This window comes from Plecotus auritus, assembly GCF_963455305.1.
Source record: "Plecotus auritus genome assembly, chromosome: 1".
NCBI lineage: Eukaryota > Metazoa > Chordata > Mammalia > Chiroptera > Vespertilionidae > Plecotus > Plecotus auritus.
The window spans coordinates 10,904,406-11,031,359 of NC_137770.1; the positions used below are offsets into that span (position 1 = coordinate 10,904,406).

Below are 126,954 nucleotides of genomic sequence, written 5' to 3' on the forward strand. Positions count from 1 at the left end.
GGACCCAGATGCTGAGGCCCTCAAATGACAGTACCGGCCCCCGCTGCGAGTGGAACATCACTGTTCCAGGTGGATGCTCTCACATAGGGTCTCCCTCTTGGTCCTCACAGCATCCTTGGCGGGAATTATTTTGTCATTAGCAGCCCAGAACCCACAGCTTGGCTTTACCCCGCCGCTCAGGTGTCATCTCTCAGCTTCACCTAACATTGCCCCTGCAGTCAGGGCTCCCGCTGCAACCTTCAAGCCCTCTACCCTTGTAAAGGCTATTTTCTTTGCTGGGCGTGCCCCTCCCAACCTCCCTCCTTCCAGCCTAGCCACCTGACTCGTGTCCGGACACGCCCCTCATCTTCTCCCGCCTTCTTATAAATGTCCTCACCCTCCCAAATATATCTAGTTATACATATGTCGTGACTACATATGTTAGCACTTAACACATTGTAGTCATTCATTTGTTCAATGAGAGAACACTGGCTAAGTGCCTTAGAACAATGTCGGGCACAGGCTCGGTGCTCAAAAAACGTTAGCTCTCATCATTAACGCCATTCCTTCGTTCATTTAATATTTGTGCAGTGTCTCGGCTCTACGCTGTTCGCAGCAGCCCCAGCAGTAAACAAGAAAAATGGTAGCTCATGCCTACCCCACACCGACCCTGCGCTAAGTCCCCATTCCTAAGGGCTGGAGGTGCGGAACGCGGGGTCCCGCCCAATGCTGGGACTACAAGTCCCAGAAGTCTGCGCATCCTCGCCGGGGGACCGCCTGTGCGCATGTGCTACGTCGTGACGCCAGGGCCGCGAGCCGGCGCCAGTGGCTGCGGCGGGCAGCGGGCGAGGCGGGGCCGGCGGGCGGTGGCCTTTAGGGCGGAGCCGCTGCTTGCTGGTCTCAGTCGGCCGCGGGTTAGCGGCGGTCGGCGTCCGGTGTCCGTTCTTCTGGTTCGCCAGCTCTCGCTGGAGTTCGACCGCTTTCTCTGCACTGCCCGCGGGTCCCCAGCGCGGCGTCATGTCGGATCCCGGGGGCGGCGGCGAGGACGGCTCGGCCGGCCTGGAGGTGTCGGCCGTGCAGAACGTGGCCGATGTGTCGATGCTGCAGAAGCACCTGCGCAAGTTGGTGCCGCTGCTGCTGGAAGACGGCGGCGAGGCGCCGGCCGCGCTGGAGGCGGCGCTGGAGGAGAAGAGCGCCCTGGAGCAGATGCGCAAGTTCCTCTCGGACCCGCAGGTCCACACGGTGCTGGTGGAGCGCTCCACGCTCAAAGGTGCGGCCCGGCCAGCGGCCGGCGTAGCCCGGGTGTCCCTTCCGGGTGGCGGGGGAAGGAGGGCGTCCCTGTCTCGCCGTCACCCCCAACAATGGCATCGCTTTGTCTGCCGGCCTCAAGATGGCCGAGTTGGGTGGAGACAGCGTCTCCGGGCTGAGCGCGGCGGGCGGAGGCCGCATCCCGGCCTCCAATGTCACATGAGCTTTTCGGTTTCGATTTGTGTCCAGGCTCCTGGATCTGGGGGGACGTGGGCAGCTGGGTTCTGGCCCTTTCGCGGTCCGGGCGGTCGGAGCTGGGTGAGCGGCGGCCGGCGGGCATCCCCGCCCGGGCCTGGTGCGGACCCGGACGCCGGGCCTCCCGGAGTGACAGGGCTGCGAGCCCGGCTTCACTTCTGGGTGGATGCGTGCCTGCAGCTCCGCCTCTTGGTCCTCACAGCGTCCATGCGGAGTGGGTATCTCCCCATTTCACACGCGAGGAAACCGAGGCTCCGGTGAAGTGAGCCAAGGTCACCAGCCAATCCTCGTCCTTAGACGCAACGGCTGAGTTTCCAGCCCACGCTAATCATACCTTGTAATTCCTGTAATGCCTAGATGATCCCAATGGTGGCCCAGGGATATTTGAGTCTGTTTTAAAGAAGGAAGATTCGGTTAAGGCAGCTAGTGGGGAGAGGAGGCAAATGGTGACCTTCCAACAGCCAGGCTTGATTGTCTTGAGAGTAGAGCTTGCCTTCAGGGAGGGTTTCCCGTTGATTCTTGAAGACCACTTGGTAGAGGACGGTGACGGCACCACGCGGATGGGTGTGGCGCCGTCCATCTGGGAACCCAGGGATGATGTGCAGGGATCTTTGGGCGTTAGTACCGAAGAATTGTGCTTTGTCAGAAAAGCTTCCCCAGCAAGCTTCTTATAATCTCAAAAGGCTCCGTGGTCTGTTAGTAAGAGAACCCATGCGATTGGCCTCACCCATTTGTTTCTCTGTGATCATTTGTTTCTTTCAAAGACTAGTGTTTTCAGGAGATGCTTCATTGTGGCCTCTGCTTCTGCAGGAGGGTTGAGGGTCAGAGTGTGAAAGAATAATGTTCTTAGATCCACAGGGAATGTTAAAGCAAAGAAGCCATTCGGGCATATTTAGGTTATTAATGTTTAGGGTTTTCTGTTATGATTGAGTTTATGTTTTACCGAATGGAAATGCACTAGTGTTTTTTAAAATATATTTTCATTGATTTCAGACAGGAAGGGAGAGAGAGAGAAACATCAATGATGAGAGAGAATCATCCATAGGCTGCATGCATCCTGCACAACCCCCACTGGGGATCCATCCCACAATCCCGACATGTGCCCTGAAGGGGAATTGAACTGTGACCTCCTGGTTCCCCCACCTCCTTTCCTCCCCTCCCTCTTTCCCCTCCCCACCAAGCCATGTTGGCTGGGCCCCACTAGTGTGTTTGTTTGTTTGTTTTTTATTTATTTAAGATTCCACTTATATGTGAGATCATATGTTATTTGTCTTTCCCACTAGTGGTTTTTTAAAAAATATATTTTATTGATTTTCTACGGAGAGGGAGAGAGAGTTAGAAACATCAATGAGAGAGAAACATCAATCAACTGCCTCCTGCACACCCCCCGGGGATGTACCCGCAACCAAGGCACATGCCCCTGACCGGAATTGAACCTGGGACCCTTGTGTCCGCAGGCCGACGCTCTATCCACTGAGCCAAACCAGCTAGGGCCCCACTAGTGTTTTTTAATAAAATACATTTAACTCATATACTCTTTTTCAAAAAGAGCACATAGTCATGCTAGGAAAATTTAAAGATAAAGTTAGAATCACCTTCAACCCAGCTGTAACCACTGTCAGCATTTTTGGTGTCCGTTCTTCTGGTCTTTTTCCATTGAATGCACATTATTTTATTGAAATATATTTTAATCTTTGTTATTTAAGTTATTGTATTTTGAGTTGTTTGACCTTGGCTAATTCTTGATAATATTTTCATTGAACAGTTGATTAGTTGAGATCAGTGATTTCCATGTTGAATCTTTAATTTTTTTTTTTTAATTGTGTTGTTCTTTGCTTCTAGAATGCTCACAAGTACTTCACTTTTTTCAAACATCTTAGGATTGGACTTTGCTAATTATTAGGTGGAACCCTATTCCTCTAGTATGTGTTCTACCGTAGCTTGTGCAGATCTTGATGGGCACATTTTCTTTCAGCAAAGCGAATATCTAGGCATCCAAATCTTGACTCCATAATGACTTGCACTTTTGAACATTGACGAAAGAATGAGACAGTCTAAAATTGAAATCCTACCTCATTCCTTGTTTATAAAAATCCCTGAAGCCCTGGCTGGTGTGGCTCAATTGGTTGGAGCATCACTCCATACACCGAAAGGTGGGGCGATTCCCATTCAGGGCACATACCCAAGTTGCCAGTTTGATCCCCAATCAGGACACATACAGAAGGCAATCAATCAATGTTCTCTCTCTCTCTCTCTCTCTCTCTCTCTCTCTCTCTCTCTCTCTCTTTCTCTCTCTCTCTCATCTCTCCCTCTCCCTCCCCCCTGCTCCTCTCCCCCTCCCTCTTCTTGCCCCCCCTCCCTGCTTTCCTCCCTCCCTCTCTCCCTTCCCCTCTGTCTAAAATCAATAAGCATATCCTCTAGTGAGGGTTAAAAAAATCCCTGAAGTATTTAAAGTAATTCAGCCTGCCTGTAATTTATTTTCCACTTACAAAAGGTCTGAGGAAAGCTATGTGGTGCCCTTAGTCTTGTTAGCCATTAGCCGTTTTTCTACACTAGCCTAACTGAGATAGACGTGTAGTCCCAGGTCACTTGGTGAGAGGGCTTTCTTCCAGGTGGTTTTGTGAGTTGGCTTTGGCATTTGTACATCTAAACAAATATGAGCATCCCGTAGTAGTGTGAAAAGGTAGGCTTGCGTTATAATATGAAAACAACTCGGAATTATTTAAACTGAATAAAGACCACCACCACCAATGAAGTCATATAACTTATTTAATGTGGAGGACAAATTGCTTTTCTTTTACCCCTCCCCCCCTTTTATAGAAGGAGTTTTCCAAACACTTGTGATTGAATATAGAAGCATTTTTATATGAAGATCTCTATATTTTTGACTACCCCAGCCATATATATATATATATATATATATATATATATATATATATATATGTTGTGGAAAGTATTTCTTGTTGCTGTTAAGGTAGCATTCCTTAAAATGTAAAATAAAGGCTGTGAATTAAACAGTTTATTTTGATAGTGAAGAACTGGAGAATTTGTGGGAAAGGGACAGTTACATTGTAGCTCCTCATTTTAAAAAGAGAAATCTCCTTTCTGTAATCTCTGGCATGTAGAACCTTGTTTTCTTTCTTTCTTTTTTAACATCGTTTTCTTCATAGTGTACTTCTGAAATTACGACCAGACGGAGCTCATTGCCGAATAGGCGTTCTTGGTGTGAGTGTGTTTGCAGCAGCTTTACTCAGGTGCCTGTTGGGCTGTGCTCTGTCCCCGAGAGAGGCTGGGTGGTGAAGGGAGGAAAAGGCAGCAGGTGCCCCGTTTGCAGAGGTGGAGCTGGGGCCCGGCACCTGCGTGCTGCTCCAGCGTGTTCGTGACCAGGCCGGGATCAGGTGCTGTGTGTGTTGTTTTTAAGGTCTAAAACGTTAACTTAGAACTTGAAGACTGAAAGTAGTGGCTGCCTTTAGCCAGCACCTATCCTGCGCTTAGAATTCTACTTCTCCCTGGGATACGTATCGAGGGGCCCACTCCTCTTCATTAGTGCGGAGGCAGGTAGGGGCTGGAATCTGAAGGGAAATAGTGCCTTTTACAGCACTCAGCTTCTTAGAGCTGGAACAGCCTGGAGAGTTGTGTGAGGAGTGTGTGTGTGTGTGTGTGTGTGTGTGTGTGTGTGTTTAAAAATTATTTGAGGACTTAATTTCCCTAAAGCACAAAGAAATGAAGTAGATGGATGACTAAGAAGTATTTGTTTTTGGTCTTTGCTTAGCTCTCCCCCATCTCCACCAAATGGCTAATAAAATAGTTAATAAGTTAACAGGAAGAATTTCCTATGGCACCACACTGTATTGGCACACAGGCCAGGAGTCCATCCACCTGGGCCCTTATAGACCTGTGATGTGGTAGGCGGGGCCCTGCCCCCGTCATAGGACAAACCATCTGCAGAAGATGGTTTGAATGAAGTGTAGCAGAGTAATAACGAACAGCAAAGGGAAAATGGCCAGCACTTCTTTTTAAACAGTTAAGATGGGTGGAAGTTCTGTTTATCAGCAGAACTTGGTAAGTTGGTCCAGCCTCCTCTGTCTTCACTGAGAAACTGAAATCCAGGGTTTGAAGATCCAGTTGAGAAAAAGATGTTTTAAGAATTCAATTCCAACCCGGGGTGGCTCAGTGGTTGAGCTTTGACCCATGAACCAGGAGGTCACAGTTTGATTCCCAGTCAGGGCACATGCCCAGGTTGCGGGCTGGATCCCCGGTGGGGGCCATACAGGAGGCAGCCCATCGATGAGTCGCTCTCATCATTGATGTTTGTATCTCTCTTCCTCTCCCTCTCCCTTCCTCTCTGAAACCAATAAAAACATATTAAAAAATAAAGAATTCAATTCCTTGGTACCTATTGAAATAGGAGTGTTTGTTTTCCTTTATTTCATATCATTTATGTCTTTTGAATTAGTATTAGCTTAAAAATATTAAATCTTGCCACTCTCCCTCCCACCTGTGCCTTTCCCCTCTCCCAGGGCGTTGTTTTCCGTGTGTGTGTGTGTGTGTGTGTGTGTGTGTGTGTGTGTATATGTATCTGTCTCTCTCGCTTTCTCTCTCTTTCTCTCTCTCCTAAGCTCCAAGGGCCCTTCTTTTGCTTCTGTAACTTGTTTCCTGAACCCATTTCTATTCCAGTTTTTCTACCTCTGTAACTTTCTAAATAAACTTCCTCTTCTTTCCCTGGCTGGTGTTGCTGAGTGGTTAATGTCCTCCCATGTACCGAGAGGTCACTGGTTTAATTCCCAGTCAAGGGTCTGTACCTGGGTTGCAGTTTGATCCCCAGTCCCAGTCAGAGCTTGTGTAGGAGGCACACAATGGGTGTGTCTCTGTCACACACACACCCCTCTCCCTCCCTCCCTCCCTCCCTCCCTCCTCCTTCCACTCTTTCTAAAAATCAATGGGAAAAATATTCCCGGGTGAGGATTAACAAAAAGATTAAATCTTAAATCCCTTAGGCATTAGTAACTTACTAGTTTTCAGTTCCTTATTTCTCTTTTATTTTTCTGGAAATATCAAAACGAGCCCAGTTTTACATTATGTACAATTATTATGTGGGGCTTAGCCCTACACATTCCTAACAGTGTCACAAAGGGAAAGGAAGGCTTCGGGTTGAAGGAACCTCAGACTTCCTCTCCGGCCTCCAGCCTTGTCCCAGAGCCAGGAGTGGTTGTGGCAGGGAAGTCACAGCCCCTCAGGAGGATGGAAGGGTGGCTGTTGAGGTGACAGAAAAAGCACCAGAGCCCGGAAAGGGGAACTAGAGCCACGGCCTGAGGGGAAGGGGGGACATGTGTGGTAGTGATGGACAGAATCACGGGGCGCGGGCATGGTTTTGGTTTTAAAGGAAAAGAAGATGGAAGACAGAGAACCGGGAACATGTAACAAGTAACTTGGTAGTGTGTAGGCCAAAGAGAAGGACTAAGGACTGGCTTCATTCACCCCTGGGGAAGGGACTGGTCCTGGGGCTGGAGGAGGCTAGGAGGGAAGCATGAATGCGGGAATGCCCACAGGTGCTGGGAGCCAGGCAGCCTCACCCCTCCTTCACCAGCTTAGCTTGCTTTAACCTTGTCCAACTGTTCCCCACCAAACTGTGGAATCATCCCGGTCTACCCACGAGAGGTAGTTTGAGTCTTAAAGGTCATTGAATGTGCACGTTTTCCAATTTCATTAAACAAGTATAATGCTCGCCTAATGCACAGTGTAATGTTATAAATCACTCATAGGTTGCCCCGCCAGTGTGACTCTGGTTGAGTGTTGACCCATGCCCCAAGAGGTCACCGGTTTGAGTTTGATTCCTGGTCAGGGCACGTGCCAGGGTTGGAGGCTCAATCCCCAGTAGGGGGTGTGCAGGAGGCAGCAGATCGATAATGTGTCTCTCTTCCTCTTTCTAAAAATGAATAAAAACATGAAAAAAAAAATCACATAGTTTGAAGTAAACTAGTCCTTCAATAAAAGCATACAGATTAATGCTGAATGACACTCTGAACATCTCTAGAACGTTGGCAGTCTCAGAAATTAGCCAAAGAAATGCTCCCAGTTTGCTGTTAAGGGCAGCCCAGCACACCCTGGTCCTTCGGTTCTCTGTCTTAACTGGCAGTGCCCTGTCGGCCATTGTGTGTTAATCAGTAATACTCAGCAGTGCTAGGAAATTGACTCAAACTTGACTGACAGACATTACCTGATAAAACACAAAGTTTGTGTTTGTATATAAGCTTCTAGATATAGCAGGATTAATAGCCTCCTTGTTATTAAGAATTAATTATCAAGTGTCTTTCCTCCTCTGAACAATCCTATATAATAAAAGGCTAATATGCAAATTGTCCCCTCGGGAGTTCTACTGCTCGCTATGATGTGTGCTGACCACCAGGGAGCGGCGTGGAACGAAGGCAGCTGGGGGAAGGAAGACCCCAATTGGCCCTGATTGCAGACCAGGCCTAGGGACCCTACCCTTGCATGAATTTCGTGCACTAGACCTCTAGTTTTTAATATTTCTGCAGAAGTAAAATGTCAAATTGTTATTTAGAAGATAGAATCATTTACAGAGACACAAAGGTTAAGTAATTGGATGGTAGTTTATAAAACAGTCATAAATTCTTTAACTATGGGAATCAGACATGCTCAGACTTCATTTAATCTCTGTATTTATGGGGAATGAGCATTTAAAAATGATTCCAAAATGTGTTCTGTGAGCGATTAATAGCAACTTCCCTTATTTATTGTCATCAAGAGGAGGTAGGATTTTGCAGGGCACTTGGAGGAGACCCACTTGCATGTCCGTGTCTGGGGATTACGTCAGCGGGTGTGCCTGCTGAGCCCCAGCGCGCTCCGCCGCACTGCAGTGTCCTGTGGGAGCCGGGCGCCCGCAGAGCCCTGACTCATCCCCTGGCCTGGCCTGCTGCCCGCTTCCTGTAACCCGGCCTGCTTAGGAGGTGCAGGCAGCATCCTTAGATGCTGCAGCGTCCAGTCGAAGTCCTTTTGTTTGCGTAGATGAGGAAACTTTAGCTGGGAGGAAGAAATGATTCAAAGTTAACCTGAGGTGCTTGCTTTTAGTTATGTCAGTCATCTCCTTCGGTGGGTTCTAGACTGTGACTTTTATTTTCTGTATGTGGTTTGGGTGCTGTGATAATGTGTTTTACATAAACTGTAGAAGAGCATTAAGGAACGTTCAGAAACGGAAGAGAGGAGATCCTTCAGCATGCCGCCACCTGACAGCTCTTGTCCGGGTGTTCCTGCTGCTCTTGGCCCAGGTGCTCGCACAGCACCGACAGAGCTACGTGTGTGGCTGGTGTCGGGCAGTGGCTTCTCGTACCTGTGCCGTAGCCACATTTCGGTAGTCAGAACACCCAGCTGATTTGTTTAGTTGGTTTTCTGTTTTGTTTTGTTTTTAGTCAATCATTTTTTAAAATCAACTTGTAAGTATCTGGCATACTAGAATGTCCTGCCATTCCTCCCCTTCCTAAAGTTATACCAAAAACAGTATTTTGAAAGAGTCCTTGTCTTACTGACATAGTAATGTTTTATACATTTGAAGCGTGGGTTTTGTCTCATGTTAAAACTGATGAAGTAGGGCTTTTGCTCAGGCCCTATAGTACCAGGGGTCCTCAAACTTTTTTTTTTTTAAATATATTTTATTGATATTTTACAGAGAGGAAGGGAGAGGGATAGAGAGCTAGAAACATCGATGAGAGAGAAACATCGACCAGCTGACTCCTGCACACTCCCTACTGGGGATGTGCCCGCAACCAAGGTACATGCCCTTGACCGGAATCGAACCCGGGACCTTTCAGTCCGCAGGCCAACGCTCTATCCACTGAGCCAAACCGGCCAGGCATGGGTCCTCAAACTTTTTAAACAGGGGGCCAGTTCACTGTCCCTCAGACCGTTGGAGGGCCGGACTATAGTTTTAAAAAAAAACTATGAACAAATTCCTATGCGCACTGCGGGCCCGGGACGAGTCGGCTGCTAAGCAGGACAGGCAGCGGCACCTGGCGGGCGGGATAAATGTCCTCGGTGGGCCACATGTGGCCCGCGGGCCGCAGTTTGAGGACCACTGCTATACGCTCAGCTTTCCTCGTGTTTAGCACTTAAAGAAACGGGACATCTCATGTAGGCCTCTTGACTTCCTACCTCACCCCCTGCTGCCCGTGTCACATCATGAATTTAAAGCCCGGAGGAGGAAAAATGGCTTTCCCAAGATCACTTAGCTACGTCTACTGCCTTTGCTGTTACATCACAGAGGTGAAAGTGAAGGCGAACCATGTTAAATTAATCTTGGGGTAATGATTTCATATACATAATGTTAAATTAATCCTAGGATAGTGATTTCACGTACATACTGTTAACTTAATCCTGGGATAGTGATTTCTGCTAGTACACGTTTTCATGCAACTTATTGCGGAAATAATTGACTAGAGCAGTGGTCGGCAAACTCATTAGTCAACAGAGCGGCAAACCGTGGCTCGCGAGCCGCATGTGACTTGCAAGCCGCAGTTTGCCGACCACTGGACTAGAGCATCCAGGCCTCTGGTGTATTAGTGCTACACCTACAGGTTTGCGTTATTTCCATTCTTACACATTTTTTATTTTAATTTTTCTGTTTTGATTTTCAGCCATTTAGAAATTGTGCTTACATGTATATTGAGCTATCTTACTATTAAATCCAGTCAGCTTTTCAAAGGGCTCCTGGGCATCAAGAGCCCACCGTGGGTGGGGGGCGAAGTGCATCCCTAAGTCGATCCCCTAACAGGGGTCCTCAAACTACGGCCCGCAGGCCACGTGCGGCCCGCCAAGGACATTTATCCGGCCCACCGGGTGCCGCTGCCTGTCCTGCTTAGCAGCCGGCTCGTCCAGGGCCCACAGTGCGCATAGGAATTTGTTCAGTTTTTTTTTTAAACTATAGTCCGGCCCTCCAACGGTCTGAGGGACAGTGAACTGGCCCCCTGTTTAAAAAGTTTGAGGACCCCTGCTAGCAGGCCAGGAGAAGTGCTCCAGGAGCAGAGGGGAAGGCAACGGGAAAACCTCTCAGGGACCCTGGGGTGATGCTAGACAGCAATTTGCCCTGGGGGCCTGGATGAGGGAGGGGCAGCCTGTGTGCTGGTGAGGACACTGGGTTTAGAATCACTGACTTCTGAATTCTTAGGTTGTCCCTTTCCAGCCACGGTCTGAGGACAATTTGCTTACATTCCTTACCTGGAAAACGGATAGTGATAGTCATGCCAGTCCCCATAGGTTGTAGTGAGGGTTAAAGACATGATGTACCTAAGTGCTTAGTAAAATGCCTGTCACATAGTAAGTGCCGAGTTAGCAACTGAGCAGAATGGGGTGGGGGGTGTGTGCAGGGGCAGGGGAGGAAGGGAAGAGGGAGGTAACTTCTGTGTAGGGAGCCAAGGTGTGGGAATGGGTGGGGCCTGGAGAACTGGCTGTAAGGCACCCCGCTCCCCTAGCACAGCATTCCTGCCCGCCTGCAGCACTGCCTAGCAACAGCTCCTGAATGTGTCCAGCAGCCCAGGCACAGAAACGGAGGTGCAGAGAGGTTCCCCCCCATTGCCCAGGATGATGCAGCAAAGGAAGGCCCAGGGCAGGAGTCAGAAAAAAATGGGTAGGAAGGGGAAAATAAGGAGACCTGACTCAAAACTGGAAATGTTGACAAGAATGTGATACAATATTTATTATAATTTTTAAAATAAATCTTTATTGTTCAGATTATTACAGGTGTTCCTCTTTTTTTCCCCCCCATAGCTCCCCTCCACCTGATTCCCCCCACCCCACCCCAAGCCACTGTCTTCATCCATAGGTGTAAGATTTTTGTCCAATCTCTTCCCTCACCCCTCACACCCCCTGCCCTCTGAGAATTGTCAGTCCGCTCCCTTTCTATGTCCCTGATTCTATTATAATCATCAGTCCATTCTGTTCCTCAGATTTTTTATTCACTTGATTTTTAGATTCACTTGTTGGTAGGTATGTATTTGATGTCATTTTGTTGTTCATAATTTTTATCTTTACCTTTTTCTTCTTCTACCTCTTCTTAAAGAATACCCTTTAGCATTTCATGTAATCCTGGTTTGGTGGTGATGAACTCCTTTACCTTTTTCTTGTCTGTGAAGCTCTTTATCTGACCTTCTACTCTGAATGATAGCTTTGCTGGGTAGAGTAATCTTGGTTGTAGATTCTTGCTGTTCATCACTTTGAATATTTCTTGCCACTGCCTTCTGGCCTGCATAGTTTCTGCCGAGAAATCAGCTGACAGTCGTATGGGTACTCCCTTGTAGGTAACTAACCGTTTTTCTCTTGCTGCTTTCAAGATTCTCTCTTTGTCTTTTGCCCTTGGCATTTTAATTATGATGTGTCTTGGTGTGGTCCTCTTTGGATTCCTCTTGTATGGGGTTCTGTGCGCTTCCTGAACTTGTAAGTCTATTTCTTTCACTAGGTAGGGAAAGTTTTCTGTCATTATTTTTTCTAATAGGGTTTCAATATTTTGCTCTCTGTCTTCTTCTGGCACCCCAAAAATTCAGATGTTGGTACGCTTAAAGTTGTCCCAGAGGCTCCTTACACTATCTTCATATTTTTGGATTCTTTTTCCTTTTTGTTTTTCTGGTTGGGTGTTTTTTTGTTTCCTCATATTTCAGATCTTTGGTTTGATTCTTGGGGTACGTTGATCTACAGTTGAGTTTCTGTATATTCTTTATTTCAGACAGTGTATGCTTAATTTCTGACTGGTCCTTTTCCTTTTTTTTTTTTTGGCATTCTCATTAAGATCCTTAAAGGTCTCACTAAGTTCCTCAGGTTTTTAGAAGATTCTTGAGTAACCTTATAAATGTGGTTCTGAACTCTATGTCGTCCAGTAGTTTGCTTTCCTCCATTTCTTTCATTCATGACATGTTTCTTTGTCTCCGCATTTTGGCTGCTTCCCTGTGTTGATGGAGTGGCTTTGTGTGGTAGGTGACCTATAGGGGCCAGTAGCTCAGCCTCCGCAATCACCTGAGGTGGATGCTCTTGGTACACCCCTTTGTGGGCTGAGTGCAAAGTCTTGGTGTAGTTAAGCCTTGATTGCTGTTGGTACACTGGGAGGAATTGACCTCCAGGCCAATTGGCTGTGAGGACCCGCTGTGTCTATAATGGAAGAACTGCTGCACTGGAGACACCCTTATGGTGCAAGACTTGTTTCAGTGGGGCTTTGGTGCTCACTGAGTCTGCCTCTTGAATGTGTCACTTATGGATGTGAGCAGTTGAAATCCGGTGTCTCACACTGACCACTAGGTATACTGGCTTCTGGATCTCCAATGGGGTGCAGGTCAGCTACTGTCTGAGGCCACCCAGCAGGAGCTACAGCAAGAACTACAGTTTTCTCCTCTTTGCTTGGGGTTTGGAGGTTTTTGAGCTGTCTGACCCGGGCTGCAAGTTTGCTAGGTTAAGCTGCATAGGGCAGGCCATTCATATGCTAAAGCCGCTGCTTGGAGCTTGGGTGGGTTTGTGGGTTGTGCGGGGCAGGGTCTCAGGGTGTCACTAGGCTAGGGCATGGCAAACAGCGATGGCTGCCAGTTAGCTGGCTCTGCGTTTCCGACCCGCGTCCCGCGCCCCAGCGCAGTAAACAATTATTCCTGCGTGCAGCTCTGCAAGCTAGCCACCCTCACTTTCCGACCCGATGTCAGACAGTCCAGCTTCTCCCCGTAGGAGTTTGGGTCCCCCGTGTCTCCCCAGAAACTGGATTTCAGAGTAATCAGGGGCTTGTCTCCCTTCGGGTTGAAAAAGCAACGCCTGCCGCCAGCCCGGATCGCGTGCCTCCGTACCTCAGCTTTTCAGCGCTTGTGCACGTCTCAATGCTCTTTTCTCTTTCCTTCTAGTTGTAGAACTTTCACTCAGCAAGCTTTCCCGTGGTTCTGGGTGATAGACGTTTTGTCTTTTAGTTGTAGTTATGAAATTGTTGTGCAAGGCAGCAGTTTAGGTGTTTACCTATGCCGCCATCTTGGATCCTCCCAACATACCACTTTCAATAATGAATCTATTTATTATAATTTGTAGAGGATGTTGGTGATGAAGGAGAAGAAGAAAAAGAATTCATTTCCTACAATATCAACATAGACATTCATTATGGAGTCAAGTCCAACAGGTGAGTAGTGTTACGATAATCATAATCTCGGGTTATAAGCTTGAGAGAATTAAACATCAGTCTTAACTGACTCAGACGAAGACATTAAGAAAACACTCAAAAGATTTCTACTCTATAATTTCAGTATCTTACCTTTGATTTCATGAATTCAAGTTTAAGAGGATTTCCAAATTAATATAAATTCTAAAATATTTTTACTTTAATCTCCATGTCATGGCACCCATTGTAACATATCTAATAATGCCCTCAGATTATATCTGAATCATCATTATTATAAATTAGAGGCTCGGTGCATGGATTCGTGCACTGGTGGGGTCCCTCAGCCTGACCTGTGCCCTCTTGCAATCCGGGACCCCTAGGGGGATGTTGGACTGCTGGTTTCGGCCCAATCCCCGTAGGCCAAGCCAGGGATCAGGCGAAATTGGCAGTCCAACATCCCCTGTGGAATGTAGTAGTACACGAAGCGGCTGGTGGCCAGGTAGGAGCCTGAGCCCGGGTTGGGCACCTGTCAGTCAGCTGAGCAACCGGCGCTCCTGCTGTAGGAGCCCACTGACCTCCAGGGTGCAGCTCCTGCATTGAGCATCTGCCCCCTGGTGGTCAGTGCATGTTATAGTGAACGGTTGTTTGGTCACTTAGGCTTTTATATATATAGATAACTGGTAAACACTGTTAGGTACAGGTCTGAGTCTTTGTAGGACAAATCCCTAAAAGCAGCGTCACAGGTTCAGACGTGATGCATCTATGTTTGCCTGTTACCAGATTTTCCCCCTTCCAGAAATGTTGTGCCAGTTTATACTCCAGTAGATGTATCCAGATTTAAATATACAGATGTTATAATAGATTGTGTTGGCTTTTAAAACTTGTTATTTTGAATAATTTCAAGCTTACAGGCGTTTCATGACTAGCAAGTATATAGAACTCCCAGGTATCAGCTGTTAACATTTAGCACGTTTATATTCTCATTTTTTCCCTGAACCACTTCAGAGTTGGTTATAAACAACCTGCCTCTTTTCCCTAAATACTTCAGAGTATTTCCTAAGAACAGGGACATCCCCATCCTTAGCCTCAGCACAGTGACCAGCTTCTGGAAATCAATATTGGAACAATACTGCCCTTCAGATCCAGTGTTCTGTGTTGGTCATGCTCCTCACAGCAGTTCTCCCGGGAACCAGAATTCAGTTCTGTGTCTGTCTGTGTTGGTCCTCTGTGTCTTTCATGACGTTGACCTTGATAAGGACAGATGGTGGTCTACGGCACATCTCTCAGTTGGGTTTGTCTGTGTTGTCCATGGTCAGATTCAGGTTGTACATTGTTGGCAGGATGTTGGCAGGAATTCTGTAGCAACTTTGTTCCTCTCCTGGTGTCACATCAGGAACCTCATTGATGTTTTAGAATATTAAGTATTGTATATAAAATACTGGCCTGGGAACAGGAAAATTCAAGTATTAATTTTCTTAAAGATATTAATCCAGCCACCTTTGAGCTCCTGCTATACATAAGATATGCAGTAGGTATGTAAACCGTTAAACCTGGGTCCTGTTCCCAAGAAGCCTGTAGTCTTTGGGAGGAAGGTGGTGAATACACAGCCAGCTCTACACCTGCTGGTCTTAGCGGTGCGGGCTGCCATGAAACATGGAGGTCGGCGAGGTTGCTTCTTACTAGGGAAGGCCCTGTGGAAGAAGCAACGCAGGCAGCGGTCTTCAGGGTTACTTGGAGTTTCAGCAGCTGAATATCAATTTCTTAAGCAAAGGCACAAAAAGCACATGACACGTTTGGAGAAAGGAGCATCTAGCTTAAGTAGTGACCCGAGGCAGGGAAGGGAAGGGGTGCGCAGCAGGGGATGGAACTGGGAGAGTAGTGGGGCCTGGAATGCCCACTTTCACTTGAACCTGGGAGTGACTTGGTTTATTCGAGCTGATAGGGGATTTAAGTTCAGTGTAAGATCAGATTTAAGTACATTATGGCTTGTAACCTGCAGTTGCTAGGAAGGTTAGTGTTAATGAGGCCAAGGTTATGAATGTAACCCATTTATAAGACAAATGAATTTTGCTTGGTTTCACGGTCCCTTGCTGTAACCATAACCTTGATTTGATTAGTTCTCTTGTGAGTGAGTAAAAATAAGCACTGTGTTTCAATATTAGAAAAGCAACTATTTAGTCTATTCTTAATAGGATTTTTAAATTGAAACATTCAAATGAATTTTTTTGTTTGTTAATCCTCACCATGTATTTTTTTCTACTGCTTTTCAGAGAGGGGAGGGGAGGGAGGGGGGAGGGAGGGAAACATCCGTGTGAGATCTCACATCAATTGGTTGCCTCCCACACCGGGGAGTGGGGAGCAAACCCTAAACCAGGTACGTGCCCTTGACTGGGAATCAAACCAGAGACCTTTTGGTGCGCAGGTTGATGCTCTAACCACAGAGCACACTGGCCAGGCCAAACGAAGTTTTAATTTGTACGCAACACAGAGACGGCCACAGTTGTCAAGACCAATTAGGAACGAGGTTTTGTGTTCTAATTTCTTCTTTGCTTTCTTGTAGCTTGGCGTTCATTAAACGCACTCCAGTCATCGATGCAGACAAACCAGTGTCTTCCCAGCTCCGCGTTCTCACGCTCAGCGAGGATTCCCCATATGAAACCTTGCATTCTTTCATCAGCAATGCTGTGGCTCCTTTCTTTAAGTCCTACATCAGAGAGTCTGGCAAGGCAGACAGGTAAAAACCATTGTCCCTTTGTTGGTTTGAATCATATTTCACTACGTCTTCACAAGACATTGGAAAATGATGTAAAATTCAGGAATCAGGAGGTAGAAACAACAACCAAGAGGATGTAAATCTGTTGCGTTAATAAAATGTAGATTATTATTTGACAGACCTGAAATAAGAGCATGTCTTTGGAGACCAAAGTGCACTAAGTTTTGAGGTGTTTTCTGCCTTTTTAGGGATGGTGATAAAATGGCTCCTTCAGTTGAAAAAAAGATTGCGGAACTTGAAATGGGACTCCTTCACCTGCAGCAAAACATTGAAATTCCAGAGATCAGCCTGCCAATTCATCCAATTATTACAAATGTCGCAAAGCAGTGTTATGAGCGTGGAGAAAAGCCAAAAGTTACAGACTTTGGAGATAAGGTTGAAGACCCAACTTTTCTTAATCAGCTGCAATCCGGAGTTAACCGCTGGATCCGAGAAATTCAGAAAGTAAGAGCACAGGCTGACAGTAGTTGTAAAGACTTCACGCTCTTGTTATCTGTGAGATAAATTCTTGGGTGACTGTTGGCCGTACCTGCCCTTGGTGCTGGGACTGCTCAGCAGGCCTGCCAGACCCGGGGAAGTGGGCGACGTGCACCATCACTCTAGCCTTCATCTGACCTCTTTTCTACCTGTGATCTCAAGTTCAACTACTTGTCATTTACAGCCAGGAAATCCACTTGAAATATGGAAATTAAATTGTAATGCATGTGTTTACTTAATGATACTTTCTCCACCTTTGTTTCAATGTGAATGCCCTTCAATGTTATTTTATGTTTAAAGGTGACCAAACTTGACCGAGACCCTGCCTCAGGAACGGCCTTACAAGAAATCAGTTTTTGGCTGAACTTGGAACGTGCACTGTACCGCATACAGGAGAAGCGCGAGAGCCCGGAGGTTCTGCTTACGCTGGATATCCTAAAACACGGCAAGCGCTTCCACGCCACCGTCAGTTTCGACACTGACACAGGTAAAACTAGACCTGATCGTCGATCAAGTAGTTAATTTGCCTTTTGTGAGACCTTGCTGGTAATTGAGATGAAGGTTAATATATGCACCACCTTTCCTTTTCCTCTCGCCTCTTGTCTCATATTTCCCCCAGTTCTAGGTAATGAAAATGACTTTTCCACATACCTCCCGTTTCCTCCCGGGGTTTTGAGGACACGGCCAGTTTCTAGGCCTGAGTGTCGAGAGCCGTGGCAGTTCCATCCTGTCCCTGTTGCTCAGTCCCCTGAGCAAGCTGTGCTTTCAGTGTGAAGTCAGTGTGCCCCAGACAGGCAGCAGGAAGACAGTTCGCAGACACAGTGGTTCCTTGCCCGCAGGGCTGCGGACAGGGAGCTGCTCGGTACTTTGTCTTCCTCCCTCACCTGCTCCGTCCTGTTCTCTGCTCCCCTCCCGGTTCTGAAAGGGGGCAAGGAGCCTTTAGTTTTCGGCGTGGGCCGCCGTGAGTGGTGTTAGCACCCAGTGGGCACACGGGCGTTGGCGCACTTGTGCACGGTTAGCACGTGTGCACGACTCCATGCCCACGAGGCCCGTTAGGGCCAGCAGCTGGACCGCAGTAGTGGCAAATGTTAGAGGAGATTTCGGGTGGAAATCGTCCCATTACATTGATCACGCTGTACACGTTACCCGGGCGTTTACTAATGTGGAAAAGTATACTTGATACATACTTGAATTTTCTGTAATACCTCCGAAACCTTTGTCTTTCTAACATGTTTTTAAATATCTTGTGCCAGAGGAAGTAGAAAACTAGACTGGACCCAGGTGTTTCTGTGATTGTGTCAATAACATACTCACCTAACTTGTGTCATGGACATAAAATTTAAATTCTAGTGTTTTTAAATATGATAAAATTCTAGTTTTTAAACTTGTTTTTAGTAGAACATTTAGATAATCTAGAAAGCAAAAAAAGATGAACTATGGTGGTATCCCTGATACTCTTTAACAAGTGAAAATGAGGCTATGCTAGCATCATCCTGTTAATGACAGTTTTTTCCCCCAAATTTCAAATAGTTCCTTTGTCAGTAAATCTTTTGCAACATCAAACTGTCCCATCATGAGGACACATTTCAGTTTACTTCCCCAGTAGTAGGCCTATACGGAATATCCTGTAGTTGCATTACTTTTCAGTTGAGGTAAGATTGACATCTACCATTGTGTTAGAGTTGTTTTACTTTATATGAAAACCATTAACTGTCTCTCTTAATCTAGGTCTAAAACAGGCTTTGGAAACAGTGAATGACTACAACCCTCTGATGAAAGATTTCCCTCTGAACGATTTGCTGTCTGCCACTGAGCTGGACAAGATAAGGCAGGCTCTTGTGGCCATTTTCACCCATTTGAGAAAGATCCGAAACACGAAGTATCCCATCCAGAGGGCCCTGCGCTTGGTGGAGGCCATTTCAAGAGACTTGAGTTCGCAGTTGCTCAAAGTATTGGGCACTAGAAAACTAATGCATGTTGCTTATGAAGAATTTGAAAAGGTATGTTTTACTGTATCAGAAACCAACCTCGGGGCATTGAGACCAAACTGCGCTGTAATAACAAGCTTCCTTTCTTAAATTACTGCCTAGGTTATGGTTGCATGCTTTGAAGTGTTTCAGACTTGGGATGATGAATACGAGAAACTTCAGGTGTTGTTGAGAGACATTGTCAAGCGGAAAAGGGAAGAAAACCTGAAGATGGTGTGGCGAATCAACCCTGCCCACAGGAAGCTTCAGGCTCGCCTAGACCAGATGAGGAAGTTTCGACGGCAGCACGAACAGCTGAGAGCGGTCATCGTCAGGGTCCTGAGGCCACAGGTGTGATTCCCATTCCAGAAATTCACGCGTGATTGTTTGAGAACGAACTACTTGTTTCTGTTTTGCAATGTTATAACTTCTTTAGCTCCGTCTTGCGGCTGTCATCTTTAAGATCTAGTGATTCTGTATTATATTGTTTCAGTCCAAATCTTTAACATTCTCCACCCATTCATTCCTACCCTCAAATTGCATGGACTCTAGAACCAGAACCTGCAACCCACTGCTTATCTAGCTGTGTGACTTGGACACATTTAACCTTTTCTCCAGATTCCTCGTCTGCAAAATGTGAATAACAATTGCATATGCCTGAGATTTGTCAACATAATTAAATGACTCATTTTCTTTATGCATTCTTTTTTCTCTTCTCAATTCAACTTTCCCTTCTCTTCGTCAGTGCTATTCTTCCCTTAAAAAACCCAGTCCAGAAATATAAGGTGCACTGAGATATATAGATAGAAGGATTAGTAAATGGATCGATATATGATAAAGCCAATATATAGCAAATGTTAATTGGCTGAATATTAATTAATGCTAGATGGGTGTATAGATAAATCTTTCAACCCTCCTGTAGTTTGAAAATCTTGAAAAAAAAAACAAAAAAGTTAGGGGGGCTCCAGTCTGGAAACTGTGTAGTCCAGGAGGCTTCCCCACTGATCGTGGTGCCTGCTGTTCAGGGTTGAGAACTTAATAGTGAGTCCTCAGCAGCTTTTCACTTGGGGTGGTACTAGTGTGTGTACGTGTGTGTTGGCATTTAACGTTCACCCTTTATTTTACCCGGAGAGTTTTGAGAATAGTGCCGAGTCCTTCCAGCCTAGGATTTCTTAACTTTTGCCAAGTATCTCCTCTCGTATATCATTTGTTAAAGAGCATTGTATGTTTTCTTTTTGTGTGTAATCATGTGGTCCACATCCTTCAGCTCGGTAGAGTGTGTAATAAATGTGTGTATAATGCGTTCTCAGCATGTTTTATCCCTGTGTAGTCTGTTCACTCAGTGCAGTTATCGATGTGGTTAGACTCACACCTGCCGTTTGCTCTTGTCCACTTGTCTCATTCTTTTTCCTCCCTTCCTGACGGCCCTCCTTGTGCTATTTTTAGTATATCACTTTAATTCCTCTATAGACTTGTAGCTGTAGTTCTCTGACTTCTTTGTCTTAGAGATTACTCTTCGGATTACAGTGTTCATCTTTAATGTATTGTGACATACTCAACACTGACTTCCAGCAGCACATTGGGAGAGAACTGAATGGAGGTTCTGATGTTACTCTCTCACTTTAGCCGTCCCTCTGCTGTGTGCTTCCTGTGGTCTATAACCTAGAGTTTTAAGACTAAGAAAGGAAAACGGTGTTGGACACTGAGTTTGCACGTAGTCCTCCTGTGAATTACTAGACTCTCATACACAGTTCTAACTGCCGATTAAACATTGAAAAGGGAAGTGCCCCAAATCCAGGTCTAACACATGTTCATTTCACTGCTTCAGCAGAGGGACTACATTGTTAGAAGTCTGTGCAGTGCGGAGTTAAAATGTACTGTGTCATGTTTTACTTGGCTTTGCTGAGTCAGGGCTATAAAATGTTTAACTAGTCTTGCTGGGGTGGCTCAGTGGTTGAGTAATGACCCGAGCACCAAGAGGTTGCTGGTTTGATTCCTGATCAGGGCACTTGCCCAGTTTGCAGGTTTTATCCCCAGTAAGGAGCATGCAGGAGGTAGCCAATGGGTGGTGTTTCTCTCTCATCGATGTATCTCTCACTCTCCCTCTCTCTTAAAAATGTTTTTTAAGTGTTTGACTAGAGTCAAGCAAGCGTTACTGAGGCTGACTGGTAATTTGTGTGTGTGCTCTGCTGGTGTACAACAGAATACAGCCTTCATTGGTAACCTTGTCACGAATCCTTCCCTTTCAGGTCACAGCAGTTGCACAGCAGAATCAAGGGGAGGTCCCTGAACCCCAGGATATGAAAGTAGCTGAGGTTCTCTTTGATGCCGCCGATGCGAATGCTATTGAGGAGGTAAACCTCGCCTACGAGAATGTCAAGGAAGTGGATGGACTGGATGTTTCCAAAGAAGGCACGGAGGCGTGGGAGGCCGCAATGAAGAGATACGATGAGAGGATTGACAGGGTGGAGACCCGGATCACTGCTCGCCTTCGGGATCAGCTCGGCACAGCCAAGAATGCTAACGAGATGTTTAGGATTTTCTCCAGGTTCAACGCACTGTTTGTCAGGCCTCACATCCGAGGGGCCATCCGTGAATACCAGACCCAGCTAATCCAGCGTGTGAAAGACGACATCGAGTCTCTTCACGACAAGTTCAAAGTCCAGTACCCACAGAGTCAGGCGTGTAAGATGAGCCACGTGCGCGATCTGCCGCCTGTGTCCGGGTCCATCATCTGGGCGAAGCAGATTGACAGACAGCTGACTGCGTACATGAAGCGTGTGGAGGACGTCCTGGGCAAGGGCTGGGAGAACCACGTGGAGGGGCAGAAGCTGAAGCAGGATGGCGACAGTTTCCGCATGAAGCTCAACACCCAAGAAATATTTGACGACTGGGCCCGGAAGGTGCAGCAGCGGAACCTGGGCGTCTCGGGGCGCATCTTCACCATCGAAAGTACCCGGGTTCGTGGCCGATCTGGGAACGTCCTCAAGCTTAAGGTCAACTTCCTCCCCGAAATTATCACACTTTCAAAAGAAGTTCGAAACCTCAAGTGGCTTGGTTTTCGAGTTCCTCTGGCGATTGTGAACAAGGCTCATCAAGCCAACCAGCTCTACCCGTTTGCCATCTCCCTGATTGAAAGCGTGCGCACCTACGAGCGCACCTGTGAGAAGGTGGAGGAACGGAATACCATCTCTCTGCTGGTGGCCGGCCTGAAGAAGGAGGTGCAGGCCCTGATCGCAGAGGGCATCGCCTTGGTGTGGGAATCCTACAAACTCGACCCGTACGTGCAGCGGCTGGCAGAGACTGTCTTCAACTTCCAGGAAAAGGTGTGTTCCGAGTCAGTCCTCCCGTGGCCCAGTAACAGCTGGCTCACCATGGTGGTCTCCCGTGGCATGCGGGATTGATACATAGACGTGGGAGCTGAAAGGGAGAGAAGGATCACCGGGCTGTTTGACGGGATCAGGGCTTTAGGGAGGCCTTTGAATAACTAACACCTGAGTTAGAAATCAGTGAGAGATGACAGGCACAGGAGTCGGAGAGCGAAACGAGAGCTTTCTTCCTGATAAAGCTGCCTGGAGAGCGTGGCTCTCCATCTGCAGCCAGGGCGCTCGCTGTCGCTCCACCCTGACCTAGACTTCCACCCAGGCTCCCGCGCATCTGGCCAGTGTAGGCCTGCTGGTCCTGCGCCTGCCGCTGCAAGCAGGCCAGAGTGCGTGCGTCTGGTGCACGCTGGTTCCCGAGGAGAGGATGGAAGCCAGAACGGAGCCCATCTTACTTCTGTTCCCAGACTTACCAAGCAGAGGCCATTCCTCCCGTGAGCAGGAGGGAGGCGGGGCAAGCTGACAGGCTCCATACATTTCCCTTCCCTCTCACCCAGTAGGATTAGCTGTTTATGGAAAAGCTTTTCTGCCTCAAGCATTTGTTAATTGAGAAGAATGTACATAAAAATTAAGGGGTAGAGCCGAAACCGGTTTGGCTCAGTGGATAGAGCGTCGGCCTGCGGACTGAAGGGTCCCGGGTTCGATTCTGGTCAAGGACATGTACCTTGGTTGCGGGCACATCCCCAGAAGGGGGTGTGCAGGAGGCAGCTGATCGATGTTTCTCTCTCATCGATGTTTCTAGCTCTCTATCCCTCTCCCTTCCTCTCTGTAAAATATCAATAAAAATATATTATAAAAAAAAAAAATTAAGGGGTAGAGTGAGTAAATGTTTTAAATATTAAATATATTTCCCTTTAGGTGGATGATCTGCTGATTATTGAAGAAAAAATAGACCTGGAAGTGCGTTCCCTGGAAACCTGTATGTACGATCACAAGACTTTCTCAGAGATCCTGAACAGGGTCCAGAAAGCTGTGGACGACCTGAACCTGCACTCGTACTCCAACCTGCCCATCTGGGTCAACAAGCTTGACATGGAGGTGAGGCTGGGCGCTGAGTGGGTTCTCACTGACATGGAGGTGAGGCGAAGAGAGAGAGAGAGACACATCGATTGGTTGCCTCCCACACACAGGATCGAGCCTGCAACCGAGATACGTGCCCTTGATGGGCATGTAACCCGGGACCCTTCAGTCCATGGGCCAACACTCTATCCGCTGTGCCAAACCGGCTAGGGCTTTCCTTCCCTTATTTTTATTCTTTTATTTTTAAATATATTTCTATTTATCTCTGAGAGGAAGGGAGAGGGAGATAGAAACATCAACGATGAGAGAGAATCATTCGTCAGCTGCCTCCTGCACACCCCACACTGTGACCTGGTTCATAGGTCCATGTTCAACCACTGAGCCATGCAGGCCGGGCATGCTTTCCTTCCCTTTTAAAAAGGGTAAATCAGTGGCGGTGTATTCACACAAAGGGAGACCAACAGAGGGAGAGCTGACAAAGCCCGCTCTACTGAATCCACTGAAAGTCCCAGCCTTCCTCATGGCCGCCCTCACAGCATCCCAGGTGGTCCCATGGCCAACGCCAACTTTTCACAAAGACACACAGGCTTCCTGTTCGCAGAAACTTGTCTCATTCTAGGTCAGAGAGAAGATTTTGTTCTTCACTTGTAACAGAAAGTGGTCATCATGGAGATGTTGACTAGACTATTGTAATCATTTTGCAACATATATAAATATCTAATCACTAGTGGCCCGGTGCATGGATTCGTGCATATTGAAAGGAAATTCATTAGAAGGTGGCAGGTGGTCCTAGCTGGTTTGGCTCAGTGGATAGAGCATTGGCCTGCGGACTCAAGGGTCCCATGTTTGATTCCAGTCAAGGGCATGTACCTTGGTTGCGGGCACATCCCCAGTGTGGGGTATGCAGGAGGCAGCTGATCGATGTTTCTCATCTATGTTTCTAACTCTCTATCCCTCTCTCTTCCTCTCTGTAAAAATCAATAAAATATATTTAAAAAAAAAAGAAGGTGGCAGGTGGGGCAGGACTGGGCAAGATGGGCCGGACACGCCCTGGAGCCAACCTCCCTGGGTCCCTCCCTGGCCAGCCACACCTGGGGCAGTGCTGCGGCTCGAAGGGCATCTTCGGAGTAAGCGGGGTCCCTCCAGCAGATGGGGTCCCTCAGCCTGGCCTACGGGGATCAGGCTGAAATCAGCTCTCCGACATCCCCCAAGGGGTCCCGGATTGCGAGAGGGCAGTTCTTGGGTTCTCACCAAGAACCACTGCTGCCAAGTCACCGCAGCTTGGCAGCTCCTGCATTGAGCATCTGCCCCCTGGTGGTCATTGTGTGTCATAGCTACCAGTCTGGCAGTTGGACGGTCGCTTAGTCTTTTTTATATATAGATTATGCCGTGCCTGAAACTAATGTAACATATATGACAATAATACTTCAACAACAAGAAAAAGAAAATGGTTTAATTTTCAAATTATAGTTTTCTAGTTTTATCTCTGAGGTGACCAGGAAAACACTTTTGTGAGTTTTCTATTATATTAAACAGTATCAAGACCTTAATTGCATGTCTGAGTTTGTGTTAGTCTCCTTACCACACGTATTGGCGACTCGGCCCTCAGTGGGACAACCCAGTGAGCCCAATGGAGACAGTTACCTGAGGCTGGAGAAAGCGCCGGAAGCGAGACTCAGAATAGAGGGAGGAGGGTTGTAATTAACTCTTTATCTTTGACCTAAAGCCTCTGTTTTTTTTTGTTTATTTGTTTTTTGGGGGGTTTTTTTTGAGTAAGGAAAGGTTTATTGATCAAGAAGGCGCCTCTGGCCCTGACCGGTTTGGCTCAGTGGATAGAGCGTCAGCCTGCAGACTGAAAGGTCCCAGGTTCGATTCCAGTCAAGGGCATGTACCTTGGTTGCGGGCATATCCCCAGTAGGGGGTGTGCAGAGGGCAGTTGATCGATGTTTCTCTCTCATCGATGTTTCTAACTCTCTATCCCTCTCCCTTCCTCTCTGTAAAAAATCAATAAAACATATTTTTTTAAAAAAAGAGAGAAGGCGCCTCTGCTTTCTATTTAATGTGCTTGGTCAGCTCCAGTTAGGAAGACTCACTGTTCTGCAACACTGCTTTCTCTGTAGATTGAAAGGATACTGGGTGTCCGCCTACAAGCTGGCCTCAGAGCTTGGACCCAGGTGCTTCTTGGACAAGCTGAAGATAAATCGGAAGTCGACATGGACACAGACGCGCCACAAGTTAGTCACAAACCTGGTGGAGAGCCAAAGATCAAGGTGAGTATTTCCCAGAGCATCCCATGCAAGTAAATAAGCTTCTGCCCTGAAATGTAGCAGTGAAAAAGCCTCTTCACCGTGGAGAAACCTGACAGACATCACCTCCCCCGGTGACCCAGGTCAGCATCCCCTGTGACGTTGTGTGGGACCGTGTGCGGTGTGATGGAGGGTGCCTGGCCCCCAGGATCTCTCCCAAATCACTCTGCCGCATTGAGGGTCATTTTGCACAACACCTGACCAGTACTCTCCCAGTGCCCAGGTCAGGAGAGGAAGAAGGGAAGACTGGGCAAAGTCGTGTGATGGGCTCTGGACGAGAGCCTGCCCGTGTGACTGAGCCTGTGTTCCAGGTCGTGGTGCTGGGTCAGTGTTGACTTCTTTGCTGTGGTCATCGTGCCATGGCCGGCGTCACGTCAGAGCAGGCTGGTGAAGGGCGCTTGGGAACCTCCTGCTTCCTTGGTGACTCTCCTGAAAGTCTAAACTTAGTTCAAAAACGAGTTCTTAACAAATGAAAAATAAATTTACGCAGAAAAAAATAACCCTCTGCTTTCCAAGCACACGTGCAAGAAGTCATTTCAGGGACTGAATGCACTCTCCAAGTGGATGTTCAGGCTATGACACTGACCGGTCCCTGTCTTCACACAAATCTGAGTGGTAATAACTCAGTGGTCACACCCTAGACACAGTCTGTCTCCAAGCGCCTGTTCACATTCCTGTGATAACATGGTCAGTGGATCCTAGCAAGCTTCCTGGAAAATTCTGTTAATTCAAACTGTGCACATAGGCCCTGTCTCCTGATGTGGGAGGTGGTCAGAGAGATGTGCACCTCACAGGAATTTCCTAAGTGCCGCGATGTTTCATGTAGTTTGTGTAATTAGCAGTAAGAAAGGTATCACGAATCAGAAGCCTAAAAGAAATGCAAGTAAAACTGATCTGGGAGAAACATTTGGCTTTTTTTTTCCTTCCCAGACTTGACCTTCTCAGGTTTTTTTTCTCTTAATGCTTGAGAAATGTTTTCACTTTTGAATATTACGGGTATGTATCCCCAGAGCATCTTTTTTTAAATACTGAGATTCAGGAAAGCAAATGAGTGTGTCCAAGTGATGGAGTCAGGTGGAGATGGGGTGGGAGTTCCTGACGAGCTCCCAGCACGAGCAGGTGGCGCAGGCAGACCTGCATCAGTGAGCGGGAGCCCAACCGCGAATGCCGGCTCATGTCCCTGCTGCAGCCGCGCTGGTCCCAGGTGCACGGCCCAGCGGGTGGTGCCTCACTGGGCACCAGGCATGAGGGACCTATGGGGAGCCTCAGCCTGTCCTCCGCCTTGCATCCCTGGGGAGGGCCCAGACTGCAAGCGGCACTGCAGAAGGTCGTGGTTCAGACAGCGGCAGTTTAGTAGCTTAGAGAAAGGGTGATGCATCAGAACCATTTTGTTGAAGCAGATCGTGGAGTAAGACATGAAATCTTTCCTTTTCAGAACGTCGTTCACGAGCTCAGAATAACCAATCAGGTCATCTACTTGAACCCGCCCATCGAAGAGTGCAGGTACAAGCTGTATCAGGAAATGTTTGCCTGGAAGATGATCGTGCTGTCTCTCCCCAGGATCCAGAGTCAGAGGTACCAGGTGAGCCTCCTGGCCAGGCCACCCAGTCTCTGCGACCACCTCGCCCTGGTCTCCTTAAATACAGCTCTTGGCGTCTTTTCAACTCCCAACTTGAGGCCCAGCTCTCTAAGGGGAGAAGCTTGTGTGCCTGACTTTTTTCACAGTAGCTACTTTTCCCAGGAGTTGTGTTTGCAGCTCAGGTCTCAGTGGCTCTTAGAAAGTCCCTCCCTGAACTTGGGGAATTTCACTTCCTGCTTCTTTCCTCCACCCCCACTTTTTATTATGGAAGTTTGTAAACATCCGCAGAAGTAGAGGGAATTTACATCACCTTGCTTTATCAACATGTGGCCAATTTTGTTTCATTTGCATTCCCCTGCACACACCCCACCGGATTATTTTAAGACAACTCCCATGTGTAATATAATCTTCTAGAGCAAAAGGAAAACTCCACAGACCACTTGGTCCCGCCTGGGCCTCTAGGCACATTACTTCTAAACAGGACTGGTGCTGTCAGATGAGCAGCTCCCACAACCTCTGCTTTGACAGGCTTGTCCAGAGCGTAGTGGTCCTCTTAGGAAGTGTATCTCTTTCCTTAACTTTGAACACAGACTCAGTTCTTGAGAGATTTTTCTGCAGTAGCAGCTGCCCACGGGCTCACAGTCGCGGCAGTGTAAGCCCAGACGTGGCAACGTGCACCTGGAGCTGTGGGTGGTGCCTGCCCCTCGGGTCTGTGCCATCTTCCCATGTTTCCCCTGCCTCTTGCCAGCACACTTGTGTTTGCAGTTCTCCTGTTTGTCTCCCGTGGAACGAACTAAAGCCAGCCCCTCTTGAGCACTGAGCCCCGCACCTTGTGGCCCAGCAGTTCCTCCCTCTCTTCTCAGTCTTCCTGTCAGTGAATAAACTTGACCTTGTCCCCCTCCAGCCACCTAATTTCCCCGCTCCTCTTGGCAAACATGGAAGAACTGCCTTCGTGTCTGGTCCTGGGCCCCTGCCCTCAGGCGTGGTTGATCTCTTCCTTTTGTTGGCTTGATGAATTAAATATAAGTAGGCTGCTGGTCGCTTGTGACTGGATGTTGTCCCTTAAATGCCATTTTCATCACGGGCTGGACTTTCAGTTCATTTTTACTGAGAGGTGCCCTGAGATGAACAGTGTTGCACACGCTGCGTTCACCTCCGGCTTTGCTTGGTTAGGTGGGCGTGCATTACGAACTGACGGAAGAGGAGAAGTTCTATCGGAATGCTTTGACACGGATGCCGGATGGCCCCATGGCCCTGGAAGAGTCCTACTCTGCAGTCATGGGCATCGTAACTGAAGTCGAGCAGTACGTCAAGGTAAGAAGCTCCCAATTTCCATCTTAGCCACGTAGGAGCAAGAGATAGAATGAATATGAAGCTAAAAGGTCTTGACTAAATGTAATGTGATTCAATAGATATTTGCTATTTTAATGCAAAGAAAAATATTGGACAAATCTTATGAAGTATTATCATTTTTGAGGATTGTAAATTTTATTAATTTTTTAAAAATATATTTTTATTGATTTGAGAGAGGGAGAGACAGAAACATGGATTGGATTATGAGAGAGAATTATTGATTGGCTGCCCACACTGGGCATGTGCCCTGACCGGAAATCTAACTGTGACCTCCTGGTTCATAGGTCAACGCTCAACCACTGAGCCAAGCTGGCTGGGCAGATTTTTTTTTTTTTTGATGTGAGAATTTGAAGTGGGAATTTTTTAATGGTAATGAATGAACGTGAACCTTTTTAACAGAACATGAAGATACATATCAACGTTCTACAGAATGAAAGGCCAAACTGTAGTCTGACTATGTTCTTGTCTGCAGGTTTGGCTTCAGTACCAGTGCTTGTGGGATATGCAGGCCGAAAACATCTATAACAGACTCGGGGAAGACCTCAACAAGTGGCAAGCTCTCTTGGTTCAGATAAGGAAGGCCAGAGGGACCTTTGACAACGCGGAAACCAAGAAAGAGTTTGGGCCCGTGGTTATAGATTACGGCAAGGTGAGCCCTGCTGGCTTGGTGAAAGGTGCCGGTCGCTCCGCAGGCAGCATCTGGGTCTGGCTGACGTGAAGTGCGAGTGCAGCATGCCTCTGAGGCGGACGCTCTGTCTTGTGCTCGCTCACTGCAGGTGCAGTCCAAGGTGAACTTGAAGTACGACTCCTGGCACAAGGAGGTCCTCAGCAAATTTGGGCAGATGCTTGGATCCAACATGACAGAATTCCACTCGCAGATCTCCAAGGTGAGGGGGCTGGACCTGTCGGCGCAGGGGTCTGCGGGTTGACCTCGGCTCCAGCTAAGCGCTGTGCTCTCTCGCAGTCTCGCCAAGAGCTGGAGCAGCACTCGGTGGACACCGCCAGCACCTCGGACGCCGTCACTTTCATCACCTACGTGCAGTCTTTGAAACGGAAGATCAAGCAGTTTGAGAAGCAAGTTGAGGTGAGTTCTAGGAGTAGTTAAAATTCTCACGGAGGGCTCTGACTCACCACCAGCCCTTTAGGCACGGCCACCGGTCACCTGTGTTGTCACACCTGCTGTGCTCGTTAATGTGCACATGTGGCATCCAGGCATCTGCATTTTAGCTCTGCAGGTGGTTCCTCTGCACACCGAGGTCTGAGAACCACTGGCTGTTGACTTACAAGAGCTGTTATTTTAGTTGTTGATCTTCAAGTCATCAAACTTGAATTTCTTTTTTATAATTTGGGAGGGGGTGTGGTGAAGCAGCATGCAGAGGGCCTCTCCAGGGCCCTCGGGATGCAGCTAGGTACGTAGCAGGACTGCCAGGGAGGCTCGCGGGCACTGCCTATGATCACAGCACGCAGGTGACCGCACACTCGGGGCGGGAGGCTTCTAGAGAAGGGCAAACGTATTGGTGTTTTATGTTCTGTTGCCACCGTGACTTCTCTACCGTAGACCCTGACGGTAGTTTCTATTATTATTATGGAAGCAAAAATTCAATTTACTTCTTACCTCTCAAAGCTCTACCGCAATGGTCAGCGCTTGCTGGAAAAGCAGAGGTTCCAGTTCCCGCCCTCCTGGCTTTATATTGACAACATCGAGGGCGAGTGGGGGGCCTTCAATGACATCATGCGGCGGAAGGACTCTGCCATTCAGCAGCAGGTGGCAAACCTGCAGATGAAGATCGTCCAGGAGGACAGGGCCGTGGAAAGCCGCACCACCGACCTGCTGACCGACTGGGAGAAGACCAAGCCTGTCACGGTGAGTCTGGCCCTGCGGACCCTTAAGCCAGCAGCATGAGCTGGTGTCTGTCTTTCAGACCAAAAGGCCGGGCCCTGGCTTGCTTTCTGATGATGAAGGCTTTTTCTTTTGTAATTAAGAAAGCAAAACTTACAGATAGAGCGGTTGGAAACTTGAGTGCCAACTTCCATCTCTTGACCCAGAACCCCTCCCTCGTGACAGTCCCTTCAGTCAGGAGATGGTTTTAAAGATTTTCTGTTCTTATGTTATCCTCTTACTTAAACGAACTCAAAAATTGGAATTTAATTTCTCGTGGACGCAGGCCGAGCCTCCTGCTGCTGCAGGCTCTCTGTCATGGGGAGGCTGGTTCTCTGTCATCGACGTCATAGTGACTGACTGTACCCAGGACTTGCCATCTCTGGTCCTCTTGGCTCATCCAGTATTTGTCGAGTTCCCCTGTGTTCTAGGCGTCACGTGGGCGTCGGGATACAGCAGTAAACAGAAAGACAGGGGTCTCCCTCTTGGAGCCACGCTCCCGGGGGGAGAAAGAGGATAAATATGGGCAAGGAAGCATGTACTTAGTCTTGGTGCCATGTGCTGTGGGAAGGTGGGCCCATGGGAGAGGGTGTGGGTGGTGTGCTGCTGTCAGGGGAGGTGCCATCTGCGGGGAGTCCAGATGAGGGGAGCTGGCAAGTCCTGCAGGCGCCTGAGGGGCAGGGGGTCCGGGCCGAGGGGAGCGCGTGTGAGGCTGGGTGAGAGGGTCACGGCAGAGATGAAATCTCACATGTTGAGGGATGTAATGTATGTAAACATAGACAAGAAGGATGTTAAAGTGCCCTGAATGTTAACCTGGTCTTGTGTTTGAGGATACACATTTTCCACAGCAGGCCTGCCTGGTGGCCCGGGTAGCCTCCCACCACCCATCAGGCAGGGCTCTGCCTGCCCTCAGCCCTGTCCCAGTGGATGGGTCCAGACGTCCTTGCTTATGTTTGACTTTGGTTCAAGGAGCCCTTCTTCTGAGGTCTCTGCAGAATGCTGGCTCTAGTGAGGGAGTGAGCACTGGTCAACAACACCTGAATGGCTCTCCCCTTCACCTTGCTGGTGATGTGTCGTAGTCAGGATTATAACGGACGTTTCAGTCATTCCCAAGGTCATTAACATGGGAGGAAGTGTGTGGAGGGTGCGAATGCTGAGGGAGGCCGTGCATGGTTTCTTGGGCTTCTCTCAGGAACCGATGGGACAGCTGCATGTCGCGGAGGGTGTGGTGGCTGCAGGCCCCTCAGATCCGTGTCCCCAGGTCACTCTTCTCTCCTGTCCCCCAGGGCACGTCATGAGCCTATGGCTGAACTGAGAGGCGCCCCACCTTCCTTCCTTATATTTTTGTTGGTCTGATGTGGATGTAAGCATGGCACTCTGAAGTATAACCACGATGTCCAGGACTCCAGCAGGCTCCCTGCCCCCCTTGGAGCTGCAGTGACCATCTGTCCTGGACACAGCCCTGCAACTCCCTGCTCTGTCTGCTTTTAGGGCAATCTCCGCCCAGAGGAGGCGCTGCAGGCTCTCACCATCTACGAGGGCAAGTTCGGCAGGCTGAAGGATGACCGGGAAAAGTGTGCGAAGGCTAAGGAGGCGCTGGAACTGACGGACACGGGACTCCTGAGTGGCAGTGAAGAGCGCGTCCAGGTACGAGCCACCTGCGGAGAGGCAGGGACGTGGCTCCTCGTCCTGGCTCTGCCCTTGACCCGCTGCATTCTGACATGGTCTCTCTTTCCACAGTCTCACTGCCTTACTGTTCTGACTCACAGGTGGCCCTCGAGGAATTACAGGACCTCAAGGGCGTTTGGTCGGAACTCTCCAAGGTCTGGGAGCAGATTGATCAGATGAAGGAGCAGCCGTGGGTGTCGGTGCAGCCTCGGAAGGTACATCTCAGTAGTGTCCATGTGTGCCTTCAGGCCCTGGAGTTACAGGTTTCCCTAGAGACCCACAGAATGTCACCTAACCCCCGTGTGTCATTTGCACTGCTCATCCAGCCTAACCTATCATTTCTTTTACAACCGTTTTTTAACACGTGGAGGAAGGCTGGCTAACTGGGGATCATGGTTTTTCTCACGACAGCTTCGACAGAATTTAGATGGCCTCCTGAACCAGCTGAAAAACTTCCCCGCCCGCCTGCGGCAGTACGCGTCCTACGAGTTCGTCCAGCGGCTCCTGAAAGGCTACCTGAAGGTGGGTGACTGGCGCTGCAGTCGGGGGGCCCACTGGGAAGCGCTGCTCCGGGTGACTTGCTGGCTCTCCACAGATCAACATGCTGGTGATCGAGCTGAAGTCCGAGGCCCTGAAGGATCGCCACTGGAAGCAGCTGATGAAGAGGCTGCACGTGAACTGGGTGGTGTCTGAGCTCACCCTCGGGCAGATCTGGGACGTCGACCTGCAGAAGAACGAGGCCATCGTGAAGGACGTGCTGCTCGTGGCACAAGGAGAGATGGCATTGGAAGAGTTTTTGAAGCAGGTGACTACTGGGACGGGCCGCACCTCTGTTCATGTTTCAGGCTGTGGCGTAGACTCGCGCCGTGTAACAACGCAGCCCCATCCGGGGTCCTCTGTGTCCCTGTCAACACGTGGTAGGGAGCTGAAGCCGTGCAGGTGGTAAGTGCCCACACAGTGGTGACCTGCGTCTCTCTGGTTTTGATGCAGATAAGAGAAGTGTGGAACACGTACGAGTTAGACTTGGTCAACTATCAGAACAAATGTCGCTTGATTCGTGGCTGGGACGACCTCTTCAACAAGGTCAAGGAGCACATCAACAGCGTCTCTGCCATGAAGCTGTCTCCATACTACAAGGTACCATGTGGGGGAACATCCCCTCCCCCTCAGGGCTTCCCCTGCTCTGGCCCTGCAATGCCTCGGAGGGCAGTCCTGGCCTGCTTGTACATGTGAGCCAGGTGACCGGGTGGTTCTTGCCCTGAGGCTGCATGTCTGCTGGGAGTGGAAGTGAGTGGTCGAGCTCTTCCTTCCGTCTGTCCACCAGGTTTTCGAGGAGGACGCCCTGAGCTGGGAAGACAAGCTGAATCGCATCATGGCCCTCTTTGACGTGTGGATCGACGTGCAGAGGCGCTGGGTCTACCTGGAAGGCATCTTCACGGGCAGCGCGGATATCAAGCACCTGCTGCCCGTGGAAACCCAGCGGTTCCAGAGGTAGGGCCTCCCCATGGGTGAGGTGGGGCTGGGAGCCACTCCTCACACCAAGGCTGACCTCGGCTTCAACCCGACTTTAGCATCAGCACGGAGTTTTTGGCGCTCATGAAAAAAGTATCCAAGTCTCCCCTGGTGATGGATGTTCTCAACATCCAGGGGGTGCAGAGGTCTCTGGAGAGGCTGGCAGACCTGCTGGGGAAGATCCAGAAAGCACTGGGCGAGTACCTGGAAAGGGAGCGGTCATCTTTCCCCAGGTAAGACTTCTGCCATGCTGCTGCCGGCCCTCCCCTCCCTTCCGGGCCTGTCGTCCGTCACTTTTGACATCAAGGGTTTTGTCATTGATCATCCATTTAATCAGTACCATTTCCCTTTCACGCAGTAATTCCTAAGTGTAACAGATAATCCTTAATTTCCTACCTGGATTTGTTTACTAGGCTTCCTTTATTTTTTATTTTTTATTTTTTTTTTAATATATCTTATTGATTTTTTTACAGAGAGGAAGGGAGAGGAATAGAGAGTTAGAAACATCTATGAGAGAGAGAGACATCCACCAGCTGCCTCCTGCACACCTCCCACTGGGGATGTGCCCGCAACCAAGGTACATGCCCTTGACCGGAATCGAACCTGGACCCTTCAGTCCGCAGGCCGACGCTCTATCCACTGAGCCAAACCAATCAGGGCTTTACTAGGCTTCCTTTAAACGCCCCCACCCTCCAGGCAGCTTGCATCACTTACAGATTTAGCGATGATTATTTTCTAAGTGGCATCACTTTTCTGAATAATTTGCTTAGCATAAATCAGACAGGTTTTTAAAAACTGCGTTTGTGAAGTAAGGTGCGTGATGTCAGATTTATTGAATTCCTCTTTGGTGTCTTATTAGGTGAGGGTGGACGTTTGCTGGGGGCTGGGGGGTTTGGGTGTGACAAGTCCAGGCTGAGGCTGGGCAGTGCCTGCAGACGCACCTGCAGTCTGGCATTGTGCCCTGATTCCCCTTATTTGTCTCTGTAACATCTGAGGAATATGGATGCTGTTTCAATTCTAGGTTCTATTTTGTGGGTGACGAAGATTTGCTTGAAATCATTGGAAACAGCAAGAATGTAGCTAAGTTACAGAAGCACTTCAAGAAAATGTTTGCTGGTGTGTCCAGCATTATCCTGAACGAGGACAACACTGTCGTCTTGGGCATTTCATCCCGCGAAGGAGAGGAGGTAGTTCGCTGGGGCTTGCCTCTTAGAAAGCTTCTGTCCTGTTTTTGCACATCTTAATTCTTAGATTTCACTTATTTCAGGTTATATTTAAAACTCCCGTGTCAATTACTGAGCATCCCAAAATCAACGAGTGGCTCACGCTAGTGGAGAAGGAGATGAGAGTCACATTGGCCAAGCTCCTGGCTGAGTCTGTGACAGAGGTTGAGATCTTTGGTAAAGCCACTTCGATCGACCCCAATACCTACATCACTTGGATCGATAAATACCAGGTAACATGGTGTAGACGTGGGGTGGGCTGTAGGGGAGAGCAGGCTGATCTCTAGAACAACCCGCTTGGACCTTGTGTCTCGTGTCTTTCAGGCCCAGCTTGTGGTTTTGTCGGCCCAGATAGCCTGGTCTGAAAATGTGGAGACAGCCCTGAGCAGCACGGGCGGGAACGGGGACACAGCAACCCTGCAGTCCGTGCTGAGCAACGTGGAGGTCACCCTCAACGTGCTGGCCGACTCGGTCCTCATGGAGCAGCCCCCGCTCCGCCGGCGGAAGCTGGAGCACTTGGTCAGTCCCGTGCCCGACTCATTCCCTCCCCGTTAGGCTCTGTGCCTTCAACTCGGGCAGTTGAATCCTTTTTGGAAAATACTCTGTTTGCACTAGGGAGAACAGTAGGTAGCAGACAGATAGGCCCTGGGGTGGGTGTGGGGCTCTGTGTCCCCCCAGAAAATAATGTGGGTTGAGCACAGGGGTTACATATGCGACATCCTCCTGGTGAAAGGGAGGTGGTGCCCTTGACCGGGGTCATGCACTCCTCATCGTCTCCTTCCAAGGAGGCGCGGAGGCAGCGTCGGCAGCCCCGGTGAGGTGAGCATGGCTCTGCGCCCCCAGTGCAGCAGAGAGACTGCTGGGACAGGGACCGCTGCTCCCCCGTTGGGGTGTATCCCGTTGGGGTGTATCCCGTTGGGGTGTATGCTGGTTGCAGAGTTTGTACTTAGCAGGTGTCTCGTGTTGGTTGCCACTTTTGACTCTAATCACACTGCATGACCAGCGTTTCTGCAAGTGAATTAGCACCGTGTACTGTAGTGAAGACAAACTCATCTCTGCGGGTCGTTCTCCCAAATAATCCACACGCTCACAGGGCACAGCACTGCTCAGCCATGACGAGCTCTCGCGGGCTCTCTCTGCAGATTACAGAGCTGGTTCACCAGAGAGACGTCACCCGGGCCCTGATCAAAAGCAAGATCGACAACAGCAAGTCTTTTGAATGGCTCCGCCAGATGCGGTTTTACTTTGACCCTAAGCAGACAGACGTGTTACAGCAGTTATCTATCCAAATGGCAAACGCCAAGTTTAACTATGGCTTTGAGTACCTGGGAGTCCAGGACAAGCTGGTGCAGACGCCCCTCACTGACCGCTGCTACTTGACCATGACGCAGGCCCTGGAGGCCAGGCTGGGCGGGTCCCCGTTTGGTAAGTGACTCCACCATCCTGGACGTCATTTTTAAAGATGGAATGGTTTCAATGTATTTAAATCAGCACAGCTATTTCCTAATCACATGGCTACTGTATTCTGAAAACTGAACTTGTCTTCATTTTTTACATCTACTTTTTAAAATGAATTGCTTTTTATAGTTGTCTTAAAGCTAAAGCTGAGTCCCACTGAGTGAGTGACTCAGGCACTGAGTCACCTTCTTCCTGTAACAGGGCCTGCTGGGACCGGGAAGACCGAGTCTGTCAAGGCCCTTGGCCATCAGCTGGGACGCTTTGTTTTGGTTTTCAACTGTGACGAAACCTTTGATTTCCAGGTGAGAACCTTTGTGGGCTCCACGCAAAATTGGATGGCCTGAGAGGGTCAGGTGGGGATACCGTGCTTGTGCCTCTCAAAGCCGACGTCCTTGTCCCCCAGCGGGGCCTCCGAGGCCTTTGGGGACGGGTGCTTGTGGTACCCACCTGTGCTTCAACGTTGAGCTTCATGTTTTCAGAGTTCCCTCACCAGTGCAGCATACCGCTTTTCTTAAAGAAGGGGCTCTAAACAAACGTTATGCAGAAAGTTCTTTAAGTCCTGGCTGGCTTCGCTCAGTGAATAGAGCGTCGGCCTGAGGACTGAATGTTCCCAGGTTCGATTCCAGTCAAGGGCACATGCCTCGGTTGTGGGCTCGATCCCCAGTGTGGGGTGTGCAGGAGGTAGCCGATCAGTGATTCCATCTCATCATTGATGTTTCTATCTCTCTCTCCCTCTCCCTTCCACTCTGAAATCAATAAAAATGTATTTTTTTTTTTTTTAAAAAAAGGAAGGTTTTTAACCAACAGAAAGTGATAGAATACAAATGACAGCTTTGTCATTAGGACTTGGGCACAAGAGGAAAAGGTGTGATGGCCCCTCTGTCCACTAAGGACCCCTCTTGTTGATGAAGCACTTGCTGTGGTAGGCGGGCCCTCGCCTCACCTGTGAACCTGATTACACCTTCACAGCCACCTTGGGGGGGAGGTGCTCTTAGTCCCATGTCAGAGATGAGCAGACATGGGTTCCCAGATGGCACTGGCCCAGGATCAGGTCGGACAGGTCACCACAGGCAGGATTTGAGCCAGCGCCGAGGCAGCTGGTTTTAGCGCCTTTGTTTCTGTCTCAGGCGATGGGACGCATCTTTGTGGGCCTTTGCCAAGTGGGAGCATGGGGCTGCTTTGACGAGTTCAACCGCCTGGAGGAGCGGATGCTGTCGGCCGTGTCCCAGCAGGTGCAGTGCATCCAGGAAGCGCTGCGGGAGCACTCCAACCCCAACTTCGATAAGAGTAAGGCTTCCCTCCTCCACGGCCACTCGGAATGTGGGGGAATGCCACTGGGGGCTGGCTGGCTTTGATCAGAAGTGAGGGAGCATTTCATTAGCTCCCAGGACTCACTGTTGCAGGCAGGCGTGAGTCCTGAGTGCAGATGGAAGGGAAGCCCAGGGTATCTCCGCATCAGCAGTTTGCACAGCTTGTCCCAGAGCAGCCCCAACCCGAACATCCCTGTGCCCCTCCCACCGTGGGTGCCTGTGTGAACCCTGGATGCTCCCCCTCCCTCCCCGGAGCCAGCCTTCCTCGCCACCTGTCTGGCCAGGTTTCCGTGGAGCTTGGGGAATGAGGTCACGATAGGAGCGCCTGCAGAGAGCTCCGAGGGCTGCGTCACCACAAAGGGAGAGGCACATTGGGATGAATCCACCCACGCGGCGATGTTGGGTAGTTGGTGTGCACAGTTTAACTCTCAGTGTTTCCTTTTATCCCAGAGTAATAGTAACTTGTCCTAGGAAACAATGTCCAGACCTCCTAGAAAGCAGATAGAATCAGCGAAATCAGTACTGGTGTGCTCGCTGATCGGGAGCAGGTGCATGCCACCCCGCGAGGCTCAGTGTGGGGTGTTTTTAACGATCCTCAGAAAGGGTGACTAGTGATCGAAGTCAGCCAGTCGTGTCACTTGGGTTGGTTTCATTTCTGCAACCATCCTTAGACTGCATCTCTAGCCTAGCGTTGGCCTGTGACACACGGTGTCGCACACCCAGAGCAGGGCTTCCTGCCCAGGGGTGGATCTGCTCCACGGCTGGGCACGGCCGTGGGTGAGGTTTGGGGAGGTGGTTCCTGCGGAGAGGCCAGGAGCGGCTCCCTGCAGCCCTGGGCTGTGGGCTTCGAGGCCAGTGGGGAAATGGTGCTTTGTAATGTTAGAGAGATTTTTAGGTAGTTTTTGAACATCATGAGTCTTGACGCTGTCACCCGATTTTCAGCCTCTGCCCCCATTACTTGTGAGCTGCTAAACAAACAAGTCAAGGTGAGCCCGGACATGGCCATCTTCATCACCATGAACCCTGGCTACGCGGGCAGGTCCAACCTCCCAGACAACTTGAAGAAGCTGTTCCGGAGCTTGGCCATGACCAAGCCCGACCGGCAGCTGATCGCCCAGGTCATGCTGTACTCACAGGGCTTCCGCACGGCTGAAGTCCTTGCCAACAAAATCGTCCCCTTCTTTAAGTGAGTAGCTCAGTTATTCATAATCGCGTTTCTAGCTGGTGCCCAGTGTGCAGTTCACCTCCGATGACGGTGCATCTTGCATAGTATTCTCACGTTTCCTGACTCGGCTCTCGCTGTGTCAAGTGCACGGTTTTTAGAAGACGCTTTCTCTTCTAGGCTGTGTGATGAGCAGCTCTCCTCCCAGAGCCACTACGACTTTGGGCTTCGAGCTTTGAAGAGTGTGCTGGTGAGTGCGGGTAACGTGAAGAGGGAGAGGATTCAGAAGATAAAGAGGGAGAAGGAAGAACGAGGCGAAGTAGTGGATGAAGGCGAGATTGCAGAGAATCTACCTGAACAGGAGGTTTGTCCACATGTCCTCTCAGCCACTGAAACCTTGGGCAATGGTTAAACTTCCCTTCCACGTTGAACCACGCGGGAGTGCTCGGTGCGATGCACGTGCACTGGGGGGGCCGACGTTCACAGGGTGCATGGCTCAGCCAGACGTGCAGTGCGACGTGCTCGCCCCTCCTCCCACACAGATTCTGATCCAGAGCGTCTGTGAGACGATGGTGCCAAAGCTGGTGGCGGAAGACATCCCGCTGCTCTTCAGTCTCCTGTCGGACGTGTTCCCCGGCGTCCAGTACCACCGCGGGGAGATGACGGCGCTCCGGGAGGAGCTGAAGAAAGTGTGTCAGGAGATGTATCTGACGTATGGAGACGGGGAAGAAGTTGGCGGAATGTGGGTTGAAAAGGTACCTGGGATTGTTCCGTTGGGGGGCGGCTGCAGCCTTGACAACTGCGGGACGCCGCACACAAAGAACATTTCAGCTGTCCAAGGCCGGGGCCTGCTGGCTTGTGGTTTGCCCCCACGCCTGTGTGGACTGTTACTTGCTTTTTTTTTTTTTTTTTTTAATATTTTATTGAATTTTTACAGAGAGAAAGGGAGAGGTATAGAGAGTTAGAAACATCAATGAGAGAGAAACATCGATCAGCTGCCTCCTGCACACCCCCCACTGGGGATGTGCCCGCAACCCAGGCACATGCCCTTGACCGGAATCGAACCTGGGACCCTTCAGTCCGCAGGCCGACGCTATATCCACTGAGCCAAACCGGCTAGGGCTGTTTCTTTTTTTAGATTTATGTTTATTGATTTTTAGAGAAAGGAAGGGAGAGAGAGAGAAACAACAATCACCTTCCTCCTGCTGTCTGGGCCTGCCGGGACTGAGCCACAACCCAGGCACATCAGGATTGAGCCTTTCAGTTTATGAGACGAAGCCCAACCCACTGAGCCACACCCACCAGGACTGTACTTTTTTCTTAACTTAAACGTAGAGAGAGCAAAAGTTAACCTGAGAATTTTACTTACGTGAGATGGTTCATTCTCTGAAAGTGCTGGCTAAGGGCGTGATTTATAAAATGTTTATGCCAATGAGTTTTATTTACAAGACTTTCTAGTTACTAGTACCAGGAACTGACAGCGTACGTCTCTAACCAACTCATGGCTGACATACTGCATTGGCCTCTTCCCTTCCTCTGGGAGGCTCACATAAGGAAAAGAGTATCGCTCACAGCTGTGCGCACTGCGCCTGCAAGCGTGCCTGCTATTGAACACCAGCAGTCTCCCCTCCGGGGGCGGGGGGGCGCTTATATGTCTGTCAGGCAAGTGGGTCAGTGTCTCCCATTCCACTGGCCCCCACCTTCCTGACTCACCGAAGGGCTCTCCGCAGTGTAGTTACAACCCTCGTGAAATAGTTTGTAGGTGTGGCCTGTGTGAAGTGTCTTTGATTAAAAAGTTTCAGTGCTGCCCCTAGCTGGTTTGGCTCAGTGGAGAGAGCGTCGGCCTGTGGACTGAAGGGTCTCGGGTTCGATTCCAGTAGAGGGCACATGCCTGGGTTGCAGGCTCAATCTCCAGTAAGGGAGCATGCAAGAGGCAGCCAATCGATGATGCTCTCTCATTGATGTTTCTATCTCTCTTTCTCCCCTCTCCCCCCCCACCAAAAAAAAAAACAACATATCCTCTGGTAAGGATTAAAAAAATGAAAGTCCCAGTACGTGCCTTTAAGAAGCCACACCACACATTTCTTGCTTGTTGACGCGGAAAGTGGCTGGAGAAGCTCGCTGTCCTCTCTCTGGAAGGTCACATGCTGTGTGTCTGCCTGCAGGTCCTCCAGCTCTACCAGATCACCCAGATCAACCACGGCCTGATGATGGTGGGGCCCTCGGGGAGCGGGAAGAGCATGGCCTGGCGTGTTCTTCTCAAGGCTTTGGAGAGACTTGAGGGGGTGGAAGGCGTGGCCCACATCATCGACCCCAAGGCCATCAGCAAAGACCACCTGTATGGAACCCTGGACCCCAACACCAGGGAATGGACCGATGGGCTGTTCACACATGTTCTGAGAAAGTAAGTCGCTCGGTCAGTGAGTTCCAGTGGGACCTGGCACTCTGTCCAGCCCGAGTTTGAGCCAGTTACACAGTCAGCTGAGAAACGCTTGCAGGGCGAGCATTTAAAATCTTAAAGCCTCGAGTGAGTCCCAGCTGTGACCCTCCCACAGGATCATCGACAACGTGCGGGGCGAGCTGCAGAAGCGCCAGTGGGTCATCTTCGACGGCGACGTGGACCCGGAGTGGGTGGAGAACCTGAACTCGGTGCTGGATGACAACAAGCTCCTGACTCTGCCCAACGGCGAGCGCCTCAGCCTCCCGCCCAACGTAGGCACTTCCTCTGTCGCGGCCCAGCCCGTCCCAACTGCAGACCGAGTGCCCACTGGAGACGCTCCCGCTTCTGGGGGAGCAGCTGGTTGTGCAGATGCCTCTCAGGCAGCCTGCACACTGGGTTACTCACGCCCAGGGCCAGTGAGAAGCCTTTCATAGGCTTATAAACAACCCTCCACTGTGAATGTTAAGCACCTCAGCCCTTCCCACGCCCCCGTGAGTGGGGTTGGCGGTAGGGTTGCTGAAGTTATTGTGTATGAGAAGGTGGCACCTGAGGGATTCAGATAGCCGCGCTGTCACGGCTGTCCCTGGGGGTGAGCATTGGATCAGGCCCCGAACACACCGCCTGCAGACGCGGAAACGTGGGCAGGCCTGGCGTGGGTTCACATTCATTCTTGACCCACGTTTTTGGAGCCGTCATATGCAGCCCGTTCTAGATGCTGAACATGCAGGAATAAAGAGCATAGACAGAACCCTTGCTGTCCTGGGGCTCAAAGTTGCTGGGAAGACAAATGGGCAAGATAACAGGCGATGGTGTGAGCAGAAAGGACACTGGGAGAGAGCGGGCTGTGTTGGTGGCAGGTGGAGGCTAGAGAGTGGGCTGTGTTGGTGGCAGGTGGAGGCTGCCCTGTCGGCTGGGGCAGCCAAGGCGTCACTGGGAAGGTGGGTCTTAGTGGGGGTTGAGGAGTGAGGGGAGCCCTGTGGGCTTCTGGGCGTTCTGGGTGAAGGGACAGATGGCAGAAGGAGAAGTGGCAGGTGCTGGTGTGTGCAAGAAAAGCAAGGGGCAGCGGCTGGTGTGGAAGAACGAGGGGAGAAGGCAGTGAGATTACAGAGGACATGGGCCTCGGGGTCCTTGTGAGGATGGAGCCTGCCCGCTGGGTGAGCTGGAAGCATGGGAGAGTGTGTCTGGACAGTGTCACTGTTGCCAAAGACCCCTCTGGCTGCTGGTTGGAGGACAGGCTGGGAGCAAGGGGACCTTTGGAGGCTGCCTGGCACCCCAGGCAGAGCCGTGGGGGTGGGTCGGAAGCGAAGGTGTAGGGAGTGGCTGATGGACCACCAGCAGCGGGTGTGAGAAAAGAGGAGCGGAGCACAACAGGTATTTGGCCGCCGCAGCTGTGCCCACTCGGACGCGTGTTTGGATTTGACCAGTCGGGTGCTTTCTCAAAGTGCGTTGTCCAGTAGAGTCTAACTGTTGTCGGAGAGAGATCGCTCTCCTGGAGGCACGTGAGCACCCAGTGTGGGGCTCTGGAGTCGGCATCTGGTCTGAATCTCCGCCTCACCATCTGGTGGCTGTGGGACCTGGCAAAGCCCCAGCCTGTCTGTAATGTGGAGACGCTGTGCACCTGCCCCGGGCACTGGCGAGGGCCGAGCGGGTTCCAGCGGGAGCCTGGGCCCGATGAGCAGGGGTGCTCACTGCTGGCGTCCCCTTCCCGGAGCGTGGCTTCTCCTCCAAGGGCCCGTTTTGTCGGTGTCATTGCTCTCACCCCCACACTTTTCCTGCCCAGATTCTCAGGGGAGAGGTTAGTGGAGGTTGTAGTGATGCGAACGAACTACAGGTATTTTTTCTTTCAAACTAAGTGCAGAAAAGTTGGATAGAAATCACTCTTTCAGGGCATACGTAGGAAAAAGAATTTTAACATCCAGGTTTCTGCCAAACCTGCATCATTCAACCTGCTTGATGTCTTCCCTCCAGGTGCGAATAATGTTTGAAGTGCAGGACCTGAAGTACGCCACCCTGGCCACAGTGTCGCGCTGCGGCATGGTCTGGTTCAGTGAGGACGTGCTCAGCACAGACATGATCTTTAACAACTTCCTGGCCCGGCTGCGCAGCATCCCCCTGGACGAAGGGGAGGACGAGGCCCAGCGCCGGCGCAAGGGCAAGGAGGACGAGGGGGAGGAGGCTGCGTCCCCGATGCTGCAGGTAGGCACAGCGCGCTCGGGTCCGAGGGTTGTGTGTCTCCCGCCCCCCACGCACACGTGCACATGCACACTGAGGAAGCCAGGCACTCCCTTGAGGTCTGTGTTACACCAGCCCCTGAGGAAGCCCAGCCGCTGCAGCTGCCAAAGTTAAGGCCCGCGGGAGAGCGTGAAGAGCCCTGCTTGCTTCCTTCCCGCCGCAGACTGACGGACGTACGCCCTTTCACGGTGGTGGTGGGAACCAGTGTTCCCAGGAAACGTGGTTTTTGAGAACCATCAGGATGAAGGGATGAGGATTGGTCATTTAAGCTCATCCTTCATTTCTTAATCCAAAATATATTCTCCCCAGGTCAAGTGACCCTCCTGGGCCTAGATTAGAAGCACTGAAAACGCCCAGATTCTTGAAATGAGTCAGCGGCATTTTCTTCCTCTCGCAGATCCAAAGGGACGCGGCAACCATCATGCAGCCGTACTTCACGTCCAACGGCCTGGTCACCAAGGCCCTGGAGCACGCCTTCAAGCTGGAGCACATCATGGACCTGACCCGCCTGCGCTGCCTGGGCTCCCTCTTCTCCATGCTGCACCAGGCCTGCCGCAACGTGGCCCAGTACAACGCCAACCACCCCGACTTCCCCATGCAGATCGAGCAGCTGGAACGCTACATCCAGGTCAGGGAGGCGACGTGCCCGTGCGTGTGCTCTGGGCGTCCAGGAGCCACTCTCGGGGTTAATGTTGCACGGACGTCTGCTTGGTTGTTGTGGGAACTTGATAGAAAACGAGTGGCTTCTCTTTCCACAGCGATATCTGGTTTATGCCATTCTCTGGTCCTTGTCTGGGGACAGTCGGCTGAAAATGAGGGCCGAGCTGGGCGAGTACATCAGAAGGATCACGACCGTGCCCCTGCCCGCTGCCCCCAACATCCCCATCATTGATTACGAGGTCAGTGCGCCGAGGTGCAGCCTTCCCCCTTAGGCACAGCCTCGCTGTGGACTCGGACTCACCTCTCCACTTGTAGAAGCAGCTTCTCCTCTTAGATTCATGCTGTACAAGGAGCGCAGACTAGCTTGAAAGTTCTGATTTGTGTGAAACTGAGCGTGTCTTGTGAGGAGGCACGGGGCCCCGGGGTGACGGTTCCCCCGTCTCTGTGTAGGTGTCCATCAGTGGAGAGTGGTCACCGTGGCAGGCCAAGGTGCCTCAGATTGAAGTGGAGACCCACAAGGTAGCGGCCCCAGACGTCGTCGTGCCGACCCTGGACACGGTCCGCCACGAAGCCCTCCTGTACACCTGGCTGGCCGAGCACAAGCCACTGGTCTTGTGTGGCCCCCCCGGGTCCGGCAAAACCATGACGCTCTTCAGTGCCCTGCGGGCCCTGCCCGACATGGAGGTAACGAGGCGGGAGGTGGACAGGAGGCTGGCGTGGTTGGGTTGGCCCTACGATACTGATTGTGTCCTCCTGTCGGCAGGTTGTGGGTCTGAACTTCTCAAGTGCCACAACGCCAGAGCTGCTGCTGAAGACCTTCGACCACTACTGCGAGTACCGGCGCACACCCAACGGCGTCGTCCTGGCTCCCGTCCAGCTGGGCAAGTGGCTGGTGCTGTTCTGTGACGAGATCAACTTGCCAGACATGGACAAGTACGGGACGCAGAGGGTCATTTCCTTCATCAGACAGGTTTGTTTACACCCACGGGCCCTGCTCCCCAGGTTCGCGCGCATGCTCCTAACGTGTCACCCTCCTGCTTCCCGCAGATGGTGGAACATGGAGGCTTTTACCGAACCTCAGATCAAACCTGGGTGAAGCTGGAGAGGATCCAGTTTGTCGGGGCTTGTAATCCGCCCACGGATCCTGGGAGAAAGCCTCTCTCTCACAGGTAATGCCCAGCTCTGCCACCTCACTGGCCTGACACGAGTTCCAGGGTGGCTTTATATGCGGCACAACAAACAACTGGGTTTAACTGTAAAAGGTAACAAAGGCTGACATCCTGGGGCCCGCCCTGGGTCCTGCACTGCGGTGCGCTGGGAAGCACTGGCGGGTAGAAGCATCGACTCCTCGGGCAGCAGTGATCTGCCCAGACCTGTCTGCAGGGCCAGGAAGAGGCTAAAATGAGCCCGCGCTGTTTTCCTGTCTTTAATTCTTTCTCAAGTGCTTTGCATCTACTATTAGGTGTCAGACTCAGGCCTGAGCTGTTTGGTGTGACCTCAGGTGACTGACGTGAAGCCTGCGTAGGTGGGTTAGGGAGCAGCTTGGGGTCCGGCCCAGGACGGGCGCTGCGCTGGGGCACCGCTCCTCACCGGGAGGCTGAGCCCGCTGTCTTTGCACAGATTCTTGCGTCACGTGCCTGTGGTGTATGTGGATTACCCGGGACCCGCGTCCCTGACGCAGATCTATGGCACCTTCAACCGGGCCATGCTGCGGCTCATCCCATCGCTGCGCACATACGCGGAGCCGCTCACCGCCGCCATGGTGGAGTTCTACACCATGTCGCAGGTATGCGGACTTCCCCACCCCTCTGGTCATGGGAGGGCTCTGCTAGAAGACAGCTTTATTCCGAGTCCTCGTTTAGCCAAGAGCCTTTCTACAGAGTCTGCCGCCCAGCGTTCCCCACGCAGGTCATGACTGCAGAGGTTTCTGTGCTGCTGCTGTCCTGCACTTTCCCTATGAGGCTGGGACTGTGGACAGTGCAGACGGAGCCTGTCTGATTGTGCCGCAGTGTCTGGAGCGGCACCTGCTGTCACACTGCTCTCGGCTGGACTCTCACCCCCACCTGCAAGGCCTCTGCCTGTATCCTCGTTGGCATCTTAATGTTTATTAGAAGCGTCACTGCCACTGGATGAGCACAGTGGTTCTCCCCTGCATCTCGGGGGAAGCCTTCCGTGCCTGCCTTTCCCAGGGCCGTGAGAGAAGAAGGCCCGTTTCCGGCCATCGGCCGTCTTGCTCCAGGCCTTTGGGAGCGCTGCCGGGCATGCAACAACTTCTCCAGTTTTTAAGTTGTTTTTAATTTTGTATAATTGTGGTTTTTTCCTACAGAATTATTGTCATCATTGTAAATCTTTTTCTTTGTTTCAATTCTGGTTTTAATGAAAATCATGCCTAGAAAGGCTCAACTTAGGAATTTCATTTAAAAAAAATATTTTTAGAAGAATATTTTGTAAGATTTTGTTTTGTTTTGTTTTTTTCAACATAAAATGAGCAACTTGGATCTAACTTTGTTCTGGACAGTTGTCCAGTTGCTCCAACACTGTTTAATCCATCCTTAAGTGTTCCTGGGGCTAGGTTCTTTATTTTTGATATAAGAATGTTACACAGCATTTGACCCTTGGACCACTTTTCATGTTTTAAGATATTCACATGTAACTCCATTCTCCCGGTTCCCGCAGGAGAGGTTCACCCAGGACACACAGCCCCACTACATCTACTCACCCCGTGAGATGACGAGGTGGGTGCGGGGCATCTTTGAGGCCCTGAGGCCACTGGAGACGCTGCCTGTGGAAGGGCTCATTAGAATCTGGGCCCATGAAGCCCTGCGCCTATTCCAGGACAGGTAAGGCCAAGGATCTGGGTAGCGCCACGCCCCCCCTTTGGGTCCCTCTGACCCTCTGAGTGGGTGTCAGTGAGGCTTGCCTGCCCCGTGAGCCAGGCTGAGCTGGGGATGGAAGGAGCAGAGGCGGCCAGGGCAGCCTTGTGTCTGGGATTCATCATGCCTACCCCCGACAGAACGGGTCGCAGCGCACTATGGCTGCCCACCCCTGGTTACCCGTGACCTTGGGAGGCACCTTAACCTCTGTCGAGTGGGCACCACACAAGGTAGTTACCTGTGATACCCTGTCCAAGCGCAGAGTTCACTGGTGAGTTCAAGTGCCTTCTAACACGACGTGGCGTGTGGCCTCCACAGCCACCACCCCTTCCTTGTCCCCAGTCTTGATTCTCATCAAGGGGTTGCAGCTGTGTCTGAGGCATTGGTTTTCTCTTTACTGTTGGCCACTTGTGTCAGCTATCCTATATAATAAAGAGCTAATATGCAAATGGTCCTCATGCCCTCACACCGTCACGCCATAATTGCTCAGACACTCCACACTGGGGAGAGAGGACCAGCCAGGCTGCGGCCCAGGAGAGGGACAAGGCGCCTGCCCCACGGTCCCAGGCGCCAATGTCTGGGGCTGTGGCCCAAGAGAGGGACAAGCTGCCCGCGCCGCAGTCCCAGGCACCTGCGGCTGCGGTCCGGGTGAAGCCGCCCACCCACCATCCCCTGCGGCCAGCCTGGGCGAAGCCAGCCTGGGTCTGGGTTCCTGTGGCCGGCCAGAGGAGGGAATCCTGGGTCCTGGGTGCGGGGCGAGGCAGAGGCAATTAGGGGTGATCAGGCTGGTAGGGGAGCAGTTAGGGGCGATCAGGCAGGCAGGCAGGCGAGTGGTTAGGAGCCAGCAGTCCCAGATTGTGAGAGGCAGTCGGACATCCCCCGAGGGGTCCCGGATTGGATAGGGTGCAGGCCGGGCTGAGGGACCACTCAAACCCGCCTCCCCCATGCACGAATTTTGTGCACTGGGCCTCTAGTTGTCTCATAAGTTTCGTGTTTTCCTTGTTACTTCGAGGAGGGAATTGCTAATGACTGTGGGGATCAGTATCGATCATAGTGGGTTTGTGTCTGAGTCAGACCAAGTGTCACAGTAAAAAGTTGAGTCTTTTTCTCATTTAAGGAATCTTGAAAGTTATTGACCTTGTAAAATCAGGATCTTTCTCTTGCCTTCTTTTTAATTCCGTACAACCTTTGTTTTACAATAAATTCCTAATGTTAGTGTCAGTTTTTTCTTCTTATAGTTTTAATGTTATGTATTTCAACACTGCAAATTTTCACAGAATTTTAGGCTCATTTTAGGTTAGTGAGAAAAAGTTAAATTTGTGTTGCCTTACCTAAACATTTAGTAAACAGTACATCTGAACTGACTTGGTATTTAATGCATCACTAAGTTTTCTATTGCACGTCATGTGGGGAAACGTGCCCATGAGTCAGATCTCGGAATGGGCAAGGAGGCCTCAGAGCGGATGCACACAGGCCCTCGCCCTCCCAGGTGGCCATCTGCAGTAGCACCAGGTGAGCTCCTCTGGCCACTGGTAATCTCAGCTGCAGGGAGTCGCTGGCAGCTAGTTAGCAGTTGCTCCCCTGGGAAAGCCTGGCCAATGGCTGCCTCTAGACTGACAGACTGAGAAAGAAGCGTTTGGCAGTTACTCCTGGAGACCGGTTTGTGCCTCCAGGCGGCTGTTCTCGTCCCAGCTTGTTGGGGTCTCAGTGCTGCCTTATAGAGCCATGGTTTTCAGCCAGGCTGCATGGCATCTCTGGGGCCCACGGGCTGTCTTGCTGAGAGCCTGGAGCGAGGTGCGTGAGACAGGGCCGTGGAAGGAGCACATGAGCCCTGGCAGCCCTATGGTTTAAAAATGCAGTGTTTTTGTTGTTATGTGAGCTACCTTCACTCCCCCCCCCCTTTTTTTAATATCTTTTATTGATTTTTTACAGAGAGGAAGGGAGAGGGATAGAGTTAGAAACATCGATGAGAGAGAAACATTGATCAGCTGCCTCCTGCACACCTACAGGGGATGTGCCCACAACCAAGGTGCATGCCCTTGACTGGAATTGAACCTGGGACCTTTCAGTCCGCAGGCTGACACTCTATCCACTGAGCCAAACCGGTTAGGGCTCCCTTTTGTGTGTGTGTGGGTTTTTTTTAATGTATTTTTATTGATTTCAGAGAGGAAGGGAGAGGGAGAGATAGATAGAAACATCAATGATGAGAGAGAATCATTGATCGGCGGCCTCCTGCACACCCACTGGAATTGAACCTGGGACCCTTCAGTCCGTAGGCTGACACTATCCACTGAGCAACACCAGCCAGGGCTTGCTCTCCCTTTTTTAACTTAAAAAATGAATTTTGAGTGCTAGCCAGTTTGGCTCAGTGGATAGAGCGTTGGCCTGCGGATTGAAGGGTCCCAGGTTTGATTACGATCAAGGGCATATGCCCGGGTTGCAGACTCGATCCCTAGTAGGGAGCATGCAGGAGGCAACCGGTCAGTGATTCTCTCTCATCATTGATGTTTCTATTTCTCCCTCTCTCTTCCTCTCTGAAATCAGTAAAAATACTTTTTAAATGAATTTTGAGCTATAGTGTAATTTCCACAGCTTTCCCAAAATACCAGAGAAAGGTTTTGTTTAGATTTGAATGTAGGCATAGCGACTGTGCATCTCAGTTCTGATGGACTGCAGTAACTCCATCATGCCTGCTCAGGGTAGTCACCTCCCAAGGTCCCCTCACCGCTGTAGGGACAGGCACGGCTTGCTGTTTTTTCCACGAGCCTACGCCTCCAGCTGCACACTGCGGTTCCCCTCTGTCCTCAGCGCCCGCGTCAGCACGTTCAACAAGCTGAGACCCTGAACCACGGCTTCTTCTTAAACCGCTGTCGTTATGCCTTTTTAAGGGAGTTGTTTTCAGTGTGGTGCCATAGGTCTCAGTGTTTTATATTTAAGTAGAGGCCCGGGGCCTGAATTCATGCATGGGTGAGGTCTGGCCGGCCCGGGGAAGGGGCCGTGGGTGGTTGGCAGGCCAGCCCTGCCCCCTGGTGGAACTCCTGGTCGAGGGGACAATTTGCATATTAGCCTTTTATTATATAGGATAGGATGTTAAAACTTTGGATTGCTTAAGCATCTTGAGTTCAGATTCTCAGCTTTTTCCATTTGTAGAAAATTAAAATTTCTGGTAAAGACTCATGTCAGCCCATGGAGTCACCCCCAACACACACAACCTAGTGCCCCACTACCACCACCAACCCCCCCGCCCCAATTGGCTTCTGGACTTACCCGCTGCTCTCCCGACAGGCTTGTGGAGGACGAGGAGCGGCGCTGGACCGACGAGAACATCGACATGGTGGCTCTGAAGCACTTCCCCAACATCGACAAGGAGAGAGCCATGAGCCGGCCCATCCTGTACAGCAACTGGCTGTCCAAGGTGACCAGGCCCTGCAGTCAGCCATGTCCCCTCCTCTGTGACCTGTCAGTCAGCTCTGACCCCTCTGTGATCCAGCCCTGCAGTCGCCCTGCTCCCTCCTCTGTGACCTGTCAGTCAGCCCTGCTCCCTCCTCTGTGACCCCCAGACCCCTCTTCTGTGACCAGGCCCTGCAGTCAGCCATGTCCCCTCCTCTGTGACCTGTCAGTCAGCCCTGACCCCTCCTCTGTGACCCAGCCCTGCAGTTGCCCTACTCCCTCCCCTGTGACCTGTCAGTCAGCCCTGCTCCCTCCTCTGTGACCCCCAGGCCCCTCCTCTGTGACCCGGCCCTGCTGTCAGTCATGTCCCCTCCCCTGTGACCTGTCAATCAGCCGTGACCCCCAGGCCCCTCCTCTGTGACCTGGCCCTGCAGTCAGCCATGCCCTCTCCTCGGCCTTCCTGTCAGTTAGAATGAGCCTCTGATCAAAAACATGTCTGTCTGGAAGCGCGTTGTCAATGAAGGTGGTTACACGCGTGACGATGACTGCATCTCTGCAGCCACTGATAACTTAGGGGTTTAGGGTAGAGTCCCAGGAGTGTGGCTGGACGGCTGTTTCTTATCTCCATGCAATGGTTGCTCCAACCAGCAGATGTGGCTTCAGCGCGTCTGCAGGGAAAGCCTCTGCTTCCCCTTCGCTCTTACTTTCCTCACTGAACAAGGGGGAGTTCTCATTTGTGTGAAAGTTTCATACGCTAAGATACTACACAGAGGTGACGTTTCCAGCACAGCTGTGAGCCGTCCTTTTCTCTGAAAAGGAGGTCGGGACACTTGAGTGAGTTGTCTTGTGCACGTCATTTGGTAGTGCCTGATTCAGGGACGTGTCAGGGTCGCAGTCTAAAAGGGGCGAGACAGGGACGTGGCCCGTCCGGGAGAGGTCTTGGCGTCGGGTCTTCACAGGCTCGCGGGCCTCCTGAGCGTCAGGAAGGGCTTGCCAGGCAGAGGGCCTGACAGGAGCAAAAGCAGCGGGCAGGTATGTTCATGGTGCTAGAACAAGCATGTCAAACTCAGGCTAACACGGGCCAGATAAACAAGGTTTAAGTGTATGTGGGCCGCAAAAAAACAAACGCTTCAATTTTCATAGAAACGTAGGTTTATTCCGATAGAGACATGCTGAATACAAAGGGCTGAAATAAATGAGTAATCGTTAACATAAAATAGAACATTTTAATAAAAATTGATATATTTTTTTTAACATTAACTTACCAGACACTGAATAACTGCACAAATAAGCGTAACGCAAATAAACCTATTTTTCTTGTTCTCCGAAAGCAAAATATTTCCTGTTGCGCACACCAAACAAGTCAGTATAAGACTAATGACGTGGCCATCGGCTGCTAAAATATTCACTGCTAGTATTAGTGGAGAGAAATGGTGTGCCTGCTCGGAAGGCGCGTAAGGGAAATGAATGCAACACGATTATAGTAATCAGTCATTAGCGAACGTTGTAGTTCGTTATTAATAATTAGTGTAACAGGATGTTGTAAAAATTAAGCTAACAAAATTTTTGTTAAACCATTTCTTACATACCGTTGTATTGGCTGGGGAGTTTGACATGCTTGTGCTAGAATCTCCTATTTACTTCCAGACTCGAGATGCTAATCCTTCAGTTATAGGCAGTAGCTCCTCCCAGTGGCTTGTCTTTTCACTCTTCGGTGTTTTTTGAAAAACAAATGTTTTTTGTTGTTTTTAATATATTTTTATTGATTTTAGAGCAGAAGCGAGAAAGAAACAGCAATAATGAGTATCATTGATCAGTTGCCTCTTGCATGCCCCCTACTGGGGATCGAGCCACAACTCAGGCATGTGCCCTGACCGGGAATTGAACCAGGACCTCCTGGTTCATAGGTCGAAGTTCAACCACTGAGCCACACCAGCTAGGCAAAAAACAAATGTTCTTAAAGAAATACTATTTAAACCATAATTCATCAGTAGTTTTGCTTGTGTATGGAGTGAGCTATGGACACATTTTCTTTCCTGTGAACATCCACGGTCCCAGCACTGTTTGTTGAATGACCTCTACTCTGCAGTGTCACTATCAAAATGGACTTCCCGTGTGCATGGGTCTGTTTCAGAGCTCCGTCCTGTCCACTGCTCGGTTTGTCGCTTCCTGTGTGCAAATCACATCCTCCTGGTGACAGTGATAAGTCTGATGGTCTAGGTCCTCACCCCTGGCTCTTCTGTAGGGCGGTCCTGACCCTTTGGGCCTCTCCTCTCCAAATGTCATTTAGAATTGGTTTGTCACGTGGTAGCAAAACTGCCACCCACTGCTGTGATTTCGGCTGGGATTCCATTGATTGTCTGTGGATGGATGTGACCTGTGCACGGTCGGGGGCTTTTTCTGCAGGACCGTGGTTCTCTACACTTACACAGGTCTTCTCGTGTCTTCAGGGAGTCAGCATTCTCTGTGCAGATTCTCCGTTTCCAGATCTGGTCCCAGTTACCTTGTATTTTTTCTTTGCTGTGTTGTAAATGACATCTTTTACTGCATTTTTAACAGAGGGTCATTCAATAATATGGAAATATGATTGACTTTGGTATAATAACTAAGACCATTTCTTCTTAGTAATTTGGGTCTTACCTTCTTTCTACAGGATTACATCCCAGTAGACCAAGAAGAGTTGAGAGATTATGTCAAAGCGAGGCTGAAAGTCTTCTATGAAGAAGAGCTGGACGTTCCCCTGGTCCTGTTTAACGAAGTGCTGGACCACGTGCTCAGGATCGACCGGTGGGCTTTTTGTTGTCACAGCCCCCCACCCACCTGAGCTGCTCTGGGGCGGGGGATCGGTACAGGGACTGGTGCTCTTCTCCCGACTGACCCTCCCAAGTCCACCTCCGTGCCCCCTGCCAAGGGACCCCCCCTTCTTTCTGAGTCCAGCTTTTCTGTCCCACACTTGCCTGCTAAGCAGACCTCCATCAGCTGATCTTTTCATCCCACTGGACCTGGCAAATAAAAATGTTAAATTGTTATTTAACAAATTCAAGTTAAAACACATTAGAAATGTTGTAGACTGAATCCTAGAAAAGTGCAGGACACGAGTATCAAAAGGGGAATGCAGCATAAAGCCTTAAAATGTATTCTTTCTGGTACCGTTTCAGAATATTCCGCCAGCCTCAAGGCCACTTGCTTCTGATTGGGGTCAGTGGAGCGGGAAAAACCACCCTGTCCCGATTCGTGGCTTGGATGAACGGTTTGAGTGTGTACCAGATCAAGGTGGGTCTCCGTAGGCTCTTCATCCGGCAGGGGGTTCTGGTTCCTGCACAGAGCTCCTGGGGTGAGAGGGCCTAACCCGCCGCTGCCCCCGCAGGTCCACAGGAAGTACACGGGGGAAGACTTTGACGAAGACCTTCGGACAGTGCTGAGACGTTCTGGCTGCAAAAATGAAAAGATAGCATTTATAATGGATGAATCCAACGTGTTAGATTCTGGATTCCTGGAGCGAATGAATACGCTTCTGGCCAATGGAGAGGTGATGCAGTGACCTGTTGCACTGGTGGCTGTCCCATAGTCGCGTCAACAGGACCAGTCGGGCATGGTGCTCTTTATCTCCTAGGTCCCTGGTCTATTCGAAGGCGATGAGTACGCCACCTTGATGACCCAGTGCAAAGAGGGGGCCCAGAAGGAGGGCCTGATGCTGGACTCGCACGAGGAGCTGTACAAGTGGTTCACCAGCCAGGTCATCCGCAACCTCCACGTCGTCTTCACCATGAACCCATCCTCAGAGGGACTCAAGGACCGCGCGGCCACGTCCCCGGCTCTTTTCAACAGGTACACGGTCTGCGCTCAGCTCTGGGTCAGCACATGGGTTTCCCTCCAGGGGCAAACCCTGCCGTGGCCGCTGTCTGAGGCTCGGGCATTTCCGCAGGTGTGTGTTGAACTGGTTTGGGGACTGGTCCACGGAAGCACTCTATCAAGTTGGCAAAGAGTTCACCAGCAAGATGGACCTGGAGAAGCCGAATTACATTGTGCCCGACTACATGCCGGTCGTGTATGACAAGCTGCCACAGCCACCGTCACACCGGGAGGCCATCGTGAACAGCTGTGTGTTTGTCCACCAGACTCTTCACCAGGTGGGTCACAGAGCGGGCCCTATGGCACTTCGTGGTTGCCCCTGTGCCGTCACCTGCAACAGAGATACCCTGCTCTTCTGCTTCCTGGCCTCTGCCGACATCTCCTTGTCACCGCCCTTTCCCGCCCCCGATTCTACCTGAAGTGTTCTCTCCTGTGCTCACTGACGCCCTGTGTCCGGGCCTGAGCCCTCCTCGCCCAGGGATCCGCACGCTGTTTCTGTAAAGGGCCAGACGGGTCTCTGGCTCTGCTCTTGTAGCACAGAAGCCCCCAGTTCCCGTGCAGACGGATGGGCGTGCTGTGCCCCCCGCTTCCTGCACAGGAACCTGCGGTGGCAGGGCTTCCCTGGGCCTGGCTGCTCACCTTGCTCCTGACTCTGGTAGAAGCGTCCAGTCCGCTTCCACCTGAAAAGCCTGTAACAACTACTCTGAGCTTGTGGGGGTTCTGGCGGCCACTGCCCAGCCCTCCACACCCCCATCACACCTGCGGGCACCTCCATGGCTTCCAGAATGCCGTCCAGCCCTGGCTTCCTGCTGGCCGCAGGTCCCGCCGCTGTGCGTCACACATCCCCCTCTGGCAGAGGGGCAGCGTGGTGACAGGGAGCCGGTGCTGCCTTGCCCAGGGCTGGCTCTCGTGGTGGTGTCCACAGAAAGCAAGCAGTGGGCGGCGGAGGCGGCATCACTAGCCGTAGCAATCCCGTTTGTAGTTCCATAGCGACTACACCGCCATGACCCGCCTCAGGAAGCACGTCTGAGGTTGTCAGAATCCCCTTCCTGTCTTAGAGGAGCTTGAGGAGAAAGCTTAGGCTTCAGGGGCTTTCAAGACCTCGCAGGAGGCTGAGCCAAGGCCCCAGCTCAAGTGTTGTGGCCCCTGAGGGCTGGGTACATGCCATGTGTCACACCGTGGCCAACAGGCAGAACTGGAGAAGCTTTTGAGGTTAAATCGCAGAGAACGCCCTGAAGAGTGAAAGGTTTAACTTTATTTTCTAAAAGGCTAATGCTCGGCTCGCCAAGCGGGGCGGGAGGACGATGGCCATCACGCCTCGCCACTACCTGGACTTCATCAACCACTACGCCAACCTGTTCCACGAGAAGCGGAGCGAGCTGGAGGAGCAGCAGATGCACTTGAACGTCGGGCTCAGGAAGATCAAGGAGACTGTCGACCAGGTACTCGCCGCACAGCCACGCTACACGGGGCACAGCAGTGAGGGCCTCTAAGTAGTTACCCACGTGCTCCCGCCTGGCGTGGACTTGTGTTTCAGGTCGAAGAGCTGCGTCGTGACTTGAGGATAAAGAGCCAAGAGCTGGAGGTGAAGAATGCGGCGGCCAATGACAAGCTGAAGAAGATGGTGAAGGACCAGCAAGAGGCCGAAAAGAAAAAGGTGAGTTTTCATTTCAGGATCTGCAGCCCTCGTGAGTCGGGCGTTTTCAGTCTCCGAGAAGGGCGGAAACTGACTGAGGTGGCTTTCGGGGTTTAACAGGTTAAGGGGTGGTGGTGCTTGGGGCAGGGTGAGGAGTGCGGCTCTAGGAGCCACTCAGCAGGTTACCCATCCGTAGTCCAGCGCTGAGCCGGCCTTCCCTTCCAGGTCATGAGCCAGGAAATCCAGGAGCAGCTGCACAAGCAGCAGGAGGTCATCGCAGACAAGCAGATGAGCGTCAAGGAAGATCTGGACAAGGTGGAGCCCGCCGTCATCGAGGCCCAGAACGGTATGGGCTGTCTTCGGCCCTTAAGGCAACGTTCCCGTACAGCTAGGCTGCTTCCGCCTTAGCAAAGCCCTTCTCATGAGAAAACTGACAAAGCAAGCTTCATGCTGATACAAACTTCCTAAAAATCTGGAGATTACTTAAATAGGCTATTTGTAATTCTGGCTTGAATTTCAGCAAAAAATACTCTGAAGTGTGCCGTGTTGCCCTCTTGTGGTCATGTGTGAGAGTGCTCTGGTCGGGGCCGGTGGCTGCTGATTTAAGTGGTGACCACCGTGCCTCCCATTCCTTCCACCATGGCTCGTGCCCTGTGAGCCACGGCTGCCGTGGGGCAGACTGCTTTGTTGACAGTCTGCACAGTAATTAGGAGTGGCCTCACCTCTGTGCCCCCTGCCTGCTCGCTCACATTGAACTCCTTTCCAGTAACTCGTTATATGTCGTCTCCACATCACACCACAAGAGAAACTAACAGGCACCATCCAAACTATCCATTTTTACTCACAGTTGGACGTAGGCGAGACTTTAATTTAGTTCTCATCTGCTGAGTAATCAATCGCTTAAAAAGTGTTTTAAATCAAGTTCAGGCTGGAAAACTGCCTTTCAGCGTGTGGAAGGCACTGACCATTTCTTAGGCCTGTGGGTCCATGGCCTCACGCAGCCAGTCAGACAGCTTCTAGACTAGCCGGTCAAAAGCCTCTTGGTTTAGACTGTATGAAATGCAGTTACATTACGTTTAAAAACTGTTTTAAAATAGTTCCAGTCCTTCGTGAGGCAGTTTTAAAGGTGAGAGCCTGCTCTTCATACAGTGTTGCAGTTCGTGCTAGTTCAGTAAGCTCTCCACGACTGTTTAAGAGACCGGCTGCTGAAGCTGTTCTGGGGTTTAAGGACAGAAACTCAGCTGTTCCTGAGCAGTTGTCCTGTTCTGCTTGGAGCCAAAGCGTCTGGCTGTGGTTTGCTCCCTTCTCACTGCCATGCTGTCTTCTCCCCCCAAACCTCTTCCGCCTCCACCGCGCTCAGCCGTGAAGTCGATAAAGAAGCAGCACCTGGTGGAGGTGCGGTCCATGGCCAACCCCCCTGCCGCCGTGAAGCTGGCGCTCGAGTCCATCTGTCTGCTGCTGGGCGAGAGCACCACGGACTGGAAGCAGATCCGCTCCATCATCATGCGGGAGAACTTCATCCCCACCATCGTGAACTTCTCTGCCGAGGAGATCAGGTGAGCGGCGCGGGCCCAAGGGAACTGCGGGTGTCGGGGTGCTGTTGTCTCTGGCGTAAGTTGTGTTCGTCACAGAGCTGCCTTTCCAGGCCACTTCCACCCACAGGAGTCAGGTTTTCCCCACGTTCCTGCCGGGGTTTGTGGTCCCTTCACCCCTGCGAGCCAAGCCCGGCTGCAGAGCTGGCCCCAGCCTATCTCCTGTCAGGGAGGCGAGAGGCCAAAGGTCAGAGTCCTCAGCAGCAGCATCCACTGTCACCTAGAACGAGGGTCGGAGTGGCTCATCCTCCGTGGTCACTGGGGCAGCAGATGGGAACTGGCCATTCCCTTTGGATTTCCTAAGAGCTCTGCTTCACTTTGCCTGGCACGTCCTTAGCAGCACACCTCCTCTGTTGCAGTGATGCCATAAGGGAGAAGATGAAGAAGAACTACATGTCCAACCCGAGCTACAACTATGAAATTGTGAACCGGGCTTCCCTGGCCTGCGGGCCGATGGTGAAGTGGGCCATCGCACAGGTAAGGAGCCCGGGAGCTCCCGTGCGCGGTGACCTCCTGTGCCGTTGCTTGTGAATAAGCGTTCCGTCCGCCCTCCTCAGCTCAACTACGCAGACATGCTGAAGCGCGTGGAGCCTCTGCGCAACGAGCTGCAGAAGCTGGAGGACGACGCCAAGGACAACCAGCAGAAGGCCAACGAGGTGGAGCAGATGATCCGGGACCTGGAGGCCAGCATCGCCCGCTACAAGGAGGAGTACGCGGTGCTCATCTCCGAGGCCCAGGCCATCAAAGCTGACCTGGCCGCTGTGGAGGCGAAAGTAAGTCCTCGGGGACCCGCGCCCTTTCTGCCCCGCCCCGCCCCCCCCCCCCCCCCCCCGGATTCTGTCTCTTGGCGTTAACATGCGGTGCTTGCTGGCCTCACTTGGCAGGGGCAGAGTCAACACCCATGAACATGTGCTGCATGCACCTCCTTTGTCTCGGCGAGTTAGCTCTGTCGTGGCTGAGATGATGCTGGGGACGCTGAGTGGCATTTAGATAGATGCCCCTGGGCGGGCTAAAGCCAGGGCACCTCCCCCCAGCCCCAAACCTGTTTGTTCTCCAGTCACCGAGGGCCACCTTGTCAGGGCCTCCCATCCACTGTGTCCCCATCATTGCTCACACCCGCCCTGAGTCCTCAGAATACTCTAATCTCTGCCCCGCATCTTCCCTGCAGGCCAGCCCTTTCCTAGCTGTCCCTTCCACCTTCCTTCTTCCTGCCCCATCTCTGCTCACGCATGGGCTGATACGCCCGTCTCCTTCGGGCTGTGACCTGGAGCCTGTTTGTATTGCCGCCCCCAAGCCTGCAGTGTGGGGAACGGCGTGCACTTCCTGTGTAGACCCTGCTGCTTGTCCTCTAGGTAAACCGGAGCACTGCCCTTCTGAAGAGTCTGTCTGCTGAACGCGAACGCTGGGAAAAAACAAGTGAAACCTTCAAAAACCAGATGTCGACCATTGCTGGGGACTGTCTCCTGTCGGCGGCATTCATTGCTTACGCGGGTTACTTCGACCAGCAGATGCGGCAGAACCTGTTCACCACGTGGTCCCATCACCTGCAGCAGGCCAATATCCAGGTACAGTCCCAGGAGCTTCTGGGGGCGAGCCTAACGGGGTCCAGGAAACTGGCCCCACCCAGCAGCGTGCAGGCGAGGAGCGCTAACCGCCCTGCCCCTCAGTTCCGCACAGACATCGCCAGGACGGAGTACCTTTCCAATGCTGATGAGCGTCTCCGCTGGCAGGCCAGCTCCTTGCCTGCCGACGACCTGTGCACAGAAAACGCCATCATGCTCAAACGCTTCAACAGGTATGCCGGTTGCCAGGTGGTGTGCAGACCCCATTTCCAATACTCCTCCGTGGGAAGGGTGGACAGGACGGTGGCCGTGGGTAGGCAGTGCTGACCGGTCTGTGCTCACCTCCGATGGAGGGGGCATGTCCTCCTCTTCGGTTTCAGCATCTGAATCGCTCTGCAGTGACCGTTTCTGCTCTAACCTTTTGAAACCGAATGGCCGAGTTGTCTGTCGGGGTGGACATTAAACAGACCAGACCCTCTTGAGATGTTAGAACTAAAAATATTCAGCTTGAAGTAGTGTTCCAGGGGAAATTGCTGCCCGAGTGAGACATGGACCGTGACTCCACGAAGGTGGGCTAGACACTGCCCGTCACAGAATCCTCGGGACGGACCGTGATGACACCCAGCTCTCGGGCTCGGCCCTCTGCAGCAGCGCTCACACCCGGTGTCCTTGCTGTTTTCTTTTTAAAGACTTTTAAATCGATTTTTAGCGAGAGAGAGAGAGAGAGAGAGAGAGAGAAACATCAATGTGAGAGCACTAAACATCTATCGAGTCTGTAACCCAGACATGTACCCTAACTGGGAATCAAACTGGCAACCTTCTGTGGTACCGGACACCACCCAACCGAGCCACACCGGCCCGGGTTGGTTTTTTTAAGCCTTGTCCTCAGGTTTATTTTTAACCTCACCTGAGTGTGTCGGAGCCTGTCAGCCCTTGCTGTGTGCCACTGTTCCAGGGACACAGACCATGGGACTCTGCCAGTGTTGGAGTTCAGGAGCAAACCCTCAGGTCCCATGAGCAGATGAGCATCTTGCCTGGTGGTACTGGCGAGAGTATTGCTCCGTCGGTGGTGTGTGGAGCTGGATCCATCTCATGGAAAGCACGCACACTTCTAGGCACTGATTCGATAGCTGGCACGTGGGGCCAGAGTGTGCCAGCGGAAGGTGGGGTGCGACAGGTGCCCTCATTAGGCCTGTGCACGGGGAGGCCGGGGATCCTCGCCAGTCCGCTGTCCACACAGAGCCGTGCATGCACCAAGGGGGCTCGGCAGACGGAGTGAGGCCAGGTGCTGAGCAGGGGGTGCACTCCCCCTTGGACACACACATCTATAAACGCCTAAACCTTCTCCACACAGACCGACCAGAAACTGGGGGCCACGGGGGGATTTTTCTCACTCTTTGTAGCTTCTGAGCTTTATAGAAGCGTGTGTGTATATTACGTTTTAAACTTTGTCTTAATTGGCTGTGTGACCCTGAACAGATTTTAGCCTCTTTGTTCCTCATTTATAAAAACGGGTGTGAGAACATGCCTGATGGGATTATTGCTGACAGGTGCAGCCGTAGCACTGACGTTCCTACCCATGAAGGGCCGTGACTAGTACGCGGAACAGTCATTCTGCCGTGTGCTCCGCTGAGAGAGGGGTTTCACTTCAGCCCTGCTCAGCATCTCCGTTCGGTCACGATGGTCATTAGTATTTGCAAACCACACCTGAGCGGCAGTAGCCTCTCCACCTGCCTTGTCAGGCTCGGCCCCTCCCCCCCATGTTCTTGTCCTTCCTGTTGCCTTCCCTGACGGGCTCCTCCGCCTTGTCCTCAGGTACCCGCTGATCATCGACCCCTCGGGACAGGCCACGGAGTTCATCATGAACGAGTACAAGGACCGCAAGATCACGCGGACCAGCTTCCTGGACGACGCCTTCAGGAAGAACCTGGAGAGCGCGCTGCGGTTCGGGAACCCGCTGCTGGTCCAGGTCTGCGCGCCTCTGAGCTCCTCACACCCTGCTTCCGAGAGAGCAGTCCTCCTTTCAGGGCGACGTTTAGTTGTTTCAAACACAGAAAGTCCATGTGAGATACACCTGACGGACGTGGTACAAGGGCCAGGTTGTGAGCTTTGTGAGCCTGCCTGGAGCAGAGCAGGAAAAGCTTAGAGGTTGTTCCGTTAGAAAACACACCCAATAAAAGCAGTGCTTGCACGTAGATTCCACTTAGCTGGACCCGTCCCTGGCAGTGACGGAGATGCCCGACAGTCATGGGCACGTCTGGCTAACGTGACTAAGAGACGGAGGGTTTTTTAAAGCAGCCACTGTGGCTCTGGCTGCCGTATTGCCAGTGCTGGTCTGAATGGCTGGTGCGCTGGGAAGGTGTGCTTACCCGGAGCAGGACGTCTGTCGATGCACCCTTACCTGGGCACACACAGTACTCACCCCGGCCAACTGCATGTGTGTCTGCAGGATGTGGAAAGCTACGACCCGGTGTTGAATCCGGTGCTGAACCGCGAGGTGCGGCGCACGGGAGGGAGAGTGCTGATCACCCTTGGGGACCAGGACATTGACCTGTCCCCCTCATTCGTCATCTTCCTGTCCACCCGCGATCCAACCGTAAGGAGCGAGGCCCTGCCCGTAGGAAAATGGCATGTTGGGTCGAGGCTGACGCACCAAAGCAGATGGTCCCATTACCCCTTCCTGCAGGTGGAGTTCCCTCCAGACCTCTGCTCCCGGGTCACCTTCGTCAACTTCACCGTCACCCGCAGCAGTTTACAGAGCCAGTGTCTCAACGAGGTGCTCAAAGCAGAAAGACCTGACGTGGACGAGAAACGCTCCGACCTTCTTAAGCTCCAAGGTACGTTTCTGGGTGGGGCTGGGTGGGCTGGGCTTCGAGGGGCCGATGTTTCAGGCGTGCGCCGGGCTCTCAGAGCGCACCCCTTAGCAAGGGAGCGCTGCCGCAGACCCCGGCGTCGGTTGTTCCAGGGGAGTTCCAGCTCCGCCTGCGGCAGCTGGAGAAGTCCCTGCTGCAGGCGCTCAACGAGGTGAAGGGGCGCATCCTGGACGACGACACCATCATCACGACGCTGGAGAACCTCAAGCGGGAGGCCGCCGAGGTGACGCGCAAGGTCGAGGAGACCGACATTGTGATGCAGGAGGTGGAGACGGTGTCCCAGCAGTACCTGCCGCTGTCCACTGCCTGCAGCAGCATCTACTTCACCATGGAGTCCCTGAAGCAGGTGACCACGCGGCAGGAATGGGCTTTGGCCGGGCGAGGGCACGTGGTGCCGGGTGGGTGCTGACAGCCGTGTCCCCTCCTGGGCAGATACACTTCCTGTACCAGTACTCGCTGCAGTTCTTCCTGGACATCTACCACAACGTCCTGTACGAGAACCCCAACCTGAAGGGCATCACGGACCACACGCAGCGCCTCTCCATCATCACCAAGGACCTCTTCCAGGTGCGGCCGCTGGCTGTCGGGCGGGGTGGGGCGGGCAGAGGGGGCGCCTGAGCAGCAGCATTTCCTGCTTTGGCCCCCAGGTGGCGTTCAACCGGGTGGCCAGGGGCATGCTGCACCAGGACCACATCACCTTCGCCATGCTGCTGGCCAGGATCAAGCTGAAGGGCACCCTCGGGTAAGGGCGGCGCCAGCCCACTCCATCCTGGGCGGCAGGTTTTATAGGTCGCCTGCGGGCACTGTCCTGTCAGTCATGGCGGCTCTCATCGTGACAGTGGAGTCTAAGACACCTACTTAGCCCACCACCCTTTGCAGGGAGCCCACCTACGATGCGGAGTTCCAGCACTTCCTGAGAGGGAAGGAGATCGTGCTGACGGCCGGCTCCACACCCACCATCCAGGGCCTGACTGTGGAGCAGGCGGAAGCCGTTGTGAGGCTGAGCTGCCTCCCTGCGTTCAGAGACCTGATCGCCAAGGTTCAGGCTGACGAGGTGGGTGCTAACGTTCTCTCTCCGGGAGACGCACTAGGAGTGTGTTGTGCAAACCAGAGCCTCCTGCTTGTGCGCCTGTGTCAAACGTCTGGTCCAGGGCACCGTGCCCACGAACACGGCTCTGCTCACGGTGACGCTCCCACTGTTGTCTCCACAGCAATTTGGCATCTGGCTGGACAGCAGCTCGCCCGAGCAGACGGTGCCCTACCTCTGGAGTGAAGAGAGCCCCGCAAGTGAGCCCCGTCAGGCCCCCGCGTCTCCCTCCTGGGCTTCGCAGCCACTGGTTCCCGAGAGCAGTGTGTGTGCTGAAGCTTTAGCAGTCAGCTTAGCGGTGGGAGAGCAAACCCTTGCTCATGCCTGTCCCCTCATGCTTCAAGACCCAACAGGAAATGATAGGCAGGCCCTGGCCCAGCACGGAGGGGAGACAGGCTGTTACTCAGTGTGTGGCCAGCCAGGCTCCTAGAGGTGGGGATGAGCACCGGCCACAGGCTACGGGGTAGGCTGGTGACGACTGCCCTGTTCTGTAGACTGAGGATTCAGGGTCCTGTCTACCCAGTGATCGGGTACAGTGGGTCATTTAAAATCCTACATGTATCCAGGGGCTCACTGAGGACCCAGGACGGGGCGGTTCTCCTGAGCAGAGGGGACCAGCGGCGTGTCCTGACTTCCGAGGGGCCAAGTGTTTGCTGATTAGAAACTCCTCCCGAGAAAGTCCAGGCAGGGGGTCAGCTCAGTCAGTGCTGTCACCAACTCCAACCCTTCGCACGGCCTCGTTTCAGCGCCCATCGGGCAAGCCATCCACCGCCTGCTCCTGATCCAGGCTTTCCGCCCCGACCGCCTACTGGCCATGGCCCATGTGTTTGTCTCCACGAATCTCGGGGAGTCCTTCATGTCCATCATGGAGCAGCCGCTCGACCTGACGCACATCGTGGACACGGAGGTGGGCCTCGTCACAGGGCTCTCCTCCTCCGCACGGGGCCACGCTGTCCGCTGGACGCCCGAGCTGAATCCCAACTTCTTCATCTGCAGGTAAAGCCGAACACGCCTGTCCTCATGTGCTCCGTGCCTGGTTATGATGCCAGCGGGCACGTGGAAGACCTGGCGGCCGAGCAGAACACGCAGATCACGTCCATCGCGATCGGTAAGGGTGAGGGTGCGGGGGTGGGTGCCTGATCACATTCTGGGCGGAAGCCCCACAGAGCGCCCGCCTGCGGCCTGCGTGCTGACTCAGCTTCTGGCCCCAGGCTCAGCAGAAGGCTTCAACCAAGCAGACAAGGCGATCAACACGGCAGTAAAGTCGGGCAGGTAGGCCTGTTGTGCTTGTTCAGGACGCCGGGCTCCAGGGGCTGACGGGAGACTGAGCGTGGCGGCTCTCGCTCTGCCTGCAGGTGGGTGATGCTGAAGAACGTACACCTGGCCCCGGGGTGGCTGATGCAGCTCGAGAAGAAGCTGCATTCCCTGCAGCCGCACGCCTGCTTCCGGCTCTTCCTCACCATGGAGATCAATCCCAAGGTGGGCGCAGGGTGAGACGCTGGTGGACATCTCTGCCCAGGTGGGGTGTGGGTACCTGAGCCACAGCGCCCAGCACACCAGAGCGGTGACAGGCCCCCGTCTTCTCAGGTGCCCGTGAACCTGCTCCGAGCCGGCCGCATCTTCGTATTTGAGCCGCCCCCGGGGGTGAAGGCCAACATGCTGAGGACGTTCAGCAGCATCCCCGTCTCGCGGATATGCAAGGTGAAGCCCGCATTGGTCCGTCTTAGCCAAAGGCAGGCCCCTCTCCGAATTCAGGCACAGCCTCCATGCTCCCCAGAAGGGCCCGTCATGCAGGTGGTTTCCTAACTGCAGGCAAAGTGACATGAGGTAAAAGGTTGAAAGGTCCATGCACTCAGGGTCTGGGGCAGGGCTGTGACCCGCCCACAGTAAAGTTCTGGAACCCAGATTTGTATCCCAGATGTTGGGGAATCCATTGCTCCCGTCATGGGCGCCCCGAGGATGTGGGCAGGAGGGCATTCTTAATGCTGCAGTTGACCCTGGAACAATGTGACCTCTGTAATCAAAAACCCACGTGTAACCTTTGACTCCCCAAAAACCTTTGCAGTCAGTGTCCATGGGTTGGTTCCAGGGTTCCGGTGGATAGTAAATTCCATGCTACTCCAGTCCCCTATGTACATGGCGCAGAACAATGCATATAATCAGCCCTCCACATCTGGGGGTGCAAAACCCAACAATAGAAAGAGCTGACTTGTCTATTTTTTGAAAACAAGTCCACGTGTAAGTCGACCCGTGCAGTCCAAACCCACGTAGTTGGAGGCCAGCTGTGTTGTATGTTGTGCCAGTACACACCTTTCGGACACTTGTAGAGCATCGTCTTCCGCGTCACTTGTGGGCTGAATCACCTATCTCAGCAGTGTCACCAACCACACCTCACGTTGGTGTTAACTTGCCGCATAGTAAGCCCTGCAGCTCACGGTGGTTCGGTGTTCGGATGTGGGAAGCTCTTTTCAAAGCCTCGGTTCCCACGAGGATCAGCGCTGCTTTCCTAGACCGAAAGGGGCTGCTCTCTGGTGACCTGGCCCTGGTAACTTTCCTCCCGCAGTCTCCCAACGAGCGTGCTCGCTTGTACTTCCTGCTGGCCTGGTTCCACGCCATCATCCAGGAACGCTTACGGTATGCTCCCCTGGGCTGGTCAAAGAAGTACGAGTTTGGGGAGTCTGACCTGCGGTCGGCCTGCGACACCGTGGACACGTGGCTGGACGACACGGCAAAGGCAAGTGTGGGCTGTGCCTTGTCGGAGGGCGGGGAGGCCTAGAAACTCCCGGTTGTGATGGCAGCTCAGAAACACAGTGGGCAGCACCAAGGAGCTGTTAGGTGTGAGTGTGAGGACGGACCCTGGAGACGGGGACCCAGGGCGTGCCCCACCCCCTACCGACCAGCCTTTGCTCGCCCAGGGGCGGCAGAACATCTCGCCGGACAAGATCCCCTGGTCCGCGCTGAAGACCTTGATGGCCCAGTCCATCTACGGCGGGCGCGTGGACAACGAGTTTGACCAGCGTCTGCTCAACACCTTCCTGGAGCGCCTGTTCACCACGAAGAGTTTCGACAGCGAGTTCAAGCTGGCCTGCAAGGTCGACGGGCACAAAGACATCCAAATGCCGGATGGCATCAGGTACGGCCGCTCCCTGCCCGCATGGTCAGGGCACCAGGCGGTTCCCCGTCACGCGTGACGGCGTGTTCCCTGTGCTGGCTTTCCAGGCGAGAGGAGTTCGTGCAGTGGGTGGAGCTGCTCCCCGACACCCAGACGCCCTCCTGGCTGGGCCTGCCCAACAACGCCGAGAGAGTCCTCCTGACCACCCAGGGTGAGTGCCCGGGCTCCTCAGGCGCCCACCCCTGCTCCGGGGGCAGCGACTGCACCCCGCAGAGTCCTGCCGCTCAGGCGGCCGGGCAGGCTGTGTCTGTGCACGTGAGGGGGTGATTCCTCATTCAGCAATCATTTCATCCTGTCGTCTGAGACTTGGCAAGTACCTGGTATTAAGTGATGTTTTTAAACCGTCCATCTCTTACTGGAATGTTTTTTAGGACTTTTTCTTTTACCTTGCCAGATATTTCTCAAAGTGGTTCTCAAAGGGTGGTCCCCAGACCAGCATGACCCTCCCCTGCACATTCTTAGAAAGGAAGGTTCCCAGGTCCACCCCACACCTCCGGACTCAGACTGGCTGCTGGGGGCCAGCCATCTGTTTTGGGGAGGGCGGTTGGTTTTTAATTAATTTTTAGAGAGAAGGAGAAAGAAACATCAATGTGAGGGTGCAACATGGACGGGCTGCCTCCTGCACGCCCTGTGGGTAACTCTCTCTGTGGCCTCACATTGAAGTCCTTTCTTCTCTGCTCTCCCTGTTGCCTCGCTGCCCCCTCCGCTGCTGGGACGGTGGCCCAGGCGTGGACATGATCAGCAAGATGCTGAAGATGCAGATGCTGGAGGACGAGGACGACCTGGCCTACGCAGAGACCGAGAAGAAGGCGCGGGCGGACTCCACGTCCGACGGGCGCCCCGCCTGGATGAGGACGCTGCACACCACTGCCTCCAACTGGCTGCACCTCATCCCCCAGACGCTGAGCCATCTCAAGCGGACGGTGGACAACATCAAGGTGGCTGGCGGGAGGGGCGAGGCCACCCGAGTCCAGGGGCTCGCGATGCTCTTAGCCGGGTGGTAGACTGTGCTCAGTGCTGTCTCAGAGGCTCTCGCCCAAGCCAGACAGGAGGGCTGCCCTCACTAAACTGCGAGTCCCGAAGGCTGTCCATCCCCCAGGAGCTGGGGTCCGGGCTGCTGCCTGTCAGTAGGACCGTCAGGTCCAACCAGCGTCATGGAGGTCGGGCCCAGATCGTGCTCAGGCAGCCGTGGGCACCTGCACGGTGCTGTGGGTCCTGGGGCTGGTTATCGGGGAGGATCCTCTTCTGAACCCTCTTCCCTTCTCTCTGCCTTCGGTGCGAACAACCTTAGGACCCTCTGTTCCGATTCTTCGAGAGAGAAGTGAAGATGGGCGCCAAGTTACTGCAGGATGTCCGCCAGGATCTCGCTGACGTCGTCCAAGTGTGCGAAGGGAAGAAGAAGCAGACCAACTACCTGCGCACGCTCATAAACGAGCTGGTGAAAGGTGTGCTCAGGGAGCCGGGCGTCGGGCCTCTGTGCTCAGAGCGTCGGCGGGTCCCCCCAGGTCTCGCACCACGTCCTCTGCGCCGGCTTCTCCGGCCGCTGGGCCCCTTCACTTGGGCAGCCTTAGGAAGGCAGGCCGAAGGCATTTGTTTTCCTTTTATGCTGGTCCGTTGAACATTAACTAAAAGCTTTATGCAACTTCCACAGTATATAGGGGTGGGGGCAGGACAGAGAAAAAGTGGTGGTGCCATGGGTGTAAAGACGCAGGGCAGCCCAGGTGTCTCCCAGCAACCCCAAGAGCCCGAATCACCAGAGGCCCTCCAGGCAGAGCGGTGGGTTAGAGGCTGTGACTGTGGTGTCGGGTCCTCCAGACACGCACCCTCAGGTCCACTGAAATGCTGGTGAGCAGGCGGAGCCCTGGCCAGGGCGCACGTAGTGCAGCTGGGGATAGGGGTGGAGTTGTGCCTCTGGACCCACTCGGGGACCCACGTGAGTGCCAGCAGGTTGGCCCAGTCCGTGCTGGGGGATTGTGGGAACTGATGCCGGCAGCCTGGGTCTCCTTGCAGGGATCTTGCCACGCAGCTGGTCCCACTACACAGTACCTGCGGGCATGACCGTCATCCAGTGGGTGTCCGACTTCAGCGAGAGGATCAAACAGCTACAGAATATTTCTCTGGCGGCTGCGTCTGGCGGCGCCAAGGAGCTGAAGGTGGTGACAGCGCTCCTGAGGCTGGGGGAGGGGTGGCAGCAGCGGGTGGGAGGCGGAGGGGGCAAGCAGAGGCCCCGCTCTGACCCGGGAGGATGCGTGGGGCATGCTCCTCACCAGGGCTGCTTCTCCCCACAGAACATCCACGTGTGTCTGGGTGGCCTGTTTGTGCCCGAGGCGTACATCACCGCCACCAGGCAGTATGTGGCCCAGGCCAACAGCTGGTCCCTGGAGGAGCTCTGCCTGGAGGTCAATGTCACCTCTTTGCAGAACACCACCCTGGACGCCTGCAGCTTTGGGGTCACGGGTGAGTTGAGGGTCCCAAGCACAGAAGCTGGGCACGTGTCGCTCCCAAATGTGTTGAAGGTGGTCAGAGGGCCAGGAGCTTGAGCTGGGCCGTGGTTTAGCCCCGAGCACCCCAGCCATGGGTTCTCGGACTGTTCCCACTCTTCATGGGCTGGTCCTTCCTCCAGGTTTGAAGCTGCAGGGAGCCACGTGCAGCAACAACAAGCTCTCGCTCTCCAACGCCATCTCCACAGTCCTGCCTCTCACACAGCTGCGCTGGGTCAAGCAGACCAACGCGGAGAAAAAGGCTAACGTGGTAGGTGGCACCTCCTGGCCTTTGTGGTCGGGGAGACACGACCCCGTAACCAGAGCGAAGTCATCTCCCCTGTCCACCCCGGGAGCGGGACCTGCGCCTGGTCAGCCGTCCAGGAGGAGCCCCCACTCCCTCAGGAAGGCCCTCGGCCTCTGCAGCCGTCTCCTGCCTCTCCCTCCGTCAGCACTGACCCCGCCTTTCCTCGCAGGTGACCTTACCTGTCTACCTGAACTTCACCCGGGCAGACCTCATCTTCACGGTGGACTTTGAAATCGCCACCAAGGAAGACCCTCGCAGCTTCTACGAGCGTGGGGTCGCCGTCCTGTGCACGGAGTGAGCGACATTTCCCAGCTCCCCGTCTGTAGGGGAAGATGCAATATTTAACACGTACTCATTCTTAAAACCTTCGAAAGGCATGCACTTGTCAAAGCCAAGTCGTTGGTTTGAGGCTAGAGGAGCGTGAGGACAGATGGTCAGGACTGTGGGAGGTGAGGTGGACGGGCCCAGGCACGTGTCCTGAGGGTCGATGGCATGGCTTGTTTTATTAAATAAAACACTAAGCATGACCCGGCTCCCGCCTCTTCCGTCTCAGCACGCCGCGGGCACTGGGCCACGGGCGCTCGGTGAGCTCTGCTGCGGCTGCTGAATTACAAGCCTGGGTAGGAACCCCTCGGGACACCGAGCAGCCAGGGGTCCTGGATCAATAACCGATACCTGAGCCTGGCCAGCAGGGCTCAGTGGTTGAGATCAACCTATGAACCAGGAGGTCACGGTCAGGGCACATGCCCAGGTTGCGGGCTTGATCACCAGTGTGGGGCATGCAGGGGGCAGCCGATCAATGGTTCCCTCTCATCGATGTTTTTATCTTTCCCTCTCCCTTCCTCTCTGAAGTCAATGAAAATAACCGGTACCTTAGCTTGTGCAGCCCCTCGTGGGGGAGCCGGGTGCGAGGTCCTCGTCTGGCTCTGCCGCCCGTCCGTCTCCTCCCAGCATCTCATTCCCGCAGATCCTAGGGGGCGGCCGGCAGTCCGAGTGCTGCTCCTGTTCAGGGGGACGTGAGGGCGATGTAGGGGGTGTGGCCTCCCTTCCGGACAGGCTCTGCCCTTCCTGTCCCTGTGAGAGTTCCCAGGGTTGAGTGGCGAGGCCCCAGCAGTGGGAGTGGAGTCCTGCCTGGACACTCAGGCCCTGACCCCCAGCCCAGGGGCTTCTGTGGAGCTGCCATCTCCCCATCCCCGGGGGCCTGAGACTATAGCCAGAGCCGCTCCTTGCCCGCTTCTGGAACGTTCTCCAGAGAGTCGGGTGGCTGATTGCAGTCCAAAGCTGTAGTCGATTGAAAACCGAGGCCCGTTTTAAACGTATTTCTCTGAACCAACAAGAGGACCCTCAGCGTTCGTGCAGTGGGAGCCCTGGAGGTCTTCTCACACCCGGGAAGAGCCCACAGAAAGGCCACGTGGGGGAGCGTTCCCCCCAACCCTCCAGCCCACCCCACTTCACCCCACTTACAGGCGAGGGTCCCGCGCACAGAAGCTGACGTGGCGCCATGTGAGGGTCCAGAACAGGAGAGGAACTCGCCCGTGATCCAGAGGCCCCGCTGGGAGGGAGCGCAGAGCAGCTCCCCACAGGGCAGACTTGGCTGCAGCAACTTGGCTACCGGCCACCCAGCCACCCCGAGACACCATCCCCCGCCTCAGCCTGGGCCATCCCCACAGGTCCAGGGTCCCAGCTCCCCCACTGAGGACTGCCCATGAGGCATGCCCAAAGCGCTACCTACGGCCTTCCAACCCCACGCCCCCACGCCCGAGGTGACACCACCAGGGCAGGGCCTCCTCCAGCCTCACCCCACCAGCCCCTCGCCGACTCCGTCCATAGGGCCTGAGGGGACCTGATCTCTGGGACCACCACTGGCCCTGCCCCTGGAGGGTCCGGCTGGACAGTGGCCACAGCCCTACTGTCCTCACTGGCAGAGCTGGCAGAAAGGGGGGGCCTGAAGGGTCAGGGGGCACATGACAGCACCTGCCCGAGGAGCCAGCTCCACCACACAGGCCACCAGCCCAGGTTGCCCTGGAGGAGAAGCGACTCCCAGGGCCCGGGCACCAAAGGACACTCAGCCCTGACCTCGGGGGACCCCTTTTATTGGCACTGGGAACAGCGTGGTCCCGGGGCTGCGGATAGCGGCCACGGCAGAGGGCTCGGAGGGCGTTGGCTGCGGACAGCGGCCACGGCAGAGGGCTCCGAGGGCGTTTGGTCCTTGCCTGCGAGGAATGAAACACTGTGAATCGCGGAAGCATGAGAGCCGCCGCCCTGACGTGTTCAGATGTCACTGCCTTGGGACCACGCTCGCCCCAAATGAGCCAAAGCCAGTGCTCAGCCAGGCTGGGTGGCTCAGTGGTTGAGCCTCCGCCTATGAACCCAGAGGCCATGATTCGATTCCCAGTCAGGGCACATGCCCAGGTTGCAGGCTCGATCCCCAGTAGGAGGTGTGCAGGAGGCAACCGATCAAGGATTCTCTCTCATCATTCATGTTGCTCGCTCTCTCTCTCTCTCTCACGCCCTCTCCCTTCCTCTCTGAAATAAATCAAAATACATTTCTTAAAAGTTTGCCAAAAAATAAAGCCATCGGCTCAGATGTCCCTGGAGCGGCACCAGTGGGACAGAAGCAGAATGCGATGGGCTGTATTCCTCCTCCAACAGCAGGAGCTCGGGCCGGTCCCATCCATGGTCGCCCCGAGCCCCGCTCACCTGGGTCTAGGCCACATACTGCTTCCTCCTCTTCCTCTTCTCGGGCTCCGACAGCAAAAGCTCCAGTTTCCTCTTGGACAGTGAGAGCTTGGGCGCCTTGTCCTTCTCACTCCCAAGTCTGGGTGGCGGCCGTGACACTCTGGCCCTGCCCTGCGTGCGCCGACCAGTCTCAGGGGGCTCCCCGGCAGGGAGGAGGGGCCCCCACTCTTCCTCCGTCATTTCTGCGGGCTGCATGTCCACATCGTTGTCCCCCAGGGACACGGGAGCCCCGCTGGTGGCTTTCATGACTGGACCTTCTGACGAAAGAGGGTCTCCTGAGTGGACTTCCGGGCTCCTGGGCGTCGGTGTGTGGCAGGTCACGTCACCTGGAGAACAGTCCTTGAAGCCACAGGCCAGGTGGGCAGGGGTGTCCTCCAAACCCGCGTAAGGATCTAAAAACTGACGCCAAAGCCACTGAGCCCCTCCCAGCAGCCGGGCAGGTGAGCTCCTGGTCTACACAGTCATGCTTCCCTCACCGATGCCGGCAAAGTTGGCGTGATCTGCCTTGCAAATAGATCTTTTAAAGTGCATTAGTCACACGGCATCTAACACGCCTGAGGGACCACTGTCGCTGGGGCCCTGCCAGACAGCCCTGTGACTAAAGCCCTCGTCCAGCACTGGGTCAAGCCCCTGCTGGCTCCATCCACGTGGCCGGGCTACCACCAGGGGCCTGAGCCCATCCCCTCCCCACATCCCCTCCAGGGCACACACAGTGTCTCTGGTGCGGGATAAACTAGGCCCTTCCTGTGCCCTGACCAGGCCTGCACAGACCCCCTCGCTGCCCACTGCCCTTGCACAGGTGGCTGAAAGAAGCTGAAATGAGCCCTCAGGTCCAATTGCTCCCTGTTTTGAAAGGCGCTGTGGTCTGTTCTCCACACCACCTGTGCAGCACCTGTGAATGGCAGGGTGAGCCACAGTGCGGGCGCCACCCCCACCCCCACCCCCAGGGTGGCGACCACGGCCAAAGGCTTTGGAGCTTTTTGGACGTCTAGTAACAGCCCTCCTCACCCCTGACTTTTGGAATTCATTTTAATTTTGATTGAGACTTTTGAAATTGATGAATTGTAAGCTGATAGTCTTGTCAATTGTCCAGACAGAAAAACTTTGAGTCTTTTTTTTTTCTTATTTAAAAACTAGAGGCCCGGTGCATGAAATTCATGCACCAGCGGGGGGGGGGGTCCCCCCTCAGCCCAGCCTGCACCCTCTCCAATCCTGGATCCCTCTCACAATCCGGGACCACTGGCTCCTAACTGCTCACCTGCCTGCCTGCCTGATCACTCCTAACCGCCTCTGCCTGCTGGCCTGGTCGCCTCCAACCGGCACCCCCCTCCACTGGCCTGGTCGCCCCCAACTGCTCCCCCTGCCGGCCTGGCCGCCCCATGCAGCCTGCTGTTCAGTTGTTTGGTCGTCCTTCACTAACCCCCCTGCTGGCCTGGTCTCCCCACGCAGCCTGCTGTTCAGTCATTACTGTGATGGCATATTCTTCTATTACTACTATAGGTTTTCTTAAAGAGTAAAAATAATTTAAATATCAGAATGAAGTTTTTCCTAAAATATGTCACCAGCACCATGCAGGAAGAGTCTGCAGAGCAGGTGGGAGACTGCTCACCAGGTCATCTGGCAAGGCTGGCCCTTGGCTCACTCTTCGGGACGGCTCCCGCCATTCCCTACATAAGAGGGGCTGCTGGCGGCCCAGGTGGCTCAGTTGGTTAGAGCATCCTCCCGATACGCCAAGGTGTGGGCTTGGTCCCGGCCAGGGCACATAGAAGAGTCAACCAATGAATGCATAAACAAGCGGAACAACAAATTGATGTTTCTCTCTCTCCCCACTTCCTCTCTCAAATAAAAAATTAAAAATAAATAAAACTTAAGCGTGGCTGCCAGCTCATGGTCTAACGTACCTCTCTCCAGATACCTTCAACGAAGTCCACGTGGCTCTTTCTGTGATTGACCTGGGGCAGTGGTCGGCAAACTCATTAGTCAACAGAGCCAAATACCAACAGCACAACGATTGAAATTTCTTTTGAGAGCCAAATTTTTTAAACTTAAACTTCTTCTAACGCCACTTCTTCAAAATAGACTCGCCCAGGCCGTGGTATTTTGTGGAAGAGCCACACTCAAGGGGCCAAAGAGCCGCATGTGGCTCGCGAGCCGCAGTTTGCCGACCACGGACCTGGGGAAAGGGTTGAACAAGCCTTCCAGTCAAGGGGAGCAGGCGGCTGCTTAATGTTCAAAGGCAAGAGCAAGGGTGCCCACTGCCCACGCCAATGGTCTCTGCTGGGGGCAGGGCTGGCAAGGAGCTGGAGCAGGGACAGCAGAGCCCTTAGAGGTTTGGCTGAGAGACTGAACGCAAAGCTGGGCCCCCGGCCCTAACCGGTTTGGCTCAGTGGATAGAGCATCAGCCTGCGGACTGAAGGGTCCCAGGTTCGATTCCGGTCAAGGGCATGTACCTTGGTTGCGGGCACATCCCCAGTAGGGAGTGTGCAGGAGGCAGCTGATCGATGTTTCTCTCTCATCGATGTTTCTAACTCTCTATCCCTCTCCCTTCCTCTCTGTAAAAATCAATAAAAAAATATATATTAAAAAAAAAAAAAAAAAGCTGGGCATCCACGGACCCGGAACCAGGGGCGCAGCAGACAGACCTGGTGGCGGCGGACCCAAAAATGCCCCCGGGACCGACAGGGCGGCTGCACTCGCTCAGGGAGAACCCCGGGCGTCCACCCAACCGTTCTGTGGGATGCAGACGCTGAGAGGTCCGGACGCGGCCAGGCCTTGCTCGGCAGACATTCTAGAACCCTCCCGAGCAAACCCAGGCTGCCAGGAAAAGCAACTCTTCCGTTTCTTTTCTTAATCCAAAGACAGACTCCCTAAGGACAGGGATGTGAACACCTCTGATTCAGGGAAGAGAAAAAGGCCTGGAAGGATGATGCCAAGCACCTGTTTCCCAGGAGGCCCGGGCCCAGGGCAGGGGTTCCTGGTCTCGGACACACAGGGTCCGCTCGCCCTCCGCCCCCCCCCCCACCCCATTCCCAGGGAGAGGGAAAGGGCTGCGAGCCGGGAGCACCTTGAGGCGATGCAGCGCGTTCCTCTGCCTCCTCCGGAGGCCGGCCCTGGTGCTGGGGGCGCTGAATGCGGCCCGGATGCAGCCGGGGCGGCTGGACCTCACGCTGGCCATGGCTCCGGGCGGTGAGGTGCTGCTCACTTCACTGCAAACATCCAGTTCACGGGGCAGAGCACAGGTCAGTGGGGACAAGGTGGGCGAAGAGCTGACCACAAAAGACGAGGGAACTTTCTGGAAGGAGAAACCGTCCTGTCTATGGTGGTGGTCACTCCATGGGGTACATTTGTCAAAGGTCAGAGCTCTGGGCCCAAAGGGTGAACTTCACCGTAAGGTATGCATCCATCAGACAAATCCAGTTTTCAAAAATTTTTAGTCAAAAGAAAACCCACAGGCAGCTGGTGGCCTGGGAAATCCCACACGCATTAACATGGAAAGTTCTAGAACCCTGGAGTGCAGAGGGGACCACCATCCAGCTCAAAAGTCCTCCCTGTTTGTTTTTTAACGGATACAGAAATTTAAGCCCAGGCTGGGGACTGACTTGGCCAAGGTGACAACTCAGAGCTTTTCCTAAAAAGTCTGAAGTTGTTAAAAACAAAAACAAAAAAATTTTTTTTAATATGGAACACTTGATGAATTTGCGTCATCCTCACACAGGTGCCGTGCTAATCTTCTCTGTATCGTACAATTTTTTTTTTTTTAGTGTATGTGCTATTGAAACAAGCACAAAACACACACAAAAAAACACACCACTATACACCCAAAGAACAGAGAGAACATCCACTCTAAAAACAAACAGCCCGGCCAGCATGGCTCAGTTGTTGAGTGTCGACCTATGAACCAGGTGGTCATGGTTCGATTCCCCATCAGGGCACGTGCCCAGTTGCAGGCTCGATCCCCAGGAGGGGGTGTGCAGGAGGCAGCCGATCAATGATTCTCTCTCATCACTGATGATTCTATCTCTGTCCCTTTCCCTTCCTCTCTGAAATTAATAGAAATAAATGAAAGAAAACAAAAATAAATGAATGAAAACGAACCAAGAGAAGAGACTACCCACCTCCGTGGAGTTTCATGTCACGGTTTCCTCAAGAATCCCGGGAGGCTCCGCTGGGCCTGTGGGAAAGTGTCCGTCACCGAAGGCACCACCCCCACAGGCTGTGCCCCATCAACGCAGGCTTCCCAAACTGGGCTCCTTGGAACACCAGTTCCCAGGCCTGGAAAGCAAACGTCCAGAGAACCACAAAATTCTACACTCCAGACCTGAAGGCAGCGATTTTCAACCTTTTTCATCTCATGGCGCATTAAACTAATTACTAACACTCGGCAGCACACCAAAAACAGATCTTTCCTTGCTGATCTGACCAAATATATATATATAATTTTGATTCGTTCACACCAGACAGCTCTTGTTGTGTTGGCTGTTATCATTTTTTTATTTGACAACCGAAGGGAAAAGAGGTCAGTGCCCCTGGCGACACAGTCAGGCACCTGCCTGTTGTAAAAATCCTCCCGGCCGTGGGCCAGGGAGCGGGGTGGGCAGGGGCCCAGGCACACCTCTCCCGTGCTGGTGCGGGTGCTGCAGCTGTGCTGTTGGGTGGATGCCAGTCCTGCCTCCTGCCACGAGCTCGCCTGGGCTGGTGTCACCCGGGGCAGGCCAGTGTTGGGAAGAGCAGTGATGGCTGACTGAAACTTCAACTCAGGGAGGCCCTCGTGGGCCGGGGATCGCTTCGGTCCGTTCCCTTGGGGAGAGCCCCTAATTGGGCCTCTGGGCCAGAGTCATGATGCAAGCTCACCAAGCAGAGGGTAACAGCAAGGAGGGAGGGGAGAGGGGGGAGGAAACAGGTTGGCAAAATATAACTCCCTCCCCTTGTGAGGGCAGTGACTTGGGAGTCCCCAGATTGTCACTTAATTGCTGTGTACCAGGTGCACCGGTTAATAATGCGGATTTTTTTCACTAGCTGGAGTTACACATACGTGAATGTAGATGCGATTTGATATGTATGCTATTTTGTTGTACTGACAACAAGCTTCAAAACTTCCTATGTCAAATTTTCTGAAGGTGTTCACATCATAGATATTTTTACGCTTAAAAATGTCAAAGTCTTGCCCTAACCGGTTTGGCTCAGTGGATAGAGCGTCGGCCTGCGGACTGAAGGGTCCCAGGTTCGATTCCGGTCAAGGGCATGTACCTTGGTTGCAGGCACATCCCCAGTAGGGAGTGTGCAAGAGGCAGCTGAATCGATGTTTCTAACTCTCTATACCTCTCCTTTCCTCTCTGTAAAAAATCAATAAAATATATTTTTTAAAAATGTCGAATTTCGTGCCAAAAAAAAGAGCATTTGCGGGGAGTTTTAATTCATTACTTTATTTTGAAGAAAAAGTTATCGTATTCTTCAGGAAGCTTATGCTCCATCTCAAGATACTTGTGAACACTGGTTTAAACGCTTTAAAAGTGATGATTTCGATGTGAAAGACAAAGAACGTCCAAGTCAACCGAAAAAGTTTGAAGACCAACAATTACAAGCATTATTGGATGAAGATGTGTGTCAAACTCAGAAACAACTTGCAGGAAGATTAAACGTTGCTCAGCAAACAATTTCTGATCATTTACAAACAATGGGAAAGATTTTAAAGGAAGGAAAATGGGTGCCATATCAACTGAACGAAAGACAAATGGAAAACCGAAAAGTCATCAGTAAAATGTTGCTTCAACGGCACAAAAGTAAGTCTTTTTTGCATCTAATTGTGACTGGCGATGAAAAGTGGATTTATTTTGAGAATTCCAAACACACAAAATCATGGGTTGATCCAGGTCAATCATCAACATGGACTGCAAGGCCAAATTGCTTCGGAAAGAAGACAATGCTCTGTGTTTGGTGGGATCAGGAAGGTGTGGTGTATTATGAACTTCTAAAACCAGGTGAAACCATTAATACTGATGGCTACCGACAACAAATAATCAATGTGAACCACGCTTTGATTGTGAAAACTACCAGAATGGGCCAGAAGGCAAAGTAATTTTGCTTCATGATGACGCACCATCACACACTTCAAAACCAGTTAAAGACACGTTAACAGATCTTGCCTGGGAAGTATTAACCCACCCACCATATTCACCAGACCCTGCTCCTTCAGATTACCACTTGTTCAGATCGATTGCACACGCACTTTCTGAGCAGCACTTCAAAACATATGAAGAAGTGGAAAATTGGGTCTCTGAATGGTCTGCCTCAAAACAAGAAAAGTTCTATTGGGACGGTATCCACAAATCACCTGAAAGATGGGGGAAATGTGTAGCTAGCGATGGACATTACTTTGAACAAAGCACTTTTGATGTTTCTCTTGAAAGTATCGTGTTTTCTTGGATTACAAAATCCGCCATTACTACCCGGTACACCTAGTAACTTTGGGTTAGTTCCTTGGCTTCTCTGAGCCTCCATTTCCTCATTGAAAAGTGGAGATGATAAAAACTCCAGCCCTGTAGGGCTGCTGTGAAAAGGTATGCATGAGCCTGGACAGTGTGGCTTAGTGGTTGACTGTCGACCCAGGAGCCATCCGTTTGATTCCTGGTCAGGGCACATGCCTGGGTTGTGGGCTGGATCCCCAGAAGGGGGCGTGCAGGAGGCAGCTGATCAATGACTCTCATCACTGATGTTTCCATCCCTCCCTCTCTTTCCTCTCTGAAATCAATAAAACATATTTAAAAAAAGAAGTGGGGATTTAAAAAAATCCTCATGGCACCCTCACTGTGCACAATACACACCAGCAGTTTATTTTTTTTAACTTTTATTTTTGTTCGCTCTCTCATTTTTATTTTATTTTTTTAAATAAATCTTTATTAAGATTATTACAATTATTTCTCCTTTTTCCCCCCATAGCTCCCCTCCACCCAGTTCCCACCCCACCTTCTGCCCTTACCTCCCCCCCACTGTCCTCATCCATAGGTGTATGATTTTTGTCCAGTCACTTCATGAACCCCCCATACCCCTTTCCCCCTGAGAATTATCAGTCCACTCCCTTTCTATGCCCCTGATTCTATTATATTCACCAGATTATTCTGTTCCTCAGGTTTTTAATTCACTTGATTTTTAGGTTCACTTGTTGATAGATATGTATTTGTTGTTCATAATTTTTCTCTTTACTTTTTTCTTCTTCCTCTTCTTTAAGAATACCTTTCAGCATTTCATATAATACTGGTTTGGTGGTGATGAACTCTTTTAGCTTTTTCTTATCTGTGAAGCTCTTTATCTTCCCTTCAATTCTGAATGATAGCTTTGCTGGGTAGAGTAATCTTGGTTGTAGGTTCTTGCTATTCATCACATTGAAAATTTCTTGCCACTCCTGTCTGGCCTGCATAGTTTCTGTTGAGAAATCAGCTGACAGTCGTATGGGTGCTCCCTTGTAGGTAATTAACTGTTTTTCTCTTGCTGCTTTTAATATTCTCTCTTTGTCTTTTGCTCTTGGCATTTTAATTATAATGTGTCTTGGTGTGGTCCTCTTTGGATTCCTTTTGTTTGGGGTTCTGTGCGCTTCCTGGACTTGTAAGTCTATTTCTTTCACCAGGTGGGGGAAGTTTTCTGTCATTATTTCTTCAAATAGGTTTTCAGTATCTTTCTCTCTCTCTTCTTCTGGCACCCCCATAATTCTGATGTTGGTACGCTTGAAGTTGTCCCAGAGTCTTCTTACACTATCTTCAACTTTTTGGATTTTTTTTTTGCTTTTTGCTTTTTCGGTTGAGTGTTTTTTGCTTCTTTGTGTTTCAATTCTTTGACTTGATTTTTGTGTTCCTCTTGTCTGTTTTTGGGTCTCTGTATAATATTTTTTATTTCAGTCAGTGTATGTTTAATTTCTAGTTGGTCCTTTTTCATATCTTCGAGGGTCTCGTTATATTTATCGGCCTTTTCTAGGATATTCTTAAAAAGCCTTATAACCGTGGTTTTGAATTCTATATCCAGTCGTTTGTTTTCCTCCATTTCTTTCGTTTGTGATCTGATTCTTTGACGCCGCATTTTCACTGCTTCCCTGAGTTGGTAAGGTAGATTTGTGTGCTAGGTTTCCAATATGGCCCAGTGGGTCTGCCTCCCCAGTTAACCTGAGGTGGACACTCTTGGTGCACCCCTTTGTGGACTGTGTGTACAGCCTTGTTGTAATTAAGTCTTGATTGTTGTTGGTATCACTGGGAAGAATTGACCTCCAGGCCAGTTGGCTGTAAGGATCAGCTGTGTCTATGCTGGGAGAAGTCCGGTGCTGGAGACAGCCTTATAGGATTAGACTTGCCAAATTGCAATAGCCTCTGTGCTCAGCTTTGATGGGGTGGAGTCTCAGTCTTGGCTTCCTGTCAGCCTTACCCTTGCGCGCACGTGCGCGCCTTCAGACCTCCACCTTCCCTGGCTCCTGAGTCTCTGCCCGAGAGTCCAGACTCCCCCCACAAGAGCATGGGTCCCCAGGGGCTCGCCTGGAACCGGGGTTCAGTGCAGTCAGGAACCTCTGACTCCCTTCCACTAGGGAAAGCCTGTGGCAACCTCTGCAGCCTTTGTGCGCACTGGCCCGCGCGCGCGCGCTTTCAGTCCTCCGCCTTCCCCGGCTCCGGAGTCTCCGCCCGAGAGTACAGACTCCCCCCACAAGAGCGTGGGTCCCCAGGGGCTCGCCTGGAACTGGGGTTCACTGCAGTCAGAACTGGGGATCAGTGCATTCAGGAGCCTCTGACTCCCTTCCACTAGGGAAAGTCTGTGGCAACCTCCACAGCCTTTGTGCGCACTGGCGTGCGCGCGCGCGCTTTCAGTCCTCCGCCTTCCCCGGCTCCCGAGTCTCCGCCCGAGAGTCCAGACTCCCCCCACAAGAGCGTGGGTCCCCAGGGGCTCGCCCGGAACTGGGGTTCAGTGCAGTCAGAACTGGGGTTCAGTGCAGTCGGGGGCTTCCTACCCCCTTCCGCCAGAGAAAGTCAGCCAGGCTCTCAGCCACCCTTCCTCTCTGCGTGCACAAAGACCCTTTGCCGTACCTCCAATTCTCTGTGAGCTTTTCTCTTTCCTTCTAGTTGTAGAATTTTCACTCAGCCAGCTTTCCTGTGGTTCTGGATGGTGTCCGTTCTGTCTTTTAGTTGTAGTTTTGAAATTGTTGTGTGAGGCAGCAGTTTAGGTGCTTACCTATGCCGCCATCTTGGTTTCTCTCCTCTCTGTCTCATTTTTAATATATCTTTATTGATTTCAGGGGGGAAAGGAGAGGGGGGGAGAGAGAGAGAGAGAGAGAGAGAGAGAGAGAGAGAGAGAGACCCTCTCTTTCTGCGTGTCCTCTTGGGAAGACAGCGCCCTGCAGCCCACACCAGGAGCAGAGCAGGCCCCCTGGACGGAGGGGGACCTCTGTCCCCCTCATAGCAGCGGGGACTCACATGTGTCTTGCACTTGGGCTACGACCCAGGACGGCGTTACTTCCTTCCTTCTGCTTTGGCTGGAACGTGCTCTGTCGGCTCCCACGTCCCTTTAACGAGCCCAAACGGACTGACCTGGGATCTCCAGGAGCGCGTGCAGGCTTAGCCCTCTCCCCAGGCCGAGTTTAGGCAAAAGCACCAAAACGGTGCCGTTACAACCAGCAGAGGAACCTGACCCACCGGGTTTGGCCCCAAGTCAGCACCAACCCCACGTTTTCTAGACCTGGGCGTGGGCACCAGGTTAAAGGACTTCTTATACACTTTCCAACCCAAGGCATTCCACACACTTGGTTAAAACAAACTCTTCAGCCCTGGCCGGGTAGCTCAGTTGGTTGAGCGTCATTCCATTCACCAAAAGGTTGCGGGTTCGAGTCCCAGTCAGGGCTCATACCCAGATTTCAGGTTCAACTCCTGCTCGGGCCGCATATGGGAGGCAACCGATGGATGTTTTTCTCTTGTCCTTTCTCTAAACATATCCTTGGTGACGGTTAAAAATAAACCAAACTATTCCATCGTACACAGTAAGCATAGGAGACCCCCAGCCCCCCCGTGCCTGGCGCCCCTGGTGCTTGCTCTGGGGACCACACTGGCTTGTGCTCCCGCAGAAAGTCCTCAACCCCAAGGGGCAGCAGCTGCTTCTCCGGCCCCCACAGCTCTAGGGCGGCTCAGCCAAGGCCATTGCCCAAGGGGCCGAAGTTCCAGGTGAGCACCTGAGGCTGATGAGGGCAGCGGGGAGGAACAGAGGCCGGGGAATGTCGGTCCTTGAGGCTGGGAGCACGTTACACAGTTCTCTGCTGCTGTATGTTTGAAATGCTCCGATGAAGAGTTCAGACGTCACCACCTCAGCCCGAAAGCCACCAAATCTCTATCTCCAAGCCAGTTCCGTCCATGAAGCTCTAACCCCGAGAGCCACTGCCCTCATCCAGCACCTGCACAGGTGCACATGTGAGCACCTACATGCACGTGCACACACACGCACACACAGCCATGTGAACACACAGTGCACACCCACATGTCATCCGGCCCCCAGGCTCCACCCACCACCTCTGATGACCCAGGTGTCATCTCCCAGCTCCACACCCGCGACCCACTGGGGTCTCTAGTAGATTCTTCAGCAGCAGAGTTCTGGAACAGACGCTCCCTCGGGCCTCGGGAGGGCCCCCCAACACCTGGACCTCAGACGCTGGCCTCCAGGCCCGGGAGAGGGAATCTCTGTTGTTTGAAGCCACCCAGCTGGTGGTCCCCTCTTAGGGCAGCTTCGGAAAAGGAATATGTCCTAAGCACAGGGCTGGTACTCTGAGGAAAGTGACGTGATCTTAAAGAATTAGGGCTGGTACTCTGAGGAAAGTGACGTGATCTTAAAGAATTCCGCTCTTTTCGTTTGAACCACAAAAGAACAGGAGCAGATCCTGGAGCCTTTATTTTGTGAGAATGGGAGACACGCCAGTCTGGGCTGGAGGCTGGAATCTGACATTTAAGCACCAAGAACGGCAAAAGGCCAGGCTGGACACAAAATCACCCTGAACTCAATGTTGGTCACCAGAATGTCAACCATTTAAAGTGACACTATTGCCGAAACCGGTTTGGCTCAGTGGATAGAGCGTCGGCCTGCGGACTGAAGGGTCCCGGGTTCGATTCCGGTCAAGGGCATGTACCTTGGTTGCGGGCACATCCCCGGTGGGAGGTGTGCAGGAGGCAGCTGATCGATGTTTCTCTCTCATCGATGTTTCTAGCTCTCTATCCCTCTCCCTTCCTCTCTGTAAAATATCAATAAAATATATTTAAAAAATAAAAAAATAAAAATAAAGTGACACTATTTCCAATACGTGGGGAGAAATACCCCAACTGATAGGAAACACAGAAAAAAATGTTATATTTTTAAAGGTATCATTCCCCAATGTTATATTTGAGCTTTAGATAGCAAAAACCAGAACCAACCCCCACCACCCACCCTCCCAACCTGGGAAAAAGTCATTGTCAGACTGACCTCACAGGGGTCAAGAAGTCATAACCTGCATGGCCAGTGTGGCTCAGTGGTTAAGCATTCGACCTACGAACCAGGCGGTCACAGTTTGATTTCTGGTCAGGGCACATGCCTGGGTTGCGGGCTCAATCCCCAGTGGGTTGGGGGGGGTGGTGGTGCAAGAGGCAGCTGATCGGTGACTCTCTCTTATCATTGATGTTTCAATTTCTCTCCCTTCCTCTCTGAAATCAATAAAAGTATAATTTTAGCCCAGCCGCATAGCTCAGTGGTTGAGCATCCACCTATGAACCAGGAGGTCAGGGTTTGATTCCCAGTCGGGGCATATGCCCAGGTTGCAGGCTCGGTCCCCAGTGGGGGGCGTGCAGGAGGCAGCCGATTGGTGACTCTCTCTCATCATTGATGTTTCTATCTCTCTATTCCTTTCTCTTTCACTCTGAAATCAATGAAAATATTGTGTCCCTGTCCATCCGGGCCCCACCCCTGTCCATCCTGACTCCCAGCTTCAGGCGGCTGTGATTCTGAAGCAGGAGGACCAAAAGCCCAAAAGCAGAACAGAAACGGAAGGCAGAAGCGTGCACTGTCCCTCCTCCTCCGGCGTCTTCGGCCCGTTCAGTGTGCTAGACGGCAAAGGGGCGGTGTGAACTTGACACAAGTTTAAATGAAGGTGAACGTTTGGCAAATTTTCCTAGTGAAGTCTTTTAAACGTCATGTTGTAAATGGAATGTTTAACGCATTAGGAAAACACTGGATAACCCCAAAAACAATTTTTTAAAAATAACAGACTAAACGCCTGCTAACAAGGAAAGTCCAAACAGTCCAAATCCCCAGGGGCCAGGGCGGCCTCCTCCGTCCCCAGGAGGGAATGGCCCAGGCCTGAGCACCCATAACTTCGCCGGGGGACCTGCCCCAGCCTCCACCCCTGCAGCCAGGCGAGGAGGGGTGGTCCTGAGGGAACAAGCCAGCGCCCCCAAGAGCCGCTCTGTAGCTTCCTACCTGGAGTCCGGGAGCCTCCAAGGGCAGGGCTACAAACAGGAGGTGCAGGTGGAGTCCAGAGAGCCCGCTGCCGAGAGCAGGGGCGTCAGCGGAGAGCCGCTGGCCTGAGAACGAAGCGGGGAATCAGAGCAGACGCAAAGCATCTTTGCAGATTTGCTTAGCAAATCTCCTTTCAAAACCGGACAACAGCAGAAAACACACTGAGCCACCTCTTTGTCAAAGAGAAAACCGCCCAGGCCCGCCCGCTCGGGAAGAGACCTGTGGGGTCCCTGCTCCCAACAGGGTGCCTCGAGGCTGGCCTCCGTCCTTAACTCAACTTGGCATTTTCACTTTAAAGGAAACCACATTTAAAAATTTCTCTTAGCCCAGCCAGCATGGCTCAGTGGTTGAGTGTCGACACATGAAGCAGGAGGTCTCAGTTCCATTCCCAGTCAGGACACATGCCCGGGTTGCAGACTCCATCCCCAGTAGGGGTGTGCAGGAGGCAGCCAATCAATGATTCTCTCTCATCACTGATGTTTCTCTCTCTCTCTCCCTGTCCCTTCCTCTCTGAAATTAATAAAAAAAATATTTTTAAAAATTTTTTTTCTCTTAACATTCAACAATTAACCAACGGTTCTAGTGCAAGAACAGATGTCCTTTCCTTGCAGGAAATGTGTGCTGAAGGATCTCTCAAACTCCTCTTCCCCAAAGTGGTTTCGAAAAGGACTCGCTTTGTTCAGGGGAGACGTGGGCAGTCCCGAAAAGACCCGTCGTTCCGCAGGACTTTTCATCAGCACTTTCTACCCACTGAAACGCAGCCCTGCTTCAAATAGCTGGACCCCTTTCCTGGGCCAGGAACTGGGAGAGCAGGGAGCTTGTGAGGACGGCGTTCCCGAGGAGACACAGACACACACAGACACATACACACATACACCACACACACCACAGACACAGACACATAAACACACACACAGACCACAGACATATACACATACACACACACACTCCACACACACCACACATACACACACACAGAGACCACACACACACATATACTCACACACCACACATATACACAAACTCACAGACACATACTTCACACACACATACACACATACCACACATACACACACCACACATACACACATACACAGACCACAGACACATATATACACACACACCAGACACATACACACACCACACAGACATATAGACACATACACACACACACACACACCACAGACATACACACAGAGACACATACATACACACAGACACACCACACACACACCACACCGAAACATACACACACACACCACAGACACACACACACACACACACCACACACCACACAGACACATATACTTACACCACACAGACACATACACACACCACACACATACCACACACAGACACAACACACCACACAGACACATACACACACACACAGACATACACCACAGACACACCACACACATACACACATATCATACATACGTACATACCACACATACACATGCACACACACACACCATGCACACGCAGACACACCATACAGACACACATCACACCGACACATACACACACCACAGACACACACACAGACATACTAGTACACACACCACACACAGACAGGCACACACACACACCACACACAGAGACACACACTCACATACACACAGACATACACACAGATACACACGTACAGAGACATAGACACACACGCACAGACATACACACAGAGACATACACACAGACACACAAAGACACACACACACGCACTACGTCCTTCACACACACTTGTAACAAGAACCCATCCTGACGTGAACACCGTCGTCGTCTCCACAGCCAAGGGGCCGGGGGACGTGCTCAGGACCCATTCACGTGTGATCACCTAGGGGGAAGTCGGGACTGAACATGACCCCGGCCTAACTGCAGAAGGACGCTCCACATGAGAACGGGGACACACTCGTTGGCAAGGCTGGTTCTTCGGGACAGCAAGGCCTGGATTTTGGTGCACAGTGGTGATTTTTGAGAGGAACACCTTCATATCAGACTTGGTATTATTTTGACCAGACACATTTTTGTACAATTATTCTGAGATATAACAAATTAAAAAAGAATTGACAGTGAATTTTTCCCCCAATTCTGCAACCTCCTGTCCCTGTGCCACTGAAAAAAAGTCAAAACTTGTCACTCACGTTCCCGACAACGTGGGCCACGCTGTGAAGGGAAAAACCCGCTCAGCTTCGGCCGCCGGCTTTACCTGGTATTTGCGGGCGGACCTCTCCACAGCGCCGGGCTCCTAGCAGCATCCATCAGCTCACAGAGCTCTGCACCCAAAAGAGAGGAAACCCCGTTTGGCGGGAGGAGGCCACAGAACACACGAACACAACACCACAGGGAATTCTTTCTTGTTTCAAATCCCTTTGCTTTAGAGCCGTGGTTGGCAAACTGCGGCTCGCGAGCCACATGCGGCTCTTTGGCCCCTTGAGTGTGGCTCTTCCACAAAATACCACGGCCTTGGGCGAGTCTATTTTGAAGAAGTGGCGTTAGAAGAAGTTTAAGTTTAAAAAATTTGGCTCTCCAAAGAAATTTCAATCGTTGTACTGTTGATATTTGGCTCTGTTGAATAATGAGTTTGCCGACCACTGCTTAGAGGAAACCGCAGGTTAAACTAGTATTTTGGAGAAATCCGGAGTAGCTTCGCCAGCAGATGCTAATTAACCGCCCTCAGCCCCAGGTGCCAGGAGTTCTGCTGCGGGTTTGGAGGGCAGCCCGAGGCCCCATCCCCTGCCTCCCTGGCAGAGGCGCTGTCTCAGTCCCTCACGCCTCACACCTGTCATATCAGCCCCCACCTCACACCCGGGTCTCCGAAGCGGGGACCCCAGCGACAGGCGGTGGGGGCCATCCTCACTCCTCACTGCTCACGGCAGGGACGCCCCTCACCGGGTGGGAGTGGGGTGTGGTGGCGAGGTCCTCACTCTCCAAGGGCAGGGACACCCTCCACCTTCTGATGGGCGACATCCTCACTCCCACGGGGTAAGGGCTGGGCGGCCTAAGGACCCCTTCTTTCTGGAGGAGGCACCCCTCTCCTATCCCGGCCAGCGCCCCGCGTGGGGCCAGCAGCTCTGGAAAAGGCGCCACAGGTGGCAGCACTTCGGCGGGGCGGGCGCACGTGGCCGGAGCACCTGGCCCACCTGGCAGAGCCTGGAGCTGGGCCGCAGCTTCCGGGCCCTTCAAGCTCCCGGGGTGGCAAGGAACTGGGGCGCTAGGGTGACTCCGAATAGGGGTGCTGTCACTCAAGTTGGGGCCACCAGAGTCCGCTTAGGCGCTGTCACTCAAGTTGGGGGCCCTGGTGATGCTTTTTCAGAGCAGCGGGGGTCGGGATGCAGGGTCGGGTGCGCAGGGCGGACCGTCACTGCACCTACCTTCTGAACGGCATGTCCATTTTGTGCCCAGAGGGAACGTTCCTGAGTCAGGAAGGAAGGTCTTGCGGGCCAGACCTGTGCTGTGTGACGTCACAGGCGTCTCCATGGCAACGAAATCCGGTCCGCACCCTGGGGAGGGCGGAGTGCCTCCTGCAGCTTTCCTGGACCCTTCGCAAAGCTCCAGATCCTTCCTCCCACCGGGCCCGGCCGTCGGTGCTCCACGCGGGGCCAGCGAGGCCTTTTTCAGGACCTAATTTTCCCACAAAACCTTGAGCGACTCCCTCGGGCCCTGAGCGGTCCAAGCCCTTTCCCTTGGCCTCGCGCTCGCCTCCTGAGAACCGGCCCGCGGCGGGGGGGCAGCCGCGCCCACTTCTCCTAAATCGGGAAGTCTCCAAGCCCCTCCTCTCCCACTACCCTCAGCTCTGACTTCAGCCAGACATGCGCCCCTCACCCCGCCTCCATCCCCGCTAGCTTAACCTTAGCGGCTTACTTTGACACCTCCTCCAGGAAGCCTTCCTTGGCTTCCAGAATCCCGGTTTGGAGCCGCTCCTCCGAGCGCCCCCTGCAGGCCAGACCAGCCTCTCTCGAAGTTGCCTGTTGATTTCTATGCGACTCTTTAGACTGAGCCTCCCAGGGATGTTCACTCTCCTCCACCTCCCGCACAGGAACTGCTCAACGACGTATTTTGAATGAGTGATGAACTGGCGAATTAAAGATGCCACATATAATGTTAGCTGCTCGGTCACATTGTTATTACCAAATTTTGAAGTCAGTAAGTGTGGCTCCTCCAACTTTGTTTTCAAGATGGTTTGGTTCTTCTGGGTCCCTTGCATTTCCATGTGAATTTTAGAATCAGCTTGTCAGTTTCTGAAAAATGTGTCAGCGGGGATTTTGATAAGGATTGTGTTGAATCTGTAGCACACACAGACACACACACATACGGAATGTCTTTTCCTGTATTAGGTCTTCTTTTAACACGTTTTTGTGGCTTTCAGAGCATGAGTCACACATTTGTTAAATTTATTTCTAAGTATTTTTTATGCTATTGTAAAAAATAGAACTGTTTTATTTTTGGATTGTTCCTGGTTAGTGTATAGAACTACAACTGATTTTTAAAATGTTTTTATTGATTTTAGAGAGAGGAAGGAAGAGGGAGAGATAGAAACATCGGCTGCCTCCTGCACGCCCCCTACTAGGGATCGAGCCTGCAACCCAGGCATATGCCCTGACTGGACCTCTTGGTGTGTGGAATGATGCTCAATCCACTGAGCAACACTAACTGGGCAATACAACTGATTTTTAAATATTGATCTTGTATCCTGCAACCTTCTTGAACTTGTTCTAATAGGGGAGTGTGTGTGTGTGTGTGTGTGTGTGTAATCCTTATGATTTTCTCTATACAAGATCATGTCATCCACAAATAGAGATACTTCTTACTCCTTCCTGTCCAATCAGGATGCCTTCTTTTCCTTTCTCTTGACTCATGGCCCTGGCTCCAACGTCCAGTGCAGTGTTGAGTAGAACTGGTGAGAATGAACATCCTTATCCTGACTTGTGCATTTCATCATACAAGCATCTGGTGTATGTCTGAGTTACAAAGACATTCGTGCTAAGGAACAGATGAAACCATGTGACAAAATCCAGGAGGCACTTCAGAGAGCCAGGAGGGGGTTTTAGGGGCTGTGTCTCCATCCATTCAGCCGTGTAACAAGCGGGTAGCTGATCCATCAATTCTTTTTCATTCTGACTTGTTAGGGTTGTTGTTTTCCCAATCTGGAATTTAAAAAACAGTGCTTCTTTTTGGACCTCCGTCCCAGCTCTACAACACGCATTGGTCAAGTGTTGAGGCCCTAATGTACTTGCGTAAGATGATGTGTGTGTTGAGCAGGCCGACACCCTTGGTGGACGATCTGCTCAGCTGGCTGGTTCTGCATATCACCATGGAATCTTCGTTCAGACTTCAATGGTGCTATTTATACGCCGTGACTCACTGAGAGCCCGCTTCCTGGAACGTTCTTCCCAGGAGGTGAAGCGATGTTCCTTCCTACAGAGAGTAATCTGGATTCACACTTTCAAAGGTTGGCGCAGATCGTGAAGGCTTAGAAAAGGGAACAAAAGCTTCCCAAATTACACAAAGTTATTTAAGCAAATGGCCATCCCCGTAGGAAGGGGGAAACACAACAGGTATATATACCAGTTATTCATCCAATTCCACAAATAAGTCCCAGGTGCACTGGGCTGGCGTGTCTGCCTTCATGGGGACAGGCAGGAGGGACCTAAAATGCACCACCCCAGGACAATTGTGAGAAATGCCACAAAGGTAGAGGCTACAGGGGTCTTTTGGAAACTGAGGCCAGACAATGGGAGGATTTAGCCTGGTCCTGGGGGCATGAGGCCCATCACAGGCAAGTTACTGTTTAATGAGTAGATTTCTGTTTGGGATATGAAAACGTTCTGGAAATAGGCCCTGGCTGGGTAGCTCAGTTGGTTCGAGCGTCATCCCAATACACCAAGGCTGTGGGTTTGATTCCCAGTCAGGGCACATGCAAGAAGCAACCAATACATGAATAAGTGGAACAAGTCAATCTCTCTCTCCTGCCCCCTTTCCCCTCCTCTCTCAGATCCATTTTTTTTTTTTTTAGTTCTGGAAATAGATACCAATGATGGCTGCACATTTTAAATGTAGTTAATGCCACTGAACTGTACACTTAAAATGGTAAAACGTGTTTACTGGGGCTGATGTTCAAGACACAGTGATTTCTACCCTCCAGCTTTCTCTCATCGGACTGTGCACATGTTCCTTCCCAAGAACGAACCCTCCAGGCTCTCCAGCCTGGCGATGAACCCTCCCTCATCCTGGAGGCTCCCTGCTCCCCTTTGTTGAAATGAGGTCAGTTTCTGTCAGCCATTGGCGCCTCCCAGGAGCTTGCCCACACCTGCCCCTCCTTGCTGTCCTTATACCTCTGCTGGGGTCCTCAGGGCCTCGGTGCAGCTGCCATCACTGTTTGGCTCTGCTCCCCTTCCCCAGTGACGCCATTTTCGTGCGCGCACCCCCTTCCCCCCCTGAAACTGAACTGGGCTGATTCTCAGTTGAATGTTCCCTAGAAGTCCAGGAAAACTTCCTGGCGGAGTGAGGCTTAGACTGGGGCTTGCAGGTTACACTCCAGGACGTTATCTGTGGCAGAAGTGAACCTGAATAAGGTGACCTCATAGGAGGACAGGGAGGAAAGGTCCCACCTGCGGAGGGAAGTCTTGGGAAGTAATAGTTGTCCATTAGTGAGCACCTGCTAAGCCCTTACCTAGAAAATGGCAGCACAGCCTTGAAGGTGCTTTGTCTCATTTACAAATGAGGCAAGGATGAGGGGGTCCTGCAACTTCGCTCAAGGTCAATTTTGAATGCCTGTAGACTGCTCTTTTTTTCATTTGCTATTAGGCATAGTACACCATTAAATCCACCCATTTTAAGCTCTATGGACTTCAATATATACACCCATGTAATCACTGAAGTTTTTGGACACTTCCAAATGTTCCCTCTCGCCCCTCAGCAATCAATCCCACTAGGCCTTCTGGCCCCAGCCACCCACTCACCCCCTTTCTGATGCACTTCTGCTTTTTCTAGAATTATATAAAAATGAAATCACATAGTAGGTAGCTTTTTATGACTGGCTCATTTCACTTAATGCTTTTCAGGAGAACCCTTATCTTAACACTATTGAGTTTTCCAACACAGAACCGGTATTTGTTTACCTAGGTCTTGAATATTTTTTGTGTCCAGGTGTTACAAAGCCTTTTTGTAAATTTATTTCAACTTAGTATGCTATTGTGAATGAACACTTAAAGATTTACTTAACAAGTGTTGCTAACACATTCAATTGGTTTTTGTATATTGATCTTCTATCCTAGGACTGTGCTAAATTCAGGTTATTAGTTCTCAGACCATTTTTGTGAATAAATTTTACCTTTTCCAGTCTGTGCCTCTGCTTTTTCAGCACTCATTACCCTCCTCCTCAGCAGGACGGGCTGACAGGTGTGAAGTCACATTGGGTTTTAAAGCAGGTGCGACTCCTGGTGGTGGCTTCCTGGGAGGCCAGCAGGGTGTATGCCTGTTGGGCTGAGTGACCCCTTGTGGGTGGTCCCATCTCCAGCCCAGGGGTTCCTGGGGACAGGTGGAGACAGTACTTGCCTACTTGCCATAAATGCTCTCGGGGCAGGGTCAGTTAGTCCTCAGTTGGCAGATTCCCTCAAGCGCCTGCTGCTTTGATTTGAATTCAGTCTCGTACATTCTTAGGAGACACTGTAACCTCCCTGCTGCCCTAGCTCCAGCAAGTACACCCTTCCTCCAGCTGGTAACCCTCAGTAAACACAACAGCAGAAAGACTATGGGCTGTGGAGTTAAATGTGAGCTCAAATACTGACACCTCAAGTGATTCCTAAGCAGCTCTGCCTCAGAGGACTTTAAGGAGTAAATGCGATTAGTGTTCACCAGGCCACTAAGAACCTGCTGAGCACTAGGGCACTGGCCTTTCCCAGGGTACGGAATCCCACGCTCCTCCCCCCATCAGTTACTAACACCCTTTATAGGTGGGCTTAAACTACAAACCCAAGTCCTGCATGGACCTATCACCAATTCTTCTAAAAACAAAAATAATCAACTCCAGGACTGGAAGACTAATTTAGCTATCACTGTCCCCAGTACCTAGAAGGGACCCTAGGTGTTTCCTTTGAGACCAATGATCACCCTCTTCCTACTGATACCAGCAGCTCGGGCACCTAGACATGCCTCTAACCTGAGGCTCAATAAAGCAACAGAAAAAACAAGGCAAGGTATCAGGGGGTGATGAGAGTCAGAAGATTTAGAAAAGAACTTTGAGACACTAAAGCCAAGGTTTTAAGGGGCTCTTTTTAGACTGCAATGTTTCAAAAATGCCACCAATATGCAGCTTGGACACACCAGCCCTAGTGTACAATGCTCAGTGAGAGACCGTATCAGACCAAGGTCGTGTTGCCTGATGACACCCTGAAACCTGGGTCCCTGGAAGTCACAAGACTTGGGGCAGTCAATGTGAACCATCAATTATTTCCTCCCCGTGTCTAGGCAAGATGTGCATACCCAGTGCTGTGTCATCAGCATCAGCCCCCAAATAAGACACTTTGACATGCTTTTCTTTTTGTCTGTATTTGCCGTCACTTCGTAAAGCAGAATGTGATGAGCACTGCACCTCTGTTCACAAAACCTGCCGAGTTACTTTCCAACGGCTTCACCACACGCCTAGGCAGCGTCTGTCTGCTGTGCTGCACAACCCTTTCCTTGGGAGACACACCCTATGGACATCGTGTCGGTCAGCTTAGCATACTAACTTCTAGAGGCCATACATGCATTTGATAACTACAGGGGATGTCAGGCTCAAAAAGTAGATCTTAGGGGATGAAGGTTGTTTTAACCACGCATCTCAGAACACTTTAGCAACAAAGATTTGGTCTACTGAGGAATCTGCTTGAGAGAGAAACACTTCAGACCACAAAGCTAGCTAACATTAGGCTACACGTATCTTACAACAAAGATAACCCGTTCTGTTACAACAGGCCAACATGGAACTAGGAAAGAAAAACGAGCCCGCTTCAGTGCCCGAATATCACAGTCTCATACACAGAGGGGAGAGGAACCCGGTCTTCCCTTTAAGTAGTTGCCATGCCATACATATTTTTAAAATGTTAACAAAAATAAAGGAAAAAGTCCTTGAAAATATATTATCCAAGGGAATGAAGGGGAAGAACTGAACACGTGTGCAGGTGTCCTCCAGGTGAGCTTAGTCTACTTCCTCCATGCGTGAGGTGTCGTCGTCTCCCTCCAGGGGCGGCATCTCTTCGGTCACAGCAGCACTGCTCTCGTCAGCAGTGGGGTCATCTTCATCGATACCTTTTTGGAAATATAAGCCACGTATTAGATTTCTTTAAACCAACGAATTAGCCTAATACTACTGCTGGCTTATAACCGCTCTCAACACTAAGCAATTATAGGATATTTGAGTCTCAGTTCCATTTCTTTGCCTTTATGGACTAGGGACCTGTTTATCCACCCCTTCAACACGTTACTTTAGTTTCTCAAGTGGGATGACATAATCCCAATTGTGATCAAGTAGCTAAGTTACCCCCTTCCCCGCCCATGCCCGCCCGCCAGTAACGTGGCAAGTTTCTCTTTCTGACAACACAGGCTTATTACCAAGACCAAGTTTGATCATCCTGTAGATCCTGTTAGCGTGTGTCTGGGGGTCTTCCAGACTGAAGCCAGAGGACAGGAGCGCGGTCTCATAGAGCAGGATGACCAGATCCTTCACAGACTTGTCATTCTTGTCTGCCTCCGCCTTCTGCCTTAAGGTCTCGATGATGGAATGGTCTGGGTTTATCTCCAGGTGTTTCTTTGCTGCCATGTAACCCATTGTTGAGTTGTCTCTCAGGGCTTGAGCCTTCATGATTCTCTCCATGTTTGCTGTCCAGCCGTATGTGCTTGTGACAATGCAGCATGGGGATGTCACCAATCGGTTTGATACGACCACCTGTAATCAAAGTATTAAAGCGTTAAGATGTCCGGGGCTGGAAAGATTGTCACTACAACTTCTCAGCACCTATGTCCACTTTATTGAGAAGGGAAATCTAAGGAATCTAACAAGTACTGAGGAATCAGAAATATGATGTACTTGCAAACTTAGCAAGTACACTGTATGGCTTAACTTGGGGGGGCGGGGGGGGGGGGAATCTAACACCACTTCTAAGAAGTGTCAAAAATTAGCAAATGTAGGCAGAAGAAACATACCTTTTCTACTTTTTTCTCCAAGATGTCCTTCATGATTTTGCACAGGTTTTCAAACTTGGTCTTTTTCTCTTCCTGTTTCTTTTTCTCTTCTTCGTCTTCTGGAAGTTCCAAGCCCTCTTTGGTGACCGACACTAAGGTCTTCCCCTCAAACTCCTTCAGCTGCTGAACACAGTACTCATCAATAGGCTCGATCATGTAGATCACTTCCAGGCCGTGCTTCCGCAGACGCTCCACGAAGGCCGAGTTAGCGACCTGGTCCTTGGTCTCCCCTGTGTTGAAGGATTACTTTCAGAACTTCCGCAAGGTTTCACCTCCCTTGGCTTTTCTTATCTAGTCAGAGCCAACCACCACAGACCTGGCCAGCTCAGGTAACTACCTTGCCTAGATCAACACTTACTAATGCACAGGGAGAGCCACACAGGTAGAACACACCCAGCTCCTGTGAGGTTCCAAGCACCACGGGTGCTATGACCACTTGTCATCCATTACCTGTGATGTAGTAGATGTGCTTCTGGTTCTCCTTCATTCTTGTGCAGTAGTCCTTGAGGGAGACCATCTCATCACCAGAAGCGGATGTGTAGTATCTCAATAGCTCAGAGAGCTTCTTCCGATTTTGAGAATCTTCATGAATTCCAAGCTGAAACATAACATTAGCTTTAGAAAAACTTTCTGCATTAAAAAAAAAACACCTAAAATTTGAGAAGCCAGTTTCATTATTACTAATGCTCAAATGTGTTTATACCAACCTTAATATTTTTAGAGAACTGCTCATAAAACTTTTTGTAGTTCTCCTTATCTTCTGCCAGTTCAGTGAAGAGTTCTAAGCATTTTTTGACCAAATTCTTTCTGATAACTTTCAAAATTTTGCTTTGTTGCAACATCTCCCGGGAAATATTTAGAGGGAGGTCCTCAGAGTCTACCACACCTCTAATGAAGTCTGAAAGAATATAAAGACCAAAGTCACTCTAAGGACAAAAATCAATCAAATACGAGTAATCCCCAAAAACCAAAGATGAATTATCCCCCGCCCCCGTGCTTAAATTAAGAATGACTTTAACCAGGACAGTGGTCATTCTTCATACCCAGCTCTACTTACTCAGGTATTCAGGGATCAGCTCCTCACAGTTATCCATGATGAAAACTCTGCGAACATACAACTTAATGTTGTTCTTTTTCTTTCTGTTTTCAAACAGGTCAAAGGGAGCACGTCTTGGGACAAAAAGAAGGGCTCTGAATTCCAACTGTCCTTCGACTGAAAAATGCTGCAATAAAACACATGCTAAGTCATCATCAGTGGGTAAACACTTGCAGTTCCCTAACTCAAAGCACTGTGGGAGGAGGGCTGGGATTGAGAAAATGGAACTACTTCAGACAGAGCCTGCAGAGGCAGACTGGTCTGGCTGCACTCGGCACTCACTCACCTTCACTGCCAAGTGGTCCTCCCAGTCATTCGTCAGGCTCTTGTAGAATTCCCCATATTCTTCATTAGTAATGTCATCAGGATTTCTGGTCCAAATTGGCTTTGTCTTGTTCAGTTCTTCTTGATCGATGTACTTCTCCTTGATCTTCTTTTTCTTCTTCTTGTCGCCGTCCTTCTTTTCTTCTTCCTCTTCGTCAGAACCAACATCTTCGATTTCAGGCTTGTCTTCGGACTCCTTTTCTTCTTTTTCTTTCTCTTCCTCTTTCTCTTCCTTTTCGTCAGCCTCATCATCACTGACTTCTTTATCACGTTCCTTCTCCACCTGCAAAAAAAGACCATCACATTCTAGAATGAAAAAATTAACAACATGAAGGTACAGACTCTATACCAAAGCCTAAATTAGCTGAGAAACATTAACCAAGCAACTTCTCATGAATACTTGATGTTTTTAACTAAATACTAGAGGGCCTGATGCACGAAATTCGTGCATGAGTAAGTCTTCCTGGAGTGTTCTGTGGACCATTTGGTTCTTTTGTGTGTGGCAGTTTTTAAGTTGTTAGTTTTTAAAATCAGTACTTTTTAATAGAAACAACATGACCAAAAACCTGTCACAGAATTGTGAGACCCATTAAAATAACAAAGTTTAATGAGGGCGGGGGAGGGAGGAAGAGTAAGGCCTTCCTTCCTTGGCACCAGCTTCCCTCTGGCACCCAGGACCCAGGCTTCCCTAGTAGTAGGAGGTCCCATCTAATTAGCATATTATATGCTTTTATTATTATAGACAGCCCTGGGTACCCTGGCAGTAAGAACGAACTTCAGACTAGTCCAGTAACTACTGAAAGTTTGGGTCTTTGCCTTAAATCTTAAAGGACTAAACATTTTAATTCGGTCCCTTTGATGATCTACGTGGAAACTTACAAAGAGAGTAATGGGGTAGCCAATAAATTGAGAGTGTTTCTTCACGATCTCTTTGATCCTTCTCTCCTCCAAGTACTCCGTCTGGTCCTCTTTCAGGTGCAGGATAACCTTTGTTCCACGACCCATGGGTTCCCCTGGAAGAGAAGCAGGGAAACCAATTCAATTTCAATCTCAATGGCCAAATCAGGGTAAAAAACTACCATCTATTCAGCTCTCAACGGCCTTACCCAACACTTTTTAAACAAATTTACAAAGCAAGCTTCACTGTTCCTGGATGGAGTCAGTCCCCCAGCAGTTAACTGCCTCGCCCAAGATAAATAACCTGGATGTTCGGCTATCACACTATCGCTGTTCACCAGCTCTCACCCCCCAACGTCAGGCAAATTTCACAGCCTCTTTGGGGTCCACTGCCCACGCACCCCTACCTCCAGGCCACTGGCTTACCCAGCAAATCACGCCATCAGGTGCCTACCTACGTCAGTCCTAACTGTGAAGGATCCTCCTGCAGAAGACTCCCAGGCATACTGCTCATCGTCGTTGTGTTTGGTGATCACAGTCACTTTCTCAGCAACCAAATAGGCTGAATAGAACCCGACACCAAACTGGCCAATCATAGAGATATCTGCACCAGCCTGCAGAGCTTCCATGAACGCCTTGGTCCCAGACTTGGCGATAGTACCCAGGTTATTGATCAAATCGGCCTTGGTCATTCCGATTCCAGTATCCACAATAGTGAGGGTTCGGTCTTGCTTGTTTGGAATGAGATTGATGTGCAGCTCCTTTCCAGAGTCTAGTTTACTGGGATCTGTCAAACTTTCGTATCTGATCTTGTCCAGAGCCTATCAAAAAAATACACGTTGTTAAAACACAGGAGCCCCAGATGGTGAAATTATGCTCAAACCAAAACCCAACTCAGCAGGAAAAGGCCACTTACATCGGATGAGTTTGAAATCAGCTCCCTCAGAAAGATCTCTTTATTCGAGTAGAAAGTATTGATGATCAGGGACATCAACTGGGCAATTTCTGCCTGGAAGGCAAACGTCTCCACTTCCTCCTCCTCCATTGGTTGGTCGTGGGTCTGGGTTTCCTCAGGCATCTGCAAACGACCCCAGCAGCCCGTTGGAACCGCGCGCGCAGCACGTCCACAGCAGCGCTGCGGCCGCCCAGTGTATTTAGGGCTTTATTTCAGGGACACGCGAGACTACGGGGATACGCAAACAGGAGGCTGCCGACAAAGGAATGACCTCATTCCGAGCCGCGCAGATTACAGGGGCGCGCGCCACCCGAGCCCAAGTCGCTTGCAGGCCGCGGGCAACGGGCGCCGCCTCGCTGCGGCTTGAACCTGCGGGCCGGGTCCCGGGAGAGGCCTTCAGGGCGGAGGAAGGTCCTTCCTCCTGCAGGGTCCCCTGCCGCACCGCCCTTACCGAAGTGGGTGCGGGCCCGCAGCAGGCCAAGGCCTCCGCCGCGCACCGAGCCTGCCCTGCACCCGCCGGGCCTAGGGGCTCCGGGTCGGACCCCCGCTGCCCGCCGCCCGCCGCCCCGCGCGCGCCTGATCACCCCTGAGCCCCACGTCCTTCGCCCCCGTCCCCCAAGAGGTCCCCAGACGCCCCCCTCACCTTGGCTTAAGAGTCCGCAAAGGATCCGCAGCAACACCGCACGAGGACGCAGAATCAACTGGCGCACAGCCCCCGCTCCTCCTTATATAGACGCGGGCCCGCCCTGCGCGCGCGGCGCCTTTCCAGAAGCCTCCGGAACCTTCCGGAAGAGCCCTCCCCAACTGCTGCCGCGGCCGCGCGCCTGCGCCTGCGCCCTGGTCGCCAGCGCCACCCCCAACCGCCGCTGCAGCGCGCCTGCGCGGCCCGGAACTCTCGGGAAGGTCTCGCGCCCGGGGGGCCGCCGGCCCAGCCCTGCCTCGCCCCCTCCGTTCTGCGCGTGGGCGGGAGGTAACCCGCCGGCCCGGAGCTGGGGGCCCGCGTTCGCGCGTCGGTGATGTCCGAAAAAGTGAACTTGTGGTTTTAGGGTGTCCCGATGGTGTCAGTTGCGTGCACTAAAGGCAGGGCAGACCCTCAGATTCCTGCAGGCAGTCCTCGCAGCCCCAGAACCGGGACCCCAGCCTCAGGGGCCCGGTGCCAGGTCCAGGGCCTTGAGGCCGTGGGTAGGGGTGAGGGGCACGTTTAGAGGCTTGGGGGACGGGGCAGCCATGGGGTGCCGGCGTTGGGAGACGGGACCGCATGTCTTTGGCAGCAAGTGTGGGTTCAGGCCCCTGGAATTCGGACACGTGTCTGCAGAGCTCGTGGTGCGGGGCCCGCCCATGAGGTGTACGTGGGCGGTGACCAGGACATGTGCCCCGGGAGGCAGTGGACCCCTGGTTTCTGCCTTCACGGAAGGGTGCCCCTGCCATCCCGACGCCCCGAGGTAATGCTGGGGGTCCGTCCGTCCCCCTAGAATCTGGGAACGCAGGCCAATGCCCGATTTCGGGGCTGGTCCTGTCCCCGCGCCTGGCTGTGCACAGGGAGCCTGCTGAAGGGGGCGAGTACACAGCCCCGAATCCCCCAAACCCAACACCGTGGTCTCCCTTCGCCACTTCCCTTACACTCTGAGCGCCCTTACTACGGAAATCCAGCACTGGGTGACCAAAACGCTGCGCCCCCAGCTACACGTACCGATAAAGCGCCTGTTTCTTAAAAAAAAAAATGGGTAATTTACATATCGATAAAGCACTTGTTTCTTAAAAAATGGTTAATTTACATAATTCCAGGAATCCTTTTAAAGTAATTCCCGGCGGGGGTGATTAACTTGCGCCCAAAGCCAATTTCTGAATGGCCATTCACAAAGCGCCTTGAACCAGGCCAGGAGAGAAGGGTTCTGGCCCTGGGCCAGCTCCACAGCTGGGTGTTTCAGGGTGAGGAACCTGAGCACCCCTGCCCCGCCCCAGCCCTTCCAGCAACCCACACTCCCGGCTCCTTTGTTTCTAGCTCCTCCCACTGCTGGCCCTCCGCGCCCCCCCCCCCGCCCCCCACACACACACCCAGGGCCTTCGGGAACAGTCTGGAATCTTCTTAGGAAGTAAGCAAACTTGACCGAACATCCCCTCCGCTGCCTTACCCGGTTTCCCCCTGCCTTACCCAGTTTCTCTAAGGTCGGGATTTTTAACCCGGGGCCTGAGACCCACTAGAAGTGTGTGACATCGACGCGGGGCGTCCTGAATCACGTTAAAACGGAAAAAATAGATGGAAAGGACCGCCACGTGGTGGGGTTATTAGGCTTTTGCTGGGGTGCGTTGCAGGATGTATATCTGACCCCAGCTGTGTCTCATGCTCTCAGCCTGGGTTTTCCCAGCGGCCTGGGCTTGGGGGCGCGCGATGAGGCGGAAGAGGAAGGAGAAGCAATTGAAGCGGCAATTCCCCTGTCGCCACTGTCAGCAGTGCCAGGCCACCACGTGCCTCCTCCACCTCCACCTGTTCTCCAGACTTGGAGCCTGGCCCACTTCTGCAGGGGCCCAGGAGGTTTAAGATTTCCTGTAGAGGAGCCATTCCACCCCCCCACCCCCACCATGAAACTCTGTTCTGGAGCCTTCACCTCCCCATTCCTGCAGAGAACTTGCCCCGAGGCCATGGGGAACCTTTGTTTTTCAGCAAGCTCCAGCTTTACTGCCCCTCCCACCTTCCAAATGCTTCTGCCTTCCAGCTCACCCTGCCTTACCTCTTTGACCTCTGGGTAACCACCATTGCCTCCCCCCTCCCCCACCAGTCTCCTCAGCAGACTCACCCCCTCCCCAAGCCTATTGCTGGAGCTCCCGGAACAGTATCTGTGCAGGTGATTCACAGAACAGCCCAGATCGGGACTCCAGACCTGGATGCTGAGGCCACTTCCCCCACCTACCTGGCATTCTTCCAGGGCTCACTAGCTAAGTGATGGTCCCCCTCCCCCCACCCCCAGCTTTTAGAACCCCAAGCATCCCTTTAGGGGATCTGGGTGAGCCCTGCCATTTATGCCTCCTAAATACCTCTTGAATCACCCCGCTTCTCTCCACTGCCACCACCCCCCACACCTCCCTAGGTCCCTCACACTGTCCACACAAGCATCAGCTCACCTGGAAGACCTCCGTAGCCACCTGACTGCTCCTTGCATCTGCTCAGCTCTGTCTCCACCCTGTAGCCAGAGCGAGCTTTGAGAACACAGATCTAACCCTGTCAATCCCTCCTCCACACACTCCCCCAATGCTCACTAACACCCATCACTCCTGGAAGAAAGACAGCTCCTTAACCAGGCCTGTGAGCCCCGCAGGGCACCCCGCCTGCCCATGTGTCCTCAGTTCCCACGGTGCTCCCTGTCACTCTTTTTTAAGCCCCACTCCATGCACTCCATGATCACCCCACAGACTGTCCGCGGCTCTTCCTCCAGCGGGGAACACCATCCCCCTCTTTGTCTTCTAATTCTGTCCTAATGGACCTTCAGCTCAGTATTTCCTTAGGGATCCCTTCCCACCCCCACCTTGCCCTGAGATGAAAAGCTTCTCAGAACTTGGGCGCCTCCTTCCCAGCATGCACCACATGGCTCACCCACTTCAATGAACCTTCCAACCACCACTTGTCCACTCCCCCCGCACTTCCTTTGCTGCCCAGCCTCTTCCTGCCTCCTCAACTCTGTATTTCTAACGCCTCTCCAAGTCCTGCAGACATAGCTCCTACGTTTTGTTGAACTTGTCCCTAAGTGATCTTACTGTCGGGGAAGCTGACATTTGAAACCTCCTCCATTTGAAACCTTCAGTGTCCCTCCATTAAACTGAGACATGAGACACAGACTCTAGATCCAGGTGCCCTGAATCCCAGCTCAGCCACTTCCTTTCTGTGTGACCCAGGCAGGTCACTTACCCTCTCAGTGCCTCAGGCTCAGCATCTGTGAAATGGGCATGAGATTATCTTCCTCATAGGGTTATTTTGAGGCTTAAATGAGCTACTTCTGGTTTTGAAAATGGCCAGGACAGGGTCTGGCATACAGTAACTGCTCTGTACATGTCTATTACAGTAAATAACTTTCTAATTTCCCTTTCGACTTCTCTGACCCATGGGCAATTTACAAATGTATTAGTTCCCATATATTTGGAGGTTTTCAAGGTATCTTTTACTGGTTTCTAATCCTTGATTCCATTGTGATCAGAGATCACTTTGCATGATTCAAATTCTTTCAAATTTATTGAGAGTTATGTTGGTAACTGTTCCGTGCACAAGTTGAATATGCTGAGGAAAAGATGCCAGTCATTTATATAACATTTTTTTTTTTAATATGTTTTATTGATATTTTACAGAGAGGAAGGGAGAGGGATAGAGAGCTAGAAACATCGATGAGAGAGAAACATCGATCAGCTGCCTCCTGCACACCTCCCACCAGGGATGTGCCCGCAACCAATGTACATGCCCTTGACCGGAATCGAACCCGGGACCCTTCAGTCCACAGGCCGACGCTCTATCCACTGAGCCAAACCGGTTTTGGCATTTATATAACATTTTAGAAAATGCAAACTAATCTCTAGTGTCAGAAGGCAGGTCAGTGGCTGTGTGTGCTGTGCACACGCCAGGGGCAGGGCTGACGGGGCCAGGAGGGAGGGCGACAGGGCAGAGGACACTGTGGGGGATGAAGCTGCTCACTAGGTGATGGTTCGCAGGTGCCTGCCTGTGCTGACATGTACCAAACTGCACTTCAAACATGTCCAGTTTGTAGCACATGTCAATTATAGCTCATGAAGCTGTTCTTTAAACATGGATGTTGTTTAGCAAAGACGTAGGAGGTGTGTTCAGTTGAGTCATACAGGACAATTCAGTGGTGCATACTTTGGAAAGAGGCACAGTCGACTCAGAAGAGGTGGCAGCGGTGAAAGCACAGTGCGCTGGGCCAGGGTCTTGCCGTGTGGCCTGAGGGTCATAGGAGACGTTGGAGGCCTTCCCAGGAGCCCCAGTCAGACCCGCAGACACTCTGACCGTGGTATAGGGACCAGTGAGACCCGAGAAGACCTGCCCCTGCAGAGCTGGTGTGTGGAGGGGGGTAGGCTTGGGAGAGACCAACGAGATAGCAGGCTGGGTGAGGCCACAGAGCCCGCAGGATCCTACATGGCAGGGCTGTGGTCACCATGGTGTGGCAGGTGACTGTTCAGTGTCATCCATGTTGGGCCTAAACGTCTGTGGGGCATCCAAGTGGATGGGTGCCCAGGAAACAGGGTGCTGGGGATGTGAGCAAGAAGTGGTAGAAGGGATGGATGGGAAGGAAGGGACCTGAGCGTGCCTGGACAGGTGCAGGACGGCGGTCTCTGTAAAGCCCGAGGGCTGGGAACTGGGAACAGGAGGCTGGCCTTCGAGGGGGATGCAGGGTGGGGGCACCTGGGTGGCAGGACTCTCCCTCCCCGTCCCTTTCCCACCTCCCCAGGCTCTGGTGGAAGCCCCATCGGCGGGGGTCAGGGGGGGGGCCTGCTCTGAGTCAGGCAGTGGACAGGTGTGCACTGAGCCCCTCCCCACCCAGCTGGAGGAATCTCAGGCAGCACCCTCAGGAGCTTGCATTCCAGTGTGTGTGGGAGGGGGAGAGGGGGTTGGTGCAAACTATAAATATGCAAACAAGGAATGGGCCCAGTTCAGGTAGTTCTTCAGTCCTAAAGGAACCAGCAGCCCTGGCCACGAACATGAACTTCCTGGAAGCGCCATCATTTCCCCTTGAACTCACCTCCAAACCTTCTGAGCCATCTGACTCATCCTTCAACCTCCACATTCTGCCAGCTGCCAAGTCTGGTGGATTTTTCCTTTGAAGTGTCCTGTCTCTTCATGCTCAGGGTCCCAAGTAATGGCCACCTTCATCTGGCTCTTTCTGGATTTGTCTGTCCTGTGTTCCTGTTTTCATCGGTCCCCTTCCCAGAGTTGGACTCCCAGGACACCAAACTAGCAGTCCCTGGGGAGGCAGCAAAGCCCAGGGCCCAGCCGCCCAGCCCAACCTTCCCCTGGGCCCCTCGTTCTTCCAGCCTCATCCTCTCCATCTGCATTCCTGACCTCTGACCTCGGTGCTCTCAGATCTGGAACGCCGGCTGCAGACACCCACATGTCACCCAGGCCCCACAGGCCCTGCTCAAAACCCCTCCCAAGGTGGAGGAACCACTGTCAGCCCTGACCAGGTGGCCTGGGATTTAAGAATATAGCAGAGAAATCGATAGGAAGGGAGGAAGAATGGAACATGAAAGTGTGTGTGTGTGGGGGGAAGGGGGTGGGTACCAAGAATATGCTGCTGCATTGTTTCCTGGTCTTCCTCCTCCATCTTCTCAGCCCCCCACCCCCACCCCACCTGATTATTGCAGCGATGCAAGGACTTGACGGTTTGGCCCTGATCTTCTCTCAGGACGTTTATCTGTCCACTCTGAGTTGCTCCCCAAACGTGCCTGGAACTTCAGCAATTCCTCCACCTCCAACACCCTTCACCGCTTCTGCAGGTTGACACTTGCCTACCAAGCTCAGCTCAACTTGGAGTCAGTCACCTGTGGCTACAGCCTGAGATTCCTCCAGCTGTGTGGGGGAGGGGCTCCGTGGCCAAACTCGCTCCAGGTGCCTCCTCCGCAGCTCTTAGCCCAGGGGGCCAACTGAAATTAGACTTTGTCTTTCTCACCTCTTTGGCCCAAGACCAGCTCAGGACCCGGCCCATGGCAGGTGGCCACCTAACATGGGGAATGAAGGAGTACATAAGCCCTCAGTTAACATTGATGATAGATCTTAGGAAACTTCGACTTCAAGCAAAACAACGTAGCATAATAAAACCAGTTGTACCCTAGGCTAATTGATATAAGCAAGAATTAAGTTCCTACAGCATATTTCTGGCCACAGAAACATCACCAAACTTATAACGAAGACCCAAAACATTTCTAACGTTCAATATTGAAATAAATTGAGCTATACAGACATCTAAGAATGATGAATAAAAACAAGTCAGATAATGATTTTCCAACCCGCTGATTCCAGTTCAGGGTCCCAGGTGCCTGGAGCCTCTCCTGGCTGCTCAAGGCGCAGGATGAGACCACCCTGGATGCCCTTCCATCGCAGGTAACCCCACAACCCCTAACACCCTGGGACGGTGTAGACAGGCCGTTCACCTCCTGTGCACGGCTCTGTGATGTGGGAGGAAGTCCACAGGGACACCGGCACACTTCCTGGACAGCGGTCCTAGATAGGAAACGTGTTTTCCCCCGATCCTGTTAAAATGAAGCCACCTCCAAGGAAAAGACCCATCAAGGACCTGCTGTATGTGAAGGCACAGGTTGGAACCCTTCAGCCCAAAGGCAGTGATGGATCTTTGGTGCCATCTAGTGGCCAGTTGGTTGGTTGTATTTGGGCCTCCAACTGGAAAAGGCTTTGGGGCACAAGGTGAACAGGGGAATGGGGAAGAGATAATTATGGGAACTCCGATCTAGATCAGCATCATTAATGTCTCACCCTGAAACGTTCGTGGCAAAGCTTCCGGCCTTTCACTGAGTAGGAACAAAACTGTCTTTGTAAGAGAACAGAAGGAAGCAATTGTTTATATTAAAAAATATGTGTGTTTGTGTCAGGGGTCCGAGGAGGGAATCCTGGGCACAGCCAGTTGCCGTGGGACATGTCTTGGGGAAAGGCTGGCTTGTGCATAGGCCAAAGAGCAGCTCACTGGGACTGGGGAGACAGGGTGGGATGTGAATGGCCCCCATGGAGCGAGGTCCGCTGGACGGATGCCTTAGCCACATCCTGAGGACTCACCGCTCGGAGCGCTGTGAGGACAGAGCTCCACTCAGCCGGAGTCTGCAGTACGCTGGTCCGCTATGCAATAGCTCGGGCACATGGGCCCTCCGGCCCCCCAGTCCCACGGCTGTTAGGGTTTCAGGAGCAGTGGTGAGGCAGCAGGGGAATGAGGCCTGTGGGTCAAAAGCTTGGAGGGCGGTCACCCACCAGCGTGGTGAGGCTTCTGTGGGCCCAGCACTGGCTCCTTCTCTTCTTACCCTTGTTTCTAGGTGGGGTGACCAATAGCACCCCGCCCCCCACTGTTGGGCACCTGCCTCAGGGGGTCATTGGCAGTACTGCATCACGAGACATGGAGACTGGTTCAGGACAGACACCATCATCCCCTCCCTGGAGTGTTCTAACTAGAATTGGTGGGGAAGAGCGGACGTTCCCTTTCAGAGTCAAGGTTACAGGGTGTGAATCTGGTGTGCGGAGGCCTCCGGGAGCAGAGGTGAGAGGTGGACAGTGAGGCGCTTTGAGGAGCCAGCATGGAAGCCACGCTCCTCCCCTGCACCGCCCGGGTTGGCTCTGGAGCCAGTCCTCCCCTTGTCATTAGGCTACTGAGAGCTGGGTTCCCGTGCTCTGCGACCAAAGGACAGCTGAGTGGCCCGCCGTGAAGCACCCTTCAGCATCCTCAGGAAGTTCTTCCTGGGTGGGAGGGGGACTCAGAGGAATAACACATCTCTTACAAATTGAGGAGATGGGACCTTTGCTACTGAGGCAGGACTCCTGGGTCAGATAGGGAAAGCACGAGTGACCGTTCATGCTCCTCACGTGCCGCGGCAGACACTCGGTTCTCTCTTCAGTCATCCCCACAGCCTCTCCCTGGACAGCACAGCGAGGCCGAAAGCTGAGCAGCACTGTCCTGGCTCCCCGCCTCTCAGCAGGGGGCCGGGGACCCTGTCCTGGCCGAGGAGACAAAAGCACAGGCTGTTAAGGGTGGTGGTTGGGGTGGTGTGCGGAGGGGTGTGGTTTAATGGTTTGATGGTTTTCTCTTTATTATCAGTTGCCTTGTATAATATTTAGAAGTTGTTAGAGGTATAAAATTAAAAGTTAGCCCTAACTGGTTTGGCTCAGTGGATAGAGCGTCGGTCTGCGGACTGAAGGGTCCCAGGTTCGATTCCGGTCAAGGGCATGTACCTTGGTTGCAGGCATATCCCCAGTGGGGGGTGTCCAAGAGGCAGCTAGTCAATATTTCTTTCTCATTGATGTTTCTAACTCTCTATCCCTCTCCCTTCCTCTCTGTGAAAAATCAATAAAATATGTTTTAAAAAAAAAAAGCAAAAAGCTCATCGTGGCTTTCTTCTGTTAAAAAAAAATTAAAAAGTTAAATAATGGACTTTTTATCACAGAAATTGCTAGTTTCTTTTCATTCTGGATAAAAATAAGTATAAGAAAGGATTTCAACCCTTCAAAAATAATTTATGAGGTGGATGAAAAATAGAGAACGGGCATTGCTAATGCTTCTTCTAAGAGGCAGGAGATTTCTTTCGACCTTCACTCAGCACACAATGACCGAGGTCGGGGACTCACCCACAGGACCCATCCCTGCTCTCAGGGGCTCACTGCTGGGGAGACAGACACAGAACAGGCAGTTCTCCACCCCGACAAAGTGTGATGATGAAGATGGGCTCCGGGTGTGAGGAACACAGTGAGGGCCAGAGCAGCTTCAGAGGGCAGATGCCACCTGAGTGAGTGGTAAGGATCGAGCTGGTCAGGGCGGAGGAGGGGCGTGCCGGCGGAGGGACCTGCCGAGGGGTAAGGTGAGAGGCAGCGGGGCAGGCTGGGCGCCTGGACTGGGAGTCATCGGTGGCTCGGTGGAGTTGGGATTTGAGGGCCACCAGCCTGGGCACGGGGAGGCAGTTAGAAAGGCTCGGGTCCAGGCAGAGAAGTGAGGCTTCCGGGACAAGGAACCTGGCGTGTGAGTCATTCGCATCACCTCCCTGCAGTGAGGGAGCGCAGACCTCCCCACCGATGACGTCTGACCTCTAAAAGCACCTGCCCACACAGCTATGCAATTGTTCTTGGAGGTTTCCTGCTGTCTTCGCAGCAATGGACATCCAAATTCATGTCGCTCCGAGCGTTTCATTAGCTTTGGACTTTCAGCGAGCAGAAGCGAGCCACCCTCTGATCAAGCATCTTGTGTTCCACAGCTCATCCGGAGGACGGGGCTCCTTCCAAAGGAAATCCTGCTTATGTATCCAATCACGACTCGTCATGACACAGCTGAAGGGAGCCCGGGAGCCGTGGAGGCCAGCGGCCAGCCCCAGCTCCCGTGCAGCTGACTCTGAGAGGATGGACAGAATAGGGACGAAGGAAAACACAGCCGGAGACGCACCTGCAACATGACAGCCCTGACACGCACTGTCAGGGAGACGGCTGAGGTTTGCAGAAAACCCAGGGAGAACGAACAGGGCTTTAGAGCTCATCTCAGAGACAGAGAACAAAGAAGGGGTTGATGTGCTGCTCAGGGGATGGCGAAGTGGAGTGATGCTGAGAGCAGGCAGAAACATACACCTGTTTGCCCAGCCGGCGTGACTCAGTGGTTGAGCGTGGACCTATGAACCAGGAGGTCACAGTTTGATTCCAGGTAGGGCACATGCCCAGGTTGCAGGCTCAATCCCCAGTGTGGGGTGTGCAGGAGGTAGCTGACCGGTGATTCTCTCTCATTATGGATGTTTCTATCTCTCTCTCCCTCTCTAAAATCAATAAAAATATCCTATCTAATAAAAGAGTAATATGCAAATTAACTGCCACTCTGCTACACCCACAAGCCATGCCCACCAGCCAATCAGGAGTGAGTATGCAAATTAACCCAACCAAGATGGCTGCAGCCATGGAGCGAGCAGGAGGCTTCGGTTTTCCCGGCAATGGAGGAAGCCAAGCTTTCTGCACATCCTGGCCAGCCCAGGCCTCCACTCAAGGCTACAAAGTTTCAGTTATAGAAGATAAATAAATCCCAATAAAAATGGAAGCAGCCATGGAGCTGGAGAGAGCAGGAGGCTTGAGTTGCCCCCGGCAATGGAGGAAGCCAAGCTCTGGCAGCCCTGGCCTGCCTTGGCCTCCGCTTAAGGCTACAAAGTTTCAATTATAGAAGATAAATAAATCCCAATAGAAATGGCTGCCGCCACGGAGCAAGCAGGAGGCTTGGCTCTGCTCAAGGCTACAAAGTTTCAATTGTAGAAGATAAATAAGTCCCAGATACCAGGGCCTCTGTTTGGGTCGCCGGGGGGCATGGCCAGCCTGCAAACCACCACAGGCCCCTCGCCTAGGTCACCCCATGCCCCAAGGGAACCCCCACCCTGATCCGGGACACCCTTCAGGGCAAACCAGCTGGCCCCCACCCATGCACCAGGCCTCTATCCTATCTTATAAAAGAGTAATATGCAGATTGACCATCACTCCAACATACAAGATGGCTGCCCCCATGTGGTCAAAGATGGCCACCACAAGATGGCCAGCAGGGGAGGGCAGTTGGGAGGGACCAGGCCTGCAAGGGAGGGCAGTTAGGGGTGATCAAGCCTGCAGGGGAGGGCAGTTAGGGGTGACCAGGCCGGCAGAGGAGGGAAGTTGGGGGCAACTGGGCCTGCAGGGAAAGGCAGTTGTGGGGGACCCAGGCCTGCAGGGGAGAGCAGTTAGGGGCAAACAGGCTGGCAGGGGAGTGGTTAGGGGGTGATCTGGCTGGCAGGCAGAAGCGATTAGGGGCAATCAGGAAGGCAGGCAGGCGAGCAGTTGGGAGCTAGCAGTCCTGGATTGTGAGAGGGATGTCCGACTTCCCATTTAGGCCCGATCCCGGTAGGATCGGGCCTAAATGGGAAGTCGGACATCTCTGGAGGGGTCCCAGATTGGAGAGGTGCAGGCTGGGCTGAGGGACACACCCCTCTGTGCACGGATTTCGTGCACCGGGCCTCTAGTATTAAAAAAATAAAAAGCAAAACTAGCCAGTCTACTTAAAAAAAAAAAAAAGGAACATGCACCTTTAAAAATTGTTGACATTATTACAGATGTCCCCCATTCCCTCCCCTGGCCCTTTGCCCTCTCCACCCAACCCAGGCCTTCACCACACTATTGTCTGTGTCCATGGTCTATGCATATACACATATATGTTCTTTGGTTAATCTCTTCCCATCCGCCCCCCCTCTCCCCTCTGAGATCTGTCCGTTTATTCCATGCATCCATGCCTCTGGTCCTATTTTGTTCGTCAGTTTATTTTGTTCAATAGATTCCACATATGCGTGAGATCATGTGATACTTGTCTTTGACTGGCTTATTTCATGTGCACAATAATCTCCAGGTCCATTCATTTTGTCGCCAAGGGTAGGAGAGCCTTCCTTTTTCCAGCTGCACATATTCCACGGTGTGAATGCGCCACAGCTGCACCTTCACACACCCTAGGGCTGCTGCCCTTGCCAGTGATTCAGCAAAGCACAGGCCGTCTTTCCTGATAAGCTCTGCCCTTTAGGACGGCCTGGGGATGGCGACTCTGGAAACCGTAGTGACGCAGAGGGAGACGGGGAACAACCAGTCATGACACTCTCTCTTTTTTTCCATGTGGAGGGACTGTGGCATCAGGAGCTGTAGGAATTCTTAACCTTTTGGAGGTATTAGTTTCCTGTGGCCACTGTAACAAAGGATCCCAAGCTGGGCGGCTTAAAGGAAGAGGGATTTATTATCTCACAGTCTGGAGGCCAGCAGGCCAACATCAAGGTGTCGGCTCCCTCCAAAGACTCTGGGGAGGGGCTTTCCTGGTCTCATCCAGCCCCGGGCGGCCCAGGCATTCCTTGGCTTGTGGCTGCATCACTCCAAACTCTGCCTCCATGTTCACATGGCTCGTCCTGTGTCTGTCTGTGTCTCACCTCTGTGTGTCTTTAAAGACACTTGTCATTGGATGTAGGGTCCACCTGGATAAACCAGGATGATTGCATCTCCAGATCCTTAACTTATTTACATCCTCAAAGGCCCTTTTTCTAAATAAGGTGACATGCGTAGGTTTTGGGGATCAGGATGTGAATTATGTTTTTTGGGGACCAGCATTCAACCCAGTACAGGATCATCAACCACTCTCAGAGTCTGATGAGCGCCAGTGAGCCCGGGATTGGAAGCAGAGCCTGGGACAGGGCTTCCTGTACAGGTGACTTATGGAGGGAGTCCTCCGAGGAGAAAGGCGAGGGGAGCAGGCTAGGGCTGGGGAGAAAAGCAAGACCGTCCAGCTCAGCCTGGCCTCCTGAGGCGCCTGGAGCATGGATAGAGCTGTTCCCACCTCATCAGCCTTTGCACCCCCAAGTCAGTCAATTTCTCCTTGTGGTACGGGGGGCTTGGGGGTAGGCACAGCCTTGCTGGGTAGGGACGACCTTTTGGCCAAGAAAAAAATCACTGAAGGGGCAGCTGTGAGTTATCTTCCAATACTCTCAGCAGCTGGGGGTGAATTAAAGGGATCTAGCCAAGATACCTACATTTTCTACAGACTTTTCCTAGAAAATCTCTCTCTCTCTGTCTCTGTCTCTGTCTCTGTCTTTGTCTCTGTCTCTCTCTCTCTCTCACACACACACACACACACGCAAGTTCAGGGACTCACAGATCCTCAGAAGCCAAGGACTGCAGTTGAGGACCTGTGGCTCTGACCTAACACTGGTCTCTCATCCCACCTGGCACCTTCTCCCTCTCTCATGGAGATGATTGACATTTGGGAGGAGGACTGAGCACCCTCAAAGCAATCCTCTCTGATCGCCCAGCTGCACAAGCATGCACCCTGGCCTGCTCTCTGCCCGAAGGAGGGGCCTGCCATTGTCCCACCCGGCTGTGACGGGGACGGTGGAAGGAATTCTAAGGGAATTGGAACTCAAAGGGAAGTCCCTTTGGCCACAGATGTATAACCCTTCTTTCTAATCAGCTTTTCAGTAATCAAGCTCATAGCTTAATCTCCACCTGCCCGACTCCTGTTAGTCTCAAGTAGTTCGGAACTCAGGCAGGGAAGCAAGAGGATATTAACAACCCTCCCAAGACCCCCAAGTCATCTCATGAAAGAGAGGTACTCTGTGGACTGGAAAGCTATTAGTGGGTGAGTGTTCAGAGCCTCCACTGACGCCTCGCCGGCCTGGCTCCTGGAGGCGGGATGGGCCTCAGAGAGGCTCCGTTCTGCAGGTGCCTGTGAGGAAGAGGAGCAGAGTGGAAGGAAGGGGAGCACATTCTTGATTGGAGTGGGGGGGGCTGGTGTGTTTTGGGGGGCAGCTGCCCCTCACGGGGTGGCTCTACCATGAAGGGTCCCTCACTTGCAGGGGTCCCCTTGGGCAGTCCTACAATGTGTTCACGTTTTTGTAAATTTTGAAAAAATAAGCCATTTCCCACCACACGGTTAAGACCACCGTCTGCTTCTGCTGTGCTTGCCCGGCACCCTCCTCCTGGGGGCCAGCGACACTTGGTCCGGGTTTAGTGGGCTGTGCTGAGGGGTGCAGCCGCTGCGCAGCCCAGGTGTCCCTGGCTTGCCTGGGAACGTGTCCTATTGGGCCCGGCAACAGGAGACTGTGCCACGCCGGGGAGACACCAGGTGTGAAGTACATGACACCAGGAGGTAGCTGGTGGAAAATCCTGCCAATTAGCAGAGGTGTGAGATGTGGATGGAAGACAGTTCTCCACCAGGCCTGGTCAAAAGGGGAGGTCTCTTTTGTTAGGGATACACTCAGTAATGCAGTGAATGCACTTCTAAACACATCACTCATTTTTTAAAAATAATTAAATGTAGCATATATATATTATTGATTTCAGAGAGGCAGGGAGAGGAAAAGAAAGATAGAAACAACAATGATGAGAAAGAACTATTGACTGGCTGCCTGCTGCACGCCCCCTACTGGGGATTGAGCCCAGAACCCAGGCATGTGCTCTTGACCGGAATCGAACCTGGGACCTTTCAGTCCACAGGCCGATGCTCTATCCACTGAGCCAAACCAGCTAGGGCTACACACATTTTTTTAGTAGGCATTCTGTGAAACTGACTTGAGCAGAACTCCCATGTCCAGTGCAAGAACCAGTAGCAATACTGCAACTAGCCAAAGACACCCGTGTATGAAGTCATGGGCTTTCTCCGTCCCTGTGTACTGGAGCACAAATTTGCCTGCCTCCCGTGTCTTACCTGATGAAGTCTGTATGCAAAACCATCCCAATGTGGCAAAGCCTCAGAAACAAGCCCGCGCGCGTGTAAAGTGCAGAAACAATCTGATTACAACAACGTGGCACAATTCGCCGTAGCGGCTGAAACCCACTTTAATTGTTATGTGTGCATGTCTTCTTAATTTCAGGTTAATTTTGTATATTCTTTCCAAATTTCTGATCACACCAAAACTCAAATCTGATAAGAAGGAGGTAACCTAGTGGAGGTGAGACACACAAAGCAAAAGAAGATGGGTGGAAAGTTAAAAACCTTAAAAATGGTCATTATATCCCAATGGACACTAACAATTCTCATGGTCAAAGTCATGAAGATAAGGAAATGAATCATCGCAGCCGTGAAGAATAGATGATGAAATTGAAAACAGGAGAGATAGAGAAGATTATGAGAATCAGGACACTCTCAGACAGGAACCAAAACAAGAGGAGAGAGATGAGATGATAAAGAAAAAGTCTGTACATTCAAAAGAATGTCAGGAAGCTCAGCAGCAAATTTTGATGATTTATTGACTTCAATAAATAACAAAAATCTTTCATGATGGCCTGTTCCAATGATCAGTCATGTTTAAGTTTGGCAATTATAGTCATTCATTTCTAAAAGCTCTTCTCTAAGCCTAGGATTTTGACCCTGTCATTTCTGGGGATGCAAAGGACTGGGGAAGAATACATTTAGGGGCAAAAATCAAGTTCTGTATTATTGCCCTAGCTCAGTGGTCGGCAAACTCATTAGTCCACAGAGCCAAATATCAACATTACGACGATTGAAATTTCTTTTGAGAGCCAAATTTTTTAAACTTAAACTTCTTCTAACACCACTTCTTCAAAATAGACTCGCCTAGGCCGTGGTATTTTGTGGAAGAGCCACACTCAAGGGGCCAAAGAGCCGCATGTGGCTCGTGAGCCGCAGTTTGCCGACCACTGAACTAGGGCATCTACACACATCTAGGCTGTCAACAACAGTCGCTCTCTAAGCCTTTATCTTGCAGACTTCTACCCCCGTACAGCCGCCTCTGGGAGACATGGCGATTGCCTCTTACATCCCCCTTCAAGAGGGGACTGGTGGGGCTCTAGCTGTTATCTCCTTCAGGGTCAGCTCCCAGCCAATGACTGACGAGGCATGGTCGCAAGGGCACTCTTTTCTGGGAAGTCCCTGTCAGTGGCTGAGCCGCACGGCAGAAGAGGGTGTAGCCATTTCCTGACACAGGACGGCTCTGTCCAGCAGCCTTCGCCCTGGAGCTCCCTGTCAGGCCGAGACGTGGCCGGGTCTGCACTGCCATCTGATCACTCCCTCTTTCCTTCACAGGTGCCATTCTTTTTGTAAAAAATGTTTTTCTTTTTTATTGATTTCAGAGAGAGGAAGGGAGAGGAAGAGACAGAAACATCAATGGTGAGCCCTAGCTGGTTTGGCTCAGTAGATGGAGCATTGGCCTGCGGATTGAAGGGTCCTGAGTTCTATTCTGGTCAAGGGCACATGCTCAGGTTGTGGGCCTGATTCCCAGTGAGGGGGCGTTCAGGAGGCAGCTTTTTAGTGATTCGCTCTCATCATTGATGTTTCTCTCTCTCCCTCTTCCTTTCTCTGTGAAATCAATTAAAAAAAAAAAAGAATGCTTCTTAGTTCACTGAAATCTGGTTGACAATTTGGTGGAGTGTACACTGTGGTTAATGAGTTGTCTCAGGGTTTAGACCACGTTCCTGAGGCATGCTCTGAGGCATGTTTGACTGAGAATGCTGTGCTGATTGATGTATGCACCCTGAGGAGATTGTTTCCTGAATCCAATCTACTGCATGGATCACAATCACTATTTTGAATCCTTGTTTTCCAAATGTATAGGATTATTAGAATAGAGCAGAATTTTCAGAACTTGCTAGTGCTTTCATTGTTCTTATTGATAGGGGGCACCTGAATTAATTTGAAAAAACAATCATATTATTTTAAATCTTAGAACACATATACTTATGTGAAGAGGGGTTAAGTTTCCTATATGTGAATAGAGGGTTAAGTTTTTCCTTAAGTTTCCTTTTCAAGGCCTGTGGGAAGTGATTGAGGAGGTGGCTCAGCTGTGAATCCAGCAAGCAGAACTGATAAGCAGGGTCAGACAGACCCACCAGGAGTCAAAACATCATCTCAGCAACATTATCTCCTCAACATCATCTCATCGCCTGAGGACTAAGGACCATAGCTGACGTCTGTGGACCTCCAGGGGCCTCACCCTCGCCCCTTCCCCTTTATAATCCTGCCCCCCTGTACCTTGCTGGGGAGACAGAATTTGATGCTTATACCGGTAAGCGCCCTGTCTTCTTGGCTGGCTAGCCTTCTCAGTAAATGCCTATGATTCAACCCTGCCTTGGTTCCTGGACACGGTGACAGGCATCCCAAGCCCAACCGGGGGTTTCCCGGTAACATTATCACAATCTAAATTGATTTTTGAAGCCATTTTTTTTTCAAAGTAATATATAGTTTAAAACTAAAGTTTTTCTAAAAGGCTTATAATGAAAACTAGCAGTTTGCTGCCATCCACCCCCACTGCCTGGGACATGCAGGCAGCCACTTTCGACCCCTTTAGCGGTTTACAAATAGGCCTATGCAGCTATGGAAAAAATTTCCAGTACATACGACTGATTTCCTGTTATACGTGAAGACGGAGCGCTTACTACACCAACCCCTGCTTGAGCCCCCCATCCTCCCGCTATAATTTACAGTAAATTTTGGTTAAATCAATAGTGTTTACATTATTAAGGATATGTAAGACTAGCTCAGTGATGAGCCAAGAACTGTCCCATTACATGGCCTGCTTTGATAAGCTTTAATCATCCCGTTAATAATTGCCCTGTACTCATTTACTTGCATTGTTTATGATTTGTACATTTTTTTCCTACAGTCTCCTTCAAATGCCAACAGATCCTTCAAATACCAACAATATAGTATTTTCAAAAGCACTGAAATGCACCTTGGATTGTGCTGCTCAGAGGTTAGAGTGTGGGCCTGGGCACAGAAGTGTCATGGGTTCGATTCCTGGTCAAGGGCACATGCCTGGGTCGCAGGTTCCATCCAGCTCTGCTCCGGGCGTGTTTGGGAGGCAACCAGCAACGTGAGACACATCATGTTTCTAGGCTTCTCTCTCTCTCTCTCTCTCTCTCTCTCTCTCTCTCTCTCTCCCTCCCACTTCCCTCCCTTCCACTCTCTCTAAAAAAGGCAATGGAAAAAAATATCCTCAGGTGAGGATTAACACCCACTGACCTCCTGGAATCTTCCCTCCTGCCGCCCGGCATCCTGCTCCGTCCTAGGCCTGCTGCACGCCCGGGCTTCCTCCCACCGCTCTCCTCTACTGGAATCCTTGTCTCTTAGCTCCCAGGCTTCCTCTTTCTTGGTTTAGCCTCTAGTTTTGCAGAAGCACATTCTCTAGGGCACAGGGCAAACGCTGGCTGGTATGCTGGGGTGGGGGGTGGGGGGTGGAGGGAGGTGTTGCCGGTGCAGCTGTTCCCGGGCGCCACCTGGCAGTTTCAGTCAAATGCAGATCACTCGGACCCAGGATCTGCCTGAGCACACGTCCAAGGGAAAGGCTCGCATGGGTGGGCCCCTAAGTGGACATGTGAGGATGGTCACGGGGACGCCGCCTGCGCACACAAAGCCTTCCCTTTCTGTACATAAGTTTATCCCCATCACACCACATGATCTGAACAGCAGGTTCTAGTCCATTCTCTTGGGTTTTCTAAGTACTTGATCATAACACAGACAAATAGTAAAGGTTTTACTCCTCCACTCTGATGTTTATGTACCTAATTTCTTCCTCTTGTCTGGTTGCTTTGGTTAATACCTTCAGTACAATGTTAAACAGTAGTAGGAACAGTGGACAGTCTTGTTCTGGCTTTAGGAGGGCTAGGGAGGCATTTCATTTCATTTATTTTAATTTTTATTAGACAATTGGATTTCTTTTACTTTTTAAAAAATCTTTATTGTTCAGATTATTACAGTTGTTCCTCTTTTTCCCCCCCTATAGCTCCCCTCCACCCGGTTCCCACCCCACCCCATGCCATTACCACCCCCCTGCCCCGCACTGTCCTCATCCATAGGTGTATGATTTTTGTCCAGTCTCTTCTGGCACCCCCCACACCCCTTTTCCCCCGAGGATTGTCAGTCCACTCCCTTTCTATGCCCCTGATTCTATTATATTCACCAGTTTATTCTGTTCATCAGATTTTTTATTCACTTGATTTTTAGATTCACTTGTTGATAGATATGTATTTGTTTCATAATTTTTATCTTTACCTTTTTCTTCTTCTTCCTCTTCTTAAAGAATACCTTTCAGCATTTCATATAATACTGGTTTGGCGGTGATAAACTCCTTTAGCTTTTTCTTATCTGTGAAGCTCTTTATCTGACCTTCAATTCTGAATGATAGCTTTGCTGGGTAGAGTAATCTTGGTTGTAGGTTCTTGCTATTGATCACTTTGAATATTTCTTGCCACTCCCGTCTGGCCTGCATAGTTTCTATTGAGAAATCAGCTGACAATTGTATGGGTGCTCCCTTGTAGGTAACTAACTGTTTTTCTCTTGCTGCTTTTAATATTCTCTTTGTCTTTTGCTCTTGGCATTTTAATTATGATGTGTCTTGGTGTGGTCCTCTTTGGATTCCTTTTGTTTGGGGTTCTGTGCGCTTCCTGGACTTGTAAGTCTATTTCTTTCACCAGGTGGGGGAAGTTTTCTGTCATTATTTCTTCAAATAGGTTTTCAGTATCTTTCTCTCTCTCTTCTTCTGGCACCCCCATAATTCTGATGTTGGTACGCTTAAAGTTGTCCCAGAGGGCTCCTTACACTATCTTCAAATTTTTGGATTCTTTTTTCTTCTTGCTTTTCTGGTTGAGTGCTTTTTGCTTCTTTATATTTCAAATCTTTGACTTGATTCTTGCGATCCTCTAGTCTGCTGTTGGGTCTCTGTATATTATTCTTTATTTCAGTCAGTGTATGCTTAATTTCTAATTGGTCCTTTTTCATATCCTCGAGGGTCTCGCTAAATTTATCAGCCTTTTCTAGAAAATTCTTGAAAAACCTTATAACGGTGGTTTTGAACTCCATATCCAGTTGTTTGCTTTCCTCCATTTCTGTCATTTGTGATCTGTTTCTTTGTCTCTGCATTTTGGTTGCTTCCCTGAGTTGGTAGATTGGCTTTGTGTTCTAGGTGTCGTATAGGGCCCAGTTTCAGCCTCCCCAGTTTCCTGAGGTGGACACTCTTGGTGCACCCCTTTGTGGGCTGTGTGCACAGTCTTGTAGTTAAGCCTTGATTGTTGTTGGTCTCACTGGGAGGAATTGACCTCCAGGCCAATTGGCTGTGAGGATCAGCTGTGTCTACGATGGGAGAACTTCTGTGCTGGAGACACCCTTATGAGGCAAGACTTGCTTCAGTGGGGCTTTGGTGCTCACTGAGTCTGCCCCCTGAGTGTGTCCCTTATGGATCTGAGGAGTTGTAATCTGGATGGTCCCACTCTGACCCCTGGGTACACTGGCTCTTGGATCTCCAAGGAGGTGCTAATTTAGCTCTGCCTGAGGCCACCCAGCAGGAGCTACAGAGAGATCTGCAGATTCCTCTTCTTTGTTCGGATTTTGGAGGTGCCCAGATGAGGCCCAGCTGTGAAGCAATGCAAGCTGCTGTGGGGCCTTGGGCCTTCCTTTGGATGTTCTGGGTCTCTCTGACTCAGCTGCAGTTTGTTAGGTAAGTTTAGATTTCAAAGGACCAGGCCATTCATATGCAAAAGCCTCTGCGCACAGCTGGGGTGAGGCGGAGTCTCAGGGTAGAGCAAACAGCAATGGTTTCCCATCAGCCCTGCCCTAAGAGGCCCTGGGTCTCAGTGTCCCTTGGTAATTGCTGCAAGCACCTCTGAGAGAAAGCCGCCCTCGAGTTCCACCTGCTGCCAGACAGTTCAGTTTCTCCCTGAATGAGTCTGGGTCCCCAGAGTCTCACCCGGAATTGGACTTCAGAGCAGTCGGGAGCTTGTGTCTCCCTGTGGATTGAAAAAGCCAGCTGCATACTCAGTTGCCAGCCCTCTCCGCGTGCACGCCTCCGTACCTCTGGACTTTACCTCCGCAGCTCCTCTGAATCTCAGTGTGCTTTTCTCTTCCCTTCTAGTTGTAGAATTTCCACTCAGCCAGCCTTCCTGTGGTTCTGGATGATGTCCGTTTTGTCTTTTAGTTGTAGTTTTCAAGTGGTTGTGCAAGGCAGCAAGTTTAGGTGTTTACCTATGCCGCCATCTTGGTTTCTCGGATTTCTTTTACTTTTTATTGAGGTATAAGTTATATATGAAAATCTTAAGTGTAGTGCTTGATAAAGTTTTCCATATGTACACACCCAAATTAAAACATAGCATTTCCAGCATCCCTGAAGGCTCCCTGTTACCTCCCTCAAAGAAAACCGCTACTGTGACACCATTAGTTATTATTGTCTGTTTTTAAAAAATATATTTTTATTGATTTCAGAGAGGAAGGGAGAGGGAGAGAGAGAGAGAAACATCCATGATGAGAGAGAATCATTGATCAGCTGTCTCCTACACACCTCCTACTGGGGACTGAGCCTGCAGTCCGGGCATGTGACCTGACCAGGAATCAAACCATGACCTCTGAGTTCATAGGTCAACGCTCAGCCACTGAGACACGCTGGTCGGGCAGTACTGTCTGTTTTGCTCTGTGTCTGGCTACTTCTGCTTGTTAAGTCTGTGGGATTCACTTAGGTTGATGTGTGTAGCAGTGGTCATTATATTTTTCTTTTTATTTTGTTGCAGCGGTCATTTTTCATTGCTATGTAGTATTCCATGAAAACGTATGAACATACTACAACCTGTGCATCCATGTTACAGCTGCTGACAGACATGTGGGCTGTTTCCAGTGTTGGGCTATTATAAAGAACACTTTTGTATGCTTTGTTTTTTGTAATCATAGTATGCGTTTCAGTTATACACCCAGGAGCAGAGTTGGTAGGTCATAGGGTGTATGTGCTTTAGCTCATATGTTTGCTGAGTTTTAGATACTGCAGAACTATGGACAGTGTCATACCAATTTACACCTTCAGTTGCTCCATTTCCTCACCACTTCAGCTGCCCTCTCCCTTGTAGCCACTCTAGTGGGAAGGAGTGTAAGGGCACGGCTGGGCTTTGATTTGTATTTCCCGGTGACTGCTGACGTCGAACACCTTTCCACACGATCACTGGCCAGTAGAATGTTGTCTTTTGTGAAGTGTTAAGTTTTGCCCATTAAAAAAATTATATTATTTTTTTTTCTTTTTACTTGCTCTGTGCATTTTTTATAGATAATGTAAAATTGTATTCCAAACAGTTTACATCAATTTACATTCCTATAAAGTTTATGAAGATGCTAATTTGGCCACACACTCTCCAATGTTGGATATTACCAAATTAAAAAAAAATCAATGGGTTGCCTCCTGCACAAGCCCCAGCCCAGGCTGGAATTGGGCCTACAACCCAGGTACATGCCCTTGACCAGGAATCGAACCTGGATCCTTCGTTCTGAGGGCCGACACTCTAACCACTGAGAAAAACCAGACAGGGCACAAACTTTTTAATGTTTGACAATATGGCAGGGATGGAAGGTATTTATTACTGTATTTAAAAAATATATATATATATTTTTAAATTGATTTTAGCGAGAGGAGGGGAGAGGAAGAGATAGAAACATCAATGATGAGAGCGAATCATTGATCAGCTGCCTCCTGCATGCCCCACACTGGAGATTGAGCCTTCAACAGGGGCATGTGTCCTGACAGGGAATCGAACCGTGACCTCCTGGTTCATAAGTCAACGCTCAACCATTGAGCCACGCTGGCGGGCTTATTACTGTATTTTTTTTTTAAATATATTTTATTGATTTTTTACAGCGAGGAAGGAAGAGGGATAGAGAGTTAGAAACATCGATGAGAGAGAAATATCGATCAGCTGCCTCTTGCACACCCCCTACTGGGGATGTGCCCGCAACCAAGTTACGTGCCCTTGACCGGAATCGAACCTGGAACCTTTCAGTCCACAGGCTGACGCTCTATCCACTGAGCCAAACCGGTTTTGGCTTATTACTGTATTTTTAACTTTCTTTTTAAAATTGTGTAAGGATTCAGGCCCTGGCTGGGTAGCTCAGTTGGTTAGAGCGTCGTCCTGATGTGCCTTGACTGTGGGTTTGATCCCTGGTCAGGCACATACGAGAATCAACCAATGAATGCACGAATAAGCGGAAAACAAATTGATCTCTCTCTTCTCTCCTTTCCTCTCCCTCTAAAACCAATTTAAGAAAATTACAACTGTGGAAGGATTCATATACACACATATACATATGCAAAAGACTATGTAAAATATATATGTATATAATTTAAAGAATGGGAATAGTCCTAGCTGGTTTGGCTCAGTGCATAGAGCGTTGGCCTGCGGACCATAGGGTCCCGGGTTTGATTTCGGTCAAGAGCGTGTATGTACATTGGTTGTAGGCTCCCAGCCCTGGTCGGGAGCATGCAGGAGGCAACCAATTGATGTGTCTCTCTTACATCAGTGTTTCTCTCTCCCTCTCCCTATCCCTCTCTCTCTCCCTCTCCCTTTCACTCTCTCTAAAAATCAATGGGGAAAAAATATCCTCGGCCCTAGCTGGTTTGGCTCAGTGGATAGAGCGTCGGCCTGCAGACTGAAGGGTCCCAGGTTCGATTGCGGCCAAGGGCACATGCCTAGGTGGCCTGCTCGATCCCCAGTAGGGGCCATGCAGAAATCAGCTGATCAATGATTCTCATCATTAATGTTTCTATCTCTCCATTCCTTTCCCTTCCTCTCTGAAAAATATATAAAAAATGAAAAAATATCCCCAGGTGAGGATTTTTTTTTTTAAAAAAAAGGGAATAAAACCAATACCAGCGTACCCATCAGGTTAAGAAACAGAACATTTGCAGATCTTAGAAGCGCCTGTGGCCTCTCTGCGAGTGGCTCCCACCCTGTCTTCTGTTATCATGTTGTATTATTAGGGCGGGAGGGACACAAAGGCATTCAACCCCAAGGAAGAAATGGCGTTTTCTCACCTGCTGGTCTCATGTGAACAGTGCAGGCGGGTGGGGCGGCTCTTGCTCCACCTGGTCACTTGGGAACCTGATTCCTACTTTGCTTTCGGCTGTCACTGGGCATCTCACCGGCTGTGTGGTTGAGGCTGCGTCATGGCACGGCTGGGTGCCAGCGGCAGGAATGGGAACGGCGCCCTGAAGTCTCAGACCGAGACCCAGAGCGGCCATCGCTTCTGCCGCGGGTCCATAAGCAAGACGTCAGTGGCATGGCCGTACTTACCCGCAGGGGATGGCCAGGAAGGCGGAGCCGGTGGACAGCCCTGTGCCTAGTGGCAACTGTGACCACGGGGAAAGGGAAATGGGGGTTGGCGGCAAAACCCACGTACATTCCCTCGCTTTCGCTTGCAGTTTTACCACCCTGGTGTGTAGCTTTCAACAATCTCTCTCAGTGAGTGAATCAGATACAAAAGTTAAATGGCAAGCAGCACAGACCTCGCTGTGTAAGGACAGGGCAATGTACCACCATCCAATGGAAGGTTTCCAGGAAAACACAGACTGAGTGGAGGCTCTACTCAGAGGTCCTCAAACTTTTTTTTTTTTAAATATATTTTATTGATATTTTACAGTGAGGAAGGGAGAGGGATAGAGAGCTAGAAACATCGATGAGAGAGAAACATCCATCAGCTGCCTCCTGCACACCTCCCACTGGGGATGTGCCCGCAACCAAGGTACATGCCCTTGACCGGAATCGAACCCGGGACCCTTCAGTCCGCAGGCCGACGCTCTATCCACTGAGCCAAACCGGTTTCGGCGGTCCTCAAACTTTTTAAACAGGGGGCCAGTTCACTGTCCCTCAGACCGTTGGAGGGCCGGACTATAGTTAAAAAAAAAAAAAACTATGAACTAATTCCTATGCGCACTGCGGGCCCGGGACGAGTCGGCTGCTAAGCAGGACAGGCAGCGGCACCTGGAGGGCCGGATAAATGTCCTCGGCGGGCCGCCTGTGGCCCGCGGGCCGTAGTTTGAGGACCCCTGCTACGTCATAGTCTGCCTTCCCTTTCCGATTGTTTACAGGAGCCCCTTTAAGATCAGCGGTGACTGGGCGGACAGTTCACAGGGCAGGCCCAGCAGGGGACCCTTCGAGAGGCCTGCTAGCCAGGCTGGCCCTTGGCTGGCACCTGGGAGCTCGGGTGTCAGCAGGGCTCTGCCATCCCCTGAATGCTGAGTGGCCCTTTATGCGTAAACTGTCAAACAGTGTGGTTTATGCCGAACGCCTGCTTCCTTTTGGGAGTCTGGCAGTTCAGTGTGTGCCAGGCAGAGGGGCCCGTGTGACCAGCCTCCAATCAGAACCCTGGGGGCTGAGTGCCTAAGTAGCTCCCTGGTTGACACACTCCACATGGCTGTCTGTCACGGATTCGATGCTGGAGGAACCGAGTGTGTCCTGTGTGGCTCCACTCCTGGCTCATTGCGCATCACCCTTTCCCTCTGCTGACGTTCTGTGCCTCCTTTGGTTGTTAACAAAGCCAAGCCTTGGCACAGCTATCGGCTGAGTCCTGTGAGCCCTCCAGGCAGGTCAGCAAGCCTGGGGCGGTCCCGTGGACCTGAGACAGCGTGGCTGTGACGGGATGTGGGAGATGGGTCACCACGGGCGGAGCACTTGGCTGCAGCGCAGGGCAGTCCAGTGCAGCTGTCTCTCAGGAACGGGGTCAAGATGACTGGGGTTTGCTGTGTTCCCCTTCCTAGGCCATCCTGCCCCACCCCCTGCTCTCAGGAGGTCAGCGGAGTATCTTCTGGCGTGAGATGAATCATGTCTGTGAATTCAGGTGGCAGGGGTGCAAGGGAGGCAGGACACTCACTAGACTAGCACACAGTCCAGGCAAACTAAGTCCAGGCAAGAAGCGGGGCCAGGACACCTGGGCCGTCTGTTCTCAGGCACAACGGTGCTGCATGGCGGTGGGTGTGGCGGCTCTACCTCTCATGCAGAACGAGTACCTGGGGTCTCCTCTTCCCAAGGACCCCTTGTGTCCCCCCAGCGTTAGATCTCCCACTTCCTATGCTGCTGGCCTCTCTTTGGTGGTCTCTCGTGTTGATGGAACATATCCCTATCATCGCTTCCTGAGAGAAGGTACACAGAGGGTGGAGTGTTTGAGTCCTTCTATAGCCAACCATGTCTTTCCTCTACCCCGGACTTGACTGATATTTCCCATGGGATTAGTTACAGGTGGGAAGAAACTTTGACAGTATTATTCTCTTTCATTCAACAATTTTTAAAAAATATTTTTATTAAATTCAGAGAGGAATAGACAGGGAGAGAGAGAGAGAGACACATCAAGGATGAGAGAGAGAATCATTGATAGGCTGCTTCCTCCATGCCCCCCACTGGGGATCGAGCCCACAACCCGGGCATGTGCCCTGGCTGGGAATCTAACTGTGACCTCCTGGTTCATAGGTCGATGCTCAACCAGTGAGCCACACCAGCTGGGCCAGTCAACAAATTTTTATTGAGAACCTAGTACATGTCTGGCACTGCCTCTAAGTACCTGGATTCATCCGTGAACAACAAAGACCAAGGTCATAGAGACAAAAGTCAAAGAGCTTGTATGCCAGCCTGCGTTCTGGCTTTGGTGTGGCTGCCGCCAAGTCTGAAGCCATCCTGGTTTCTGATCCTTCACATGACCTTTCCTCTCTGCAAGCTTGTAGGATCTTGTCTGGTTCCCGAGTGTTCTAACATTTCACAATGTTGCGTCTGGTGTGGGTTTATTTTTATCCATTTTGCTGGGCACTTGGTGGGCTCATTTACTCTGTGAACTCATGTCCTTCAGTTCTGGACGTTTCTCTGGACTATCTGTGGATGATCGTCTGCTCCGAGCTTGGAGGTCGGACCTTCTGGGGTCCGACCTTATTCTCCTGTGATTCCTCCTTGTCTCGTTGCTCCTTCTGGGAGATTTTCTCAATGTTCTTTTCCTACCTTTCTAGTCCTTTTATTCCTGCTATCATGTTTTTTAGTATCCAAGAATTCTTTTTTATTTCCTGAAGTTTCTTACATAAATGTCATACTGTTTTTGCTTCATGGATGCAGTATCTACTTATCTGAGAATGTCAGCATTTGTTTTAAAATTTTCATCTCCTTGCATAGTCTTTTTCTCCAACATTGCTTTTCTCCTGTTCCTTGGTTTTGATCTCTAAAGCTCACATTTAGAGGCTTTTCTGAGATGTCTGGATAATCCTTGGTTGTCTGCTTATGATTAAGAGGAGGGGGCTAGACCTAGCTGGTTTGCCCAGTGGTTAGAACGTCAGCCCATAGACCAAAGGGTCTCAGGTTCAATTCCTGGTCAAGGGCATGTACCTCAGTTGTAGGCTTGATCCCCAGTCAGGGTCAGGGCATGTGTGGGAGGCAACCAATGGATGTGTCTTTGCCACATCAATGTTTCTCTCTCTCTTTCCCCCTCCTCCCTCCCTTCTACTCTCTCTCTCAAAATAAAAACCACAAAAACCAAAACAATGGGAAAAAAAGATCCTTGGGTGAGGATTAAAAAAAAAAAAAAGTCTAGGGCTAAAAATCTGTTTGACTATCTGAGCACATGGTTTTTAGGACTTTCAGACTTTGGGGTTCAATGGAGGGTAATCTGCAAGTGTCAAAAGTCTTACGCTTATATCTTGGGAACTGTCAGATTCTCCAGAAAAGAATCTTCTGAGATTTCTGCACAGAAAGTAAGGGTTTGGCTGTCAGTGTCCTGGGAGCCTGGTGAGGACAAAAGGATGGGAGCCCGGTGAGGACAAAAGGATGGGAGCCCAGCGCTCAGCAATCACATGCTCACTTAATCTCATTTTGTTTTGTTTGCTTTTTAAGAATATGTGTTTATTGATTTTAATAATAAATATTATTAAATACATATATCCTTGCAAATCTAGGAGGGAGAGGTAGAAACATCAGTGAGACCCACTCTCCGCCCCAGGAGCATCCCGCCCCCCACAGCAGTTTCTTCGTGCTTCTCCTAAACTCTAAGGGACCCCACGAGGCTTGCAAATATGCAAGCATGGGCGGCAGCAGCTTGTCACAGGCTAACCCCTGCCCCTGTCACCAAGGCCCCTTTTCTCTGACTCCTTAGTGAGCCACAGCAGCCCAGCCGAGGCCACTTCCTTGCATAGCCTCTCCTGTTGCTTCTATCGTAGGCCGTTCCTTGTTTCACTGTCCCAGCTTTAATCAACATCCTCTAAAAAAGAAAAAGAAAAAGAAACACTGAGAGAGAAACATCAACATTGATTGGCTTCCTCCTGCATGTGACCAACTGGGGATTGTGAGCCCACAACCCAGGCACGTGCCTTGACTGGGAATGGAACCAGTGACCCACTGCATGGCCACCAGGAGGTCACTGCTTTTTTTAATTGATTTTTTTTTAGAGGAAGGTGGGAGTGAAGAGGGGAGGGAGGGAGGGAGGGAGGGAGAGAGAGAGAGAGAGAGAGAGAGAGAGAGAGAGAGAGAGAGAGAGAGATTTGTTGTTCCATTTGTTTATGAATTCATCATTTGCTCCCTGATCAGAGATCAAACCCAAAACTTTGGTGCATCTGGATGCTGCTCTAACCGAGCTACCCGGCCAGGGCCCACTCCTATTTCCAAGATACCACTTGTGACCTTAATTTGGTTTAGCATCCCCTGTATATAGAAACTCTTCGTTTTGCTTCTTCCAGAGAATAAACTTTCAGTCTTCTGCTCAGATGGGGAATCTAGATTTGCAAGGATACATGTCAAACTCTAAGAAGTGGGATTGCTGGATCAAAATGTACATTTTAGACTTGTATGAGTCATTGCCAAATTATTCTCTATGGAGCCTGTATCAATTGACACCATCACCAGTAGTATATGAGAGTATCTGTGTCCTCATACCTTGTAAACAGTTATCAAACTTTTTTTTTGTTTGCTTTTTATTTATTTTTTAAAATAAATCTTTATTGTTCAGATTATTACAAGTGTTCCTCTTTTTCCCCCCCCATAGCTCCCCTCCACCTGATTCCCCACCCCACCCCATGCCTAACCCTCCGCCACTGTCTTCATCCATAGGTGTAAGATTTTTGTCCAATCTCTTCCCGCACCCCTCACTCCCCCTTCCCCCTGAGAACTGTCAGTCCACTCCCTTTCTATGTCCCTGATTCTATTATATTCACCAGTCCATTCTGTTCTTCAGATTTTTTATTCACTTGATTTTTAGATTCACTTGTTGGTAGGTATGTATTTGATGTCATTTTGTTGTTCATAATTTTTATCTTTACCTTTTTCTTCTTCTACCTCTTCTTAAAGAATACCCTTCAGCATTTCATGTAATCCTGGTTTGGTGGTGATGAACTCCTTTAGCTTTTTCTTGTCTGTGAAGCTCTTTATCTGACCTTCAACTCTGAA

At 51.5% G+C, this 126,954-nt stretch overlaps 2 protein-coding genes across 2 annotated transcripts; one reads left to right on the forward strand and one right to left on the reverse strand.

Annotated features, from left to right (window-relative positions):
• The first annotated feature begins 837 nt into the window (after positions 1-837).
• Positions 838-69,356, forward strand: DYNC1H1 (dynein cytoplasmic 1 heavy chain 1). The gene is made up of 78 exons (XM_080684769.1): positions 838-1,249; positions 13,540-13,627; positions 16,167-16,340; positions 16,568-16,823; positions 17,157-17,343; positions 18,585-18,856; positions 18,947-19,174; positions 21,073-22,149; positions 23,062-23,241; positions 25,344-25,493; positions 26,965-27,111; positions 28,282-28,422; positions 28,934-29,110; positions 29,238-29,348; positions 29,426-29,545; positions 30,086-30,325; positions 31,832-31,987; positions 32,110-32,223; positions 32,420-32,530; positions 32,604-32,813; positions 32,999-33,145; positions 33,333-33,499; positions 33,580-33,753; positions 34,542-34,707; positions 34,788-34,976; positions 35,068-35,262; positions 35,886-36,168; positions 36,403-36,503; positions 37,329-37,488; positions 38,454-38,697; positions 38,854-39,037; positions 39,216-39,428; positions 40,839-41,077; positions 41,229-41,385; positions 43,082-43,309; positions 43,743-43,973; positions 44,104-44,244; positions 44,456-44,689; positions 44,769-44,975; positions 45,053-45,174; positions 45,626-45,791; positions 46,682-46,845; positions 50,164-50,293; positions 52,922-53,055; positions 53,427-53,541; positions 53,636-53,797; positions 53,882-54,096; positions 54,194-54,398; positions 55,389-55,562; positions 55,658-55,777; positions 55,982-56,102; positions 57,117-57,312; positions 57,708-57,825; positions 57,906-58,121; positions 58,701-58,913; positions 59,016-59,143; positions 60,726-60,879; positions 61,360-61,506; positions 61,597-61,747; positions 61,876-62,129; positions 62,216-62,350; positions 62,431-62,525; positions 62,663-62,837; positions 62,995-63,070; positions 63,617-63,777; positions 63,867-63,978; positions 64,082-64,142; positions 64,226-64,349; positions 64,458-64,571; positions 65,434-65,604; positions 65,786-66,003; positions 66,090-66,193; positions 66,769-66,980; positions 67,334-67,487; positions 68,053-68,195; positions 68,331-68,499; positions 68,666-68,793; positions 68,999-69,356. Exons 1-78 carry the CDS (start codon positions 997-999, stop codon positions 69,125-69,127), a joined length of 13,938 nt encoding a protein of 4,645 aa, XP_080540895.1. The 5' UTR covers positions 838-996; the 3' UTR covers positions 69,128-69,356.
• A 23,241-nt stretch (positions 69,357-92,597) lies between these two features.
• Positions 92,598-98,396, reverse strand: HSP90AA1 (heat shock protein 90 alpha family class A member 1). Its single transcript, XM_080685626.1, has 11 exons — positions 98,206-98,396; positions 97,524-97,685; positions 97,062-97,428; positions 96,590-96,723; positions 95,673-95,993; positions 95,348-95,513; positions 94,998-95,188; positions 94,741-94,888; positions 94,252-94,520; positions 93,661-93,994; positions 92,598-93,357 (listed from the first exon to the last, which is right to left on the reverse strand). The coding sequence occupies exons 2-11, from the start codon at positions 97,683-97,685 to the stop codon at positions 93,248-93,250; spliced, it is 2,202 nt and encodes a 733-aa protein (XP_080541752.1). The 5' UTR covers positions 98,206-98,396; the 3' UTR covers positions 92,598-93,247.
• Positions 98,397-126,954: the final 28,558 nt, after the last annotated feature.

What these genes read in the sequence shown, in the direction of transcription:
- DYNC1H1 (XM_080684769.1), top strand. Translation starts at nt 997, where the DNA reads ATGTCGGATCCCGGGGGCGGCGGCGAGGACGGCTCGGCCGGCCTGGAG. An exon ending in GCGGAATGTGGGTTGAAAAG is followed by an intron (nt 39,429 to 40,838) that starts GTACCTGGGATT and finishes GTCTGCCTGCAG; the next exon opens with GTCCTCCAGCTCTACCAGAT. An exon ending in CGCTTCTGGCCAATGGAGAG is followed by an intron (nt 53,798 to 53,881) that starts GTGATGCAGTGA and finishes TTTATCTCCTAG; the next exon opens with GTCCCTGGTCTATTCGAAGG.
- HSP90AA1 (XM_080685626.1), bottom strand. Translation starts at nt 97,685, where the DNA reads ATGCCTGAGGAAACCCAGACCCACGACCAACCAATGGAGGAGGAGGAA. An exon ending in AGGACCACTTGGCAGTGAAG is followed by an intron (nt 95,514 to 95,672) that starts GTGAGTGAGTGC and finishes GTTTTATTGCAG; the next exon opens with CATTTTTCAGTCGAAGGACA. An exon ending in AGTTCTCTAAAAATATTAAG is followed by an intron (nt 94,889 to 94,997) that starts GTTGGTATAAAC and finishes GTTATGTTTCAG; the next exon opens with CTTGGAATTCATGAAGATTC.